Below are 144,179 nucleotides of genomic sequence, written 5' to 3'. Positions count from 1 at the left end.
AATAACTTTTTTATGTGCAAGCTTGCTTCTGTTTGATGTTCTCTTGCAAATGCTTCAAAACACCACCTTTCTTGGTCCCGTCTGTCTGTGTTGCTGATCTAGTGAGCTCCAGCAGCCCCATATGGATCCCATTATGTCTCTGCTCTCTCAGGGAGGCATTACAGGGCATCAGGCATGAGGACATGATGACCATATCAAAACATTGTCATGTCCTCTCTGCAGAGCTCTGATGTGGTACACACACATGCTCTGACGTTGCCCCAGATTGCAGCATGGTTGATGTCCACGTGATTCACAAGCAAATCAATAGCATTATGTCTCACAGCCCTCACAATCTTTACATCACAGATGGGTCCCCAGGGTCTGGAAATAAACCACATCTGTTCTAAAGAAAAAGTGGGCTAAAATGTTGAAATCAAATAATTTTAAATTAAAGACCAAGAATTGTACAGTGTGTACTTACATGTCACTTATGTGTTACTTACCAGTTATAGGGGAGATCAAGAAAGTTGTCACTGGGGTTATAATTCAGTAACTATAGGGTTTTGAGTCAAATTCCAATTACACAAATGATTGTTTTCTCTATCGCAATGGTTTTTATGTTGTTTCAAACACAGCTCAAACCCTGTTAAATTAGAATGTATTTATTTTATTTATTGTAAATTTGATGCTTCAACTAAAATTCCGGTACCATCAGGCAAGGGTCAGCTATATAATGAAGGTACATTTTAACCAAAAGGCTTAACTGTGTTCTCAGGACAAGGGTATATTTCATAAATGTCATATCAGGGCAATCTGTCAGATTTTTATTGGGGCAAGTTGTCACATGTGCTTTGCAATGTTTTTTAAAAACTGTTTAACAATATTTTTTATGTTTTTTTGTAGTTCCTTTTTATATTTTTGTTATTTCATGAGTTTTTTCATGATTCATAATGCTTTTACCATAGAGATTTAGCTGAAAAGCCTAAATTTATAACAACTTATGCCATAGAGTAAGAAAACATGCTCACTAAAGGTTAATGTGTGTTTAATGAACTGTTTATTTTTTGCCTGGGCTGAAACAGTGGAAATGTTCAAAACCTATATATAGCAAAGACTTTAAGGTATAGAAACTGACTTGAAAAAAATAAACCTAACCTGAGAACTATTAATTTAAGCAAAAAAGTCTAACAACAAGCCCTGGTGTCCTCCAAACATGTAAAACTGCATCCCTCAAAAAAAAAAATGTTGACGAATTTCCCTTGATTTTGTTTTGTACATCTGTAATTGTATGGATAATGTAATATTACCTCTTTTATATCTATACTTTTCAATTTGTCTGTCGCTTACACTTTCTCTCCCCCTCTTGAGATCCATACACCAAGCCTCTTAAAAGTTATTTCAAAGGACACTGTTTGTTGATTGATTCCAAATCTAGAATATTAATCCAAAATTTTATTGATAATTTATTAGATGTGAGCACTCAGTGTTTAATAGTTTAGTCTTGAAATAGCATAACTGATTGAGTTGTTGAAGCTCGTGGTATTACATTATGATAGAAGATAAATCACAGCGGCTGTATATTTCCTCAGGAGAAAGAGACACAGAGAAAGAGAAGACAGCGGTGTTAGCACACAAAAGTTGAGAGATCAACCGTATTTTCTGCCATTTACAAACACCTTGTTTAGTTACCCGTGTTTACCGAACATTCTGCACGTTGATTCTCCTGACATTGACACATCACCCTGGAAAAAAGTGGAATAGATAAATAACACAACAGCAACACTGCTCCGTAATCCCTTTTGTTTCGCTGGATTTGTTCTTCTCATACGCTAAATCAAACAATCCCCCGTAAAAACTTGGCTTGGAACTTTCCCCTTGACAACCCCCCTTTCCTTTAAGGCTCGTGTGTGAGAGAAAAAGATATTTAGTGACTTTGATATGTAAAGCTACAAAATCTTACCTAAGGCTACACAATCATCTCTTTTCCACAATCCAGTCAAATCATGAGAGAGAGAGAGAGAACAAAATGAGATAGGATAGGACACCAAAGAGCAATGCAAACTCGCTTTCTGATGAGAACAACAAGGGGGGGGTGAAAGGATGGATGAGGAGATTAAGGGAAAGACCAAACCCACATTTGGCCGGCAAAAAGCAAGAGCCGTATCACAATGCTGGGTTACGATTCATTCGTCTAATGCTGTACTCTATTGTACTCAGTAACTTTTACAAATGTTTATGCATGTGTAGTAATTTAAAGAAGTATATACCTGATTTTCAAAAATAAACTCTGCTCAAGCTCAGACACTTAAACTTTATTAATTATAATTTGAATATTCACATAACGGCAAGAATAATAAATAACAAGATACCTAACAGGATGGAACTTAACTGGGAAATAAAGAGCTGAAATTAAGCCATTGCTCAGGGATGGAATGAGAGTTATCTTACAGAAGGGTGTCAACTTCATTCATTTTAAGATTTGTTCAACATCTTTTGAAATTTTGATTGCATCATACTAATTTATAATTGTATATAACATGATAGAAAGTTTTAAAATGAGACAATTAAACTATTACCACGATTCATGAAATCCAATGCTATTTTGTGCTGTTTTCTCACCAAAAAGGATGCCACTTCCTGGGGGATGATGTAATCAAGGACTTTTAAAGGAATATTCTGGGCTCAATCTACAGCATTTGTGGCATAATGTTGATTACCATAAAAACAAAAACAAAAAAAATTCAATAATCGAAGTTGCTGTGAGGAAAATGCAGTGGAAGTGAATGGGGCCAAGTTTTGGAGGGTTTAAAGGCAGAAATCTGAAGCTTCTAATTTTATAAAAGCACTTACATAATTTTTTTTTAAATCTCATGTATTATTTGAGCCATAAAGTTGGTTATATCATTGTTTTTTACGGTCCGTTTAGAAACGTTGCATTTTCATTCCAATGACGTTGTAAAAATTGGCTATAATTTTATACGGAAAGGGTTAGTAAACAATTTTATCACTCTAAAATCATGTTAACACACATATTATGTCTTGTGGCAGTGATAGGACAAAAATGGTAACATCCACTCAAACTACTCCATATTCATTTTTTTATATTCATAGTGAAAGCTAGTGTAATATCTATCAAAATTGATAATGTAATATTTTTTCTATTGTATTAAGACTGTTAAGATGGGGGAGTGACCCATTGCATCATTCTTAAACGTTGATTTCTATTAGGACGACATTATTAACAGCAAATGGTTGAATGTGAGAGCTGCGAGGTGAAAGTGGACAATAGACTAAATGCTACAAGAGCTCAGGGCAACACATCAGACTAATTTAACAGAGCGTGCCTCCATGATGTAGAGGTCAGATCCAGAGAGTTCTGCGTCCTGAAGCCCACAATGCTTTTTAATGAAACAGACAATGGAAAGAGTGCCCGGCCATTTAAAATGCCTGACCCCGGACTTTAACACAGCACTTGTAAATTAGCCACAGAGACAGCCTTATCTGAAAGGTCATGAGCGTGTTTTTCTATGGCTCTTTCTTTAACATAATCTAAAATGTAGGGTCTTAAATTAGCTTTAACCTCCCAAATGACACGTTTATTTACATAACCACTATAGACAGAGAGAGCAGCTCCACACTAGATCAAAATCAACGCATTGTTTTTGCCACGTCGCGAGCAGTCCCCCAGTGACCATCTCCAACTAGCCTGGGGTTATTTGTTGTCAAAATGGGAGTTTGGCAAAGGGCTTCATATAATCTAATCTGGTGCATCTCACTGTGTTCTGTCCTAACATGCTTCTGACCCCATTCTGTTCTTGCGGATCCTGGCGGTGGTGGTGGGGGGGCCTAAAGGGGGTGTCGGTTGGCTCATATTGTACGCGTGGCTCTAATCCACCGAGTCAATAGCGTCAGTGAGCGCTAGCAAATAAACTGGTGTGAATAAACTGGTCATCCTTGGGGGAAGGACTTTATTTCAGCGTCATTAAAGGAGGCTTCGGAGAAACATTAGCGTCAAACCATGTGAGCCGTTACAGAAACACACAGAGGAAGAGTAAAAGGAGAAAACCTGTCACAGCAAGTTGTGCTCTCTTTCATCTCATTTGGGTGACCTACAGTTTTAACTCTGTCACGGCAAGAGTCTTGAGGTTTTATGCATCTTTCAGCCTTTTGACAGCACATTTGAAATGCAAGAATAAATGTGTCAGCTTGGCACACATGCATGTCCACTGGGCCTTTATCTCACCCTGTGCAAGATGACCTTTGGCTGGTGCCCACTGGACCCAGTTTTTAAGCATTATACACATTAATTTGAGTGATGATGCATATTAGCAATTGTGCATAAGGGTTTGACTGTTGTTTGTTGGTTCCTTGAGGATGTCAAAGACCTTTTTGGTGGGTAGGGGCTTTATGCCCAATTTTTTTAAGGCATTCCTGGCTCACTTAAAAATGCATAAGAAACAAGTGTAACATAAGTGTAACACCCATTAGTCTTCTTGTGCACTCATGGAACCAAAATTTGTGTTGTTCCAAACCTTTGTGAATTTTTTTCTTCCTTGGAAGTAGAAACACCAAAAAAAGATGTTCAGTCACCATTCACTTGCCTTGCCTTGCATTTTTTTTTTTTTTTTTAGAAAGTGAATGGTGACTGAGACTGGATGTTCTGCTGAACATCTCCTTTTGCTTTAAATGGAGGAAAGAAAGTCATACAGGTTTGGAACATGGGGGTGAGTATGCAATAATATAATTTTGTATGTGTCTTTGGATGCATTCAATATCCATTTAGTTCAGAAATTGAGGCAGCATGGACAAAACTCTTCTATTACTGGGTATTTCTTTTGCATTTGAATGAATGAATGAATTTTCCATTTATTTAGTGCTTTTCTGACACTACACTCAAAGTGCTTTACATAGTGAACAGGGGGTTCTGCTCAACCACCAGCCGTGTGCAGCATCCACCTAGATGATGTGACAGCAGCCATAGTGCTCCAGTACACTACCAGCTATTGGTGTGTGAGCAACCATGTGCATATTTTTTAGCACATACACGTAAAATACTTTCGTGTCGTATGTTTGAATGATTGATCAGATGAGTGAGTAATGTGTGTGTGAGTGTGTTTAACAGTTAACACAGCAGGGAGAGGACAGAGGGCCAAGTGTGACAGGTGGACAGGCATGATAAGGAGAAATCCGAGCAGCCTAGCTCTCAGCAGAAGCAGAAGCAGAGCCCAGGAGAATATCCAGCCGAGAGCAGCTAATAGCTGATACTCATCAGAGATACAGCTGCTGAAGATTTCCTGTCTCTGTGGAATAGCCCATTTAGCTACAGTCCATATTCTCCTCCCAAAAAATGTATTTTCTACAATTGTAACAATACGTTGTTCACTGAGTTTTAAATAAAAGGACAAACAAATGTACAGCAGCTACTGCAAGAGTGTGCACGACACAGCAGAGATCTAGCTTGTGATTTGTGCCATGTAATTAAGAGTAGTTGGTGCATGACATGTCCATGGACATATTTTAATTAAATATTATATATTTGAATGAATGTTTATGGGAAAGTTAATGTTTTAGTTACTGTGCCATTATTGTGATTTTGTTTCACCTTTTTTTTTTTTTTTGCTTCATTAGTTCATTTTAAATGGTCATGTGGTGTGTGACAGATGCATTTTAATAAGTAAAAATAATATTCCATGTGGTCTATCATGAGTTCATAATGGCTTAATGAATAATAAATATAATAATTATCTAAGTATTTAGTGGAAATATATTATACATTTATAATAATAATTTTTTTATAATTTACATTTATAATATTATGAATATTATATATAAATATAATAATAATAATATATTATTTGGTGTATCTTATATTATAATTATATAAGATAATATATATATAATTATTTTCATTATTTTGCATGCAGCTTTTTTGACCTAATAAAAAATATATTATAGATATAAATATATACTGTATTTACACTGGTGGCCAAAATTTTGGAAAGAAATTGGTACTTTTATTCACCAAAGTGGCATTCAACTGATCACAATATATAGATAGGACATTAATAATGAGAACAATTACTATTACAATTTGTAAAAACAAAATCTGAACTTCTTAAACTACTTCAAAGAGTTCTCATCAAAAAATCCTCCACATGCAGCAATGACAGCTTTGCAGATCCTTGGCATTCTAGCTGTACATTAAACTGGTGTTGAGCAGGTAGAATTCAATGAAGCTGTCAGCTGAGGATATGTGAGGTGTCTATTTCTCAAACTAGAGACTCTGATGTACTTATCCTCTTGTTTAGTTGTACATCTGGACTTCCACATCGCTTTCTGTCCTTGTTAGAGACAGTTGTCCTTTGTCTTTGAAGACTGTAGTGTACACCTTTGTATGAAATCTTCAGATTTTTGCAATTTCGAGCACTGCACTGTATAGCTTTTATTCTTCAAATCAATGACTGACTGATGAGTTTCTAGAGAAAGTTGATTCTTTTTTGCCATTTTTGACCTAATATTGACCTGAAGACATGCCAGACTATTACATTTTGTGGCAACTCAAAAACAAACACAAAGACAATGTTAAAATTAATTTAATGAAAATAGCTTTAAACTGTGTTTGATATAATGGCAAGTGATTTTCTAGTATCAAATTAGAAATTTAGCATGATTACTCAAGGATAAGGTGTTGGAGTGATGGCTGCTGGAAATGGGCATGTCTAGATTTGATCAAAAATTATTTTTTCAAACAGTATTTTCCTGACTATACTTTGTGATCAGTTGAATGCCACTTTGAATCCCAAGTACCAATTTTCTTCTGAAACAGCAAAATCTGTACATTATTCCAAACGAATATATACATATATATATAGGGTTGGGAGGGTTACTTTTTAAATGTATTCCACTACAGATTACAGAATACATGCTGTAAAATGTAATTTGTAACGTAATATGTTAGATTTCGCAAGGTCAGTAATGTATTCAAAATACTATGGATTCTTCAGCGCTGGTAGATTTTTTTAGCTTGTTTTGACCATAAAAACTCTGTCAGTACAGTAAGAAAAAATACACATGTTAAAAATACATTCTCTGAAAAACCTAAATACCTTATGCAGTGTTGTTTCTAAAACAAGATTAATCTTATTGATCTTGTTTTAAGGATTTTTTTTATATTTTTCCTGGAAAAAAATATAAAAATTATTATCAAGAATACAATTTTTGCCCTAATATCAAAGGTCTTACTAGAAAAAAAGAAATTATGATGTGAATTTCCTTGATAAAAAAATATAATTGTGTCTGGTAACATGTGCATGTAAAATGGCTAGAAAAAGCATTTTAGCTAAGTGTAAATTTGACAATTTACACAAGGTTTATTTCTATTTCTTCAAACTTACTTCAAACTTCTCTGTCATATGAATGTAACACATCATAAGAAAGTGTTTCTCCGCTGTTCAAATGCACTTTGGATCGCATCATTTATAAGTATAAATGTTTTCCATCTGAAAGGACTAAATATTAAATGAAACAAATAAGTTGTCACAGGTCATACACCAGATGCCCTTCCTGATGCAACCCCTGCTGATAGATAGATAGATAGACAGACAGACAGACAGACAGACAGATGCAAAGTCTCCTGCAAAAACAACACAGCAATCTCACATGTGTCTCTGGAGTTTCAAAAGATATATTAAAGATATATTAAAGATATATGACATGTTATAAGATGTATAACATGTCAAACTTGCTCAGATTTGCTAAGAAGAACTCAAAATCTGCAATCAAAGGTCATCAATTTCAATAAAATTCAAGCATTTCTCATCAAATTCTTCAGACCATAGTTTCTGTTTTCCTTTCTTGCAAGTAATTTTTTTTGATTGACTGTTAAGTCTTCTGAAACATGATAGAGCAACCTCTGAGCAATGCAGTTTTCCTCTAGGTGAGAATTTCAGGTGTGGAAAGACAACAGTGTTGAGTGTCTTGTCAAACATTTTGATTGATATATATTTACTTCTACAATCAAACAAAATGAATGAAGGATCAAATCTGAGCTTGTCTGTGTCAAGCCACATGATGTTTGTGGTACAGTATCGTTCAAGTGATTTATCACAAACGTGGCAAACAGTGAGTCAGTCAGCAGTGTGGGTGGCAATGTGTCACCAACACACAACGCCATCTGCTAGGAGTTTGTTCAACAAAGATTGATTGTGCTTTAGATGTTCCCTCTGTCTCTCTCTCTATCTCTCTCTCTCTCATGTTCATTCTTTCACCTACTCTCCTTTCCTCTACTCCACACAAAAGAGGACGTGAGATGCCAAAATAAAAACGAGATGTTGGAAGGCACAGAAGAGGAAAAAGAAGAGTTTGTCCTGTTGATGGGTGCTGTCCAAGTCTAAAAAGTGTGCCCATATTTTTTCACCGTTGACTTGACACCACATTTTCACTTTCCCTTCATAGAAAGACAAATGTGTGTTTTTTATTATTAATTATTTACTTTTTTTCCAAAATGTCTATTTTTGTCATGCAGTTTTCAGAGAATCCCTACTGTATGTTCCCAGTGCTGAATAGCAAATTGAATTCTCATTAAATTAATAATTATTCTGTTCAAATCACATAAAAAAAGCAACTGCAAACATTTAATTATATCCTCTCAAAAGAAGACACGTGTCTAAATATGATTCATAGTACAAATATGGTAATTGCCTCCAAAGTTTCCTTGAGTACAATGTCTACAAAGCTTGATTTTTTGGGCAAACCTTTCTGAAGTTCACTTTGGGCCTTAGTCAAGTTGTCCAGGACAATCTTCAGACGAACTATCTTTAAGAAGTAGTGTTTTTACCTCTAACAATAAAATTTTATACAAGTTCATTTTAATTAACTTTTTGTGTAGTAAAAGACTTTAAATCTATAAAATGGCCGGTTAGTTTAAACTGCACTCTGGTGTGACATGCAAAACTCTCTCTAAATCTCTAAAACAGACTTTTTAAAAATGTAGTATAATTATAGTGCATTTAAATTACTTGATGGACAATTTTACTTTTAAGAATGAATTTGTCTGCAGAAACACAAAGTGCTTAAATTTGACTCTATATACTTATTTTCCTGTTAACATGCATTTATTTCCTTCTTAGGAAAGAATAACAAAAGAAAACAAAAACAAAACATTATGTATCCACTTTGTGTCGTGGTCCTCCTGATCTCCCTGTCAGGGTTTATTTTGTGGCTGACTGTAGATGATTCTGCTTATTGCAAGGGTACTAACCAAATAAATGAATAAATACAAGGACATCAAATATTTATTTGCATTGAAAATCTGAAATTATTTGACAAGAAGGAAATTCCTGAAAAGCAGAAATCCACCTCTGGTTTGGTGGGTTTTTTTTTAATTAATGATTGTCTGACTCGTTATGCATGGTATTACAAGGCTATACATAGTGAGTGATCTGATACGTGAATGTGCGATTGTTACTGATATCACCATTGACCAATCAGAATTGATTATTCCAAAAAGCAGTGTAATAAGTAACAATAATGTTTCACTGATATTTTTCAAACCAAAAAAATATCAATAAGTTTCTATATTTATCGGTATAAAGATAGAAACTTACTAAAACAGCACTAATTCAGGTAACCCAAACTCTAAATGGAAGATTGACTAATTAAAAGAGAATATATTGTAATTAAATCAAATGTATTACTTACTCAAATTATTAATGAGAATCTCTTTCCTTTGAACTCCACATGAAAAGCGCATGCAGACAACATCTCATTCTGCGTTTTTGTGATATTTAAGTGTGGTTCTTACAAAAGTGATTCTGTGGTAATTAAATTGCACCTTACAGAGGATGCAAAGTACATGATTTTTGTAAAAGTCCCATTTGGGCTTGCTTTGTACAACAAATAGTGTTAAGAGGTCCTTTTTCCATCACTTGATCATTGACATGGAATCACTGTTGTGTTTGTGTTGCTGTGTGTTTCAGTGTAATGACCCTGGGCAGACACATCGCAAAGGTTCCACCCTACTCCAAGTATTTATAACTCACAAAGAGCTGAATAAAATGTCAACATTTTATGCCAAACCGGTAAATGCATTAATCGCGATTAAATAAAAATTAACACATTTAATCATTTAAATGAATTGCATACATTATCGCACTGCATTTGGGTGGTTGATGAATGGACATTTACTTCTTATATCAAAATTTTTAACTTAAAATCTTGATGTAAATGTTCATGTCCATGTCCATTTATCAACCACCAAAATGCAGTTATAACATTGGTCCCTGGGGCTATTGAGGTTAACTAAGGCAAAAGTCAACATGTGACATTCAAAAAGTATTGCCACTGTTTAACATTCAAAAATACATCACGCCACCTGCAAAAGGGTCAAGTACAAATGGTCGAATCTCAGGAGACTTAGCTTAGCTCATAAGGCACTCTAAATGCTTCCTATAGAAATTAAGATCTACGATACGTGTCAGCCATTACACGAGATATATGAGTTAAAATTGCTAATGTGAAATTGGTAATGTGATTAGAACTGTCTCTGGCAGGCAAGAGCAGGGCAGTGGTAAACAAGTCACCACTCCTTAAGAGTAAGTTAAAATGGTAAAAGAGACATGGACTCGACATGAATAACTTCAACCCGGCCTGTTTGCCCCGAAGCTAGAGGTCAGGACCCGTTTGGGAACAGCATGTTACACCATTTGGACACACTCGTGCGGGTGCCGGACCAGTCTTCTGTGCATCCCGTTCTGGTGTTTTATGCCCTTTAGCTTCTAACATGCCAGTTTAAGTCAACAAGGTCCGCAGCCGACATTTCCTTTACTGCGGAGATGGGGAATCCATTTGTTGACAGAGGTGTCCATACATACACCAGATTGGAATTGGTGGCCCTGGTAAAGGCAAGGGTCATACCCCCATCAGACTTGCAGTCTTGACCTTTGTTTTAGTGTTTACGCTCAGGCAGGTGTGACCGTGATTGCGGGGTGCATGAACTGGCATCCATCAGGGCATCCGTTCCCCCAGCATGAATGTAAAAGAGCCTACATTCCGTGGGTGAGGCCCTTGTCTGTTCACCTGCCAAAGCAGGGCAGATAGGGGGCTATAGCACAGACGGCCTCTCTGGCCCTGGTGTTCCTGATGGCCCCCAGGGTCAAGGTCCCTCGTTTGCCTCTCTAAAGGGATCATGTGGATGTTTTTTACTTGTACACTTGTTTTATTTATTATTACATTGTTGATGGGCATTTTTGTTGTATTTCTTCCATGAAACACAAAAGGATACTTCACCAGTACCTTGCATTTTGGACACAAAATGTCCAGTATTGTTTTTTTTATTTAGTTACTTGTGTTCTGCTAAAAACTAATAGCAGTGTCACAAAACAATATGAAAAGCTGTTTTAATATTTATGATACATTAGAGACGATGAAGACCATGTGGATCATGTGCTGGCTTCACCACTGTCAAAACCTACAACTGGCTTACTAAGAAAGGGACATAGGTGAATTACGGACCAGGCCAATGGGGCCATTGTTCTGGAGCCTCTGACTACCAGGGGCACGGGGAGGCCCTGGGCTGCAATGTCTCACAACCCATCAACTTTGAAAACAAATGTTTGTATATGCTTATATATGTGGGCCCCACAGCTCATACAAGGCCTCCTCAACAGTGCCCTGTGACTATGAGGGCCCCCAGCCATCTTATAGGACCCTTTTTTAGTAACTCTTTAATCTTATAATGCCACCCGGTGAAAGTTTCCATGCTTTTCTTTGAGTAGAAGACCTTGAAAAATAATTTCCAAAAAGCTACCATCATATTTTAATACACTTGTTTTTTATGTGAAATTTTTGCTGATTTAGCTAAAGTAAAATAAACAATAACATTTATATTTTTACTGATATTTTAAAAGGAGTATTTATTTAATTCAAGCAACATGTGCGTTAAATTGCATTATTTAATATAATGTTTTTTATAAACAGGTTTAAAATATATAATTTTCTGACTATTATTTCATATGTTAGGCTTTATATGGTTAAGCTTTATTCTTTGTATAAAAGGGCTGTCAAACAAAAACATTTATTATACTCTTCATTGCTACAACTGCATGGTTGCCCTACATTACAAAAAATAACTTGGCTTAGGTGGTTGTGAAAAATAAAATATTTGTATTTTACTTTGTGTGGTTCAAAAGTATTGATTAAGTTAGATATATAAAGTTTGTTGAGATATATTTATATGTTAGTCTGACAAAACCTTAAATAAAACCAAATAGTTTTAAATGCTTGAAGTTAGACATTTTTACAGGTTTAACAGAAAGAAAGAAACAAAGAAAGAAAAAAAGAAAGAAAGAAGAGAGCACCTTAAAGCAGATTAGGTGCTGTAAGTGATTTTTTTTCATGGAAAAGTATGCAAATATTTTTCCTACTCCCTTAAAAATATTAATGAAATAAGTGTCCTGAGATATCTCACCGGTCTCTGTGATAGCTGTAGACTTTGTAAACAGCAAACAAAAATGTGTCTGTGAGCCAAATACATTTATGCTTTTCACCTGTCAATCATTTTGCTCGATCTCACAGTGTTGTATTTGAAGCGGATCATTGAGGCTATGATTCAAAATGTGTCAGTTGAGGGCTCTATTGTGCCACTGTTGAATTTGACAACCACAGGAATAAACAACACTGTTCTTTTGCTCTGTTTTTGTCTCAAAATTATCTTTAGAGGGCGGGGTTTCGGAATGAGGGGGCATGGCTAATTCAACGGCTCAGTCACATGAAAGCTTCAGAATGTTAAAATCGCTTACAGCACCTCGGGCTTGTGAGTACATTTTAACAGCTGAAGTCTGAAATTACGAACATTCCAAAACAGACTCTGTATGTAGGGTAGTTCCAAACAGGATTTCCCAAAGAATTAACAAATGACCACTATTTTTGAGCCCCATAACTTTTAACCCTTCAATGCTCTCACAATGGAGGGTAAAGTCTTTGAAGGAAATAGGGTGTAGGGATGATCACTTCTGAAAGGACCACATCCAATCATTCAGATGAGCTATAAAAGGTATAGCAGCACAAGCCAGAACTGCCTGAACTCTTTGCCAAATTTTACCAAACCCTTGCATAGATACTGTAGGAGCCTACTGTATTTGTTAAATTCATCAATATTTAAAATGTTTGATGAAGTAAAAATATTTCATAATTAACATGGCCCCTTTAAATATATGCATTTTGTATCCATAATTTGTAGTATTTACATTCAGTTTACATTATATATAACAAACATTAAAATGGTACTGTCTCTTTAAGAACAATGGCTGTTCAGTGAACATGTTTTGGTTGAGCAGTTTCTTTACCACATCCATGCTGTGTGTTTGAATTAATCTGTAAATATTGAAAATCATGAAAATTGATTGCGTAGATCTCAACTTTACATTTACATTTATGCATTTGGCAGACACTTTAATCCAAAATGACTTACAGTGCACTTATCACAGGGACAATCCCCATGGAGTAACCTGGAGTTGAGTGCCTTGCTCAAGGACACAATGGTGGTGGCTGTGGGGATCAAACCAGCGACCTTCTGATTAACAGTTATGTGTTTTAGCCCACTAAGCCACTACCACTCCTAGATAACTTTAAAAGATAACTGGACCGGGGGGGCCTAAAAGAAAATTGGCTCTGGGGTCTTGCTATTCATAACCCCCCCTGGTTATGGATAATGGATAGTCAGCCGGTTGTAACAGCAAAATAAACCCTGACAGGTTAATCAGGAAATTATGTAATAATATGAAATCGCTGAACAGTTGAAATCCTTCTCTGGTTTGCGTTGGAGATCTGTTGGTGTTTATTTTTTTTAAAAGACCATCTGACTGTTTATATGCATCTTGTTACAAGACTGCTTGCAAAATTACTAAATAAATGGACATGAAACATTGATTTTAGTTGATTATTTTATTGGCTTACTTGTAAAGATCGTACAGTGATCCGAGAAGCATGAAAGATGACTTGCAATACCTGGATAACCAGTTTGATACATTTTAATCCCTGAATGTGCATTTGTTACTCAGAAATATCAGACCGCTATATGGTGCCATTGACATATCAGAATTGAGTATTCCAGAGTGCCATGTAATAATTTTTGTTAACTTCTCCCCAAAACTGTTGCAGAGAAATTAATAAACTGAATGCCTGTTGTGAATGCCTTTACAAACATTGAATTGACCCAGTGCTGTTTTACTAAATATCAGCACTTCTGGAATGCCTCTCGTCCAATCAGTTTAAAGGATTGGAACTAACTGTTATAAAAGTGTAATATAGAACAGTTTTTCTGGTTGTTTCCTCAGGGAGAGAAAAGCAAGATACAGTGAAAACAAGAACAATAAATGCAAATTATGAACCTGTTACCAAATAACATAAAATTATCTCTACCTCTTTTTTTCTAACACCCAAAACCTCTCCACTTCCTGACTATCCTTGGGGAAATGGCCACACTTCTCCTGTCCGCCAATGAGAAACATCTGTTGTGAAACACGGAAATGATCCCCTGACAATTCTTTTCCAACAGATTCCCTCTTCCTCAGTGCTGTTTAATCACGTGTTAAAACTGGCGACAATAGAGCAAGTCCTAGCAATTTGACGAGTAGACAAAAAGTCAGATAACAAATTTACAGATTTTTAATTAAGTTTATGTTTTTTTCTTCCTCTTTCACGTGTCTCTCATTCTCTCCTGAATTTCTCTCAGCAGCTTGCGGTTCCTCCGCCGTTAATTTAGTTCCTAAACACCTGTTTTTGCACCTTTGATAATTATGGCTGGATCGTTTGTTAATCCACTCTAATAGTGCTCAAGCTGAGGCCATTTGCAGCTAATAATTACGGCAGTCAGCATGGGGCTTGGCTCGTCTCTGGTGGAGCCTGTGTGATACAATACTGATCACAGCTCCACTGAGTTAACATGTCGACTGGGAGAACTCAACATCACGTCCCTGCTTCTTAAAGCTTCCTCCTACAGCTGTCTCTTAAAATTCAGCGCTCTCTAAATGCAATATTCATCCCTGTTTTGGGACATCTCTTTTGGAGATATTAGTGCAAACTTGACCTTAAAAAGAGATGAATTAATCAGATGGAAGTATATCAGGAAAAATAAACGAATTCTCGAAGCCCTGAAGGAAGTGCAAACAAATCATTGGCACAGATCTCACCTTTGGGAGTTGTCATACTTTGCTTTTTTCCCTCCAATCTCTCTCCTTCCTCTCTGCTAAAAGTTAGCTAGCGCTTGCATATGATCATTAGTGTGGCTGCTGCTCTTTCAGAGATCAAATGGTGTTTTTCAGCACCAGTAAAAAGTGTGTTGGTTTGAACTCCAGAGGGTTTGCCTGGAGGCATTAAAAACATTGCCGTGTCAATCTGTGCGTGTCAAAAGCACTCTCACAGGCTGCTAGATAAAAAACGGCGATCATTTAAATGGTAAATAGTCTAAATGTTTGGCGTTTGAAGAGTGGAGGAATGCCGAAATAGATGCTGCTATGGTTCACAAGGAGGCAACGAGGGGTGAAGAGGCTTCGTATACTATGGCTAATCGTGCATGTATCGGAGTGTCTGATCGTTAGTGATGAATTGAAAGGAGAGTTCTAAGGCCGGTGTTTCATTCTCAGATCTTTTGGTATTGACAGGAACAAGCAGTACAGACAAGAAAATGCTGTCTAGTCTACAGTAAAGAGGAGATTATCTAGTGTGACTGTACTGACATACAAAAAACTTTGAAAACTGAAAACAAAACCTAAAAGTCTTGTGGCGCAATCAGAGATAAGGCCAAACAATTTTCACAGAAATTTTTGTTTTTCCACTAAACCAATACAAAACAATTTCTCCCTTTTCTGCTTGTTAAATATAGTTGTCCCTTCAGCTATTGCTGAAACATAAACAGATGTCCATATGAATATATATACAATATATATATATATATATATATATATATATATATATATATATATATATATACATACATACATACAGACTACAGAAAAGTAAAGAAAGAGAGAGAGAAGAGCAAAGAATGGCAAGATTTACAACAAGTTAACAACAACCTTTGAGAACCATCAGAGACTCAAAATCTCCTTAAAAAGAAAGCTTAATGACACATCAACATTTTATAAAAGGGTTACTTACATTGGCTTTGGTGCTGAACAAGAGTCCGGATGCGTATAGAATACGGAGATTCTCAGTGAGTTTGTGAGGTGAAGTGTTTGTTGGATTCGTCTGGAGATTGGTTGTACGAGGGAAGTTTGAAAGAAGTTAACTTGGAAGCAAGTTGCCAGAAAGTCAGGAAAAGTGTCCGTCTAACATGGGAGCAAAATGAGCCACGATAATCTTGTGCAGAGGTCTCTGGAAACCAAATAAATACACACCCATCTTCTTTATAATGACCAATCATGGGTGCCAACTTTTAATGAGAGAAATCTTCCTTTGTTCCCCTTCAAAGTCTATTTGCATGTTTTATGGTGGTCTAGGAATTAATACAGCTATACACCAAAGTATGGTAAAAGTAGTATAATGCATTTTATAGTAACATCCTATACACCATTAATTGAGGCAAAAAGAGAGGATCATAAAGTTACCAGAGGGATGTAGAGATGTTTCTGTTTAGCATCTCCCAAGGCACTTAATGTGACATAGGTCTTTTAGTGACCATTATCTTGTAGACGTTTTGGAGCCGGGCAAATGTTTTTAGTGTGAGGAAAGGGAGAGGGGGAGATTTTATGACCAGATGAGCAGATTGAGTTTCTTGATACTGTCCACACGTTACAGGTGATTGGGGCTCTCAAGAGCGAACACCTAGTGTCACTACACCAACACAACGTTGAGTGAGTGACAGACAGGGAACTGGTTTGAGTGGGTAGAAAGTCATAAGGGTTCAGAGCAAGATAAAGTTGTGCAAATGACGATGACATAATGATTATTAATAATAGAAATGAAGGCTTTAATATGTATCTAAACCAGTTACCAGTTAGTGTTACTGCAGTAAAAACATTTTAATTTGGATGATGATGTGTATTTTAAAAACCTTGAAATCGATGTTGATGCATGGTACACTGTTTCTTTACCATGTCAATGCTGTTTATAATGTCAGGGCTGTCTAGCAGTTTAAGTTCGATTTCCTCCATATAGCACTTTAAAGAAAAATATTCTCATAAAATGGGTCACATATGTTTTGTGGTCTCCGTCAGCAGCTGCAATATCGAGTGAAGCCCGTCTGAATGTCAGAAATGTTGCTCTTTGCTGTCCCAGAGCTCTAGCGACCTTATCTCTGGAGCACGCTGATGTGCACTGCAGCTGTTCACGCGAAAGCACTCTTCATTCGATACGCACAGATGCACGTGTCAGATATGAGAAGCATTGCTGAAACGAGATGAAAACAATAAAATTAGCTTCGGCTGTGGCCACCCACCAGAGTGGCTTGTAAGGGGGACGGAGTTACCCGCCACTGACGATTTCTACCCGCATTTGGCAGGTGGGCAGGTTTTAATGTCAAGCCCTGTGTGTAACCTAAGTAATGTAGCCTACTAAAAGGTAATTAACTTAATTGAAAGTCAGTAACTGTAATCTGATTACAGTTATTTAAATTGTAACGTTTTAAATTAGTTTTTCTTTACCTTGAAAGTAATTAGAGTACAGTAACTAATTGTCATCAGATTACACACTGCTCCCGATTTATGAAAAAGCAACCTTTGAGAAAATGCATCATACATGATACAAATAACAGCCTTTTAGTTATTTAAAAATGTAAATAAAATCAGCATATGACTTTAAAGGAATAGTTCACCCAAAAATGAAAATTTGCTGATAATTTACTTACCCTCAGGCCATCCAAGATGTATCTGAGTTTCTTCATCAAAACAGAATTTAAGATTTTTAGGATTTTATTTCAGGCCTCCTCCTCTAAACTATGCAAGTGAATGTACTAAATTCTTAGACGGTCCAAAATGCATATTTAGAGTGCATCAAAATAATCCACATGACTCCAGTCGACAAATCCATTTCTTCTGAACCCAAACGATTGATTATTTTTAGAAACAAAACAATACTTTTTAACTACAAATGTTCACTTCTGTACATCTCTATGACATGCCTCAGGAGAGGGAAGACATAAGCTTGTTGGTAAGGTCACGCATCATGTGGAGGAGGAGGCAGGAAGCGTGTCATTGTTTACAAGAGAAACTTGCACCGACCACAGACCAAGCACCGTTCACAAACCAAAACAGTCCAAAATTATTTCAAAACAATATAATATAAAATACAAAATAATTCCAAATAATAATTAAAAAAACATTACTGCAGTAAATAAAAATCCTTTATTTCGGAGCAATGCCGTTGCATTATCTACTTGTGCTTCTTCTTTAGAAGAAATATATAGGCTATATGTGACTGCCAGGAATTCAAGCCACACAAGTTGTAGTTAGTGAAACCAAGTGTGAGAGCATTTACTGAGATTCACAGGATTTACAGGGTTTACACAGTGTTTTCACACATACCTGAGTTCACTGCAAAAACAACACGGGCACAGCTGATGAATTCAGATATCGACCCTTTGTTTCTTTTGATAGTCTGAAATACTCAGGGGTTAAATGTTCACTGCACACCCTCCAATATTTTAGAGAATGTAGGGGTGTAGTGATATCCAGGTTCAGCACGATAAGCCAGAGCTTCAATCGCTCATGATCATGTATAGGCAATCGATGAAAAGTTTATATTTTTTCCGGCGTGCATTTTCTTTGGGGTTTCTGAAGGTTGTAGGATCCAGGATACACACACCAAATGAACATTTTGAACAATACACTTATACAAACACAAATCTACAGTCAAGAAAATTTAACTTACATCATCCCTCTTATGAGCGCGTGTCACAGAGATGTAAGAAAGAGAACATTTGTAGTAAAAAAATATATATAAGTATTGTTTCTAAAAATAATCAATCGTTTGGTTTCAGAAGAACTTTATTTGTCAACTGAAGTCGTGTGGATTATATTGATGCACTCTAAATATGTATTTTGGACCGTCAAAAAATGGAGTACATTCACTTGCATTGTTTAGAAGAGGAGGCCTGAAATAAAATCCTAAAAATCTTAAATTCTGCTTAAATGAAGAAAAAAACTCAGATTCATCTTGGATGGCCTGAGGGTGAATAAATTCTCAGCAAATTTTCATTTTTGGGTGAACTATCCATTTAAAGCTGTTTGAAAATAAATTAGAAAAATGAGTGACAGATAAAAGGCAAAAAACGATGTGAGAGAGACATAGCAACATGGCTGTAATACGACACCGGCCTGCTGTCCTCTCCATGTCCTTTCTCCCAGCGCCCCAGAGTCACGTATCACTCATCGTGTCACAGTGAACTCCAGATGCTCTCACCCAGGAGAACCATCCCACCCCTCTCATCCCTCTTCATTCTCTCCAACAATTTAGTAATGAAATATTGATTTTTAGTTAGATTCATATTGATGCTATTAGCTTTGCATTGATAAATCACAGCTCTGTGCCCATCTTTGGCAGAGCAAGTGTTTGCGGTGCAGTGCCGGGGAGATTACAATCAAGCCATTGATGTGTTAATTTGATGGATATCTTTGATTTCTGTGTCGTTTTTTCCCCCTTGCTTTTTTCCTTCCGTGTCCTCTATTTCCACGAACTCAGTTTCATAACAATGCTTTAACACAAATCACACACGGCCAGATTTATGAGACTCGCTGTCCATAGGAGCGCCTGCAGCCTGCTTCACATTCTTTCTCTTCCTCTCTGTTTCTTAGTGTGTTTGTAGGAAGGTGATATCATACTCTTCGCCTCTCTTCACCCACGCAGCATTTGAGTGTCAGCCTGCACACATCCCAATTAAAGCCCAGAGAGAGAGAGAGAGAGAGAGAGAGAGAGATAGAGAGAGAGGTGAAGCTTAAACTCGAAGCCCTTTTAGTCTCACAGAATGTTTCTATAAACACAGCTGAGCAATAGATGATCATCAACATTTCCTTAAAGATGATTAAATTCACAGTATTTTAATTAAAGCCAATATCAACAGATGTTTCCTTTCTAAAACAAATAAGTACATATTTTAGGTTGACTGTTACTTAAGGGAGTAGTTCACCCAAAAATGATAATGTTTGTCATAATTCACTCACCATCATGACGTTCCAAACCTGTATGCTCTTGCTTTTTTTGTGGAGCACAGAAAGAAAAGGAGATATTTTAAAGAATCTTTACTTTTAAATAATCTTTTTTTTATTTCTTTTTATTCAAGGACAGTTTATAGTGACCACATCTGTCAAGCTCCAACAAGGCCAGTATATTATATGGTTCATTCATTGTCAGAGGTGATAAAAATGAGAAATATTTTAAAAAGCAAATATTTTTGCAAAGTTGCAATCTTTTAAACATGTTTTTTTTACTTCACACACTCTTGAGTGTCTAAAGGGGTACTTTCTGTTTTATGCAACACCACATGTCTTCTATCTTGGTATTAATACTATTTGAAAACATTGTCTAACTGCTTATTTAATAATAAAACGTTAGTCTGCATTTTTATTTTTAAAGCTTTTTAGCTTTTAATGAATTATTATTAATTTTATTTTTTTACATAACCTTTTGATTTACCCCCCAGACAAAATATCAATATGACTTTGAACTCAGAAACGTAATACATGTTCTTTTTCGAAAAGTGTTCCCTCTGGTTTTTGTCCATTTTGATTTTGTTGAAGAGTTCTGATAAGAAAATTATAAATATCATGCGATCCAGCAGAATTTCAGAAATGAAGCATTTGTTTAAAGCATTTAACTAACACCTATTTGTGGCAGGGCGGAGGGCGGGGCCGGGTCGTGATACTACACACCCGGTCCAGTATTAGGCTAATTATGCCTCCATGAGGTTTAAAGGCTGACTGCAGAGGGCCGTGCGGGAGAGAGAGATCGTTAGCGGACATGTCCGTCATGTGTTTATGTTGTCTTTTAAGTTTACCATTAAACTATTATTTATACCGTCAAGCCGGTTCTCGCCTCCTCCTTTCCATTAATACGTTTACACTATTTTATATTAATAATGTTACAAAAAAAAAAAAACTACACAAAACAGAAGCTGACACTCTAAACTGTATCAAAACAACAGTTTTGGTGTGACATTTATTGCATATTGAGTGTCACAGCTTGCTAATTTCACACAAAATTCACCCCAAACAAAATACGCAGACAATGAACATCAATATATATATACAACAATGTCAATTCGTGCGTTTCTGAAAGATAAAAAATATCACGTTCTCTGAATACAGTAATACCAACACAGACATCCAATGTCAGGTTGTATAGCCCTATATCTTTAAAACCATGTAACTACTTCTCACCAAATATCACATCAAACATTTTCCAGTAGCCAATGAAAAGAAATTACATTTTATCCATCTTTGCAATAATGACATTTGCCTTGAACTGAATTTAATTGTAAATTATTATGTCTACAATGAAAGTGCTCTCTCGTAAGTGTAGGTAAAAATTATATAGAGGGTAAATAAATGTAGGTTTGTAAGATAATGTTTACAGTTGTCCATCTCTCTTCCCCGTTGACCCATACAAGCAAGAGGAAGTTCACAGTCTCCAAGGCACCAGATTATGTGATTGATCCAAACCCAAAATGGCTCCATGTCTGGCATTTTCCAAGTCAGTGTCGTTCTATAAACCCCAAACTAAAAGAAAGTAATAAGACTGGAATAAGGTATCAGCCTCATTATAAGGCACCACAGCTCAGACTTTAAATCATTTAAACGGATACATTGACCAAGAAATTGGCATCAGGGCTTCTGTTACAAAAACAACAGCCTTTGGACTTACAAAATTGTGCTCACTTTCTAAGATTTGACAAATATTAAGTTGCCTAAACATATGGAGTTGGATCCTCTTGATCACGTGAAATTCTGTCATATATAAATAATCATTGATTGCCTCTGTTTACTATTTCAAAAAAGTGCGGACTTGTACAATAGTGCAGTGTTAGTATCAGATGATAATACAAAGGTAATATGCCTATATAGCATGGTACTGAATGATTACCATATTTATGCACCCAAGATATTTACATGAAACTCCAAGGTGCTTCAAAGAATACCATGTTACTACCATGTAAGTAAAAGTCCAAAAGAAACATGATATTATCACTGTACTTTTTACTGCAAAATTAAATAATAAATAATTTGTAAACACTTGCCTCAAAATGCTCATGTCATCATGTCATTGATATAGTGATAGGCCACTTTATTTATAGCCCACTTCTAGTCAACAAAATGCTAAATGTTATGATATTGTAGCATTAATTTCGATTTGTTAGAGCCTACAATGTACAGTATGTTTATATTTAAGAAATGTTGTGCTAACCACAGAAAAGTACTTCAGCAGGGCAAACACAACTGAAGTCCTCTCTCCCAGGTAAAGATGGAGTGGATGCCTTTCTGTTGTGCTAGTATCAGACATAGGCTCTTCATCAGATGACTAATGGAGTTGTGCAGCTAACCAGGAGGCCCCAGGCTGTTTGTTAGCTCCTAACAAGGTGAACCAGCTCCTATGGAACAGCACACCAACGCTGAAGGATTTATTACAGATCTGCGTGTCCGCAGGCCACGAATGTAAGCGCCTATCTCATTGTAGTTGGTCCACCACACTAGCAGAGAGTTTAGATCCTTATTGCATCGTTTTTTTAAGACAGTTTTGGAGAGGGAATGATTGATGGATGGATAATCAGATGAGTAAAGGAGTTTCAGTAGCCTACCATATTAGGGTAGAGGATGAACTAGTACGTGTTGAAAAAACATGGAAAACATTCGTTTTAAAAATACAATTATTTAAAAAAAATATGTATTGGGGTAGTTGACATTAAATTATTTTGGGAAGTTGACATGTCCTGTGGTGTGACATCTAAAATGGCTGATTTATAAAAAGGGCTATCATTTTAATGTGCTATAAAACATTTTTTTTTATTAATTATACAACAAATAATCCGTCTGATCTGTCACATCTTGCTGTGGACTGTAAGCTTATGTTCAATGACATGGGAATCAAATATATTGACATTAATTTTGTAGTGTCTAATTAATGTTTTTATCATCTGCCATAATAATGCAATATACAGGTTTTCAATCTGAATGTCTGAATTATAATTTTTATTACAGAAATTATTGGAATTATATTTTATTATTTAGTATCTTTATATGGGGGGCTTATTAGCATATATCAATGTGTGATTAATTAGATCAGTCAATCAGCATGTCATGTAATGTACATTTTACGGCTGTCGGAGTCGGGGTGAGAAGGTGTTGATTAAACACACTAATTCAGTGTGATTGATTATTTAAAAAATAAAGTGTTTTAAAAACTACAGCTTTATAGGCAGGGCCGTAGCTAGCGGGGTGAAACGATTCTGGGGGTCCACAGGTCCAGGGGGTCCCACAACAAATAATAAACAGTATTTTTTCAATAGGAAAGTGTCCCAGAGTAATATAGAGTCAGGGGGTCCAGAATACCTGGCTATGAACATGTTTAAAGGGGTCATGACATGAGAAACCAAATTTGCCTTGATCTTTTGGTATATAAGAGGTCTTTGTATCATTAAAACGTCCTGCAAGTTTAATATTTTATGACGTCCTCCCCATTCTAAACGAATCATTTATTTAATCAAGCTCAAAATACAGCTCGTTCTGGATTCATGGTTAGAAGTGACGTGACGGTTAGAAGTGACGTACCAGCGTTTGCATATGACCGCCTCCAGCACAAGATAACTACGCTTTAAGCGCCAAGACAACTACGCTCATTTCAGTATGAGTCGATGGACAGCGAGCTCTGACAGAGACTACTTGTGCACAGGAAAATTACGATGCCACACAGATGTGCTGCTCCTGGCTGTGGTCAAACAAAACCTCTGAATAAGCTGCCGAAAGATCCAGACGTCAGGGAAAAATGGATGCAGTTTATTTTTTGTGGACGTCCCAGTCACGGCAGTGTTAACTTAAGCGCTTGTTCTGTACATTTTAAGGATGACTGTTTTGAGAACAAATCTCAATATGATGCTGGCTTTGCCAGAAAACTGTTGCTCAAAGATAAGTCTGTGCCGACTATTCTGGGAACAACGACGACGCTAAACTGTAAGTAATCTATTTTAAACTTTAAACTACTTTTTAAAGCGCAATTTCATTCATTATGAATAATCACAGTGTTTTTACTTAGTTTACTTGCATATTGTTCTGGCTGGGAGCGTCAATAATTGATACATAGGCACTGACGTTAGCCAATCATAACAGTGGGCGTTAACACTGAAGTCTTAAATGGAAAACGCCCCCAAAACAGACTGTTTGAATCAGAGGATGAGAAACAGGGTGGGAAAAGGTCATAAATCACTAGATTTTAAAAGTTTTTCTTAAAAAAAATATTAATACTATAATTGCACCTAAGGGAACATAATAATACAATAAAAAAACCCATGTCATGACCCCTTTAAAGGCAATGCACAGCAACCTAAAAAAACGCACAGCAACCTAAAAATGCTGTGTTTATGACGTAATGCAACCAAAAGTGAGATGCTCCAAAAGCATCTCACAGATGCAGGTATACATTGATGCATCCTTAGAGATGCAATCTTGGACAGATTGACAAATTTAATTCACATAATGGATTGCTGTGGACTGCAGGCTAATGTAGGCTTATGTTCAATAAAATGGAAATAAACTTGTATTGCTTTGTAAAGCAATTTTATATTATTGTCAATGCTTTGCATTGGAGGGGCTTTCTCAGCAGATATTTATAAAGTTATTATAATATATTTATATAAGTTATTTACAAATGTTATAAAGTTGAATTAATTAATTGGCATATCATGCAATTAATTTGATAACAAATTTGAATCTATTAACAGCCCTATTATACATTTTGTATCATTAATTGAGTCTCTACGTTAAATATTTGTACTTTTAAAAAAGAACCATTCAAAATTTATTTGAAGGCAAATGGTGAAAAAATAAATTGTGACCAGTAACGAGACCTACATACGTTTAAAAAATGTTTAACCTAAACTATTGATGTTAATTAAATCAAAGCTCATGGACTACCAATTGTACCTTTTGTACATTTTGCTAAATACTTTATTCAGAGACTGTATTTCAATTTACACATAATATAACAATTAAACAAACTATGTATAGGGAGAAAACCAGCGCACATTTTCCCAGAGAAAACTCCATTCTGCCCTTTTGTTCCTCATTCAATACAATCAGCTGGTGTCATCCAGCGGTCAGTCTCCATGCAAGGAGGGGCACCTCTGTAAGAGAGGTGGAGGGGAGCTTTAAGCGACACTAATCACCGTGCTTGCTGTCAATCGCCTGCCAATATTAGCCGCCCCATCCCCATCTGTCAGAACCGGGCCTGATGGCTCCCTCGTTAGTGACAATCACCTGCCCTGAGCCAAAGCGGCTGTGCTAACATCCATCACTCACTCGCGCCTATTTTTTCTACTGCTGCTGTCTAATGGCCTTCGTTCAATTGTCTCCTTTAGCTCACATGCTACAAAGTTAGTCGAGCGCAGGGATGATGTGTTGGGGTGGTGGGATGTGAAGGGAGGGGTGGGAGCTGAGCAGCTCAAACATTTCAGGAACAGTGCGGTGGTGTAATGAGCCATAGCAGCTGGATATACCTGTGCATGCTTTGATAAAGGTGAGCTGACACACCAGGGCCAGATAGGCACTTTGGTGTCGCAGACATATGCCTATCTATCATCGCAGAGCGCTGGAGGGGAGAGAGAAAGGGAGAAAAGGCCAATAGGGAGGAAATGGTGTGAGAACAGCTGCCAGTATTTTGTAGTCATCAGTAGGTACAAGCAGCAGCCTCCAAATTGGACGTTCATTGCTAGAAGGCTCTTGATCTAGGTTTCCCCTCTAACAATCCTCTGAAAGAAAGCAATATGATAAACTATGAAGAGCGACTCCAAGCTATTCTTTTTGTGTGGCCTCTTTCTCAATCCATGTATTCTCCATGTTTATTTTTTTTTTGTCCGAAAAGAAAAGGAGGGAAGAAAACGTTTAGGGGTGCAGTGTACCATGCTGGACTGATGCAATACATTCTATTTGTGGGACTGTAGTAGTAAAGCCACTGGACTGTGGCTGTGCTTGCCAGCCGTAAGATGATTAATTCAAACTTAACACCAGAGAAGACACTAATATTCATCACCTCTGCTGCATTCCACCAGAACACCAGCCCACAGCTCTCCTAATTCATCAGCACTACACCCAAGCAAAGCTGGAAAACAACAATGTATGCTGATAGAAAACAATGGAAGAAAACTCCAAGCTGGTGCGTTTGAGTATCTTAAAGGAATAGTTCCCACCAAAATTAAAATTCTGTTATAATTTATCATCTTCATGTCGTGCTTAACCTGTATGACTTTCTCTTTTCCCTGGAAAACAAAATGATAGTTTTGAGGAATGTACAACTCTCTCTTTTAAAAGCAATTACAATGAATGGGGACTAGATTTTTTTTAAACAAACTGATCTCACAGTGAAATCGGAAACAGTAGATTTACTTTTCTTTAGCTAAAAAAGCTCTGTGCTTACCGAAATGCGAATGTAAAAGCGGTAAGTGTTGTTGGGTGTACGGGTATGAGTGAGCTCCATTTTCTAAGTGAAATGTCCACAGAGGGGCGCCAAAAGCAAGTTGCATATTTTATAAACTTTAAATCCCCCAAACCTAAAACTAACCATCGGTGGGGTAAAAATGTTTACTTTAGAGAGAGAAATACAACCTCCAAATTGTGCTTTTCACTGATTATGCGAAAATTATTATGTCCTCTATTCAATGAGGGATCTGAACTAGGGTCTTCGGCGCTGCTGACACAACATGCTTCCGCGATGCACTGGAGCCAATGCAAAAATGTCTAATAGGTGATGTCAGTGAGTCTATATAATGCAGCTGATCCAAGGGTTCCTGAACTCCTCCTGAACAACTTACCACATTGTTTTTAAATGGATACAAAAGCACTATAAGGCTTTTGCCTTATAATAATAGCCCATACAACTTGTGTGCTATAGATCTTTTGAAGGCTTTTCTGTCTGTTCCTTACACAAAGCTGTCATATGACTTCAGAAGACTTGAAATATAGAGCACAAGTCATAAAACTACTTATGTGATAGTTTTATGGTGCTTTTGCATCCTTTATGAAGCTTAAACAGCGCAGTTTTGTGGTGATTTTTTTGCCTGCATCACAAAAATATCCTTGTCGTGCCATTTCCACCTCAGTTCAGACAGCTCCATCATAGGCTTGGGAATCTTCAGATTTACACATATATTTAGCCACAATATTTTAGATTTTACTTACATTTACATTTATTCATTTGTCAGACGCTTTTATCCAAAGCGACTTACAAAAGAGGAAAAACATCAGCGAATCATCTCAAGGAGACAGTGGTACAAAAAGTGCCATATTACAAAGTTTCACTATCATCAGAATAGTATACAAAACAGATTTAAGTGCAACAAGAAATAACTTTTTATTTATTTATTTATTTATTTATTTTTTGTGACCGGTTAAGTGCTTTGGAAAATATGTGTTTTTAGCTGTTTTTTGAAGATAGAGAACTTATATATAAGATAGAGAACTTATATAAACAAACTTATTTGTTTATCGGCATTATACTATTGTATTGATATTTTAGATCCCCTTACCAACTTCCACATGCTAGAATGCCTCTTAACCACTTATAAACAATATAAAACATGAAACAGGCAGGCAAATTTTGTCACAATAATTGTTTTTACATTGCCCAACAAAACAGAGATTTTAAAACACCTAAACCTACCCCTATGCCTAAACCTAACCAATAATATAACAATAATACAACCAACCAACAATGTAAATAACATAATAAGCAGATACATGTACAGTAACAATAATCTATAACAAAAATCACTATTAAAGCTGAAATGTTCCTTTAAATTGATGTACTGTACATGATGTTGATTATTAAGAATATAGAATTTTAAGAATTACTGATTTCATATTTTTGGTTGGTCCCTTTTCCTTATTTACATATATGGCGGTGTCCTGAAATGAGTGACCCTGTGCTTTTCATGCTTTTGGAAATAAATCCCATTAGTTTATGCAACATCAAACACTATTGTGTTGCTCTTTGTTCCCCCATCTCTTTCGCTTGCCTTGCTTGAATCAGATATAGATCATCTGAATTGCGATTGTTGAATGGAAGGATTGTTAGCATGTAAATTAATCTCTTAAATTAGCACGTTTCATTGTGTAATCAAGTTCTGCCGTACGCTTGAAAATAAGTCTTTAAGGCTCTGAATCCTGCTTTGCTATAGAAATCTTTTCTCGCAGTACAATCCCACTTCTCATCAGATGCAGAAAATACCTCACTTTGTTCTGTTGTGCTTTGCATTGTTGTTAGCCTTCCATTCAGACAAAGGAGACATTTTATGGTGCAAATGATCTATTCAGCATTGCCTCCTCACATAACTCCTCACAGAAACAACCCTTTATGCTGGAGAAACACCCTCATATGTTAAACAGACAAAAACCAAATCCCTTTTTCCAAGAGGGAAAAATGAAACATGCGTTGTGCCCGAGAGCTATTTTTTCGTTTTGTCACAGGGGACCGAGACTTTACACGTGCCTCAACATGGCGGCCATGACCGTGTATGAAGAAGAACATAAGTGCTGACTTCATCTCCACTTTCCTTTACTCTCAGTAGCCAGACAATCTCATCAGCAGTGTTTCTCTTCAGCATCTGCTTCGTTATGATGGCCACCTGTCCTATTGTCCCCCGAGACGGCGAGATAGGACTGACAATTCACACATGTAGAATGCCAAAATATGGTGTTGGTGTTCACACCAAATATTTCTTGTTTCTTGTTCTCAAGACACGTATAGTCACCTATGGTCTGTAGGCAGGGTGTTTTATTGTTCACAATATGCCTTGCTTACTTCAGATTTAATTGTTTTACAATAACATTAGGCTACATTATTTGGACTATATCATGACTGAACGAGTGGTTTGTCTCTTTATTTGTCTTGCAATTAAAAGGAAAATAGCCAGTGTCAGATCTTTAGAATTACAGTCTGGTCCAGTTGTCTGAGACCACAAATCTGGGATTCAGAATCTAATTTAAAAATGCAAATAAATGTTTTAAGACTCTGAAAATATATTAAGACATGAAAATGAATTAGAAATGCTGTAGTTATTTGTAAATTGACACAAAATTATATATATAACTATAAAAAGTCAGACTAGGACAACCCAAAGTGCGTGAGACAGAAAACAAATTTAATTGTTGACATTGGCTGAAAAAAAGCTCTACATGATCACGCTGATGTCACTGAGTGTGTGTCTATTTTCTGCTGTGACTCAACTGTGACTGTTTAAAAAATATAGTGTTTTAAAAACAAACAGTTATTCTTGTCCCAAACGTAATATGGAATATTCCTACCATCAGAGCAATTCAAGTTTGAAGTACTATTTGTTTTCAGCAGGGGGCAATAAGCTTTAATTTAAAAAATGTCAGCTTTATAGGTGTAGCTAGTGGGATGAAAGGTGGTAACAGCACGGAAGACTGTTTTTGACCGACGCAGAAACCAGGAAGTGATCGAGTTTACAAGAATAGTGGCGAGATGGATTTGGAGGTAAAATTTTCCCTCTAAAATTACATTTCTACTCCACTGATGGTTAGTTAGGGTAGTGTTAATAAAATATGAATTACTATGCAATGTATTACATCATTTACAGCTAAAAACAACTCACAACTCAACTATGCAACTCACTTTTGGCACCCCTCTCTAGATATTTCACCTGGAAACTGGAGTTCACACATTCCCTTACATTCAAAAATACTTTCCGTCTTGGCCACTGGGGGCAGTGCTTCAAATTTTGTTGACCACAGACCGAGTTTAGCTAAAGAAAAGTTAACTTATTGTTGTTTCTTAATTCACTGTGATTACAGTCTGCAATACTACAATTTACATATCATAGTTGATGAATTAGAATTTGTCTTTTTAAAAGCACACATTGAGAGTGTTTAAACATACCTATAAAATGTCTGAGTTAAAGTGTTCCCCTGTGTGTGTCTGAGTTTGAGCACATTATAGATAGCACATGATGGCCTACCAGAGAGCACATTGCATGCCACACCAGAGACAGAAATACACTGCATCATTGCTACACAACAATAAAGGATGCATATCTGTCCCTAGAACAGCTTTAGAACTATCTGATCACTGTCTGGTTCAACTTCTTCCGACTTACAGGCAGAAACTAAAATCAGCTAAACCTGTAGTAAAGACTGTAAAAAGTAGTACCAATGAAGCAGTGCTAGAACTATTAGCCTTCTATGACTGCACTGATTGGAGTGTTTTTGGAGCTCCAGCCACTGACCTGGACAAGCTCACAAATACTGTGACATCATATGTTAGTTTCTGTGAGGACATGTGCATTCCTACTAGGACTTCTTTAACATACAACAGTGACAAACCTTGGTTTACAGCAAAACTTAGGCAGCTTTGTCAGGCCAAAGATGATGTTACAGAAGTGGGGATACAATCTTGTACAATCAGGCCAAATACAGACTGACAAAGGAGATTAGAACGGCTAAAAGAAGATATTCTGAAAAGCTGAAAAAAAATTTCAGCTAATTAACCTGCATCAGTGTAGAGAGGACTGAAAGACTTTAGCAACTACAAGACACCAAACCCCAACACTTTAGGGAATCAACAATTGGCTAACAACCTGAATGTGTTTTACTGTAAATTTGAAAAGCCCAGTTAGACAACCCACATCCTCTCCAACATTCACATTACACAAACATTAACATCTCCTGCCACCAGCCTCCTCCCCTCTCCTGCTAATCAAAATGCACTTAAGATCTGTGAAGAGGATGTGTGCCAGGTCTTTTGGAAACATAAGAAAAGCACAGGGCCCGGATGGTATTTCACCCACTTGTCTAAAATCATGTGCTGACCAGCTGAACCCCATCTTCACACAGATCTTCAACAGATCACTGGAGAAATGTGAAGTTCCCTGAAGCTTCAAACGCTCAACAATCATCCCAAAGAAACCCTAGATCAATGACTACAGACCCGTCGCTCTGACGTCTGTGGTCATGAAGTAATTTGAGAGTCTGGTTTTGGCCCACCTGAAGGACATCACTGAACCCTTTCTGGATCCCCTACAATTTGCTTATAGAGAAAACAGGTCTGTGGATAGTGCAATCAATATGGGACTGCATAACATACTTCAACAGACCAGGGATGTATGTAAGGATTCTATTTGTTGACTTCAGTTTGGCTTTTTACACCATCAACCCCTCCTATGGACTAAATTAACCCAGCTCTCTGTTCCCGCTCTATCGGTCAGTGGATCACCAGCTTTCTGACAGACAGGCAGCAGCTAGTGAGACAGGGGAAATTCACCTCCAGCACATGTACAGTCAGCATTGGTGCCCCCCAGGGATGTGTAATCTCCACACTACTCTTCTCCCTCTACACAAATGACTGCACCACTAAGCTCTCCGTCAAGCCTCCTGAAGTTCGCAGATGATACAAGCAATACAGGCATCGGCCTCATCAAAGATGACGATGAGTCTGGAGCTGAACATGCTCAAAATAGTGAAGATAATAGTGGACATTAAAAAGAACACCCCAACATTAACCCCACTCACCATTCTCAACAGTACTGTGGCAGAAATGGAATAATTCAGGTTCCAGGACTCTACCATCTCACAGGACCTGAATTGGGAGACCCACATAGACTTAATTTTGGATAAGGCCCTAGCAGAGGTTGTACTTTCTTTGGAGTTGAAGAAGTTCAACCTGCCACAGGTGCTGCTGATACCGTACTACTCAGCAGTCATTGAGTCTGTCCTCTGCACTTCAATAACTGTCTGGTTTGGTTCAACTACCAAGTCAGACATCAGAAGATAGGATAGTTTGGACTGCTGAGAAGATAATTGGCACTCCCCTTCCCACCTTGCTAGAACTGTACACATCCATAGTGATGAAAAGGGCTGGTAAAATCACTTTTGACCCCATTCACCCAGCATACTTCCTCTTCAAACTGTTGCCCTCTGGCCGGCAGAACAGAGTACTGAGCACCAGAACAGCTAGGCAAAGGAACAGTTTTTTCCCCTCAGGCCATCCACCTCATGAACAGTTAAAACCCAACAGTATAAAAGTTTCCCCCAAATGCTTTCCTTTGGTCAATACAAATATGTGCAATATTCAGTTCATTCATTCCTACTTATACCCATATCTCATTTATATTCTTTAACATATCCTACCTCTTCTTCAATATATTACATTACCTGCACAGAACTGTATATCTGTATAAAAAACATTCTAACAACATTGTTGCACTATTGTACTTTTTTATCTGTTATATCTTTTTTATGACACTATATGTATATATGTTTAAATGTATATGTTTGTATGTATATACATTACATTCTCTTGCACTGGAAGCTTCTGTCACCATGAAAAATTCCTTGTGTGTGTAAGCATACTTGTCCTGACAAGCTCAGGAAGGAGGAAATGGCATAAATAGTGGAGGGCAAACTGAAATATTTCAAAAAGACATTCATGTATTTTATTTACCTTAAGTTCATTTGAAATGGTTCTGTTTTTTTAGACCTATTGGCTTTTTCTGGCATTGATAATTGAAAGATCATCAGATAATTATCCAGCAGTACAATATTCTTCTTGTATACATAATAAACTAATAAACAAACATTATTAAAAAGAAAAAACTAGGCACTATGACCTTTTTATAGTTTGAATATCTTTCACCCCTTTAAATGATTATGTGGCCTTCTGGAAAACTTGATTCTGATTGGTCAATCATTTTTATATAATGACCACTAAACTGTATAAATGACCCTTGTCCAAGGCAACCAATTTCCTGCATAGCTGTACTAGTTTCATGTCTCTCATATAATTTTGCAGCCTCAATTTGAAACTCAAATCAATATTACATGCCCATTTCTTTATTAATGTATAAACTAGGTGTGTATTAAGCAGCATAATGTACACTCAGCCAGTCATTATCGAATAATAAACCCCTCCTCTCTGTTACCAAATGACAGTGTATTGTCCCTTACATACAATACAACAGTAATTTTTACATCACTTGCGTTTGGCTATCATAAGTGGCACTTTGGTGCCCAAAGTTGATTGCTTTTCATTTCAAAACACTGTTTAAATACAGTAAATGAAGCAATTATCTATTATTTATACCTTTAACTAGTTTTGTTAGTCTATCATAGCAAGTCCTTGCACACCTGCTTTTCTTTATTATTACAGATGGCTCTATCATTAAGCACAATAGCTACATTTTAACTTGCAAAAATCTTGGGAGTGACACATTAACACAGTTGTTTTTCTCAAAACTAAGTACTCCATGAGGTGAAAGGCCTTTAAGTACCTGTTGATAGGTGGCAGTAAGGGACATGTTAATAAATACGGTTAGGCTGCGGAGAGAGGCCCGGTGTAATCGTGTGCAGTAAGTCAGATTGCTGTCTGGCTCTCCGGTATCAGTAAAGAGTTAATGACACGCTGTGCCAACCGCATGCCTCCTCTGCCTCGCCTCTCTATTGTAAAGGCCCGCGTTACACAAAGCTAAGAAGAGGGATGAGCGGAGAGAGGCGGAGTGTCTGCCGATGAACAGGAAATGAAACAAAGAGAGAGAGGATGGCCCGATAGCAGTGATTATTGCCCAAAATATCATATGAAGACGGCAGAGCGCATGAGGGGGAGGACGAGCGTGCCGCCCACTTATCCTCACATAATGAAAATGTGCAAGGTGTGAATGTAGGCCTGAATTGTGTGTGTGTGTGTGTGTGTGTGTGTGTGTGTGAAAGAGAGAGGGGGTGGGTGGATGCAGGGTGGATAAATGCTAGGAATGTGCTACACTGTAAATGTCTTTTTTTTTTATCGAATCACTTTTATTGTCACATCACCATACACACAAATGTAGTGGTGGGTGAAAGTATGTAGGTAGGTGCATTCTCATATACACAGTACACAGATAATGCAAAATATACAATGTTTACACACACATACACATTTACAGTACATACAGTGTTGGGTAGATTACTTTGGAAATGTAAGCTGATACTGATTTCAAATTGCGTGACTAAAATTGTTATTAGTAACAATCTTTTAAAACATTATAGGTAATCTAATGTGATAACTTTTGGATTACTCATTTCATGTTTGCTAAACATATTTGCAGGTGTATAAAGTACTACTAAATATAAATATACAGTATAAGTAGCTATACAGTATACAGTATATTACATTTCTATTATTTTACTGTATATATGTCACCGGTCCTACTCGACTCGCACTGAGCTGAATTCGAACTAGCGATAACTGTCCTGGGAGTCGGACGTGCTAGCAAGGAGGCTAGAAAAGCCATGGCTTCTAGCCTCGGTCACTAGTGCCTCTTTTAAGGTCAGGGGAGTGAAGTTTACACACTGCACAGCTATCACCTACCAGCTGGTTACCGTTACATTCACTCGCCTAAACCTCATTCCCATCCGGCTTACAGCACCAGTGTCACCATCCTACTCAACCTGCTCCGAGCGGGATTCTAACTGCTGATACCTGGCATGGGAGTCAGATACTCAAGCAAGGAGGCTAGAAAAGCCATGGCTTCTAGCCTCAGTCACTAGTGCATCTCTTAAGGCTTAAGAGTGAGTTATACACAAAGCACAGCTATCACTTACTAGCTGGTAACTATTACATATACACATATTCAATACATGCATGGTAAGGAACCATAATACACAATGTATAATGCACATTATGGAGGAGTGCAAAACAAGATTGACAGCGGTAATGTAGAGCGATGTTGAGTGTGAGATTTTGTGTGTGGCTTATGTGTGTACACTTTCAAAACCCAGCAGAATATCAAGGTTACCAGAATTAATTTGTCCTTTGGCCATTCTTGGGGTTTACCCTGGAGAGTAAGGCTGCAGTTCTACCTTTTCAAATGGTGGTTAATCTGGGAGTAAAATGTATACAGACTCCCGGTGCCCTTGTAATATGTTGCTTGAAGGAAGGAGCCAATCAATCTGCTTTTGATTCATGAACATATTTTTCAGATTAACTCTCCAGTGCCATTAGTGTCCCCGGAACAGTGGTGAAACAAGGTTACAACATGCATAGATAGGTAGCATTTCCTGTTTATGGAGATATTACCGTGTATTAATGGCTCTCGCTATTCTAAACAAATGAAATCCACAGTAGGCTGACTTTAAATCAATAGTTTTCATTTGAACGCCACAGAAGTTGGGTCAAGCTCAAACAACGCCCTAGTCAATGACAAGGGCCAATAAATCTTCAGATTATGAGTCGGACATGGCCGATGCTGGTGTTGATTTGTGACCTTACTCAAGCTGGAGTAAACACAAGGTCTGTTACAGAGTCTGTTAAACTTATTACAAACCAGATTGACCAGACTTCAAATTCTATTGGATGAGCTGCATTTGAAGCTGTTGTAAAATGCAGATAAGCCCACACTGACTGCACACTATCTATTAGTGTGCCTTGTAATGATGTTTTTTGGCAACCTTAAAGAGCCTAATGTAAAGTCAGGCTAATACATCATAATATTTTGTATTTATAATTATAATTTGCATATATTATTATTATTATTATAAATAACTTATGTAACTTTCTAAATATTTATTAGGGTCAATACAGGTTAAGTAGAACACTTTCTGATAATTTATCATTGCCATTGTTTTAAAATATAATGACAGATTGCTTAGGTCCTCATACAATACCATAATTAAGATCTCTACTTCACACTACAGAGAAAAAAATGAAGGAGCATTAAATTCAAACATTTAAGAATCCCACTTTACCAGTTGTTCCACTTTAATTGTAACCTGTCACCCTACATTTATTAAAAGAAAAAAGTCACTCGAAGCTGTGCGTTGAAGCATTTTTACCATGGTTAAATCACTTCGCATAGTACCTAATAACACCTCCCATGAATATATATATATATATATATATATATATATATATATATATATATATATATATATATATATATATATATATATATATATATTATCAAATAGAAAATATAATTTTTTACACAGAGACATTGAGAATTCAATAGATTGAAAAGAAAACGTGACGATTAATTAGAACAAAATGTGACATTATAGCAATGCTTGCAGTTTGAAAACTCAGTCTTGATGATCTGGCACTGCTAAGGAGTTTGTACTCTGCAGTTTCGGAGTGACAGACAAAAAAACGTTTTTTATTTTAAATTTTAACCATGACATTTCTAAAATTGAAACATAAAAATTCAATTTTAGTGCAAGTGTGAACTTCCTCTTTTTACCTGCCGTCTGTTCCCGCAGTCTGACCTCCCTGTGTAAGGTGTTCTATTATCTTTTAAAACGATGGGCAGATTCTATTTCCTGTCCATCAATCAGCCACTTAAAATGTACTATGCTTGAGATTATGATGAGCAAATTACACATACAAGAGCTCTCTGCTTCAAAATGGTTATGAGAGTCGTTAGGAGTGTAATTAACCTTGTGTTAAGTGGCATTTACTAATGATTAATGTGCAGTATTATAAAGGCAGATTGTTTCCAAAAAATGAATACCTCGAACACAGCCAGTTTAAGGCTAATTGATCCAGACATCAATAACCTGATGCAGGATCTATTACAGTGCCTATTATAAGAGTGACGGGAGAACAGGCCAGCTTTTAGATGACACAAATGGCTTACTTAGAGATAGAAATTTATGGTTTGATATTTGCTGACAATACTTAGCAGGAAATGTAAGTTTTACCATTTTACAGGAAAGTTCATTAAGTTTTTTATTAAGCAATATCACACTTGAATTCATGGTGTTACACTGAATAAACCATACCTCTAAGTATTACAATATATGTGATATACAGAATGAGGTATTATTTAAAGGTTTAAAGGTTTAAAACAAGTTAGGATCAATTGACAGCATTTATGGCATAATGTTGATTACCACCAAAAAAAAAAAAAGCAAAAATCAAGCTTACATTGAGAAGGGGCGGGTTTACAATTTCGGAGGCCCCAAGCAGCCAAACCAACCCGGGGCCCCATTTTGAAAATTTTGATTAAAAAAATTACATAAAATTCATTTTTATTCATCCTACCATTGTAGCCAAGTACATTCAAAATGTTTAATGAAATACAATTCTAGTTCAAGATAATTAATGCATGTTTTCCAGTTTTTTTACTATTTAAAAAAATATTTTCCTAAATATATTTTTACCAAACACTTTTTTTTTATGAACAGGGTGTGCAAAACCTTCAACTTCACCCACTAACATTTTGGAATTCAGTTGTTATTTATTATTATTATTATAACCCAATAATTTTTCATTGTTGTCCAGTTTTTCAATGTAGTACAGTATGATACAGTATTACTATTATTACTTTGAGGATTTGTTGTGTACAATTCCTGTCTGATTTACTTTACTTTCACCTGGTGCTTATATTCTAATGCTGCAGTGTATTGTTCATTGTTAACAGTAACAGTAAACATACAAGGCACAGTGGCACCTCAGCACACGTAGAGCAGAAGAAAACAAAAAACACTGCTGTTTATAAAGCGCTGAAACTTTGCTTGGAGCAGAACAATTTGGAATAATGTTAAACATTGTAAAAGTCACCTCTTTGCAACCTGAACTTGTTCAGAATGTTAAATCTTTGTGACACCTGCACTAAAAACATTATAGACACAGCGCAACGAATGAGACAAAACGCAGGTGTCTCAACGTGCATTTTTGAGACCTAAGTTATTTTTAACTTGACACAGTGTCTAAAAATGTGCCGATCCTGCATGAGACACTGAAGAATCAGCGAGAAATGGTGCAGCAGTCAAGGGCCTTTGTCCAGCGTGTGTTTCCTTAGGAAAACAATGGAAAAACAGAGCAGACATGCGCAAAAACACGTTCGGTGTGAACGGCCCCTAACACATGGGTGAAACAAGTTCGGAAGTCATGTTTTTATGTTTTCATAAATTACAAACCCAAACATAAAGTTCTACTTGAAAAACTGACCCGAACCAGGCGGACCTCTTACAGCTCTAAGAGTCCTGACAACAGTATATTTGTGTGTGTAACCAGAACATCATGTCACCCCTCAAGTGGTTTTTGCAGAGCTTTCCTATGGGGTCAGGGGCCCCCCTGAAATACAAGGCTCCACACAATTGCATGGTGGTTAAAACCACTACTGACAGTGAGCCATTACCAATGGAAGTGAATGGATATAACTTTACAAAGGAAAGGTTAGTAACCAAATTTTTCACACTAAAATCGTGTTAACAGGCATATTGTTTATATTTTGTTGCTATACTTTTGTGTATTTTAATGTTTATGAATCGGCCCCATTCACTTCTATTGTAAGTGCCTCACTGTAACACAGATTTTTGCTTTTTAAAAGAAAAGGAGGGACAAGTCGATATTAACAACATTAGGGAGAGTAAATGATGACAAAATTTGTATTTTTGGATGAACTATCCCTTTCATACAAAATAGAGGAACACATAAGAAAATTTTGGTGTCTTTGAGAGCTGTCATGTCTAATCTGCATGAAAAGGGCCATGTGAGGACTCCTCTCTTTCTGTCTGTCTGCGTCTTTCTCCCTGCTTCTCCTTTGCCTGGTCTGCTGACCCGCTGTTAAGCTCTGTATTTGTGTAGCTTCTGCTATGTGTGGGGCCTCTGCTCCCTCTGTCCCTTTCTTTCTCTCATCCTCTCTGACTCTCCCTTTTGCTCACTCTGTTACATAAGTACGTGCATGCACGTTTGTGTGTGTGTGTGTGAGGCCCTGGCCCCTCAGTCTGCCTTTCACAGAGCGAGATGCCTGTCATTCTAATCACCCGGCCGCCCATCTCTACCACCACCAGCTGGCTGAGTCAACAAGAGAGAACGAGAGAGAGAGAGAGAGAGAGAGTGACTGACTTGACTGGGCTGCCAAAGAACATATGCCCTTGTAACGGTATCTACTCCCCGAGCCCTGTAGCGGGGCGAGTGGTGGAACTCGTGATCTGTAGCTGGCAGGGACGTCTATGATCCATGTCTGTTAAACCCATGTCTGACTGACGCTGCAAGTGAGCTGAGTCCTGACACATCTGATGCTCAGCCGATCTGACACGCCGGTGCTCACGTTGGTTTCTTCTGTCCACTGCATTGGAGGAGCACAGTTAGAGAAGGAATGGGGGTGGAATTACTGAGCAGGGAAGAGAGAGAGAGTTTGCAGGCAAATAAGAGGGATAAGACAAGGCTGGATAGATAAAAGGATGCTTGACAGCCAAAACCAAAAAAGTACAATTACATTTAAAAACCTGCAGGGTTGCCCACATATTGTCCATAGCATTGACATTACTTTTCCATGACATTACAAGTAATTTGTAAGTACTAGATAAGGATTTGTAAAAATCATCTTAATTCAGAAAAGTTTACTAATGAATCTTTCAGACTGATCTGTGGTAAGGGATTTTTTTTAAATCATTTTGATTAAGATCGATTTTCTCATGAACCATTCAGAGTGAATTGTTAACTGGTTTGATGGATACATTAAAAAGAACCGACTCAAAATAATGATTTGCTTTCAAATCAGTCATCACTTTGGCTTGCTAGCAAGTTTTACTGTACACAAGAGCAATGCATGACTATTTGCACCAGGTGTTAATAGTGCCTGCCACACAACACAGCTGTTTGCACTTAAAGGGATAGTTCACCCCAAAATGAAAAGTCTCATCATTTACACACACTCATGCCATCCCAGAAAGGTATGACTTTCTTTCTTCAGCTGAACACAAATTCTTTTTAGAAGAATATGTCTGTAGGTCCATACAAAGCAAGTGAATGCTGACCAGAACTCAGAAGGTTCAAAAATGACATAAAGCAGTCATAAAAGTAATACTTAAGTTAAGACTCATGTGGTTAAATCCATATCTTCTTTTTATTTTTTATTTTTTTTAACAAAACACACAAGTTAACAAGACATAGCAGCTTATACATGTAAGAGACCAATAACACATATGTATACACACACACACACACATAGTAATAATTATCATTAATTACATTTTCTGGTGATGTTGTGTACAGAGAGAAAAAAAAGTATTAGATATAATCTCCAGTGGTTAAATCCATATCTTCTGAAGCGATATGGTAGGTGTGGGTGAGAAACAGATCAATACCAACATCCTTTTTTACTTTCAGTCTCCACCTTTAACCACCCCCAACCACAAGAAAGTGAAAATTAAACTGAAATTGTAGATTTACAGTTAAAAAGGACAAAACTATTGATCTTTTTCTCACCCACACGTATTTTCGCTTCAGAAGAGATGGATTTAACCATTGGAGTCAAATGAATTACTTTTATACCGCCTTTTGGGCCTTCAAAATTTGGATACCATTCACATTGTGAGGACCAACAGAGTTTGTTCATCTTTTGCAGAAGAAAGAAAAAAATTCACATCTTGGATGGCATGAAGGTGAGTAAATAATGAGAGAATTTTCATTTTGGGGTGAACTGTCTCTTTAAATAGTCTGGTGGAAATTAAAGACAAACTGTGCCCTCAAGCGTTGATGCAATGGCCTAGCGTGTAAGGATGGTGTGGATGTTCCTTTTGTGTGTGTGTGTGTGTGTGTGTGTGTGTGTGCAACGACTCTGTTTCCGTTTCCCATTTTTCCCCATACTGTTTCCTGTCTCCACTCTTAATAATTCTTATAATAATAAATAAAAATGTATATAAAGTTTGATTGCTTCACAGTGATTGGTCACGGTGACGGTCCGGGAGTTGATAGAAAGATTTGATCCTGGAAAAATTGACCATGGATTTATTATAGTAATACTGTAGTAAACAAGGTTTTCTTGTCTTTTCCTTTTTTTTCCTTCTTTATTTTTGTGCCGAAGCCATAGTTTTAATGCAATTAACCATGGTGTTACTACAGTAATATTATGTTAATATTGTAACCATGTTTAATTTGTGGTTAATTTGATTTTACTACAAAATACCATATACTATGTTTACTGTAGAACAACCATGGTTCATTTTTGTAAGGTAAGTTAAGGTAAGGTTAGGGTTAGGGCTGGGTGTAGGGTGTTTGTAGGACTTTCAATAAACAAACTGCTATTTAATTAGAAGTGAAAATAGTCTGCCACTATTTGTACCAGTCTACCAGACAATCATCTAATACTATTTGCACTTAGTGCAAAGAAGATTCTTTTGGATGCTATTTTCACTTTGTGCAAATAGCCTCTGCCATGCAAAATATAATTAGAAAAATGTATTTTCACTTTGGAAGTTTCACAAAACACAAATTAAAAATTCCCCAATATTTTCTGGTTTTTCATGAAGCTGGGAACCCTGAGAGGATCTTGAGAGGCCCAAAACAGACATACAAGAACACTCTCAGGCCATTCTTTCTGTATTTTGACATTTCAATAATCAATAGAGCCAATTTTAATATTTGTCCAACTGGAGGATATAATGCAAGATACAATGAAAACCGTAAGGGTTACAAACTCACTGGTGCTCTTACCACCACCCTGCAAAGCTATTTCCTGACCTCCGAGTAGAAATTTCTGGAGGCCATGTTGTTTGAACTAACCTCAGCCCTCATAAAAACAAGCTGCTCCAGGGCTCTATGCTTACCATAGTGCGCCATCTCCTGGTTGCCTTTGTAACTATAAATAAGATGGAATGCCACTTTTTATGTGGTATTTACATTATTAGAAATATTTCAATACAGCTTGACTTGTAGATACATTTTTATCCTTTTTCTATGTCTAGAAAACATGTGCTTCAGTTAGCTGTATTTCCTCCAGTCCCTGAACAAGCACTTCAAAAGAGCACTATTACATGGAAATGTTTTGCATTTAGTCTAATGGAATGTTTCTGTGACAGTTTTTCCATTCATGTGTTTTATATCCCTTTACTTAACCCCTGTGCATCAATAAAAAAAGGTCCTTAGAGGACACAAATATCTGCATAAAAAAACTGCCATGAAAATATTATATATGAATATTAATTTCCACATTCACTATCTTTTTTTTTAACCAACATCAGTCCTGATCATAACTACCAAATATTCATATATTTTCAGGATTTTAACCCTTTAAATGCCAGTTTTTTTACATAATGCCACTGTTGTTTTTACACATACACAAAATTTCTCAATACACACATACAAAACACACTCTGACATCCATACCAATGCACCCACACAATTTTAGCTGCATCATTTATTCAATTGGCCTGCAGTGCTCTATAATACAGCAAACAGAAAATATGAAAAAGCATGTACATGCTCCATAGGCTAATCGTGAGAAAAATAGCGCTATCTGGTGGAACATATAAACATTTTTTATTTTGAAGCCAGGGCTCCGGAATGAAAGCATAATATTATAAAATTCACGATGTTATGCTTTAAATGCACAGGGATCAAAAATTGCAATTTTAATGGGAACATTTTTGTACTGAAGATCCTGAGTGTAACTATTTTGTGTATGGTGTGAAAAAAGACAAAAATGTCCCGAAGGTTGCACAAGGTTTAAGTTAGCACCTACCGAGACTGATTTATTTATTTTTAAGAGGGTGATGTTTGTTTCATCAACTTCAGCTTTGCAATTTAACATATGTCATTTAGGGAACGTTTAATTCGTAGAAGAAAAGCCTGTAAAAACTCAAGTGCAATGATGGTCGTTATAGCAATACCTTCAGGCCTGCGTGTAATTCACCTTCATAAAGTCACTCTTGGCTCATTAAAGGTTCTCCCATTAACAATAATCCTTCAGCATTTGGCTTAAGGTATTTGGGCTTATGGGCAGGGGAGAGGCATGCAAATGCTTCGCTTTGTCGACTTTACGGCAACACTGGAATACATTAAACTCCTGCGCCCGTCTCCATAACTGTTTCCCGCTGTGAGTAATTAGCATTTCTTGGGTGAAAGATTCTAGCATGATTGTCAAGTGTATTGCAAAAGACTCAAATTACTCTGTTTTTTTTTTTTTTGTGGGGTATTTATCTAAGGACTGACAAAGTCTACTTCGGTTCCCTTGTGAAGCGAAGGGGGGTGGGGATAACTCTAGGACACATTGCCATGTTAAGAGAATGGCTTAAACTGGGTGTGCATTTGTGTAGTGCAGAAGCTACGGCATATATATCTCATGAAGTTGATGTGTATTGTACAGCCTAAATCCTTGTCCCCTTGGATGTTTTGTTGTGAATGAAGAATTAATTTAACTTTCATATAGAAAATTGAGTGAGTTGTTTCCAAATGAAAATAAATAGTAGTTTTAAATCCCTAAACCAAGATTAAAATTGAAAATTGGAACTCCTCTTAGAACAGTCAAGCTAAATCCCTCAAAATTGGCACAGACCTTCAGAACTTTCTGACTCGGGTTGCTATGTCTTTTCTAACTGACCGGACCATACAGATTTTCTATAGCGAACATCTACATATCAGCACAGAACTTACACACTTCACCTTTAAATAAGATGATTACCAAGAACATTCTTGGTTTGCTTCCACAGGCTGTTCATCTTTTGTCTAATAAATATTCAGTTAAACAAGTAGCAAATTTCAATAAATCAGCACTACTATGTTATTGTTAACATCACTGTTTGTTGAGGGAATCTTCCTCTTCTACTCATTCATTACAAACTCGATGCATAGGAAGAGGCCTAATCACAAATTCCACACCACTTGGTCCAGGAGAGTTGACTCTTCCTATCTCAGTTGTCAATATTGCAGACTGTGCATATAAAGAAGTCCCTAAAGAAAATTACACAAGAGTTTAAACCTTCAGGTTAAAAGCTTTGGCACAGACACTTTGCCAATATACATTTATCACTTTCAGCTCTGGCTGGGCCAAAAGTAGTGGGCTAGAATCATGTCCTTCTTAGAGGTGTCTGGTTGGAAGATTGGCCTGTCCATCATCATTGGCTCTGCCAATTTCCCATGAGTGTACAAAGGGTTGAGCAGTTGTTTGTGTTGAAGGCAAAGTGATTGAACCATTGTCCTTACACCACTCTGACTTTCAGAACATCAGTTCTAGGGCATTGTTAGAAATCCGTTGACTACCATTGACATGAGAGGAAAAGTGAGTTATCATAAACGTCATGGTTACTGTTGTAACCTCCGTTCCCTGATGGAAGGAACGAGACGTTGTGTCGAATGTAGTGACACAAGGGGTCTTTCTTGAGAGCCTCGCAAACCTCTGGATTTGAGAAAAGGCCAATGAGAAATTGGCAGACTGAATTTGCATGTCCCGCCCCCGGAGATTCAGGTATAAAGAAAAGCGGAAGTGCATCTGTCAGTCAGGTTTTTGCACTGAGGAGCCAAGAGTAAGGTTCGGCTGTTTACAGTGGTAGGTCTAGTGTCGTGGCAAGGGGGACACAAAGTCTCGTTCCCTCCATCAGGGAACGGAGGTTACAAGAGTAACCATGATGTTCCCCTTCTGTCACTCTCTCGACGTTGTGTTGAATATAGTGACACAAGGGGTCCCATTTAAAAACGTCATGCACAAACTGTGTTACGTGAACTGCTGACACAGTTGCAAGCAAGCTACTGCGTGCTAGAAGGAGCGTTATCGGCCGTACGTAACACTCCCAATGCCCTAACACAGTGTCAGTTCTTGGGTCCCCAGCACCCCTGAGGGGGGAACAAGCAACATGCCGAGAAAAGAGATGCTCTGAACCGGGGCGAGCTTGCTCTTTTCCCAGTTGACCTGAAGCCCTAGACGGCTGAGGTGCCTGAGCACCTGGTCCCTGTGGGCTCAAAGTAACTCTGGAGAGTGAGCTATAATGAGCCATTCGTCGAGGTAATTGAGTATGCGGATGCCCACTTCCCATAGCGGGGCAAGGGCTGCCTCTGTGACCTTGGTGAAGACGCGAGGGGACAGGGACAGGCTGAAGGGGAGGACCTTGTACTGATACAGCTGTCCGTCGAATGCGAACCATAGGAAGGGTCGATTTCGAGACAAAATGGAGACATGAAAGTACGCGTCCTTCAGGTCTACTGCTGCGAACCAATCTAGATGCTGAATGCAGGTTAGAACCTGTTTGTGCGTGAGCATTTTGAACAGGAGTTTGCTTTGTAAAGGTTGTGTAGCGAAAGCCATGCATCCAAGCTACGTGCGAGGGGCACTAGGGGGACGATCATTTTTGAGGTACCGGGTGGGGCTTCACAGCGGGGGGGAGGAGTTAATAATGCGTTGGGAGGCAAAAGTGCGTCCCGAGGCTTTGGTGCTGAAAAGACACTCAAAGCACTTACCTTGTTCTGCGCTCCCGGCAGGGGTGGGTTAGAGACTGAGGAGGAGGCCCTGTGAAGACATCCTCAGAACTCGTCAGCAGCAGCCCGCTTGGATCTGCCCACAGTCGTGGGTCTAGAGGTGAAGTAACTGTGTCCGTGGAACCTGGACTGTGTTTTTTTTGTACTGTGAGAACGGCGTGGACTGGCTGGATGACCCAGGAAGTGAGGAAATCGCTCTTTTACTGGCAATGTGGGTACCGCAGCCCGAAGGGTGTGCGGCAAAAGAGAATAAGGAAAATAAGGATTTTCCTCCTAGCCCTCCACCAGGGGACGGAGTGGTCTTGGTACCAGCTCCAGAGTGAACATCTGACTGCCTGGGTCTTCCGTCTCAGGAGTGCTTAGGAGCCTTCCTGGTCCTAGTGGAGGTCCTTGAGACGGGGAGTGTACACCACCTTTGGGGCGCTCGATGCTGGGGCTGAGAGCTGTGCCCGGGTTGAGGCGGAGCTGCCTGTTGTTTCAATGAAGCTGCAGGGGAACGCCTTCAGCGGGCAGACGGGGTGAAGGCTGTGCTGGGGAGGCGCCGCAGCATGATGTGAGAGATTGCTTCCATCTGACTCTTTACCGGTGAAAACTGCTGGGTGAAGTCATCGACGGTGTTGCCGAAGAGACCAAGCTGGGATACGGGGGCGTTGAGAAAGCAGGCCTTGTCAATGCCATCAGTGCATCAGCCTCAGACTGGGCGGGCTGACCCAAAGGTGGCAGCCCATTCAAGTCCTCTGCGTCAGACGCCTGGATGCTCTCTGTTGCAGCGGTGACGTCATCATGGCTCGAGGGAGAATGCAGACCTCAAACCCGGATGGAAGCAAGAGAGCGTGCCAGGGGGCGGGTGGTTTGTGGGGACGTATATAGAGAAGACAATATTGGCCCTAACAGGGATCCTTGTGGAACACCACAATTTATAGTTGAAGAGGAAGACATCTGATCTCCAACAAATACAACAAATTTCCTATTTCGACAAATAGGGGGAAAAACAGTCTAAATCCACCCCTCCTAACATCTCCTTATGGGTTTCACATTAAGTTGTTGAAGGCACACTAGACTAATCCTTCATTGGGCTCTTTAGGTGAACATTGTACAGTTTGTTAAGTGAGTCCGACTAATATCAAGGGCCCTGTATTACAGGATTTATTTTAAATGCTTCCTTAATATTTTATTTTTCTCATTGGGGTTTTTTTTTCTTTTGTCAAAAAATAGACTATACTTGTACTGTTGCTGTACTTCTGAAGGATTTCTGGCAAAAGCATAGCATTAGTTAAAGCTGTAAAATACAGCTACATACATCAACTGTTAAGTATCAGTAAAAAAAAAGAAAATTAACGGGAAATAGGGTTGTATGAAATGTATTTAACATTAAATACTAATCACTTTTTTCCTATTAAGCACAAATTAGTGAGGGTGATGTTAAATGTCACTTTATGTCAAGGGAACCATTTGCACTTTTGAAAGTGGAGACCGACTGAATAGCTCTTGATTAGCATGCTTTAGATATGGTTTAATTCTTTCCTCTGCTGATATGAGTAAAAAATCACAGGGAGCTATAAAGTCTCGAGTTTAAGTTTGATAGGCAAAACAAAGTGGTGATATATACAATTTATTATTATTATATATATATATTTGTATAATTGTACTTTTTTGATGGGAAAGATCAATTTAAAACAATGTTGAGGCCAAAGGATGTTTTGGCAGCCTTACAAAAAAGTACCATGTTGGTACTTTTGGGTTTATGCATTTTACAACTGAGTGATATAATCAAATGTTTAAACATTAAACAGAGTAGTTTTATTATTTTTAGTTAAAGGGAATATTCACCCAAAATTAAAAATTCTCTCATCATTTACTCACCCTCATGTCATCCCAGATGTGTATGACTTTCTTTCTCTGTTGAACACAAATGAAGATTTTTAGAAGAATATCTCAGCTCTGTAGGTCCATACAATACAAGTGGATGGTAATCAGACATTTGTAGCTCCAAAAAGCACATAAAGGAAACATAAAAGTAATTCATTTGACTCCAGTGGTTAAATCCATGTCTTCAGAAGTGATACAATACTGTAGGTGTGGGTGCGAAACAGATACAACTTTAAGTACATTTTCTTTTTAAATAAATGTAAATGTTTACTTTCATATCTGAAGTGAAAGTTAAAATGGAGATTTATTATTTTAAAAACATTAAATATTGATCTGTTTCTCACCCACACATATTGCTTCTGAAGATGTGGATATAAACACTGGATTTAAATGGATTTCAATTGTTTATTTGATTTTGAGCTACAAATGTCTGATCAACATTCACTTGCATTGTATAGAAATACAGAACTGAAATACATTTCTTTGTGTTCTGTTTAAGAAAGATAGAAAGTCATAAGCATCTGGTATGGTATGAGAGTAAATAAATTAGAGAATTTTCATTTTTGGGTGAACTATCCCTTTAAAATGTGTTAGTTTTGGTGATTTAGCCCACTTATCTTATGTATTGAGAACACCAATCAATCCACAACTGTATTATCGAGCGTTTTCTCACACAAAATATCATTTTCTTGGCACACTGCTTCAGCCATTTGACAACGACGATGCAAGGCGAGCAAAAGAGCGTGTTGTGTCCCTGATGACTAGTGTTCGCTCTCTCAGCTGTTTGGCTGTAAATAATCGTTGATATGCATAAACAGCTCTCTCCATTCATTACTGTCATAATAGTGAGGGGCCTGCAGTCAGAGGTCGTCCGCCAGGGGTCTGCTTTTCGCTCTAAACCCCGCAGTACCCGTCACTCCAACCTGCTCCGCCGGTGCTCTAAACCCTCCATAAGCAAGGCTCTGGGTCACGACCTTGCGGTGGCATTTGTACTTCCAGATCGTTTGATTAGCAGCATATTTACATATTTCCTGCCGCAGACACTGTTGGGGTGTCGGAAACACTTGAAGTGTTGTAATTTTCCCTGGCCTTTTGTCGTGTGGCGATCAGGACCCCCACACACACAAACATGCACACATATTTTTCTCTTCCACTCACCTCAGATTACAGTGACAATCCGTCGATTTCCTGTGACAACTCTACAATTCTGCTCTGACCCCGCAGAGAAGTGCCCAGTGAAGTGGATCACAATCCCATCTGAATGCCCCAAAGACGGGTGGTATCCTGCTCTTTAATTGTACAGTAGTCTGAGATTTTTAATGCATGAATCAGACATAATCTATGATTGCCTGTTGGTCTCCATTATAAAAGTTAAAGAGGACTTTACCGGAATCAGTCAAATCAATTAATTCATCCAGCTGTAGGAGCAGTTTAATTCCTTGATAGCAGCCTATAACTCAGAAAAGTGAGATCTATTTAAAGACCCCATGAAATAGTTTGAAGAGCACTTTCTTTTCTTCGATTTTCTCCCCTTTTCTCCCCAATTTGGCAAGCCATGTTCCTCATGGTGACGTATTGACTCGCCTCAATCAGGGTGGCGGAGTACAAATCTCAGTTCTGAGACAGTCAATCCGCGCATTTTATCATGTCCCACCAAGAGTGAGAACCACATTATAGTGACCATGAGGATGTTAACCCAACATGACTCTACCCACCCTAGCAACAGGGCAAATTGGCTGCTTTGGAAGCCTGACTGGAGTCACCCAGCGCACCCTGGATTCGAACTTGCTTAAACTTGTCAGTTTAAGTTCTTTTTAACTTGACAGCATTTAAAAATGCAGCGCTCCTATGAGAGATGCTAAAGACACAGTGAAACGTGGTGTAGTTTTCCAAAGACATCAATTTAGCTAATGTTTAAATGGAAAACAATTGAAAAACAGCGCGAGCGGATGCAAAAACACGTTCATTTTGAACAGCCCCTTATTCACATGACACAGCACTAGCTCAAGTTTCTCAAAGTTACCTATCAAAAAGACAGAATTTTGTTTCAGTTGATTGTAGGGACATTTCAATGTATCCAGCATGTTTGTTATCTGTATTCATAAATATCCCAATTTATTTGGTCAAGAAAACATTTGATTTGAAAAGTCAAAAGTTGAAATAATTTAATCTATAACAAACTTCACAATTTTGTTCTATAACATTTTTAGTATCAGTCTAATTTACTCTCTCTATTAAGAAAAACATTGAAAGCACTTTGTAGTATTAAATTATTTATTTATTTTGTCAAGTTACCTGTATTTATTTATTTATTTTCAAAATAAAGAATAGCCCTGCTAGGCTTTAATTTATTTCACAGCAATGAATTATGATTTGCTATGTGTTATTGCTAGTCAAATAAAGGTGGTATTGCAGGGATTTTCAGGTCATTCCTTCAGTTTGGTGCATTTTTAGTTCCCGATTCAAGTTATGGTATTTATAATGTTTAACTTGAACCGATTACAATTCTAATAAACTGTTTAAAAAATGCAACTTTTTATAATGTTACACACTGCTGTTGGCCTAATTGTCAAATTTTGAATTACTGAAACAATATTAATGTATTGCTCTACTGTAATTTCTCATACAATTCATTGTTTAGTATTACATTCTAACACTAACATGGATTCACTTGTGGTAAACATGTTGTTTTAGCACTACTTGTGGAGGTTGGTTTTGTGTGTGTGTGTGTGTGTGTGTGTGTTCAGGAAATCTGGTTGGGTAAATATTTGTTTTTTGTTCAATTGGATCTTGGTTAGATTAACTGCTCATTCCAGTTTACAGTAGGAATTTAGTTTTTTAAACACACCCTTCATTGAGATTTGCATGTCACAACCTAAGTGATATTCCTACATAAATTGCTCCAGCTTCTCTGTGTAGCTCCCTTCAGAGTTTCACCTTTGGTCAGAGTTCTATTGTGTGGCTAGTAGATCAGACAGACACCTGCAGTTAGTTAGCAATGTAATCACAAGTCATTTGTCTCAGCACAAACCAGCACTAGTAGCTATGCAAGCACAAAAGGAGATCAATGCAATTAGCAGCCATTTTAATGCAAGGGAATTCAATACTAATGTAAGTGAACACACATGACAAAGAGAGGTCAGAGAGAAGAAAATGCTATGTCTTTTAGAGTAAATGCAATTTAGAGCATAGTTCAATTTTTGCTAGTGTGAATAATGTGTGTGGTAAATATTTGTAACATCTAAAAACAAAATGGTTAAAAATCTATTTAAAGCTTTGTGTGCATTCCATATTTAGGTGTAGATTTAGCTAAAAAGTTATATAAATGTGAATGAGAACGTGTACATTTTAGGTGCTGTGACTGGTCACCGGTTCTTTAAGTCTGCAACCTTTTTGCATTCATTTGAAATTAATGAGGCCATAAAACTGAATACATTACAATGATAGAATAATTAGTAAACCACTGTTTAAAATAGTTTTAGAATGAGAATACCATTTCCCAAAAGTATTTCCATGTCAACTACCCATAATCAACAGCTGTAATACGCTATTTTAAATGATGTGTATGAGCAACAGAATATACTAACCTTTTATCCACTGTCTATATCAACATAAACACCATTTAGACCAAACTTAGGGGTAAAGTTTAATTTAGGCAGTTCAAAACTTCAACAATGGATAATGTATGTGAGATTGAGATGCAGATGATCTGAGGAGAACAAGTCAACAGTTTTGTGTGCTTCATTGAGCTCTGAAATAAAAAAAAATATCATGGAGGGAAAAAAACTTTTAACCACACAAAATATATGCCATACATTCAATTACTAGTACTACTCAAACCACAAAATTAATAGTGTTACATAAATAAATACAATCCAATTTCAAATGAATTCATAACATTGTATACTTGGGGGGGGGGGGGGTTAATTTGGTTAAAAACTATTAAGAAAAACTATTAATGTTTCTTGTGTCACTTTTTTTTGTTTCCAAGATTCACTGTTAGTAAATTGCTATTAAGCAGACACATTCCATTCAATGCAACTTGCAAGATACCAATTACAGGAACATTTAGCCCCTATGGAGTTTCCTAGGTTTCCTAGGTCTTGCTGGCAATGGTGAAACTGTGTATCTCACTAGCTCGCAGTTCCTGGGTCACCCCTGCTTATCCTGCAACATGTATTGGTTCTGTTCAGTTCAGTTCAGTTTGACTGCTGTACATCAACACAGATTCACACCGGAAGTTCTTCGAAATGAGACTCAATTCCATAAAATAGGATCAGATTTCTTGGCTTTGTATCCGAAACATTGCTTTAGGCAATATAAATGCTTTAGATGAACATCCATTTTTGACTGTTGTACATATATGAATGTATTTAAATGTACACAGGTGTGCGTGACTATATCTGTAATAATCATAATTGCCATATACAACATCCATAGAAATATATTGCCAAGAATGACTATGATTTAAGTATTCAACCTCTAAACAATATGGCATTCTAAAGCTTTATAAGTAACATTATAAAACACAATATCCCCCAATCTAGTTTTGCACTAATTACTAGTCTCTCTATAATGTAATTATGTAATAAATTAAATGATTATACAGAAAATACAAACAGATCCTTCATCAAAAAACTTAAGCATTGTAACATGGCTTTAAGACCTTATGCATCATTAAATCAACTTATTTTTCTTTCTCTTTTGGGATACTATAATTCAGAATCCACTTATTGAGGCAAACATGTTAAATGGAAAAAAGGGAAACACATTAAAAACTTGTTTAAGCTACATCAAAAATTAAACGCATAGACACATAATATTCCTTAATTGTTGGACCAAACAGATGACTAATGCATAATACGGCATGTCTCTTTACTTTAAACTCTCCAGAGAGATGATTTCTGAAACACTGTCACATATGTAACTGAACATGTCACTCAATGCAAGTGGAAACCTACATTAACATTAACAGTAGCATTACAGCTGCACATAAATACTTAAATCCGGGGTACAAAATGCTAATGACATATTTAGATTCGCCAAGTGTTTGTCCAACCTGTGACAAAACACACTCCTCTATAATAAGCAAACTCAAAACTAAGCACTAAATTTCACTGCATGTCTCATCTTTGTGCAGTTATGCACAGGTTGTAAATGAATGTTGTAAATGAATACAGGCTTTGGAATTGTGTCTCACTCAAGTCCTGAGAAGTAGAATGTGGAAAACACAATCACACACACACACACACACACACACACACACACACACACACACACACACACACACACACACACACACACACACACACACACACACACACACACACTGCACACTAAGGCTATTCAATAAAGGAATAGTTCCCCCAAAAATCTCAATTCTGTCATTTACTCACCCTCGTGCCATTTCAAACTTGTAGGTCTTTCATTCTTCTGTGGCACACAGAAGGAATTTTAAAGGATGTCCCATTTGCGGATTTTAATACAAATGGCAGCTGATCATGACTCACTTTAAAGTTTAAAAACTGACTCAAATAAAAGTGTCATAAACATAGTCCATATGACTTGCATGTCAAGGCGCCAGTATACTTCTAGCGAAATCAAAGAAAGAACAGGTGTGACATCATTTAAAACTAAATCTTGGCAAAAAGATTGCTGGTGTTTTTGAGTTTGTTGCAGGAAAACTTCGTACTGGCTGTTTAACACATTTTACTGCCATTGGTCAATGTAATTGATGGGTGTGACAGGGTGCTCCAACTACTTTGAAGCCAACCTCTTTTTCTGGGTTAGTTACTTCATTCAGTCAAAATCAGTAGACACACTGGAGTGCAGAGCTTTAATATCTTTCTAGTATAATAAAAGTTTTTCATGAATCCTTTAAAACAAAATACTCATAAAATACAATCAAATATGGTAACTAGGGGTGGCTAATAATATTGATTTTCCAATTAATCTTCGTTTGAACGTTCTTGATATAGATACTTAACACAAGATCGACCTTTTACTCTATGCACAACTCTCCACTACAATGAGAGGAAATCACTCTCATTAGCAACCAAATTTCATGCTATGCAACTAAAATTGACAACTGGCTGGTCAATGTTCAGATTTCACTTAACAGTGATTGTGTACTAAAGTGGTGGAGTATTCAGCAGTTAGATCCCTTCACTGCGTGTTGAGAGTAAAAGTAGTTCTGTTTAATGTGTGTCCAAAGACGAGATCCACATTGTCATGAAATAATGTCTATTTAAATACCCTTTCTGTTCTTTACAGAAATAAAAGATTTTTGTTGTTTATCAAAAACAACAAAAAAGAAACATTTTATTTTAATCACTCATAGGACAGACGAGATAAAGTGATTTGAGTCTCTCGTTAACACGTGCTCATTTATAGACACTTTAAAAAAATACCGTCTTTCTTAAAGAGACAGTATTGGTTTTTAACACGTGTTCAACAAATCAATGTAAATACCTGTAAATAGTACAAACTATTTTATTAAACAATAAAACTGTAACAAAAAATAATATATGCAATATATTATCATATTTATTGCTTGAATACATGGATATGTGTACTTTTAAAAGTTAAAGTGTGACCAAAATGATTAAAACAAATAGAAATATATAATTAGTACAATTAATATTTTCATTGTGCACCTTGTTAAAAGATCCACTGTATAATCAACAGCATTATCTGAGAGATGAATTCTTTCATATGTTAGCAAAAGGGACATTTTAACTGAAATAAACCTATATGAATCGATATTGAATCGAATTGAAATTGTAATCAAAAGCTTATGAATCGTAATTGAATCGGGAAATCTGTATCAATATCCCTAATCAATATAGCCTAATGATAACCTGTGTATATTAAGGCCAAATAAAGCTGGTTAGCATTAGCATTAACGCCATGAATACAGTATGTAAACATGGTAAATGACACATTATCCACTGCATATCTGCCTAAAAATCATTGTTGAGTGGTTAAAACGCCTTCTTTTACTAAACCTTCGTATATTTGATTTCACTTTTCACTTAAGCTTTTCTACTTTTATGAGACTTTTGGGTCACTTTGTGAGCTTTAAAGTGAGTCTATGTCAACTGTATTTTGTATTGAAATAAAAGACATCCTTAAAAATGTGTCCTTTTGTGTTCCGCAGCTTAAAGAATGACATAAGTTTTGAACAACAGCAGGGTGAGAAAATTATGACAGAATTTTTATTTAAAATTTTTGGATGAACTTCCACCCAAACAACTTTTCATTCAGGGTATTCAGAGGCAGCATTTCAAGTTTAGGGGATCAGCAGAAGTCCTTGGGTTTGAAAAAACAGGTCACTATCAAATCAGCTCTGACCTTGTTTTGCTGAGGATATAGCCCTCAATTAGGGAGGTGTTAACAAGTTGCAAACATGTTCGTTGATGCAGTTTAGTCTGTTTTGCGTCATTTGTGGCCCTCTCGGTTTAATCTAGAACTTCATGTCAGATTAAAATAAAAACAGATATACATAGAAAAGTCAAACTAAAAACACAAATGAACGAATCCGTAGCCAAAATTTTTTTTTAATTCCTATGGGAAATCAACGAAGGTCTACGCGGGCCACACACACGTCTCGTGAAGCACATCTGAATGTACTCATGCATCATACTGCTAGAAACAGTTCTTCATGGACTTTAAGGAACCTTGAATAACCCATGTAGTAGTCTTCAACCCTTTGTTGAACTTGTTGGGGGGGGTGAAAGCTCAATGAGATGGTCCATGGCTGGTGGAGTCCGTGGGTTCATTGGTAGGGGCGTGGCGGAGTCTCCTATCAGGATACTGCGCATTATCAAAGGCTAGACAGTGCACGGTCTGGACATGGGTCTTCAGGTTGCCTTTCTGCGAGGCGCTGTAAGGACAATATCGGCACTGGAAGGGTCGCTCACCTGGAACAGACACAAACACAAACAAGATGAGGTCAAACAATAAAGGTGAGATGGGCGAGCCGAGGATCGAACCAGAGGAGAAAGGTAACAGGGCAGTGAAGTTGGTGGGCTGGCTTTAAAAATGCTGCTTTCCTTTCATAGGAAACAACAGAGGCAGGTTGGGAAGGTGGGGGGGAGGTGCCGTTGCATGATTGATGGGCTGATGACATGCCATATGGAGATGGTTGACTGTTCCCCCCCGAGGGGATGTCAGCCTTTTGTTTCATGTTTCTGTCAGCTGTTCGTACAAACACGCAAACTCACAGACACAGGGATCTCTGCCTGCCTTCCCCTGAGCAATAAGACATTACACCGACAGAAGATGCAGAAAGTCTGGCCATATCAAGTTTGTGGGGATTGGCGAACTTGACAACCACACACAGACCTAGTTTCTCCTTCTGCCCATCTCTGTTTGGGCCTCAACAGTGGGATAATTGTCAGAGTCCCAGTTTCACTGTTTAATTAGACTGATGTACAATGTTGTCCTCGTGCAACTACATAAAAATATCCCCCCTCACCTGAGCGAAACAAATGAGTCTGCCATTCAATTTCTTTGTATTACTTTTTTTTAGTTTTTTGAAAAATGAATGAATTATCCTCTAGGAAATAATTGTCATTCCGAGAGGCTGAAAAGTGGTATTATAATAAATCATGCCTCTTAAAAACACTAAGACAGACACAATTATTCAGGACTATCTGAAGCCTAGTTGCCACCTGATAAGGTCTGCGGCACAGTAAGAGCTCACATTCAGTGGCACCCTGGTTCCCAGAGGAGAAAAAAATGAAACCCCAATCCAAATCAGAACCTGCAAAATTATGTTAAAGGTTATTGTCAGAGCATCACAGACTGCAGACGAATTTAATTTGACCTTTCCACTCCGCCTGCTTTTGCCATTTGTAATATGCAACACATGCAAAGGGATAATTCATTAAGGGCGGGCCTCCCCACTGGAGCAAAAAAGCATCTCTGATTGTTAAGGTAGGATGCAATCCATTTGATCCCCTAGTGTATGTTGCGAGGCGTTGGTTTATTTCTAGTATCTTCGGTGGCGCTCGTGCGGTCACACCGATGGCAGATAGAAACTGCACATCATAGAATGAAGAAAGGTAGAAATGATGTACAGGATAAAATAGTGAGAGAAAAACACTATATACACACAAATAACGCAAACAACCCAACGAAAAGTGAAACATACTTGTTTTAGGGCTTCTGCAGAGGTTGGACTCCAGTTCCCAAGAGTCCATTGGACTCAAACAACACTGTGGGAGCAAGGTGGTGGGTTAAAAAGAAGAAATCAAATATAAATTGTCAAAATGTAAATGAAATGTAAATAAAAATTTCAAGTTGTACAAAATTGGAACTTGTTCTCTTAATTGTTACCCTGTTATAATATGAAAGCAAGGTGTAAACATGATCATTCTTGAAACAATGAAACCTAAATATGAAATGAAATCTGATCCAGTTAAATTTCTTAATATAAGTTTTTGGTTATACTGTGAATTGTTTAGCGGTGCATGTTATTCTAAAGAGATACAAATGTTTGTTTTCATAATCTCTCATTACCATCAGAATGTAATACTTGCATCGCCTCTTAAATTATTTTCTTTTCATTTGATGTCACCAGGCCTATTGTTTGTTTAACCTTTGATGTTCTAATCCAGAGTTTCCCAGCCCTTTTTTCTGCCACGGCACACTTTTTACAACTAAACAAATCCCACTGCACACCTCTATCCCACTGTCCCACATAACCATCATTGATAGTTTTCTTTGTCAAGAACTTTCATGTTTTCTGTCCATTTTAGTTGCATGTTTACTCGTAATGTTTAAAATTCGGCTATGCAAAAAAGGCAAGTCATGTAGGCATGGTGTATAATGAGATCACAGGTGGCAAGAGTGCTAATTGGGTAATGAATAAAACAACAAATTTACATCTTTTCTTATTTTTAGATTTGTTCTTGCAAATGAATTCTTGCAATGCAACAGCAAATAATTTATAATCTATTTATTTACATGGCTCCAGACTAACATTTAAGAGTAGTAGCACCAGTGTTAAATTCTACAAATGGTCACACCAGCACTTGAGTTGTTCGCATCGGTCGCAAACATTTTCTTTCACGGTTTCTTTCTTTTTATCAGACTCTTGATGATTAAAATGCAGTAATCTGAAGACAAACAAAGCCTTTTTCTACAATCAGAGGACATTAGAAAAGATTTTAGACATAAGGAAAGTTCCATTGTATCCATAGTTTTAACTGTGGCATTTGCAATAAGATCATATTAACCATAAGTAAAAGTAAAACCATGATTAGCATTAACCATAAAACAAATTATGGCTTTTTCATCCAGAAATGTAATTGTATTCTCTCACTACTATATTGATATAAGTTCATGGTAAATATTTTTTTAAAATATCTGTGATGTGTGAATTGAAGTTTACAATTTCTTTCTGTTAATTTCAGACAGATTTCTCCTTTATTCCTTTTCAATGCTGTTTAGAATGTTGGGGCCGTTTAATACAATTTTAAACTGGTTTAGATCATCGACACATAATGGGCTTTCATAGAGGTTTTAAACAAATAATCAATGTCAAATTGGAGACCCAGCCCGTGCTCAAGACCGGTCCATGTGTGCTGATCTGTCTATTGAGCAGCGCTGACTGATCCGGGTAAAGCTGTTTCCTTTCGCGTTTGGAACGTTTGTCATTTGATATTTCTCATAAGGAACAAAAAACAGCAGAGCACAATCAGAGAGTCAGTCAGCTTTGTAGTCACACCAATGCGACCTCTTGCAAAGTTTAATCATACTGTTAGGAAAATGGTTGAAAAATTAGTCTCAGTCTGGAGCCCGGATTTATTTTGTGGAATCTGATAATTTTCCACAACACATCTGACAAAAACACGGATCTAATCTATAGAGCGCAACAGTGCCCACCCACTTTTTCAGCTATCGTGGATCCGGATGCCCACGGAATAAACCAAACCAACCAGCGCTCAGTTGATGTACAACATTACAAACTTTGGGCCATATTTTAAGAGCACTAGCGCAAAGTCATTATGCATGGCCATGAAATTGTTATATTTTCGTGCAAGCATGCGCTAAGTCTAAGCGCAAGTAGGTTTGGCGAAATCGCACGCACAATGTGCAAATGCGCTGGATTAAGTGCAATTTAATTCTAAGGTTTTCTCCAGTTATTATTCTACCATCTGCGTCCTATTAAATAGTTAATTCCCTCAAAGCACCAGCGATATAAATCAAAACAGCATATTCTTAAGAATTTGGTAGTGTAAATTGACTGTATGCAATGAATTAGAGTTGAACGTTTTAAATCCTTGATGATTGTCGGGCATATTTCTATGACAGTGACTCGTTCCTTTTTATACACATGGAAAATGTAATTCTTTTCAGAATTTGGATGTAAGCTCCGTTAAATTGCAGAGAATGTAAGTGTTATTTTCCTCTACTGACACACAAAATAAATCATCAAAATTGTATTGGCATGCGCTTCGCTTCTATATAATGTAATTATTGAAACATGGAAAAATTCAATCAAAAATATTTCTAAATTGAAATTTCACTTCAGACAAAATGAAAATATAATCAAAATAACGAAGTGGACGAAAAATCACAGCCAACCAATTCCAAATCATTTTGCTCTCTCCAACTTCTTCCACTGGCCCATTTTGCAGTGACTTAAAAATCACTCTACGACAACAGGAAAAAACCTTAAGGCCTACAAATTAGACTATAATACAATTGTAAATTTAAACATAATAATAATAATAATAATAATAAAATTAAACCATGACCTATAGATAGTTTAACAGATATCTCTCTCTATCTCATACATTTTTGCTGACGTAATAGAATTAGAAATGAGAAAGACACAACGAAATATATAACTATTGATTTAAAGAATAGAAACTATATTATTTTACTTTTATTGTAAAATATTCAGATATTTGCTATTCATGGGTAGTGTAGTCCTTAACCAGGAATTCTCCTGTTAAACACAATTTCTAATGCAGACGTATGGCCATCAATTAACAACATCTGAGCTCACCGTAGGTCTGTATTTATATGTTTATAAGTTAGCATTAAAAATCAATTGCCTGTAGAAAACAATAGATGTGATTCATTTTCCCAATGGATAAAATTTAGTTCAGCTCTAATTTTTTCTCTCATCCTTTTTCACTAAGAAAAATGTCATATTATGGAAGGTTTCATGTTGACTTTGAACGCAACCTGAAAAAAATATCAAAGCAAATATTTAGCCTTCTCAAAGCAGAAATTCATTTTTAAAAGCACTAAGGTGCAGTTCAGGATCCATCCGCGCATTAGCCGTAAAGGCCTTGAATTAGCATCAATGGTTAGCGTAGCTGTGGCAGACAGTGAACTGAAACTACCAATTTAAAGTGACACACAGAGTTAGTGTGCATGCTAATGGAGGCCGGGGGCCCCTGCCCTATTTCATTTGGTAGCTCACACTGAAGAGAGCAATCACTGGTGACGTTGATTATAAGTCTATGTGTAGAGAGAGAGCTCTCTCTGTAAAATGTAGCATTTGGCCTCTGTCACTGGGGATCTGTCTAGACAGCATGCACAACCATCGCACACTAGTAAAAAATAAAATACTAAGTAAAGAAAAACCTGGCTACTCTCATGAACTCATACAGGGTGCTAAGTGCACCCTGTTTAAAAAGCGATAGAAATCCTATTCATTTGGACTTTTGCGAGTGGGATGTGACTTTTTAACAAAAGCTGCAGTGTGTGCTAAAAGTGTGCAAAGATTAAAAAAAAAAAGGATTTGTAACAGTATTATCAATATTATTAGTTTGCATATAGTGATTTGGAATACAACGCCAATGAACCATTACATGCCCGCAATATCTTTAGTCTTTTGATGCACGAGTTATTAAATCATAAGAAATTCCAAACAAGATAATCATTCCTTAACTTTTTCTTTTTCAAAATAATGAATTTTGAGACAGTTACAGATCAGTCCACTGCAAAAGAACGATAAAACAGAGGTATTTCAGCTACTGCATCACCATTTTGAATTTGTCATGAATAAAAAGACAAAGACAAATAAAGAGGACAGTCATATAGAATTGTGGATTAGGATAACGGTGACTTGCATAAAACATCGCACACCCTGAATGGTTAAAAATGTCATTTAAAGATTGGTCCACTGTGGTAGACGTCATGCATCAGTGTTATAATATTAAAGATAATCGCACACAACTTGCACCCAAAAATTAAAATTATCTCATAATTTACTCACTCTCATGTCATCCCAGATGTGTACGACTTTCTTTCTTCAGCAGAACACAAACAGAGATTTTTAGGGTATCTCTGCTCTGTAGGTCCTCACAATGCAAGTGAATGGATATTACAATTTTGATGCTCCAAAAGCACATAAAGGCAGCATAAATGTAATCCTTAAGACTCCAGTAGTTAAATCCATATCTTCTGAATGCAAGTGAATGATACCAAAATTATAAAGCTCCAAAATGCACACAAAGGCATCATAAATTTAATCTAGAAGTCTTTAAAAGTGGTTAAATCTATGTCTTCAGAAGCAATATGATAGGTGTGGGTGAGAAACAGATCAAAATGTAAGTTATTTTTTACTATCAATCTCTTCTCTTTTTTCTTCTTTGATTCACATATTTCATGCATATTGCAACTTACTGGGCAGTGAGTAGAATTTAAAAAAGGACTTAAATATTGATTAGTTTCTCACCCACACCTATCATATTGCTTCTGAAGACATAGATTTAACCACTTTTAAAGACTTCTAGATTACATTTATGATGCCTTCGTGTGCATTTTGGAGCATTATAATTTTGGTACCCTTTCACTTGCATTGTGAGGACCAACAGAGCTGAAATATTCTTCTAAAAATATTTGTTTGTGTTTAGAAGAAGAAGGTCATACACATCTGGGAGGGCATGAAGGTGAGTAAATTATATGATAATTTATATTTTTGTGTGAGCTATCTCTTTAAATACAGTTTTATTAAAGCATATGAAAGTTTGCTGTTGAATGTGAATGATGAAAGTATTCTTATTTGTAAAGATATATAAAAAAGCTTTTGATTGAGATAAGTGTTTGTGTGTGTGTGTGTGTGTGTGTGTGTGTGTGTGTGCGTGCGTGTGTGTGTGTGTGTGTGTGTGTGTACAGAATTGTGTAAATTACAAGGAAAAATGTTTAGGTTACAAACTGGTAACTACAAGGTTATTATGCTATAAATGTGTTTTATGAATACAAACATGTCTAGTGCCCCCATAAATCAAATCGCTTAAAAAAACATACAAAACATTTTTATGTAAAAATGCAGGACGTTTTTTGAGAGGGTTAGTTTGGGTTAGGGTTATGGGACAGAATCTGTAGTTCGTACAGTATAAAAATTATTATGTGATATATGGAGAGTACTCATAAGGATAGCCACACCAACATGTGTGTGTGTGTGTGTGTGTGTGTGTGTGTGTGTGTGTGTGTGTGTGTGTGTTTTGACGGGAAGACAAGGGCAGATTGTCACATTTTCTCAGTGAGCATTTGACGCTCATCACTCTAGACTGGTGACTGCTCAGCTTATTAGCATGCGCAATTACAGCTCCATAAGTGACATCTGATTAAAAATGTATACAATTTTCACAGGACAGAGTTACGCGCAAATATGTTTGTGGGGAAAAAAACAAGACTCTTTTCCAAGGTCACAGAGATAGCTCGATAAACTGTACATACACACAGACACACAAAAACACATGCACATTAATATATGTATGAAAAATGCATGTGTATATATAAATCTTTAAGCAGTTTCTTCTTATGTTACTTTATACATGTTTTTAATAAAAAAATTATATTGAAATTAGATATTATGTATTTAAACTAGATTTGCATTTCCAGAGGAAAAAAACTGTGTTTGCAAGAGAGCAAAAAATTCTGTTAATGTATTAGGTAAGCTGTAGATTTGTTATCTGTACATGAGAATCAACAAATAATACAACATTGTCTTGGCATTGTGAAGACAGCTATAAATGGCTAAATATATGCCAATATAAAACAAGACTGGTTGCAATACAGTGTGCAAAGAGATTTAAGAAGACAAATAGCAATTCTACATGCAAATATTATAGTGACATCATCACTATCAGTTAGATTTTGAGTGATGAACATTCTAACAATGCAAGTAAATTGAGGATTTTCAAACTTTCATCTTTAACTTCTTAAAAAGTATAAAATTTACAAGAAACAAGAAAGCACACATAAAGTTTGAATTGTACATTCATGGTTTTGGGCTGTATTAACTGATGAATTTTATACTTATTTTTTGAGGAATATTTTTACAGTGCTGTCTTGCAAACACAATATTAATACAAACAAAATGGTATTATCAGCATCAATGTTTGTATGTATTTTAAGTGTGTGTATCTCACCTGTGTGGGATCTCATGTGTGTGCGGTAATGGCTAGGCTGGTTGAAGGTCTTCTTACAGACGGGACACACATACTCCCCTTGCTGAGACCCTGACCTCACCATCCCTACAGGTCACACACAAAAACACAGAAAGAGAGAAAACAGACATTTAAATTTGATGCAATTTACTCCCCTTGATGACCTTCCCAACCCATAAGACTTACTTTCTCCCGACAGATACGGGTTTGGAAAGAAATAAGGGTCAGTAAATGACAACTACATTTTCATAGTTCACCTGATCAAATGCTTTAAGAGCAGAAACATGTACCACAATTCACATGTACCAAAAAGAGAAGGTACGAGGTAAAGAGAGAGAGAGAGAGAGAGAGAGAGAGAGAGAATCAAAGTGAGGGGCAAGCATTATTAGTATGTTTCATGTGTCATTATGGGAGTCTACCTTCAGGGCTTGGATGGGGAGCTGTCAGGCTGCATCATGCGAGCATCTCAGACAGCCTGACATAAACATAGGCCCATATGACTGCATAAATTATTGTGAATTAAAAGCCTTGCCCTCTGATGTGCCCCCATCTGTGCTGCAATGTCACATGTCAGGTGTGCTACTTTCTCCCTTCCTTCCTCTCTCCTTGTCTCCTACTCCCTATCTCTCTTCTAGTTGCTCTTTTCCTGCCCGTCGCTCTGGCTACGGTGAGGGGAATCGCACAGACACGTGTGTATCGGAGAAGGACTCCATGAAGTAACGGGAACAGAAATTAAACCTGAAGCAACCAGCTTCTCGTTTCCCCCCAAGGTGCTTAAAGAGCGAACGCACTGAGTGCGAGCTGAAATGCTGTCCCCTTGGCTCCTGTCCGTCACCTGGCACGGGTGGTCTTACCTGCTCCAACCCCTCTGGACATGCTTTGTCGTAGGGACGAGCGTGACTGAGAGTGTTGGTGGCAGTAGTATGCAAGGCTACATTTAGTAAACATGAGTCTGAGAGATATTACAATGCAACAGAGACACAACGGTGGACAGCGAAAACAAAAGGAGAGCCTAATATTGGAGAGGTCACTTTATTGTTTGTGACTCAAAGGGCTAGTGAGAGCACTGATGATATCAGGCCAGACAGCTGACAGAGAATTCTCTTTTTCGTAGAAATACACTGAATCCAGCCAAGTGGGCCACTGCCTGGCAAAATGTCCTCAAATGAAGTGGAACAGAAAAAAATTATTGAATTCCACCGTTTTGCATAGCAGCTTGTGGCTTAAAGGGATAGTTCACCCCAAAATGAAAATTCTGTAATCATTTCTCACCATCATGTTATTCTAATCCCATTGTATGGAGAAAAATACATTCACAGTGAATAGTGATTGAAGCTGTAATTCTGCCAAACAATTTCACAGTGTTGGGGTGTACAGATATGGTTAGGAGAGTCAGTTAATGTTCACATCAACCATCAGAATAGGGAAAAAATTTGATCTCAGTGATTTCGACTATGGCATGATTGTTGGTGCCTGACGGGCTGGTTTGAGTATTTCTGTAACTGCTAATCTCCTGGGATTACTCAGAATGGTGCCAATAACAAAAAACCTCCAGTGAGCGGCAGTTCTGCAGACTGAAACACCTTGCTGAAGAGAGAGGTCAATGGAAAATGGCCAGACTGGTTTGTGCTGACAGAAAGGCTGTGGTAACTCAGATAATGCACAACATGTCAAACCTTGAGGTGGATGGGCTACAACAGCAGAAGACCATGTTGGATTACAATTCTGTCAGCCAAGAACAGAAAACTGAGGCTGCATTGGGCACAGGCTCACCAAAACTGGACAGTTGAAGACTGGAAAAATGTAGCCTGGTCTAATGAATCTCGATTTCTGCCGAGGCACACAGATGGTAGGGTCAGAACTGCAACAGCATGAATCCATGGACCCAACCTGTCTTGTGTCAACAGTCCAGGCTGGTGGTGCGATGGTGTGGGGAATATTTTCTTGGCACACTTATGACCGTTAATACCAATTAATAATGGCTTGAATGCTACAGCCTTTTTGAGTATTGCTGTTGACTATGTGCATCCCTTCATGGCCACAATTTACTCATCTTCTAATGGCTACTTCCACCATGATAAAGCACCATGTCACAAAGCATATGTCGTCTCAAACTGGTTTCATGAACAAGACAATGAGTTCAGTGTTCTTCAGTGACCTTCCCAGTCACCGGACCTGAATCCGATAGAACAATTTGTGGTACAAATGGAGATTTGCAGCATGAATGTTCAGCTGACATATTGGCAGAAATTGCATGATGCACTCATAAGGAATTATTTAAACAGTTTGTGGAATCCATGCCATGAAGAATTGAGGCGAGGTGATCTAACCCCTCAGAGACCGCCTGGCATGCCATTATTTGTATGACGTTTCAAGCTTGTGATGCCTGTCAGCGATAGCTGTCTGAAAAGTTTTTACACAGTTTTGTAGGTTACATGATGATGAAGAGATTACTCAATAGTTCCATTAACCTTTGCATTTGTGCACACTGGCAAAACAGTATGTGTGTGTGTGTGTGTGTGTGTGTGTGTGTGTGTGTGTGTGTGTGTGTGTGTGTGTGTGTGTGTGTGGTGGTGTGCCACTTTAGTCCTCACCAGTCTCATTTGTCATTTCGGCTCTGGAGTAAAAAATGTAGCTAATGTGCCTTTACTTAATAATTCAAGTAATCTGACCTGACAACCATTTTTCAGCATGTCAATCTTTACCTGTTTGGGGAGATTTCAATGGTCCTGTGACATTACTGATAGTGTAATCAACAACAGTTCAGTTATTCTAAAAGTCAAGACTCAGATCTTTAAAACAGCACTCTGTCTGCCATTGAAACTTATTTTAGGAAATGTTCCATTGGTAAACCTTGCTTTCTAAAGCATTTATTGGTTTGTTGCATTCATATCTCATGATATAATGTATGTTAATATTTATTAAAAAGGTAAAGCTTATGATCACATGATATAGTATGTGTGCATCAGAGCCTAAAACAAGGACTTAGTTTGGATAAATGGTGTTTCTATTGAGTATCCATTGTCTCTTCTTCTTGGAATACTTTTAAAATATCATTCTGAAATTACAAACTGTCACTCAAGAACTCAAAGTCTTTTTAAACATAATTTTTTTTGGCATTGTCAGTGTTTAAAGTTTTCATGTGAACTTAGTTAACTTGTCTTAGTTGTCCAATTTCCTTCTTAAAGGGATAGTTCACCCCAAAATGAAAACTCATGAAAACAATTAAATGAAAAGTAAATGGTGACTAAGACTGAACATTCTGTTTAGGATCTCCTTTTGTGTTCCACAGAAGGAACAACACAAGGGTGAGTAAATGATCACTTTAATTTAATTTTGGGTGAACTATTCCTCTAAGTTTATTATACATCTTATGCTGCTATTTTGAACAGGTCTCTCAAAAATGAATTATTTATTCTTGAGGGACTGACTGGTTTAAAAGTAAGATGATTAAAAGTAAAATACCAACAACAACAAGGCATGTTTGGCATAAGAGAAAAATTTGATTAATAATAAAAGTGCCTAAAAACATTTCAAACATTTATAAATTGTCCCCCCACAATTGTAGTTGCATCTGAAGGTTTCTTTATCTGTTCTTGACTGAGGTATGCAAACGTAGGATATAAAACTAGAGAAGAAAACCCATTGGCTTAATGAATGTTTGATATAATGCATCCTTCCCTATTTAACTATTCAAGAGTAATAATTACATGCAGAACAAGAACATATGACAGTCCAGTATGCACTAAACCATTGCGAAGCTCATTTATATGATCTCTAATTAATAATGAAGATTATCTTGGAATAAACAAACCCGTAAAAACAGGCATCCTATCCTGCTTATGAATGACAAAGAAGAGCATCTTACCTGTTTGCTCTACCATGGCGTTGCTGAAGCCCCAGTGGTGGTAGAGCGCTGACAGATCATGAGGACTGCAGTTCTTTAAGAAACTCAAGATGTCAGTCACAGCTTCTGGACTGTCAGATGATGACTGCCTCTTGGACTGAGAGTGAGAAGATGGTCCACTCAAACCAAGTTTGCTCCAGGGGTCGTACCCTACCAAGGACTGTGTATCCTGAGCTTGAGAATCAGATCTCCCGGGGGTTTGAGGAGATTGGGCTTTGGATCTCCTCTGATCACTGAGGTTGTGTTTGCTAGAGAGCATAAAATGAAGTCCTTCTTGAGGTAGAAGTCTACTCTCCATCACTCTGCTCCCTGTCTTTGGTTTTCCGGTCTTCTGCGGACTTGCAGAAATGGGCCGAGTGGAACTTTTTTGATGGACGTCTACTTTGCGTTTGCTGCCTGCCAATTCATCTGTCCTGGATTTGCTGGTTTTGTGTTTGGACAAGAGAGACGATGTCCCTGGAGCTGTGGCTGTGTGCCAGCTCTTGTTTTGTGAGGAGCTGGACTCTACACTACTTTTCAGAGATTTTGATTTCTTTGTACATCCAGGGCTGGAATCAGGTGGACTTGTTCGGGAGGTTCTCGTATGTGGCAGAGAGGGACAGTCCTTACCCTCCAGAAATGGAGGTGGCCCAGTACGTCTCTTGAAATCAAGAAGTGATTTGGGCCCCTTAAGGCCATTTCTTGGGGCCCACTTAGGCACCAATGTAGTGCTGTCAACTTTGTGTGCAATTCGTTGGTGGATCCAGAGAACTTCTAGATAGAGTGTTGCATAGGAGCAATAAGGGCATGGGTGCTTCAGCAAATTGTTCAAAACTGCAGATGAAACCACTTCCTTCTCGTTATCCACCTCCATGGTGAGGTTAAGCAGATTAGAATCCACATTATCAGTGGAGCTACTCTCTTCCGCACCTTTGTTCTTTCCATCCTCATTCTTAGGAGCAGACGAAGCAGCACAGCTTAGTGCTGCCCTCTCCAGGTGAGTCGAGGTGGTGTAGGGCCAGTAAGGCTGCTGTAGCAGGGCATTTCTCAACCTGGGTAAGCCTGTGTTGATGGTTTGTTGAGTTTGGCTTTGGCTGAGTGAGCTGGTTAAGACATCACTCCTCTGACCCCAGTCCCTGATCACAAAATTATGGGTTTGGATGTGGGCAGCGATGGCCGAGGGCTCTGAAGTGCAAAAATCACAGTGGTCACAGGTGTATGGCTTTTTATCTGTGGAGAAAAAAATGTATGGATGTTTATTCTTACAGAACAAAATCAGAACGTCTCTGAATGTTTTGAAGTTAACATGAAGCCATTTGCAACCCATTTTATTTGAGTACTGTGACATATTTACGAGTAAAACAGGATTTTAATTTAGGTAATGAAAATGAGCTCATGTGACATTTTTTATCCAACTTAAATTGTTGTTGCAATCAATTTAAATTTGTAAAAGAAAGGCAATGGCATAACTACAGGCAGTGCAGGTTGTGCAGTTGCACTGGGGCCCGGGGTGAAAGGGTGACCCCCGACGGCTCTTTTCCAACGAAAAGGAATGATTAAAAAGGACCACGGGCCAAATGGTGAGAACCTTCACTGTCCCAACAGCAATAGAAGTCAAAGGGGGACAACACCACCCACAAAAACGATGAGGTGAATCCCCACCCCACCCCAAAAAGACAATTTTATGTGTCACTTAGAGTGCATCTCCATAAATGTGTGGATATTAAGTTTCACCTTCAATTAAGGATTTGTGTGTTGGATGTTAAGAAACCTGCAATGCCTAATTGAAGTTCTTGTTTCAAAGCTGCAAGATATTGTCTCTTATATTGTCTCTTGATATTGTTATCTAGTTAATCAAATGACTTTGCTCAACAAGATTATATCAAATTATTATTATTTTTTATTATAATTTGTAGTTATTAATACTGTTATTATTTGATAAATCAATTTAAATGCATGGAAAAGTGCATTAATCCATCATGGGTTATTAAAATTGTCTCTATGTGTCCCAATAAGATCAGGAACATGTATAAGACAGTACATAGGGTCAATTTATATGTCATGTTGACTAGATACATGGGGGTGGTTGGGGGGTCTACAGTCTTGACTCTAACTGATTTTTGAGTTTCACCACAAGATGGCACCACATTACCAAGGAATTTTATACTTGCTGTGAGATTATCTTTTATATGGTTTTCATACAGATGTCTGTGAATGTCAAAATTTCAAATACTAAATTAGTTTTGACTAAAATAAAAATGATCTACTTCAACTTTAGATTATGCTTAGGCCTTTGTTCACTTATGACCTACCCTGTCAAACTCAAATAATTTATATTCACCATAATAGTCACCATTCACTTTCATTATATCTTGTTTTTTTCATACCATGAAAGTAAATGGTGACTAAGGCTAACATTCTGCCACTTCTTTTGTGTTCTATGGAAGAACTAAAATCATATTGGTTTGGAAAAAAAGAGAGAACTATCCCTTTAAAAGTGTTAGCACAATCACACACGGTTTGTTTATTAACTGTACAGTAGCCATACCACGGAGCAACAGATCAGGGCCTGGGAACTTTGCCTGAGACTAACTCCTCTCATCTGTTAGCAAGATGTTTGTTTACATTGAACATGTCTGCAGTCTTTCAGTAGCTCTTTCCTTCAATCTTGCCCTCTCTCTCAAGCCATCTGGTTTGCATTGGTTGGCTTACACTAGCTGCTGTGTGGCTCGCCTCTTATTCCACCCTCTCTTAGGTAATTTTGAGCCAATTCAGAGAAGGGTGTCCTCTGAGATCAGTGCTGGGTAATGTTATTTATAAAAGAAACTCTTTAGAATATTGTGTTACTCCTTAATTAATTAAAAATACATTTTTATGGAAATGAAAGTGTTTAGTTAAGTTACTTTTGCATTATTTTTTGGGTTACTTTTTTCTCACAGCCACTTTCTCTTCTGCTATGCTATGCATTTCAAACAAGAGACATTACAGGTCATGCTAGCTACTGTACAACACTCATATCAAAACAATATACTAAAGATATTTAGAAAGTAGGACTTCATGTCATATTTCTAATAAAAAAAATCAATAACAGGAATATGCATGATTTGTTTTTCCATCAAAATGGCTGCCAATATGAATAATGAAGCATAACCACTGTTTTACCTAAAGCAGCAAAGTCCAGGATATGTCAACATGTGCTGTGCCCATTAACAATGTCAGAGTCAACAATGTCAGATGTTTTTCAAAAGTCAGGATAAAATTCAGTGGGGCATGCCAGCCTAACATGTTCAAGGAATAAGTCTGATGAATAATGAATATTTTTCACTGAAGTCATCTCAGTGCATGCTTGTTTTTTGCTTGTTGATCCACGGTGCATACAGATGCCACAACTTCAAAGGCGCATGTTGATACAACTTGAATGGAAATGTTTTCAATGCTACCAAAATATCATAAAAACTGTTTGTTTCATAAATCAAACTACTTGTTTAATATAAAACAAAAATGCTGAATATTTTTAGAAACTCAGACATTTTCTCTGTCTATACAATTGATGCAGAACGTTGCTCGGAGCGACTGATCCAGACTCTTTTCATCCCATTCTCCTAGTTACAGGGAGCTGTATCATTGAGCACTTCGGCTGCATAAGTTAATGAATTGAGCGAGTATTTCACCTTGTGTATAATGTCGTGGCCCGTGGAAGACTAGTCTTATAATCCCTCTGCCTAAACGCATTTACAGATTTTTTTCATGCAGTGTGTATTAACACATGAATCAATCGATTGACAGGTAATGTCTATATCTAAAAGGTGATTGGCTCTTTTACCAGCAAGGTGGGACTTCCATTCTACACTCTTATTCACTGTCTTTTGGGTCCTAGAGCTTCTTGGTTGGGCATTCCAATTTCTCCCATTCATTTAAATAGAAGGAACTCGTCTCTGCTATATAGTCTCTGGCCTCACACTCTATAGAAATACAATGCCCATCATGTCTCCTCCCCAATATTTGCATAATTTGATTTCTCGCAATTCAGGGACAGTAGAAGTGTACAAAAGCAAGGTGTTACTGTAATTTAAAAAGTGACTCCGATATTAAGGTCTAAAATGAAATAAAAATATTGCGTTACTTTACACTCGAAAAAAGTAACATGAAAAAAAGTCTGATTATGTAACGTGTGTTACTTTTATCACGTTACCCCAACACTGTCTGAGATTAACTTTAGACTAACATAATGAAAAAAACAAACAACATCCTAAATCAGCCTAAGATAATTTGCTGGTCTTAGGTGGTTTAAGATGGTCTAAAATGGTTTCACAGCCTGGCCAAGCTCAGCTGGTTTAGTTGGCAGGCCAACTGGTCTCCCAGACCAGCTAAAAGGTGCATAGAACCTCTCTATAACCAGCCAACTGAACATCCTGACCAGGTGGGGGACCAGCTAAGACCAGAAAACCATCTTAGGCTTTTCAAGCAGTTTACAGGAGGAGATAGCATGTTATTACTAAGCATTGTATGGTCCAATTATGCATCTTTTAGGGCAGATTAAATGAAAAATGAAAATATCAGCAGTGAGTGGTCATCTGTTTCAGCTCTGACACACTGAAACCTCTGTTCTGGAACATTCCAACCATTTCAATTCCTAACAGGCCAACTTTTGTTTTAGGCAATTTAGTTTCTTAACAGAGTCGTTATACAAGGCAAAACTATCAACTTAACACAGGCTTTAAATATTTTGTCATACCTGACCCCTTTATAAACAATTAAGATAACAGCCCACATTAAAAATATCAGAAATGATCTGCCGAGAATCACCAGATTCAGTTCTCTTACGAGAGGTTCTCTCGTATTGCGTAAGCTAGCTTACGCTACAGGAAAGATTCATCTTTTCTGAGATATTGAAGCCAAAAAATTATCCTTAATTTTGTATCATTTGTCAACGCAGTACAGCAACTGCAGACCTTGAGCGGGCTAGCTAGCGAGCTCATTGGTTGCTCTGCGGCAACTGCTGCAGCCTATAGACGAACTTGGGCGAACTCGCGTCCAATGAGAGGCGTCCGCGCGCTTACTGCATCAAAGTCCGCCAAAATGGGCGTGGCTAGAGTGCATATAAGCGTAGTTCGTAGGCTGGAACCCTGATTTTCATCTCTTCAGCGAAGCTCTTCGCATCTCTGAACTGGAAGCCGCGTCACCGTTCGAGGGGCATCTAGTAAGCTTGGACAGCGCTCGAAGAAGCCGGCCGTCTTCGCCACCTTCAGCCATCCTGCGAGCTACGCCATCCGGCAACGTATCCTTTTTTAGAGCAAGCTAAGTTCCTCAGCGAACTTCGCAAAAAGAGTATCGAGCGTCTTTTTAAAGATGCCTCGCACTTCCTGCGGCTCATGCCGCGCTCCTCTCAGCACCGGAGACCGCCACCTCATCTGCGCTCTCTGCCTGGGACGGGAACATGCAGAGCTCGCCCTCGCTGACGGCGGATGCGACCTCTGCGAGGAGCTTCCGATGTCGACTCTGCGGGCTCGACTCGAAGCATGCAAAACCGAAGCCGACGCGCCGCCTTTCGTTTCGCCGCACAGAAAGAAGCGCCGCTCCCAAAGGCTGCCAGAACCGGTGTTAGAAGCGACTGCCTCGCCGGAGCCTCTCCCTCGAGTCTCGCTTTCACCCTCCCCGCCCTCGGACGCCGCGAGTTGCCGCCGAGCGGCCGTACTGCTGCCATCTGGGATGACGAGGCGGAGGATAAGAGTTGCTGTTCCATCATGGCTTCGGACAGCGAGGAGTGGTCAGGCTCCCAAGCCTCCTCCTCGGCCCAGGAATCCAGAGGATTCGGTAGCAGCACACCTTTGCCCGCCCTCTGCGAGATGGCGGTCTAAACCGGTGCTCCCGTCTAGGCCTGCAGAACTACTTCCGCCTGTGTTGGCCGCGCCTATGCCGCCGCCGGCCAAGCCGCATCTGCTCTGCATTCCATGGCCGTTTTACAGATCCTCCAAGCGGACCTCCTTCGAGAATGGGATGAGAAAGGCGGACACCCAGAGGCTGTTTCAGATCTAAGGAGCGCGACGGACAACGCGTCGCTCTCTCCGTCCGGTCTCTTCGGTTCTGCGGTGAGTGGCATTGTTGACCGTTTCACGGAAGTCCAGAAAGCCACCCAAGCCATGAATCTCTTCCTGCCTCGTCGCGCTAGCTCCGCTGCAGGCCGCCCACGTGACCAGCCTCCTGCACGAGCCTCTTCACAGCGCCCAGCTCAGCAAAGCCAGACTTTTCAGCGCCGACAGGGCGGCCGCCCTAGGTAGCGCTCAGACAGCTGCCGCAGACCGCCGCCCCCCCGCGGGCCTCGGCCTAAGATTGCGTTGAAACCTGAGCAACCGAAGTCCTCCTAGCTTTGTTGAGAAAACGACGGCTCAGTCCCGCCGCAGCCGGACAGCCATCAAAGCTTCGCCCCCTGTCAGTCCCCTTCTCTCAGGCTACTGCAGTGGTGGATTCAGCAGCCAACAAGCCGGTGATACTGCCCGCTTGCCTGCACTCAAACGCCATTTTCACGCCGACCCAAAGAAATCTTGTAAAGAGCAAACATGCCTTGTGTATAAAATGTGCCCACAATCCAGTGTTCACCCCTACACACAAGCATTACACTTCCCGTGTTCCTATCAGAGCCCACTCACATAAAGCGGACACAGCCCGCTCGAGTGTTAGAGTCAATAAACGCGCCCACGAATCCGTGCGCGTGCCCCTTCTCTGGCCGCTCTGTCACATGACCAGCCTTGTGTAGAAAATGTGCCCACAATCCAGTGTTCACCTCTACACACAAGCATTACACTTCCCGTGTCCCGATCAGAGCCCACTCACATAAAGCGGACACAGCCCGCTCGAGTGTTAGTCAATAAACGCGCCCACGAATCCGTGCGCGCGCCCTTTCTCTGGCCGCTCTGTCACACGACCAGCCTTGTGTAGAAAATGTGCCCACAATCCAGTGTTCACATCTACACACAAGCATTACACTTCCCGTGTCCCGATCAGAGCCCACTCACATAAAGCGGACACAGCCCGCTCGAGTGTTAGAGTCAATAAACGCGCTCACGAATACGTGCGCGCGCCCATTCTCTGCCCGCTCTGTCACACGGCCAGCAAACACTTCTCTGTATGTAAGTCCCGTGCCCGTGACTATGCTCGCGTATCACTTAACAGATGTGACTCTTTCCCCATTCACCTCAATCGGGAAGTCACTCACAGAACAGCCTGTCCCTGCTGTCTGCGAGCAGTTATGCATAAGCACAGTAAGCGCGCCACACATTCTGTTCAGCTGCTGTGTGCGGCAATCAGGGCGATTTGGCCATTCACCCTCTAGCGTTACGCTTCAAAGCGTGGGAAGCTATCCCAGGATATCCAAATGGGTGTTAAGCACAATAAAACAGGGCTATTTGCTACAGTTAGATCGCCGCCCTCCCCGCTTCAGAGCCGGCTCGAAACTATTGTGAACACGGAAGCAGCCTGCATGCTTCGCTCAGAAATAGCAAACCTTCTGTGCAAAAGGGCCATAGAGAAAGTGCCACCTTCGCTGAGCGAAGTCGGGGTTTTACAGCCGTTATTTTCTTGTTCCCAAGAAAGACGGCGGCCTCAGACCAATATTAGATCTCAGGGTTTTGAACAAGGTGCTTGCAAAAAGACCGTTCAAAATGCTTACAATCAGGAAACTCCTCGCAAGATACGCCAGGGGACTGGTTTATCTCTCTCGATCTGAAAGATGCCTATTTCAGATTCAGATAAATCCCTGTCACAGGCCATTCTTGAGATTCGCCTCGACGGCCAGGTTTATCAATACACCGTCCTTCCGCTCGGCCTGTCTTGAGCACCTCGTACTTTCACGAAGTGCATGGATGCGGCGCCGCACTCCCTGCGGAGTCAGGGCTTGCGAATTCTGAACTATTTGGACGACTGGCTGATTATGGCACAGTCACATACGGAGCTTCTGTCTCACAGAACAGTTCTCCTCAGCCATCTGAACAGTTTGGGTCTTGCAGTCAGTTGGACCAAGAGCTCACTACAGCCCAGTCATAGAACTAGACTCCGTGGCAATGATGGCTCGCTTATCTACACAGCGCGCACGCTGTGTTCAGCGACTAGCCGCGTCCTTTCAGATGAACAGCCTCACGCCTCTGAAAAAATTTCAGAGAGTGCTAGGTTACATGGCCTCAGCCGCAGCAGTACTTCAGCTGGGTTTACTGCGCATGCGCCCGCTTCAGCATTGGCTAAACACCCGCGCGTCTCGCCAGGCTTGGGCCACAGGCCGCCAGCCGATCAAGGTGACTCAGACCTGTGTTTCAGCTCTGCAGCCCTGGACAGTGGCTGAATGGTATCAGCGGGGAGTGACGATGGGAGCTGTATCTCGCCGAAAAGTCATCTCGACAGACACGTCCAACACGGGTTGGGGCGCGGTCTGCGAGGGCTTTCCGTTTTTTTTGGCCTATGGTCAGTTCAGGAAAAGCTCCTTCACATAAATTGTCTAGAAATGATAGCGGTCGAGCACGCGCTAGCGCTTTCTCCCGGTCATTCAGGGTCACCACGTCCTGGTCCGCTCGACAACAGATCTGTGGTATCCTACCTAAATTGTCAGGGCGGTGTCAGATCCAGGAACCTCTTCCATCTGACCTAAACGCATACTGAGTTGGTCCCAGTGCCACCTGCGCCGCTGAGGGCGACGCGATGTGCCAGGCCACCTGAACGACGGCCCAGACACACTGTCCAGAGACAATATTCCCCAGGGAATGGTCCCTGCAAGCTCAAACAGTCCAGAAGTTATGGCGCATATTCGGCAGAGCAGAGATAGACCTCTTTAGCGCCAGAAGAGAACTCTCACTGCCCAATATTTTCTCGAAGCGAGGACGCGCTGGCCCAGGACTGGCCCAACCACCCGCTTTACGCCTTCCCTCCCGCCTCGCTATTGCCACAGGTAATGCAGAGGATCAGGGAAACGCGCCACTCGGTGCTCCTCATAGCCCCGCTGGGAGAATCAGACATGGTTCCCGGAGCTTACGCAGCTGTCACTGACAGCCGCGTGGCCCATCCCAGTGAGAGCAGATCTCCTCTCTCAAGCTCGCGGCACGATCTGGCATCCCCACCCAGAGCGCTGGGCGCTGCACGCTGGGTGATCAACGACTACCCGCCGCTCTGCCAGAAGGGGTAATAAACACCATCATACACGCTAGAGCCCCTTCCACGAGAAGACTCTATGCGTCAAAATGGTCTGTGTTTTCAAAATGGTGCACCGACAGAGACCTGGACCCACGGACATGTGGGGTGTCGCCGCTGCTCGTGTTTTTACAAAGAGCTGCTGGATAAGGGCAGATCCCCATCCACGCTCAAAGTGTATGTGGCGGCCGTCGCGGCGCTCGCTGAACCCCTGCACGGCCAGTCACTGGGAAAAACGAGCTGGTCATCCGCTTCCTCAGGGAGCTAGAAGGATGAACCCCCGCGCCCCTATCGGTTCCTATCTGGGATCTTTCTATAGTTCTCGAAACTATGAAAGCCCCCTTTCGAACCGCTTCAATCCGTGGATTTGAAATACCTTTCACTCAAAACCGCTTTTCTGACTGCCCTGTCATCAGTCAAACGCGTGGGAGACCTTCACGCGCTGTCTGTCAGTGCTGCGTGTCTTGAGTTTGGACCAAGTGACTCCAAGGTCATTTTAAAGCCTAGACACGGCTATGTTCCCAAGGTGATCGGTACTCCTTTCAGAGCACAGGTCATTTCCTATCGGCGCTGCCAGCATCCGATAGCTGAACGCGACGCCAATCTCCTTTGCCCAGTCAGAGCACTGAGATTGTATACTGCGCGCCTCGCCTCTTTCAGACGCTCTGAGCAGCTTTCGCTTCGCTCGAGGGCGCACCAAAGGTCTCGGCCTCGAAACAGACACTGTCTAGATGGATAGTGGACGCTTATTGCTATATGCGCCAAAAGACCTGCCATGCCCGTTGGGCATTAGGGCTCACTCCACTAGAGGCATGGCCTCATCGTGAGCATGGTCCAGCGGGATTTCCATTCACGACATATGTGTGGCAGCGGGCTGGGCTTCCCTCCACCTTTGTCAGATTTTACAATCTGGAAGTGCCCGCCCTGCAGGCAAAACTACTAGCGGTTTAATCACGCTACAGCTCCCCTGGTGAGCTGCACTGATGGGACTCATTCCACACAGACCGGCACCGCCGCTCTGTCGTTCCCTTCCCACAATGTGCTTATGTATTACACCCACACTGGCCCGCACTCTTGCCGGCCAAATATTATTTCCCCACTCACAAGGGCTCCCCCCACCCCCGGGGCTCATGCAGTGGATGCTTGGAGTGCACGGCGTTGACAATGGGTTCCCGTAGCGTAAGCTAGCTTACGCAATACGAGAGAACCTCTCGTGAAGAGAACGAATCGGTTACCTAACGTAACCTCGGTTCTCTCTAGACGAGGGAACGAGTATTGCGTAGCCGGCCGTGCTTCACGCCACGGCTACTTTCGCTTCATTCAATGAAAACCAGGGTTCCAGCCTACGAACTACGCTTATATGCACTCTAGCCACGCCCATTTTGGCGGGCTTTGATGCAGTAGCGCTGGACGCCTCTCATTGGACGTGAGTTCGCCCAAGTTCGTCTATAGGCTGCAGCAGTTGCCGCAGAGCAACCAATGAGCTCGCTAGCTAGCCTGCTCAAGGTCTGCAGTTGCTGCACTGCGTTGACAAATGATACAAAATTAAGGATAATTTTTTGGCTTCAATATCTCAGAAAAGATGAATCTTTCCCGTAGCGTAAGCTAGCTTACGCAATACTCGTTCCCTCGTCTAGAGAGAACCGATGTTACGTTAGGTAACCGATTCGTTGGACTTTATTGACTTTGCAGAAACAGTTTAAACCTGCTGAAGCTGTTTTGCCAGTATTGGCTGTTCTTTTGGTTGGTTTTAATGGGGTTTAAGGCACTTTCTGGAAGACCAGATTAAATCTTTAAGATGTTTATTATTATTAATATTATTGTTGTTATTATTATTACTATTATTATTATGTAGGGAAATACCTGCCATCATGAGTATTTTCCAGTTATATTAGTGATGTGTTTTGACCAAAAAGCTGCACCGACATGGGGAAATTGGGAAAAAGGTCACAAAAATCTTTAGAGCTTGTCTTCCTGAAACAAGTCTAGAAACAGCATCATGCAAAGAGGGCTGGACAGCTCCAGCCACAAACACAAGATTTAAAAATTCAGACTTTGATTTTGCACCTAGATAACTAAAAATATGACAAACAGCTTCAAAGATCCCACATTGGCCATAGACATAGTTTGTGAGTTTTCTGGAGTGCGAGATTATCAGAGGATAGAAAACAGATGTAAAGAGGAATGTTCAAGTGATACCGAGACTAAAATGTGATAACATATATAAATAAATAAATTCTACCGGCCCTTTAAAAAGTTGTCATTTATAATAAGTTAATAAAAATGTAAATCATAATATTTATATACTGAGGGGGAATCTGGTTCAAGCTTAACATATAAGTATTATAAAACAAAGAATTAAAGATCTCATTAATTTGATAACATTATTTATATAATATTATTATCACACATTAAACGAATAAAAGAACCAAAGTGTATCTATAATTAAAATTAACTATCTATTGGAGATTATAAGGCATCTGCCATACAAATGCAGAAACTATCACAGTACAACACAACTGAACACGTACAGATATGCTACAATATTTGTCCACAGGGTGTCTCTGTCCTCCTTCATTTTAGCATCAGAAACAGTATCTCAGCAGAATCAGCACTAAAGAACTTTAAATACAGTATCTGTTAAGTCAGCCGTGCTCATCTCCTGCTCAAGATCTACCATCATCCCAAAGTTCCAACCCTGCTTTAACACCTGTCAGTAATGTTCAAATAAACACTCAAATATTGATTTGCTTGTTCAAGTGCGTTTGATTAGTTCTCTGCAGGAAGATGGCTCTCCAAGAGCAGTATTAATCACAATGATAATTCATAATAAAGGCTCATAATGTCATGCCTAAAGTGAGTGCAGCAGATAAGCCTGCTTCAGAATATTAATAATAATCTGTAATTGCACAATTTAATCAGTCCAGTGTTCTGATCAGTTAAATGATGAATTCTATGCTGTAAAATTAATTCTACACATTATTCATTTTCTCTCCTAATCTAGCCTATCGGCAGACATTCTGCATTTGTAAAATTGTTGGCATTCCTAAGGTTACTTTATAAAATTGTATATTTCTCTCTGTCAAGTTATTTTTATTTGCATAGCGCATTTCACAACACACATAGTTTCAAAGCAGCTTTACAGAAAACCATGCATTAACATACAATGAAACGGTAACATCTATAGAGTCATCATTGTGCAGTTTATTAGTTGGCTGTTGAAGGCTTTTGTTGGCAATTAATTGTTAGTCTATGTATTCCATTTTAAGAGTCTAGTCCATCATTAGACCAAGGGGATGCAGGCAGAGATTAATGAGGTGCTTGACAGTTCAACCAGCTGGTAATTTCGGTGAGGTCTATCCTAAATCCAAGGTTCAGGCAATGGCATATGAAGTGTCCTATGTCTTATGGTTGGAGTTGTCATCAGTTCATCCCCTGAAGTCCATCGTAATAGACTGAAGTGATGCCTGGCTGGCACCGGCTGCATTTAGTCATCATCACTCAGAGATACATAGCAGTGAATCCGGCTGGTTCTGGTGACCTCGGGATAGGAGTCTCGAATTTGAGACAGGGAAATAAATCGAATAATATTAGCGCAGATGCCATTAAATATTTTGCAGAATTATTGATTATGATCAATGTGTCAGGTTCCGGTAGACCTGACTAAAGCAGCCTAATTGTGAGATAAAGAATACATTAGGTATATGTCTGGCTAAATAGATGAGCCCTAATTCTAGACTCAGTGAGTGTGTCTGCATCCCGAATAGTGTTTAGGAGACTATTCCATAGTTTAGGAGCCAAATAGGAAAAGGATCTTCCTCCTTTTGTGGATTTTGATAGTCTAAGAAATATTAACAGGCTAGAATTTAGCTAGAATCAAATGCCAACATAATTCACTAGCCTATTCAAGAGAATTTTGTGATATCAAGTGTTGAAGGCCGCACTAAGATCTTAAACTACTAGACAAGAAATGCAGCTGCAATCATATGATAGGAGTGAGTCATTTGTAACTCTGATAAGTGAAGTCTCAGTAATGTGGTGAAGCCTAAATCCTGACTGAAATTGTTCATATATACTATTTCTCTGTAGAAATGGACATAGTTGGGAGGACACTACCTTTTCTAGTATTTTGTACATAAACGGGAGATTTGAAATCAGTATATGATTAGCCAGTTCTCCAGGATCAAGTTGTGGGTTCTTATTAAGTGGTTTGATAACTGCCATTTAAAATTTTCTTAGGACATGTCCTAAGGATAGCGAGGAGTTAATAATATTAAAAAAGAGGTTCTGAGATTACAGGGTCTCTTTTAAGAGCTTAGTTGGCATTGAATCTAAAATAAATGTTGTGGCTTTTGATGTTTCGATAAGTTTTGTTAGCTCTTCAAGAACTATGACAGCAAAGGATTGAAGTTGCACGTGAGTAAAATTATGAGACACTGTTTTCTGAATTACTGTGACAGATGATTGCATAATTCCAATTTTATTTCTGATTATTACAATTTTATCAGTAAAGAAATTCATGAAGTCATTACTATTGTGCTGCGATGGAATATCTGGTTCAGTTGAGGCTTATTCCTAATCAATTTAGACACAGTACAGAAAAAACCTAGGATTGTTGTGGTTATTTTCAAATCAGTTTGCTAAAATTGACCTGGCAGCTTTTAGTGGCTGTCTGTCTCTTGAGAGCATGTGTGTAATCATTGTACCATGGTGCGGGGCTTTTTTCTTTAATTTTCTTTAATTGAAGGGGGGGCGACACTATCAAGAGTGCTAGAGAAGACTGTATTTATATTTTCTGTAATTTCATCAAGTTCTTCTAGACTTTGGAACTTAGTGAGTGTGATAGATCTGGAAGATTATTAGTGAAGCTATCTTTAGTGGTCAAAGGAATAGTTCTACCTGAACGATACCATGGTGTAGATTGAGTAACATTAGCTGATCGAAGCATAAAAGAGACGAGGTAATAATCTGAGGTGTCATCACTCTACGGTGGAATTTCTATAGTATCAACATCAACTCCGTATGACAGATTTAAATCTAGCATATGATTATGGTGATGAGTTGGTCCTGTCACATTTTGTCTCCAAGAGAGTTGAGAATATCGATCAATGCTAATCCCAATGTGTCATTTTTATTACCTACATGTAGGTGAAAGTCACCAACAATTAAAGCTCTATCTACAGTAAATTATATATCTGATAGAAAATTAACAAATTCACCAAGGAAATCAGAATAAGGACCATGTGATCTATATACTGTAGCAAGGGCAAAAGATGATTTTTTTTTTATTAATTTTTTTTATATATATCTGATGTGTCACATTAAGCATTATTATTTAAAAAAACTTAAACTTATCTCCTGTCCTCTGAGTAGCATTAAAACATCACTGTAAATTGTAGCAACACCTCCTCTTCAAACCCTTCAAACAAGACTCATGTTTATAACAATAGCCTGGGGGAGTAGATTCATTTAAACTAATATATTCATCCGGTTTAAGACAGGTTTCAGTCAAAAAGAGCACATACAAATTATGATCTGTAATAATGTAATTTACAATTAGTGTGTTGGTTGAAAGAGATCTAATGTTTAGTAGCCTTATATGATGTTTATCTTAAATGTTTTTGTTTTCTCAAGTTTGACCGTAATCAAATATTTTCTAGATTATTTAGTGGGGGGGTATGTGCTTGGTATTTCGGGAAACAGACACAATCTCTATATGATATCTATGTGATACAGTCTAGTTTATGTGTTGCTGTTTATGTGACCTGTGTGACATCTCAAGGCTAGCATACATTCGGATTAACCAGTCTGTCTGCTTCCTGACCATGGCCCCAGTTAGTCAAATACTATCACTATTAAGAATATGAGCCAAAATACTAGAGAGGAGAACAGCACCTTTCCTGGAGGGATGGAGACTGTCTCTCTTTAGCAGGTCAGCTCTATCCCAAAAACTCTTCAAATTGTCTATAAATCCTATGCTATTCTCCGGACACCACTCAGACATCCAGCCGTTCAGTGACACTTATCTACTATAAACCTAGTCACCATGATGAGCAGGGAGGGGGCCAAAGCATATTACAGTGTCTGACATCATTTTTGCAAGTTCACACACCTCTTTAACATTATCTTTAGTGATCTCCACTGGTGAAGCCAGACATCGCATGAATAAAAATTTTAGAAAATGTACGTTAAGCATTAGCCAGCACTTGTAAATTTGATTTGATATCAGACGCCCGAGCCCGAAATGCATTTAACAATGGTGGCTGGAGTCTCTATTTCCACGTTCCTTAAAATAGAGTCACCAATAATAAGGGCTCTTTCAACAAGATTCTCAGTGGGTGCATCACTGAGTGGAAAGAATCGATTGGAGACCCTAACAGGAAAGTGAGAGTGGTGTTGCTTTGCTGAGAGAGCTGAGACATCATCTAAACGCCCTGCTGCGGGGCTCTATATCGTCTACACGTAGCATACAATGCACAAAGAAATAACATGAGCTGATGCCATGACCTACCGCATTTGTTTGTTGTTGTTGGTTGTTCCTTAGTGGCGAGGGTTTGAGATCGATGTGAATACCTCACGCAATTGTTTGTTGTTATGGTTGTTCTCGATAAACAGTGCTTTGAGATTGATGCAATTATCCGTGTAATGCAGAGGACAAAATGCAAAAAGTTTAATCGTGATAAAATAGAAAGCGGATGCATGCGGAAAAATGCACACAGTTTAATCACAATAAAATAGAAAGCGGGTGTGCGCTGTCACTCTTTCACTTTCTAACAAACACAAGAAACTTTTTAAGTGCTACTGAAACAAAATGAAGAGCTAATAATGTTCATTTGGTGTGTAATTGATGCTTTATCTGTATATTTTGTATTTTTTGTGCTGCTGCAAAGAGAAAGTGATGGGTAATGTAGTTTTGTCACACAAGCCTATCGGCTCAAGCCTCAGCTCAGGACTCACTTTAGCACTATTCTTCATTTTGCAGTACGCAAAATGTATATAAACTAAAATGTATAGTCAGTGTTCACATTTCCAACCTTTTACGATTTATATAAATTAGTTTAGTAACCTGGACTTACGACTTGTGACTATGTGGTAGGCTATTAACAGTACTGAGCACCTCTAATGTATGACTGACATGAATATGTGCATGCTCAAGTGGCGCTTACATTTAAAAAAATGCAGCTTATGACTTACATTTTTAAGCAAAGACCACATTTCTAACATTAAAATTAAACTAAGCATTTCACTGGCTTTTAATTTTTCAATTAGTAACATTTAAGAGATTAAAGTGTTAGCCTCAGTGACCGTTACCTTTCATTGTATGAAAAATAGATGCAATATAAAGTGAATGCCGACCTAGGCTAACATTCTCCCTAAAACCTCCTTTAGTGTTCCACGGAAGTCAGTCAGACATAATTGTTTGGAACAAAATGAGGGTGAATAAATTATAAATTAATTTCCATTTTTGGGTAAACTATCTCTTTAAACAATAAAAAGATGTCCTCACCTGTGTTCCCAGAAGACCCTGTGTGTTTTTGATCCCTGAAGTGTCCTGCAGATTCCCCTGTTTTAGATGGACTGGACACTTGTTTATGGAACAGTCCATTTCCGCCAATGGTTTCACCCATGCCACCATGTCTGATGAGCATGTGGATGACCATCTGTTGCTGTGTGCGGAAACCCTTCCCGCACTCCAAGCACTCTGAGGTTTTTTGGGAATTCTTCCGGCTGGGCCGAGGAATAGGGCGATACTCAGTATCACACAGATTCTCTGGACTTCGTTCACCCGTTGAGGCCGGACTGTTCCTTTCCCCATTGCTGTGGTGTTCAGTGTTGGAGCTATTGATTCCAGAAACTCTACGTTTCTTGGTTGGGATACTCGAAGAGGACTCTAGCTGTTTCTTTCGCCTGTCCTGTCTTATCAGGACATACTCACCCTTTTCCCTGTCATATGCCACATCTGCATCCGCTAACCTCTCCTCCCAGCCCAGGCTTTTCTCTGATACCTCCACCACTTTGCCTCTGGTGGCTAGCTGCCAAGCTTGGTAGCTACTTACTGGATCCAACTCTGGAATTCTTTTGCCTAGAATACCCTCAATAGGGTTCTGCTCTTTTCCTGCTGGTTTCAAATTTAGACACCCCAAGAAGCTTGTCTTGGAGACTGACGAAAAGTCCTTTTCAATGTACATTGCATTGTTAGGAGCCTGTTCAACATTTCTGTGGACCTGCTCATGCAATAGCAGGCTCTTGCGGTCATGAAAGAAGTTACCACAATTGGCACAGAGTTCATACAGACACACTTCGCTCACCAAGTTTGACTCCTCCTGTGCTACCTCATTGACCATAGCAGGATGGAAAGTGTCACTCTTTGGTTTTAACTTGGTGTTGTGGGTCTTCATATGGCTACGAAGGAACCAGGGCTCACGAAAACGCCGTCCGCAGATCCGGCACCCATGATCTTGGCTGTTCTGATGCTTCTTTATGTGTGCTTTCAGAAAACAAGCTTGAGCAAACACCTGGTCACATTGTTCACATGGAAACTCCCCTTTACATAGTCCACTCTCAGACTCCTCGCTGGTAGGGGCTTCTTTGGTGATGGAGTCTTCTTCGATGGGGTGTACAATCTCAATGTGTGCTCGCAGTCGGTCCTCATGCAAGGCCTCGTAAGGGCACAGTTCACATCGGAAGACCTTGTGAAACTCCTGCATATGCTCTTCGAGATCTGCTTGGCTGGGCAGTCTCTTCCTGCACAGAGAGCATTGCATTGGATTTTTGCCATTCTCGCAAGATGTCCTTTCCTTCTTCACACTTTTCTTCCTAGTTTTAGACTCATCTTCACTGCTGACTACCTTGTTACAGGCCGAGGTGCTCTCAGTTGGGCTTGAACAACCACCTTGATCTTCCGGTACCCCTCCTTCCTTCTCCCCTTCCTCGTCCACGTCTTCTTCCTCACCGCCAGCATTCTGGCTAAGACCGTCAAGTTTGTGGCTGCGAATGTGCACCTTCAAGCTACCCTTCTGTGCCGAGCGGTGCTCACAGTGGGGGCACTTGTACGGTTTCTCCCCTGTGTGCTTTCTCATGTGCTGGGACAAGGAGCTGAGGAATGGAAAGCTTCTTCCACATAGTTCACAAGTGTGACCCTGGCTCTTTTTGTCTTCTGGATTGTCCTGGCCACCCTTTGAGAAGGTCTCTTCCTCTGTGACTTCATGCCGTTCCAACTCCATCTCAAGGCTTGAATATTTCACAATGCTGCTATCTGTTGTCCAATTGATTAAATCCTATTAAATCCGTTTCGCCTGTAGTCATTTGGTCTGATTAAAAGTTATCTTTGTCAAACATGTCATTGTTGGTAGTTCTATGTTAACGATGTTGCTTTTGTCTGGAATCTGTCTGAAGTTTTTTCTCTTATGAATCATCTTACCAGCCAAGAGTACAATTCATTCTGACACCTGAGGGGAAATGGAGACAAAATAGAGCCAAACTTAAGAACATGAATGGAGTAAGTAAAGGTTCTTAATCCAATAGTTTATGGCAAGTGGTTTTTATTAAACGCAAGACAAAATTAACAACAATAACCATGTTCTTATGATTCATACTAAACAATAGACATACTGTAGTTATGAAATGCCCATAAATGTGAGCATTGGAATTCAAGTGCTGTGTCTAACAGCAGTAGAGATACAGAAATGTTACATGGAAAGAACTATGGCCCAGTGTTTGAGACAACCCCCAGCTAAAAGAGTCCTTTTATATAATGTCATCTGACAGTCTTTTGTTCAGTCAAAACTACTCAGTTAATGCAGGATCCATACTGCATAACTGAATACAGAGGACATAGTACATTAAGTTTAATGCTGAACCATTTACAAGAGAATAAGAGAGAGAGAGAGAGAGAGAGAGAGAGAGAGAGAGAGAGAGAGAGAGAGAAATAGATAGAGAGAGAGAGAGAGAGATGACTGCTGACATCCTCATTTTAGAGTCAGAGGGAATAGCACGTCTTTATGTTAAGTAAGCCTGTTTATGCAATACTTATCCAACAAGCACACTGATTATTTGAACGAGACCCTAAAAACAGAGTAAATACAGAGCTCAGTATTCAAATAACATATTAACTGTTTTATTGTACACACATCCCAGCCTGGAATCAGGACATCCTGCCATTCAATTTTGTTTTCTATCAATTCTAAACATAGCAAACCTTTTTTTGAATACTTCAGAATGGTTATGCTGACTGATGTACTAATGTTTATTGCAATGCCCTACCTGTGATTTTTGTGTTTAAATGATTATCTGATGGTCTTGTTTATGTAATTTCTAGTGCCAGGGTCAAAATATTATGCAGTGGCCCCAAAAAGTAATTGGACACTTTAAATGTTTAATGTTAAATGTATTAATGTCACTACATTAAATACAAAATAGCAAAAACCAAGTGGATGTATATTCAGAGGAAAAATGAAGTCAGATCCCCTCAAGTTCACACAAGTTCCCTTGGAGAGTTACCACAGGTGTAGTTCATCACATTACTGTAACTATGGAATGGACATGTTCCACAAAGTTTGAAAACCAGAAAGTGTCCAAAGATCTGGTGCCAATGTACTGTATATTCCGTATATATACATAACTATGCAGTGTGTGTGAATCTTTGTCTGAAGGACAACAGTACAAATCTCAGTTAGTCCCCTCCGTGTGATTAGTGGCTGTCTGCTTACAGACCTAAATTCATTTTGTGTATGTGTGTGGGTGCATGTGTGTGCTGAGGCGTAAAGAGACTATTCAGTGTCGGGCAAGACAGGGGCCAGTTGGGATGAACCCTCCAGGCCGTTCTCTCTCTCTCTTTCTCTCTCTCTCTCTCTCTCTCTCTCTCTCTCTCTCAACAATCAATAACCCATTATAAACCAACTACATTTCACCACTGGCCCCGCATCCTCCCCACACAAACACACACAAAGTACTCACCTCCACACAGTTCGTCTTTTGCGGCAAGTTAACTTACCGAGCAATAAAATGCCAGGTAGGAAATTTAAAGAAGAGGCATTTAGGAAATTGGAAGTTTTCCTAGAGGCCCAATAATCCATTTCTATCCCATATATCCCTACTGATCTCCTCATCTACTTTTTTTACTTAGATTTTTTTGAGTCAGTATGTTTGATAGTATATACAGTGTAGTATATGCACAATGACAATGGAAAGGATGGGGTGATTAGCTACATAATAATGGAACTGAACATGCTGAGTTGTTCATGAATAGTGATTTGCTGTTTGGCAAACCAATGAGCGGAGCAATAAATGGTCGTAACTATGATACTGGGAGGTTTGAGAGATGTGTAAGAACACACCACACACACACACATACTGTGTATATACACACACACGCCAGCAGTGGGGTTATTATTGAAACATGGCTGTTCTCTGAGGGCTTATCTCAGCTCTGCTGACCTACTTATCCCCAGACAGTTCAGCTCATCTTGTAGCTCCATCAATGCAGGATCAGTGCATTTTTCAAACTGAGTAGTGTGTGTGTGTGTGTGTGTGTGTGTGTGTGTGTGTGTGTGTGTGTGTGTGTGTGTGTGTCTGCACTCAAATTCTATGTCAAATTGTGAATTTTGTCCAAATGCACAGAGACAGTAACCAACCCACTAACAGGCATCACCGCTAACAAGAGAACATACCGAAGATCTCAACTATCTTTTGTTCTCATTTTGATGTGATGGAACATAGATTAATCACTTGTTTTTCCTTAAAACTTTGACCCCAGACAAGGTTGTTTTATTTTTACAGCATTAAACATATGTCCCACAACAAACAAGCATAATTAAATAAAATAAAACATTATTCTTTTCATTATCAGTTCATGTTTTTTAATGCATTAAACTCCTGCGCTCAAACAAACAAGCAAACAAACATAATGAAACAAAACAAAACTCTATAACCAAATGACACTCTTCGTGTTGAGTTTTAGTGCATTAAAGATCTGTCCTAAAACAAACAAGTAAACATAATTTAAAATACCAGTTGACACTCTAACGTCAATTCACGTTTTGTTTTTAACACTACAAACATTAATTCATATTCAGTTTTTAACGCATGAATCACCTGTCCTACAACAAACAAGCAAACTTACATAAATTAAAACAAAACAGTTTTTAAATACCAATTAATACTCTTAACACCCCCCCCCCCAACATTGAAACTCCCAACAGCTCACCCCAAACTACAATCTTATTGAGCTTCTCGCACCAGAGCTGTCACAACAGCTCATGTCTATACCTCCTCTGAACTGCGGGGTGTCCAGCATGGCCATTGTTGGATACAGGGTCCATCCAATTCTGGAGGCCTGACTGAACCATATCTGGATAGCAAGACAAAGGGAAGTCCCTCCCGGTCCCATTTCAGAGTAGGTTTTGCCTGGTACCCTCAACTACTAATTACAGCAGCAATGGAAGGGGGGCCCTGGTGCCTCAGAGTTGTGTTTGTGAGTATGATAGCAGGTGTTGAAGCTAACGTTGTCATGTTAAATTATAGATATTGCTGTGGGAGTAAATACCACAGCTCTGAAACTGAGGAACCAAGAGAAGCCCTGAAGACACAAGTTAGTTTGGACATGGTACCCAAAGTGTCAAGTCCAGCAAAGTTAAAGTCTATGTAATAAGGACTGCACGTACAGATGTGGTCATATGATAAAACCGAATGTAGAATGGGCACAAATGTTCCCATTCAGATTAAATGTAAAGCTTAGTGATACAGCTCACCCAGGGTGAAGGACTCCTTTGTTCTGCAGTGTTTCAGAAATGAAGACACAATGAACACTTCACAGTGGCCTGCTATACTGTTCACATTACATAGGCATAACACAATTTACATCTCAAATCAAAAATACACTTTATCCCTGTCTGGCAGCTATGGTCTCTGAGAGTGGTTATGATGGGGTGTTTATAATTCTAGCCGTTTCCACAGTTGCGGTGAAACAGACACCATTAATTTCCAGTTTCCTGAGGATTCCTTGCGATCTTAACTTCTCTCTGACACATCTGCAACAGTTACCCCTGACTCAACTCTAAGCTGTAAATCCCAATTTACACTTGCATTGAAACACTGTGAAACACTCAGGTGTTTCTACCTTGTTTGACCCTTTAAAATTACTTCTGTTGGAGTACATGATGCTGTCAGATTGATTCAGTCAAATTAAAGATAACAGTTCAGAGTAGAATTTAATAATGTAATTATTTCTGTCATTAGGACCCACTAAAGTCCATATGACTTGTGCACTATATTTCAAGCCTTCTGAAGTAATATGATAGCTTTGTGTGAGGAAAAGATGGAAATGTTTATGTTATTTGACAAAACATTTTTAAAGCATAATGCAGAATATGCATAGCAAAAGATTGCATCGATCCTAATTGGAACTGCACTTCTTATGTGACATACTACTGATGGAGTAATTAAATCATAATTAAATGATTAATGATTAATTAGTAGCCATATGCTTGAAAAAATAATTTGCAAACATTAAGTGAGGAAGAACAGACATCTTTATGAGAGTATTTATAAGCAGGAATTGCTGTTAACACACCATTAACACAAAACAACAACACAACAGCATGAGCGCAAAAACACACACAGAGACAGCCAGATTTTACTGCAAAGAAACCGAAGCACATATATAGGGCCAGTATCTGAGATCCATAGAGCCCTGAGCGAGAGCTCCATTCTTTCTTTCCATGCTCTCTTTTCTCTTGCTGTTGAATGGCTATGGCGAATCAACTGTCTGCTCACTTATTCAACCTGACGGCTAGACCAGCTCAGCACAAACGCCCCATGCTCTGGACACTGCTCCTCTGCTCTGAGCCAATGTGTGTGTTTGTGGAAGAGGAGAGAAAAAAGTGCATGTGTGTATCTGCATGTGACAAATAAAGCTAAAACAGTCCATCAACTGTTCATCACATATAAGCTTTTGTAATAATAATAATAATAATTCTAATAATTATTATTTGTATTATTACAATTATTTAATGTTTATTTATAATAATTAATTAATAAATATAAAATATAATTACAATAATAATACAAAAACAAATTATAATGAACACGCAACAGGCATCTCAAATTTGGGTTCCCCTTCTGAAACTCACTCGACGTTGTGTCGAGTGAGAAAAGGGGTCTTTCTTGAGAGACTCACGTACCTCTGAACTTGAGAAAAGGCCAATGAGAAATTGGCAGACAGAATTTGCATGTCCTGCCGCCGGACATACGGGTATAAAGGGAAGCGGGCGTGCATCTGTCAGTCATATTTTTTCTTCGGAGCCGAGCGTTTGTGCAGCAGGAAGCTTAAGTTCACTACTGTTCCACTCACCTCTGTTGGCAGAGCACTACTGTTGGATCTACGGCACGTTACGAGCGGCTTTCTCCTTCTCTGCACGCTGTGCAGTCCATGCCCCTGGGTGCTTCGACAGCGCTTCTGTCTAAAAGAGTGCTTAATTCTAAAAGAGTATTTTCCCCTCTAAAAAAATGGGGTGATTAGCTACATAATAATGGAACTGAACATGCTGAGCTGTTCATGAATAGTGATTTGCTGTTTGGCAAACCAATGAGCTGAGCAATAAATGGTCGTAACTATGATACTAGGAGGTTTGGGAGATGTGTAAGAACACACCACACACACACTCATACTGTGTATACTCACACATGCCAGCAGTGGGGTTATTATTGAAACATGGCTGTTCAACATTATTGACCATCCGACTCTGCTAAGCGACTCAATTCGCCAGGCTCCCTGCTCGTTTCAGCGGTATTAGCTCCACCTCGATGCGCAGCGAAAACGCCAGTGCCTTACGGGAAGAGATTACAACTACTCAAGTTGCTATTCAAGGATGCGATAGAGCCCAACCCATCCAGCCGAGATGAAGAAGGGTTTCTACAGCACTTACTTCATCGTACCCAAAAAAGGCAGTGGGTTGCGACCAATCTTGGACTTGCAAGTTCTCAACCAGAATTTACACAAACTCCCGTTCAAAATGCTCACGCAGAAACAGATTTGAACCTGTTTTCCGATTGGTTCGCGGCGGTAGACCCTTCGCTTCTTCACGAAGGTCGTAGAGGCAGCCCTTGCCCAGCTACGGGAAGTGGGCATCTGCATACTCAACTACCTCGACAACTGGCTCATTCTAGCTCACTCTCGAGAGTTACTTTGCGTCCACAGGGACCAGGTGCTCAGGCACCTCAGCTGTCTAGTGCATCAGGTCAGCTGGGAAAAGAGCAAGCTCGCCCCGGTTCAGAGCATCTCTTTTCTCGGCACCTTGCTTGTTCCCTCCTCAGGGGTGCTGGGGACCCAATAACTGTGTATGACACTTTGTTAGGGCATTGGGAGTGATCGATACAGCTGCTTCTAGCACACAGTAGCTTGCTTGCACCTGTGTCAGCAGTTCACGTAACACAGTTTGTGCATGATGTTTTTAAATGGGAACCCTTGTGTCACTGCATTCAACACAACATCGAGTGAGTGACAGAAGGGGAACATCATGGTTACTCTTGTAACCTCCGTTCCCTGATGGAGGGAACAAGACTTTGTGTCTCCCTTGCCACGACACTAGACCTACCACTGTAAACGGCCGAACCTTACTCTTGGCTCCTCAGTGCAAAAACCTGACTGACAAACGCACGCCCGCTTCCCTTTATACCCGTATGTCCGTGGGCGGGACATGCAAATTCTGTCTGCCAATTTCTCATTGGCCTTTTCTCAAGTTCAGATGTATGCGAGGCTCTCAAGAAAGACGCCTTCTGTCACTACATTCGACACAACCTCTCGTTCTCTCCAAAAGGGAACGGAGGTTACAACAGTAACCATGACGTTTGTTTCACACAAAAACCTCCAAAAAAAGTGTGCTATCAGAAGACTTGTAAAATGATGCATAAATCACAAGTTATTTTATGAGACTTTTGGATCCTTTATTAAGCTTTAAATAGAGGAACTATCCACTGCAATTGTATTGAAAAGACAGACAGACAGACTGATATTCATTAAACATATTTTGTGTTCCGCAACAGAAAGAAAGTCATACCGATTAATTTTTTAATTGGGTGAAGTATTCCTTTACAATGAAAGTTAAAGTTTTAAGCTATTAGTTACACACACACACACACACACACACACACACACACACACACACACACACACACACACACATGTTGTGTTTCCATGTTTTATGGGGACGTTCCATAGACATAATGGTTTTTATACTGTACAAACTTTATATTCTATCCCCTAAACCTAACCCTACCCCTAAACCTAACCCTCACAGAAAACTTTCTGCACTTTTACATTTTCAAAAAACATCATTTAGTATGATTTATAAGCTGTTTTCCTCATGGGGACCGACAAAATGTCCCCACAAGGTCAAAAATTTCGGGTTTTACTATCCTTATGGGGACATTTGGTCCCCACAAAGTGATAAATACACGCTCACACATACACACACACACACACACACACACACACAAAAACACTAATTAATTAATCCTAGAGTAATTGTTATGACAGCCCTAATATTTTTTGTTTAAAATCACAATTTCTGTTTTATACACTGCCCCTGATTGGGTGATGATTACCATACAGCACGAGTAAAATTAAAAACATTTTATGTGTGTGGTTGTTGCATCAGTGCCAAACAAACATGCTGCATGTCTGTGTGTGTTTGTTCAATCCTTAAATACCACAAGATACCTGGCATTTCAAGAGGTCTTTGAAACCAACACAATCAGCACAGTTCAGGCCTGCACTGGCACAACAGCAATGCTGATGTCAATCTTACACCCCGGAAAAGAACAACACTGCAATACAATGTGCATGTGTGTGTTATTGACGGCCAATGCTCATCTGCTAATAAGATTACAATGCTGCAGTGACTTCCTCACAAAACAGTACTGTTTCAAGCTCAGGCTAAATAAATGCTCATTAATTATAATAATGGAATTATAATAGCCAGAGACTGGTTCAAAATCGGTGTTATCAGACCACTGTTTCTCCAATAGAGATAAAAGGAGCTCTCCCAGACCTCCCTGCGCTGTCACTACAGAATGCCACTCCCTAAAGCCATAAAGCGGTTACACAAGCACTAAGCAAGGATTATTTCCCAGCCTGTGTGCACATTATGTCTGACCAAAGATTGCATATCTGGACATCTTGAGAGACGATATCAGTGAAAATAATTTAGGTTCCTGATTGAAAAATGACTCTGAAACAGATATAGCCACCTTAGTCTTGTAATTGCATTGTGTACCTTAGAACAAACCTTTTGATATTCTTAATTAGTATCTTTGTTTTGTTCAAAAAATCTAAACATTCTTAAAACTATAGATAAATTAATATGAGAAGCCTGCATATTAAGGTATTAAAGGGATTGTTCACAGAAAAAAAAATGCTGTCATCATTTACTCTCATGATGTTCTGCATGAATTTTCTTCAGTTGAACACAAAAGGAGATGTTTTATGCCGGCAGAAGACGTATATGATGCATAATATGACGCATAAAAAGAACTGAACTGGAATAAAGCAAAAATCAAATAAGGCAACAAAACACGATCCTACTGGAAAAACTACAATTCCTATTTTTCAGCTTATTGTTTTTCACATTTCCAGCTTGTACAGTAGGATCTTATTTGGCACTTATTGTTTCTAAGAGGTTTGGTCCCATTAAGACCAAGTCCACATTTTGCTACATTATTAAAAAAATATATTTTGGAAAATTGTGAATTAAATGTTGGCTCAATAAAAGACATGCAAATAATTGCCCCAAAACAGAAACAGGTAATGTGGTGGCAGCAGCTTAACGTTTTCCAATAAAATGAAAAATATATATTCTCTGTAAATATTTAAATGTGTTCAGTTAATATGTCAAGTCGAACTGAAAAATCAGTTTCGGCCGAGCAAATCACAAAATGCGTAAAACGGACTACGCCTGAGAAAACACCATTTGAACGTTGGAAATGGTGCGTGCGGTCAGTGGAGACCAGTGCAGGGTGGAGAGCGCAAGTTGAGCCGAAGTCCAAAGACACAAACGAACATCGGTCCTAAGAGAAAAGAAAGACCGCCATCCTGATTTTCATAAAATGAGCAGTAAGTATCGAGTATGTTACGTTTAGCAGGAGGAGGCAGACAAGGAGTGAGGATCTAAACGCGGGTTCTTTATTGATCAAAGTGAAAACAAAGAAATCTGGAACAAAGGAAACGTTCACGGTGGGAAAATGAAACCAAAACATGAAAAAATCAAGGGTACACGAACTGGGTAGACACGGCAAACCATAAACTTCCAACATCCACAAACAACAATCGACTAGTAATGGAGGAACAGCAGGGTTTAAATACACAGACACGATAATGACAAAATGACATGCAGGTGAGAACAATAACAAAGTGCTGGCAGTGATGAGGGCCGGGAATCATGGGAATTGAAGTTTGTGACGGTGACACGAGAAACACGGGGCAGACAACCAGGAATCGTAACAGAGAACCTTGTTTGAGCTTACTGCAGTTTTGTGTGTTTGTGTGTATTTAAATGCAAATGAGCTGGTGCTCCCCGCTCAGTATCCAGAATAGGTTTTGACATCTCTGCCTCGGATAACTATGCATTATAAGCAATATGACTGACAGCAAAAATACTGGTGTTCAGCCCTATATGTTTGAACTGATGAGCGAGCGACTCCATCAGAAGTAACATCTTTGAGAATGAACCAGGAAGTTTCCGAATGGTTATTTGATAAATGAATTTATTTGTTGTAGAGTTTTTCAGCAGTTTTGCAACGATGGATAAGCAACACACACAGACAAATACTGTTGCAACGTTCGATATGCGCTATAACGAAACAACACACAAACAAACATGTCCTTCGGCACTGTCCGTCAACAGTTGTACAAGGTCACTTTGTACAGAATCTGCGAATGGCTTGTTCTAAGACAGTGCTTATGATTAATGGGGATTAAAAAAGGACTGGGTGGATTTTTATCAATATAGGGTGGTTGTGTACACACGCTGCCAACACACATTTATGTTCAAACACCATGTAAAAGTGAATTTTGCATAATAGGTGCCCTTTAAGGTAGGTTAGGCAGACCAGAGAAATCCTCTGACGAAAATGTCTGCAGACCCACTGAGTTTTCGTGTGGTTCGCTATCCACATTTCAACCTCTCAGTAGTTTCATGGTAGCATTTTCATCTCTAAATTAATCCCATTTTCTTCTTCCAGGAGCCTGTGATTAAACATTTTAATTCAATATTAAAATTGACCCTGCAATAGACATTTCTGTCATAGTTTCTTCAGTTTGATGTGTCATTTGTGGTCCAGTTTAAACAGTCGAGGCTTCTTTTTTTTAGGAAAATGGAAGCACTTTGAGTTTCATTGAGTATTTGAGCATTGTTTTTATTCTCATTCCACATCTGTGAGAAATTCTGTTATGTTTGCGGAAAATAAGCAAACCAAATTCAATCATATTTGACATGGAGCTCATGTGGAGTGGGTCAGTCAGAGCCGCTTTTAGACCGCTTCTATAGGGATGGAGTCGAGAGGATAGATTTTTTTTTAACGTTTGTTAATGTTAATGTAAACTGAAATTAATTATTCATTATATAGACTCAGTATTAACACTGCTTTACTGAGGCATGGGAGAACCACACAAGCAGCGCAATACTTGAAGTGGTGAACATCTACATCAACATCTTTCTCCAATGTGGTCAATGTAGATGTTGGAATAGCAGGCAGTAAAGGACAATTTGTGAGACTTTACCAATGCATTCATTATCTTCTTTGGATACAGAATAACAAGAACTTAAAATATATGTACAATATATTCTTTTTTTTTTGCAGTTCATTTTTGTCACAGTTATTTCAGTTTCATGATTATGCTGCAATTTCTTTGGTAAGATGCACTGCCAGCAATTCAGCAAATATTTGTCCAATGTGTTTTGAGATGTTTATAATGTTTAAAATGTTTGAAAATGTAATCTACCTCTCATAAGCTGCTTGTATGAGCCATCTTGAATAAATACAACATAATTGCAATAACAGTACAAATGATTTCTTTCAAGTGTTTTTTTTCTCTTTCTATAATCTAAGGTGAATTATTGTCTCCAAACATTATTCTATTGTGCAAGTGATATGTTAACAAAGCATATGTTAAAGAGAGATTTTTTTTTTCATTGGTACAATGAGAAATAAACAAATGTATATAAATAATATACATTTTATGATTAGGTGAACCAAAAAGATATGGCTACTACAGCTCAAAATATGTAATTGGACCAAAACAATATGTTTTGATAAAGTGAAGTTTTTCCATTGGCACAATAGATAATTTCTGATTAAGCCAATGTTAAAAAACTGTTGCGCAATAGAGAATATTTAATTCACAGAACTGTCATTGGGCAAATTGGACAATTTAGAAGCAACAAGTCACTAAAATATTTTGAGTTGGAGAGGTCTAAAAAATGTTACAGTGTAGAAAGCTCTTTTTTTACATTGTGACACTTAAGACAGAGATATGTCAGTAATGCTGGTGTACACAAATACAAACACACACACACACAGAATTACATGCACACTTGCATGCTTTGGCTTGCATCCAAAAACATGCAAACCCACCTGTGGACAACTGTAGAAACACTATTGGTATAGTATTACATTTTGGTCTATACAATTAATATTGAGCCATTTAAGTGGCAAATAACCATATAAATATGTTTGGGATAGAAGGGAAATGTTTCTACAGTTGTCCACAGGTGGGTTTGCATGTTTTTGGATGCAAGCCAAACCATGCAAGTGTGCATGTAATTCTGTGTGTGTGTGTGTGTGTGTGTATTAGCTATAGTTTGGGGACAAATTTGAACTTAGAAGTGAGAAAAATTGCACCGAAACCTCCTTTTAAGGTCATTTTGGGATGTCCTCATTTGGAAAAACAAGCCAAACATAATTAAATAATGATTTTTAAATTTCTAATAATGCAAAAAATTATTCTGGTGGGGTTATGTTTAGGGTGTGCAATAGTTAGCTTTTTATAAAAACAATACATATCACAACTTAGATAGCTGAGCACATCACAGCAGTGATTTGAGATCACCAGCAGTCAGGCTTATGTAATATCTGCCCGAGCCTCTGCAGTACTCCTGATGGCAGTATGACATAACACCTTGCGGACACAGCTTGTCCAAGAAACACACACACACACACACACACACATGTAAACACTCACATAGGCATGCATACAAAGGACTGCCTAATATCCCCTTCTGTGCTTCATGGAATAAATAAAGAATAAAATGAGGGGAATATAAATAATGACAGAATTTTTAAATGAAATCATTGTAGCTCATCTCTGTCTTTTCACTTTAGTCACAATATCAGATACAGTGAGCGCAAGTGGTTTCGGATACGTCGGTGTGGTTGATAATCTGGAGGCATTAACTTGTTCTCTAAAAAAAGCTCTCTGAACAGGGATTAGATTATCATGGTCAGGCCAGCTCAGACTCTCTCTCTCTCCATCTTTTTTGTCTCTCTTGCCCTTCTTTTTGCATACACCTTCACAGATGATGGTAAAAATTAATGAACATAGAACAGGAAGTGGGCAATACTTTGAACTCAAACTTTTCTGAACCAAATTAGTCTTCCATCTATACATCTAGCATATGTTATGGAACAAAACAACCTACAGCATACCTTCTCACTGGGTTCATAGCTGGAGGCTGAGAGATTTCTGATTGGAGGGGCTGCTGTATTCCCCCTGGGGCAGCTTAGGGTTAACTGCCTGATTCTGGGTTGCCAGAACTGCACCAAAAAAGATGCTAACGCTCTTAGATTTGACCCATTTTTGGCAGGCTACTAATAAAAATGCACAGATCACACACTTTGTGTTTTTTTATTGACACTTGTATGCCTATTCTCTACATTATTTATATTGCCCTATGAAGTAAAAGAGGAAGTTTAGCACTTGTAGCACAAGCACCATAGTCGAATGAATATGAATGAGAAATGAGCAAAACTTATCACACACTAAACATAAAGAATCACTCCATTATTGTACTGTGGTCCAGATATCAAAATTATATTGTGTCACCAGGTCCCTGTTGATTCCCAGCCCCAAAAAATAAGCAAAACAACCTTTTCTCCAATCAAAAATGTAAATTTGGTAAATGAGGGTTGGTAAACTATGAAAGAAATTTCATTTGGGGGTGAACTATCCCTTTAAAGTACAATGTTTCTATCAATCCTTGTGTTATATAGACTTTCCTACAACACAGGTTTATTGACCTTGATGGCAGCCAAAGTGTGTCAGTAATGCTGGTGTATGTAATTGGTATAGTATTACATTTTGGTCTATACAATTAATATTGAGCCATTTAAGTGGCAAAGAACCATATAAATATGTTTGGACCACAGCGCATCTCTCCAGTGTCTGTATGCTTTATTGACATTGATGGCAGCCCAAGTGGGACACACTTTTTCTGAACTGTCTGGCCTCTGTAAGTATATCTGCGTCCTTGGCGAGAGACGTGATCACGGTCATTCGGTTAGAGCAAGCAGGGCAGCCAGATGTCTTTCTCGTGGCCTTCAAAGTATTGTCTCTCTAACTGTTTATTTATTCATGTTCTGTTCACACTGCAATGACTCTCACACTGCAAACACTGTTTATAATACCAGAACAATGAGTGGCAAGTGCAAAAAGAATAATACAAAGTTAGATTTTGAATTCTGTTTTTTTTTCAAGAAAATGTGTGGTGCTTGCCCATGCAAAAGTCACCACCACAATGCTAGTGTGTTCTGCGTGGTTGCTAGGTGGTTGCTAAATGACCCAAGTCAAAAGAGCCCTTGTTATTCAGACCCCTTAATATGGCTGTACGCAAGTCTACGTGACTGATCATCCATCAAGTGAAAATCATAAGTCTAACTGCTTAGAGAAGTAATAGCACACCTTTCCTCAACAAGCCACAAGATTTAAAGGAAAAGTTCACCCAAAAATGAAAAATTCTCTCATCATTTACTCACCCTCATGCCGTGCCAGATGTGTGACTTTGTTCATCTGCTGAACACAAACAACATTTTTTGAATAATTTCTCAGCTCTGTAGGTAAATGGTGCCAGATTTTTCAAGTGCTAAAATCCACATAAGGCCAAGTATGAAAGTACTCCAGATGACTCAAGTGGTTAAATCAATGTCTTCAGAAGTGATATGATTGGTGTGGGTGAGAAACAGATTAATATTCAAGTATTTTTTTTTACAATAAACTCTCCTCCCTGCTCAGCCATTCTACACTTCAGTTTCACTTTCACATTCTTCTTCTTCTGTTTCACAGTCTAAATGCATATTTCCCCCTACTGGGCAGAGATGAGAGTTTATGATAAAAATGACTTAATTATTGTCACCCAAACATCATATCTTGTCTGAACACATGGATTTAACTACAGTCATATGGATTACTTTTATGTTCCCTTTATGAAGATTTTGGAGCATTCAAATTTTGGCACCCATTCACTTGCATTGCAAGGACCTACAGAGCTGAAATATTCTTTAAAAAATCTTAATTGTGTTCTGCAGAAGAAAGAAAGTCATACACATTTGGGATGCCAGGAGGGTGAATAAATCATGAGAGAATTTTATTTTTGAGTTATCTATCCCTTTAAATTATCCCTTCATGTTTAAGGAACAGGTTGCCCATCAAAGTTTAGAGATAAGTTTTTTTTTATTTTTTTTTATTTAACCTTTATTTATCGAGGTAGATAAGGTATTGTTGAAATCCCTTAACCTAAGTATGAGCAATAATAACGATGCTAGCCTTAGCAAGAAGAATAACTTGGTCAGATTTTGGAAAATGTTTCATTGTTAAGGATTGCATTTCTCCTAAAAAGTGCATTAAGCTAAATTGAATTATTGTAATATTGTCAAGAATGTGAATCTAGGCTTTAGGGTCATCGCCACAGTCTTTGCTGAGTGTATGAGCTCAGGTTTCTTAAAACGGCGGGTTTCTCTCACTCTGGTTAGTTCAGAGAAGGACAGGTAATCAAACACCCTGAAAGCTATCTCTCTCTCTCTCTCTCTCTCTCTCTCTATGGAAAGATCTGTGTCTTTCTAATAAAACTCCTCCATCACTCCCATCTCCCATCTGGTATATATGTATTGTGTGTGTGGGTAATAGTGGGTGGGAGCATCCATGTAAAAAGGGGAATAAGAATATCTGTGTGTGTATGTGTGTTGTCATTTCAACAGGAAGCCTTTGCTCTGATGAGAGGTCTTACTTCCTGTTTATAAAGCAACCACTGGAGTGCAACAATAGCTGGAATCGTGATGGACAGAGAGGATGCCCCACGACACCCTCCATAGGAAAGCTTTGGTTTGTCACTCTTGCTGTCAACAATTAAACAAACTCAACATACTCTGTGCGAAATCAGAGACGTGTCAACATATTCAATGTTGTTAATCAGATATAAAAAAACAATTCAGTAGCATCTTCTCTTGTCTAGGGTTAACAAACTATGCCCAAAACAGTAACTTTTTTGTTGTTGTTGTTAACTGATTTTCTTGGCATATATTAAGCTTATTAAACATATTAAAGTTACTATTTGGGTGACTCTCATGAACAAATGTATTAGTCACAACTGAACTTAAAAAGTCCTATTTTTAGAACCATTAATATTTTGCCATTATAACAATATTTAAATATAAAAAAATCTATAAATATTAAGCAAATTAATGATGATATATATATATATATATATATATATATATATACTGTATATATATATACATACATACATATATACATTAGAGTAGTCTACTGAAAACTTACAAAAACGTAATGTGTTTCTCATGAAAATAATATTACAATGCAAAATATTTTAATGGAAGGAATATTCCAGGTTCAATACATGTTAACACAAAAATGCATTTCGACCTGACCCTACTTTTCTTTAAAAAAAAATAATAATAATTGTGGTTTCAGTGAAGCAATGGAAGTGAATTTGGTCAATTTTTCTAGGTTTTAAAGGCAGAAATATGAAACATATAATTTTATAAAAGCAATTACATGAATTCTTCTGTTAAAACTAATGTATTATTTGATCTGTAAAGCTGTTTATATCATCATTCTAACAGTCATTTTAGGGTTTTAGGGTTTGTTGACATTACATACAAAAAAATTGGCCCCCTTTCACTTCCTGTCACAGTTTGTCTCCACTGTGTTCAAAGACACTTATTTTGAAGTTTTCTCCTGCACTACATTTCCCAGAATCCACTGCCCTAATCACTTCCTCGTTATCCCCACCTGTATGCCATTCCCTCATTAAGTTCCCAGTATATATATACCTTCTAGTTTTGATCATTAGTTGTCAGTCCTTGAATTGGAATAGTAATGTTTGATGTTAAGATTATGGTTTGTGTCCACTCCAATGTTTATTCCACTCCAGTTTGTGTACTTAAAAGTCTCAAAGATTCTACTCCTGCGTCTCCTCTCTTCCACTCATTGGGCACCAAATGTTACAATTCCATTGTGGTTCACTGTAACCCAGATTTTTGCTTTTTTTAAAGAAAAGGGGGGGGGCAAGTCAAATTTGCGATAATCATTTTAAAAAATGTGCAAATTTGTGGCAATCAATATTATACTTGATTGAGCTTAACTTCTATTGAACCTGTAATATTACTTAAAGTGGGTTTCCTGTATGCAAAATATAGTTTCTTTACTTTTTGCTTTGCATTGTGTCAAATATGACCAGGACATGTCGTGACAATATTTGTGTGAATCATGCCATTTATTACATATTAAGTTTTGCTATTTTAAATCAACTAAATACTAAACTGCATCTTAAGTTTGACAATAGCCTCTCACATTCCTCTAAAAACTGGTATTTTTGCTCATGGCTGATCAAAATGTTGGTGTCAAGCAATCCAGTCTCCGAGGGATATGTCATGTCATACACTCAGGGATTTGAGGTCAGTCCAGCTGGACGTCTGGTGCCAAAATGAGGTGGATTACACCCTTTAATCCCAGTCACCCCATGGAAGTGAACTAAAGTTGTCGGTGTTCTTCTCCAGACCTCATACAGCTCATCTTCATGAAACTCTTTAAACAGGCTTGGTTATATAGAAATGATATTATCACTTAAGATTGTGGGGAAAACAGATGTACAGTAAAAGACTCAGGAACAGTCTGCTGAGATGAATTATATGTTTACACAGTATTATGTGATGAGTGTTAAGACAGCTTGCCAGGCAATTACATGTACTGAATACCACTTCCTTGGAATTCCTTAGAATTTACAAAAATAAGCTTTTTCCGTTAAAATTGGCGTTATGAATTTGTTTATTCAAGCAATATGGCTGCCTAGAGAGCTGTGTGTTTTTATTCCACTTTTTGTTGCACAATAACTTCAAGTATAATACTTTATAGTAGCTCTACTGCCCAGAAAGTTTTGCTTATAAAAAAAGAGTTGTGTCAGAACAAATGTAGGCCTATGTACTGTACTTGCAGAATGTATACAAGACACAAACTCCAAAACAGACTTCCACAACAGGTGTAAATGAACAGAAATGATGCCTGTGTCTTTAAAAGCGTATTGGAGATGAGAGATTTGGCACTGAATGTTAACATTATTTTTCTCAATAAGTGAAATCCCTAGAGCTCAGGCTATTAATAAATGCAGAGCTCTTTCTCAGAGGAACAGCTGTTGGAAAAGCTGAAGTTTATTCATATTCTAAATCCATAGTTTTCTTGGTTTTCTTTTTCATATTACGGAACGCATTCAGCTTGGTGGGCACTGACTGTGTCTGACCCAGAATTCCCCTTCGCATTTACACAATCACAACCCTTTAAATAAAAATAAAAATACATAACACTTTTAAAGCACTCGTCCTGCCAAAGTGGCATCTAATATTTAGCTGCATTACATTATTTTGCTCTTTGCCAAAGAGGGCACAAATGAAGAAATTAGCTGTTGTGTTTTTCAACATGTTGTTGTACAGACAAACCAGAACCTGAATAATTTACAGCAGTAAGGCCTTGACATCCACAGGATCCAATTAGTTGAAATCCACATGCAATCAGTCCACAGGAAAAAGGCACAACAGGGACATCTCCAAAAAAACAAGACATTATTAGCTAGTTTCTAAAATACAGAGCGGTGCACTGCATAAATATGACAGCGAATGGAACAGAATGAATGCATCCAGTACATTGACTGAATACAGAATTCTTGAAATCAGATCAGTGAACAAAGAACGTGATACTTGTATACAAATGCCTCAACCACTCGAACAAGCTTCTGATAAGGCTTTACTGGCTGTGTAACAGCAGTGCTTTAAATAGCAACATCTATTTTTGTTAGGTATACTTTAAGATGTAACAGTATAGGATAATATACTTTACTGCAAAGGGTGACATCCAAAAACACATTTTGGATGTCACCCTTATCTGACAAACCCATTTCAGGACTTTAATCACTCTACTAATCAACTGGTCAAGATTATGATCAAAGAACATATTTCAACACTGGTATCATAAATGGTGCTTCTTTCGCTCAGATTACGCCAAAAATTCAATTTTACCAGTTTTTATAGCAAATGCGCATGCACGGTCTAGAGTTGATAGACATGCGATGTCTGTATCTAAAAGGTTATTAGCTCTATTAGCTGTAAGGTGGGACTTCCTATCTACAGCTGTTGACCGTTGGCTACAGTTGGGTGTTCTAATTTCTCCCATTCCTTTTAATAGAAGTGGCCCGTCTCTGCAAAATAGTCTCTGGTGCAACTTCAAGGTAAAAGTGCTGCATGTGTGCTTTGAGTAAATGTCTTATTCTACTGCTTACACTCTATGTACAATTGGTTTGATTTGGTATTTTTAAATGAGTAAATGAGATTGCTAACATGGACATGACATCTATGGTTGCTTGATTACTGTGTGTACTATTATTTCCTTCTTCCTAATATATTAACAATATTTTCATGTACAAATAACTACAAAAATCTGACGGCTAAACAGAAATCAAAAGATACTGCTACCTACCATTTAAAGTACAATATAATTTTTTTATATTCTGTTTTAAAAAGTTTAAGTTTGTGTGAAATTGAGTAAATATAGTGCTAAATAAGAGCCTTATCTCAACGCAACATGAGATCACATTAAACCCTAATAATGACGTGTGAGAGCAGCACTGCAGCTCACGCCTGATTGAGATTGATGCACTCTAAACAGCTTCAGGTGATGTAGATCGCAAAACTGCCATTCCGCTTAAGCAAAACTTGCATGTCAGAGAGTCTAAAAAGTAAACACCCGGCGTTATATCTATAATGCATCATTTATTAAAGTTAAAATAATAAGGAAGCAGGTCATATAAATAAATGCAAACTCCGAAACTGGCATTTCTCTATGTGGTCAGCGCCACTTCTATGATTTGCGCGAAGAAACCCGATATAAGGGGGAGAGATTGGGACTGCACCTGGCTGATATACAGTACACTCTGGTGCAGGGCGCTCATCCCTCACGTACACTTGCTGCAGTTAGAATATAACGTGATGGCTCGTGACATACTGAATCATAATATAGGCTATTTGTCAAGGTGTGTATCTTATCTTAAAGAAAATCACCAATACGCAGCTATATTAAGAAGAGAGGGGTTTTAGATGGATCAAGGTGAACAAAATGGTGAGAGAGGGTAGTCTTTGCCCATTATACACAGCAACAAAATACATTTTAGATTGGTGGTTATTTGAGTTACCATAGATATTGCCTATTTGAACCACTCTGGCCATTCTCTGTTGTCCTCTCTCATCAACAAGGCATTTTCCAGCAAAACATCTCACTGGATGTTTTGTGTTTTTGGCCCCATTCTGAGTATATTCTAGAGACTGTTGTGTGTGAAAATCCTAGGAGATCAGCAGCTACAGTAGTTACAGAAATGCTCAAACCAGCCCGTCTGGCACCAACAATCATCCATGCGATTATCTAATCAGCCAATCGTTTGGCAGCAGTGCAGTGCATAAAATCTTGCAGAAACAGGTCAGGAGATTCAGTTAATGTTAACATCAACCATCAGAATGGGGGGAAAAATTGTGACCTCTGTCATTTGGACAGTGGCATGATTGTTGGTGCCAGACAGGCTGGGTTTCTGTAACTGCTGATCTCCTGGGATTTTCAAGCACAACAGTCTCTAGAATTTACTCAAAATGGTGCCAAAAACAAAAAACATCCAGTGAGCGGCAGTTCTGTGGACTGAAATGCCTTGTTGATGAGAGAGGTCAACAGAGAATGGCCAGATTGGTTCGAACTGACAAAGTCTACTGTAACTCTGATAACAACTGTTATCACTTATGATGAAAAAGTCTCATTCCATAGAAGTGTGTACACCCCTGCTGTTAATGGTGGCAATGGAGGCTTTTCTTTATTTGACTACCATACGTGACATAAAATAATTGTCATATGACAATATCCTCCTCCTCTACCAAGTTCAAGGAAATCCACTGTTAAAAAGACAAGATTTATTTTAAAAGTTCAATAAATGGATGATGTTTCCAAGGCCAATATGTAATCGAGTTAAATAATTGTGATCTCAATACTGACCAAAATAACAGTTATTATGATTTTTGCCATAATCGAGCAGCCCTACTAATAGCGAGTATCTTTTTTGAGTGCAATACACACAACCCTCCCCCTCTCTTCTGAAAACACTTGAAGACAAATGGCAAAGAAAAAAGAAAAATCTTTCTCAAGAAACTCATCAGTCAATCATTGTTTTGAGGAATGAAGGCTGTACAATACTTGAAATTGCCAAAAAACTGATTTCATACAAAGGTGTACACTACAGTCTTCAAAGACAAAGGACAACTGGCTCTAACAAGCACAGAAAGAGATGTGGAAAGCACAGATGTACAACTAAAAAAGAGGATAAGTACAACAGAGTCTCTAGTTTGAGAGATAGACACCTCACATGTCCTCAGCTGACAGCTTCATTGAATTCTACCCGCTCAACACCAGTTTCATGTACAACAGTAAAGAGAAGACTAAGGGGTGCAGGCCTTATGGGAAGAATTGCAAAGCCACTTTTGAAACAGAAAAACAAAAAGAAAAGGTAAGAGTGGAAACATAGACATTGGACAACAGATATTTGGAAAAGAGTGTTATGGATCTTAACCCCAATGCGCTTTTGTGGGATCAGCTAGACTGTACGGTGCATGAGAAGTGCCCAACAAGACAGACAGCCACATCTATGGCAAGTGCAACAGGAAGTGTGGGGTGAAATGTCACCTGAATATCTGGACAAACTGACAGCTGGAATGCCAAGGTTCTGCAAAGCTGCCATTGCTGAACATGGAGGATTTTCTTTAAGAGAACTCTTTGAATTAGTTTAAAAAAATTCAAATTGTAATAGTAATTTTTCATGTTATTAATGTCCTGACTACATTGTGATCAGTTGAATGCCACATGGTTTAATGGCATTAGAAACCAGATCTAGAGCTGCACACACAGACCTCAACACTTGGTGCACAAAACACAATGACAGTTACAATCAACAGCTAATTTTTTTTATCTTGAACAGGTAATTTTGAGAAGTAAATTAACTTTAGACTTCACAAAACAAGAAGTTACCAAACATTACAACAAAATCAACATTAAAAATTGTGTAAATAAACTTTGGAGAACTAGCTTTGAAAAGTTAAGTAAAATATACTTATTTCATTTACCTGTGAAATTTACTCAAATTAACTAATTATTATGACAAGGTTTTCTACTTTAGGACTGATACATAATGACGCATTGTAAAAATAACAAAAAATCACAAATTATATTTACTTATAAGCCAGAGCATTCATTTTTACATGTTTGAATTAAGTACAAATATAGATTTTACTTAATATCTTCAAGTTCACTCTTAAACTAACTTATTTTCAGTGTTGGGAAACACTGGTATAACATTTAGTATAGTATGGTAGGGCATGGCATAGCATAGTATTGTGTAGTATTAGTCCAGTGAGGTTGGGAAACACTGGGATAATGTTTAGTGTAGTGTAGTCCACTATTTTAGGGTCAGGTCGAGTAAAACGTGTAGTATAGTATAGTATAGTATAGTATAGTATAGTATAGTACAGTATAGTAAGTCCAGCAGGGTTTGCAAAACACTAGTATAACCTTTAGTGTACTGCAATATAGTCGAGAGTCAAGTATAGATCAGAATAGCATTACTAAATTAAAGTATAGTATTAGTCCAGTAGGGTTTGAAAACACTGGAATAATGTTTAGTGTTGTCTTTAGAAGAATTTAGTACAGTATTGTAAAGTATAGCTTAGTATATTTTAAGTATTAAAACAGCACTAAGTTTGGGAAACACTGGTATAACATACAGTGCATTACAGCATAGCATAGAATAGCATAGCAGAGCATAGTATATAGTATAGCATTGTATTGAGTTGTTTATACATTATACACTGCTCTGGAGCTCTGGTAAGTTGTAATCTAAATATTAGTATCCCAATATTAAACACAGACTCTAGTTCCACAAATGCTAATCCTTGGACAACTGAATTTTTATCTTTCCTAAACTTTAAAAACAACTTCACACAATTCATGTAAATTTATACTGAGTAACCTTTTTCCTATAATCAAGAAAGGAACCACATATATTCAGGATATGAAGGTCCAAAGATAACCACTTAGGCCTTTATAAGTTGTTCACAAATCTGATTATGTCTATGTGGTTACGGCCCAGCCTATAACACTCACACAAGACAGCAAACAACAGCGACAAAATTAAAGGTGAGATTAGATAATTTAGATAATTTACCCTAGTTTACAAAGGCGTTACAATGAATATAACCTGAAACACAAGATTATCTGTAAAAATGTTTTTAGAATTCTTTGTAACTTCATCATTCAGGCAGGCTGGTTTTTATAACAAGCTCAAGACAAGAGAAAAATCAGTAATGCCTAAGGGCGGAGGTGCCACAACTGTTTGTGTCGTTTCCAGCCAATGGCAACAATGGATTACTCCTGTGCCTCTCAAATGGAATAATTGTTAGACTTTTGATTTTGAATATCTAAAAGAGGTTTTTTTATGGTATTGTTTTAATTTGGTCTTGTCTGTTTAGCATATTATAGTCAGGTCTTGTCAAGTGTGCCAATGATATGCCCTGAAATGTTGTGGCTGTGGCTAATTGTATATCAGTCTGGTTTAACTAGGGCTGGTATGGTCCTGTCAGTGTATTGTGGTCTGATATTGGATTGTTTAATGTGGTGTGGCTTGGTATGGCCTAATCTGAATCATGCTGTCATATGATCAGGCTTTGCTATATTATATTATTTGCGGAATAGTCTGGTCTTGATCTGGTCCTATATGATTGTTTGTTTGACTATAAAAGTGACCAATTCACAATTCAAGGTATAGTTCACCCAAAAATTACAAGTCTGTCATAATTCACTCATCCTCATTTTGTTCTAAACCCTTTTTGGTGTGAAATGTCTAATTAAAAGGATGAAAGTCATGGCAATGTTAGTTGAAGAGAATTCTGGCTAACTACATGCTGGACGCAATGACAGTGAGGTCATGGTCAAAACAGGGATGTGTGCAGTATACAGTACCAACCTGTTCCTGTTGGAACATTGGACAGGAAGATCCACACACTGCCATAACTTGTTGTGTTCTCTAGTGCCAAAGCTGTGCCCTGCTAAGCTCTCTCTGACTCTGTTCCTCTCTCTCTCTCACTGCTGCCAGTACACCGAAGTGCCAAGCCCACCACTAGACACTGGGTATTATGTACGCCCAACACAGCTGATTCTGAACAAACCCTCTAAAGGTATCTATATGATGGAAAAGCCTATTTGTTTATACTACACAATGTTAGCAATTTACAATGATGAAATCACCAAGCAATTGTTTCCTATTGGTGGATGATTATTAGTCAGCTTTCCCAAAATAAAAGATTAAGCTCTAAATCATGATTTGAATAGATTCTGGTTTAGTCAAGATAGATACCATTCTATTTATCTTATTAAATACAGTATACAACAAAACAACCAATCCTTTACTGAGGCTTTGTCTACATTACATCCGGATACATGTGAAAACAGCATTTTGAAATGCTCTCTGTCCACAATGCCTTTTTAAGTGCTTTCCAAATGTTGCTCGTCCACACTGAAATGTGTGAAAATGCTTAAATCCCCATATTGCGCATGCAAAAAATAGCTGCTGTCTGTACGGTCTGAAATGCAATTGTCCTTGTGCTCTGTCGAGCAAATTTCCCATTGCCTTTGAAGGAATGCAATGTGATGGTTGTACAAATTAACATTTATTTTTAACAATGCTATCAAAGTGAATATCAGGCACAAGCACCGCTATAACATGGGCCACCATCTTGATTGTTTTGGTTGAATGGATCACGACAGCATCACATAACAACAAATGCGGCATCGTTTTCAGATATACTCATTTTCGCGATCCCCAATACAACGCAAAGATGGCATTTTCAAATTGATTCACTTGGGAGAGCGTTTTAAAAAAGCTCAGTTTTCGCTGACAAAAACACCATCTCAGTGTGGAGGCAAGGCCAAAACGTAGAGAAAAAGGTGCGTTTTCAACACAATATTTATTATGAAACATCAGCCATATACTGCCTAATCAAAATCAAACAAACTTAAATAAGTAAATAATTTCTTACTTTCAAATAAGGAAGACATCTGTTCTCTCCTAACCTGGACGTCTTAACTCTGGAAATTTAATTCTTCTTGCGGAGTCTCTCCTCCCCCTCAGCTGCACTTAATCCCAGTGATTAAATCATTTTTCTTCAGCCCTAATTTTGCCTGTTACAGGGCTCTCATGGAGGCTGGGTATGCACTCTATTGATTGGTGGGTTGAGCAGATTACCCTAATAGTGGGATTAACGGCCAAATGTTGACCACGCGTGGCGGAGCTGCTCAAACATGGTGCCAGCTTCCCATCAGATGGCCAGGGGAGCAGTGATGACATACCACTCAATGACAATGTGTGTGTGTGTGTGTGTGTGTGTGTGTGTGTGTGTGTGTGTGTGTGTGTGTGTGTGTATGTGAGCGTGTATTTATCACTTTGTGGGTACCAAATGTCCCCATAAGGATAGTAAAACCCGAATTTTTTGACCTTGTGGGGACATTTTGTCGGTCCCCATGAGGAAAACAGCTTATAAATCATACTAAATTATGTTTTTTGAAAATGTAAAAATGCAGAATGTTTTCTGTGAGGGTTAGGTTTAGGGGTAGGGTTAGGTTTAGGGGATAGAATATAAAGTTTGTACAGTATAAAAACCATTATGTCTATGGAAAGTCCCCATAAAACATGGAAACACAACATGTGTGTGTGTGTGTGTGTGTGTGTGTGTGTGTGTGTGTGTGTGTGTGTGTGTGTGTGTGTGTACAGGTTTGGGTGGTTACGAGGTGTAAAACAGTTAAAGGATGGGCAAGGAGGAGGCGAGAACCGGCTTGTCAACATAAATAATAATTTAATAAGAAACTTAAAACACAACATAAACAAACACACATGCGGACATGCCCGTAATTCTCTCTCTCTCGAACAATCGTCACCGGCCGCCTTTATCCCTCGCGCGCCTCATCAGGCCGATTGGGGACCGGGCGTGCGATATTCCGACCCGGCCCCACCCCCCTCCGCTCCACACGAGGATTTTACATTTTTTTAGGTTACAAACTGTTGATTACAAAGGTATTATGCTATAAATATGATTTATGTGGACATTTCTAGTGTCCCCATAATTCAAATCGCTTAAAAAACATCCTAAATACTCTTTTTTTTTTTTCTTTTTTAATGTTGAAAGTTTTTTGTGAGGGTTTGGTTTAGGGGTAGGGCATAGGATCTATAGTTCATACAGTATAAAAATAATTATGTCTATGGAGTGTCCTCATAAGGATAGCAATATATTGTTTGACAGAAAACGACTAAATCAACCTGATTACATAAGGTACATAAGTAAATTCTAAGGGTTTGATAAGGTAGGAATACCTCCTTAATACAATAATAGCACTATTTTACTTTATACAGAGCAGAGTTAACATTGTCCCGACACTTCAAATCAGAGGTAGATTAAGACCACAGAAGAGAAGATTCAGAAAATGGGTGGATATATCCTTTAGGAATTATTGTACGAATAAGGATAATCTTAAGGAAAATGGATCCTTAAGAACTGAGGTATGTAGCTAAATGTCCTTGAATCTATATTCTATTAGACTGTATGTACTACAATCAAATGTTTATCAAACAGACAGTTATTCAAATTATTCCAAAACAGGTAAAACTGCACTTCAGTTGATGTCATATTCATGACCAAAAGCTATAGACCTCTCTCATACCAATCTATTTCTGTATGTGGGTGTGTATGCTTGACATGAGTAATGAGTGGCATGATGAAGTAATGATTTTTTTAATGGTTTTGTAAACAGCTTTGCGACATAATATACTTAATTCACATAAATGTTTTAATGAACAACATAAAAATTAGTGCATAAACTTTAGAACCTTACACTTGCTATGCTTGTTCTGTTTGAATCCTGAGTACAAATGACACTAATGGTTAAGCAGCCTCAAATTGCTCCCGTATAACATAGGCATTAAAATATTAAAGTTGCAAATGGAAGCTTTTTTTTTGGTGTGTCCAGATGGAGAAACTAGAAGCTTATTCAGGCCATGAAAAAGATTCTAGTAATCTACTGCTGATCCTTCACAATGGCACCCTTGTGCCTTTTGTTTTAGCCTCCTAACTGCCTGTACTCAAAGCCACTGATAATGTTAATAATGGTTACTTCCTTCAGCAATGGGGATCTTTTGCTATTAAGGGTTGCTTAAAGTCATTCCAGAATATCTATAGGACGTGCAGGGTCAAATTCACAAGGTTAACACGAGTTCAAGCTGTAAACTTCAAACAGTACCAATGAGTTGAGTGAAAATGGCCAAAAAAAAAGGATATGTACAATTAGGACCAGATTACTGAGATATATTCTGCAAATCGTGGAATGTTATTTAATCCCCTGTACATAAACGGAATTAAAAACTATCCATATTCTTAGACTACAACAGGAGTTCTGCATGTGACCCAGATATTTGGTGTAAACAGCAAGGTTTCTGTCTAAACTGGCCAAGGAGAATTTGGCCTTCAATGCATCAAACTTCTTTCAATTTTAAAAGCAATTGGTGTGCCTTCCATTCTCAAGAGCTACCTTCCTCTTGAAATCCAAAAATCCCCCATCTTTCAGCATTTAAATGGTTGAACCCAAGCACCCATGCTTTTCTCAAAAGATGAAAAAAAAAATACAAAATAAAGCACTGAACATCTTATCACTTTTCTTTCATATCAAAACAGTCACGCCTGGGATTTCTTATGCTGCTGAGGTCTTTTCACAACTCAAACAAGTAATATAACACCTACACACTCATTCCCAAGTTAACAGAGTTTGTTTGATTTGACCAGTCAAAAGATGTGTAGAGCATGAACCGAAGCCATGTAAAAAAATGTGCTTCATTGAGGCTTTGCAAAGTAACCAGCTACACATGAAAAGGAAGTGTCTTTAGCTAAGGCCCATGCAAATATCTCCCTCCACTACTGCAAGGTGGGTGCTTTGTCTATCAGCACAGAGCACAAGAACTGTTTTGTCAGTTCAGTGTCATCTTTTTTTTTTTTTTTTAACCAATACCTGACATTTGGAATTACCAATAAGTTAGATTACATGGTAAAAAGAATATACCTGATCTACCAAAGCAAATAATTTTTGTTGTTTTGATCTAATTCAGTCAGGCCTATTTAGTCACATTTAAGCAATATACAATTCAGTGGAGTGCCGCAGGTATACACAGCAGTGTTTACATATTGAACAACATCACGATTGTGAGTAATATATTGCTTGTACACAACAATTCATCTAATAACTCAAATTAAATAGCTCACGTTTATCTAAAAAATATTGGCCAATTAGTTTGTACATTTGTTCTCAGGCAGCAAAAATAGTTCCAAAAGAAGCCAAAGCACCAAAAACAACTCTGTTTATTGCACCGCTCTAATATGCTGATATAGAACTAGTGGTGTTTCATTCGTAAATAAATTAGTTTCTGAGTGAATTTTAAGTGGAAAACAATCGCTCTCGTTCACTTCCATTGTGTCAGTAGTAAACAACTCTGTTTTTCCACCAAATTGGCATGCCCAATTCCAAATGCTCTCTAGGTCCTCATGGTGTCATAGTTACTTGCCTCAATCCGGGTGGCAGATGACAAATCACAGTTGCCTACATGTCTGAGACATCAATCCAGGCATCTTATCGCGTGGCTTGTTGAGCGCATTATCGCAGAGACCTACCATGTGACTAGGCTTCACACTACTCTCTACGGCATCCACGCACAACTCACCACGCATCCCACCAAGAGCGAGAACCACATTTTAGTGACCAAGAGGAGGTTAACCCAAAGTGACTCTACCCACCCTACCAACAAGGCCAATTGGTTGCTTAGGAAGCCTGACTGGAGTCAGTCAGCATGCCCTGAATTCGAACTTGTGACTCCAGGTGTGGTTTACTTGCTGAGTTAACCCGGCCCTCATGACCCTGTGTTCCTAACGAATCAGTTTGAATCAATGATTGAATGACTCACTCATTAAAAAAGATACTTATTTGATGCCACCTACTGGCATAAATATGCAACCTTCAGAAATTGTCACTGAACGAATCCGTGAACTGAATCAAAATGAACAATGAATCAAAATCCCCACCACTATTTGGAAAGCTACAAACACAGTGAAGTGGATTGATCCAAGCACTCTTTGAAGGCCGCTCATCCAATCTAATTCACCTGTCGTACCTTATTACTCTTGTGTAATAAATCATGTTTGACTTGAATAAAACCAGTTAGCAAAATTTAGATGTTACCACACAAAGCCCATTTTCAGGTTACCTGACAAAACATTTTTGCAGTGTGTGTGTGTCAGCTAATTATTGCAATAATGCTGCACCTATATAAACCAGAAGACTTACATCATCCTTTCAATAGGCCTAATATGGGCCAGCAAAGCCAATAAGAACACAAAAGAATGAAGTATTCCGCTCAAAGCCATAAACAGACCCCTCATGACAAAGCGGAGGGGTATTAACCAGTGTGCTGACGCCATCCCAGCACTCGCCCCCCTCTCGCGCACCCCCGGAGCTCATTTGCCAGCAAACTCACCTCATAATGCAGCCCAAAGAAAGCAGTACAGTAGCTTGTTGTGTTATTTTCCACGAAACTTCCCTCTTAAGTTATTCCACTTTTAAGTAAACTATTGCTTCACACGAGCAGATGTTTCTTGGCACGATGACAGCTATGATAATGCATTCACATAGCATATCACCCTCATCATCATCATCATCATCATCTTCACGACACCATAACCAGTTTGACAGTTTGTTTCAAAACAAATGAGCTCGATAAATAAGTATACTTCTTTATATGTAAATGCCCATGCAAACTTAATGTAGCCTAAACTTAAAACTGAGAAAATAAAACATAAGTGTGACCACTAATTAAACTATCCAGATACGAATTAGTCTTACATTGCGTATGCAATCTTACCATATGCATTTATTTATGAAGTATCCTTATGAGAAAGATAACTCATGCACATTCTTTAGGAAGCACGAACATCCTCGGTTGCTTTTCAGATGCTTCATTCACATATTAATCCGCCACACCTTATAGTGAAGATCCCAATTCAACAGGGACGTTATCCAAAAAAATCCTTGTAAATCGCGCTCCGTCGTCCTCTACGAAAGGCTTTAAGCCTTGATAATGGTAAGCTAAATGCGAACTGACAAGCATCCGACAAGCTTTCAGGGAGAGGGGAGGAGAGAAAATTGAACAAAACAAAAAAGTAAAGCGGCAATAAAGCCCCGCCCTGGAATTGTAATCACAAAGTAACATCGGGTTTGGATTTAACACCATCTGATGCCATTGATCGCTATTGTTTTGTACTATATATGGTTGCCTATATAAATGTAAAAGATAATAGGCCATTTTTGAAAACTTAAGCAATCATGTCGATAAAATTAAAAATCAATATGCTGATGGGTGATATCCCCATATTGACATGGATCTTGTGCTGCTCTGCATCAAGTACATTATTTAAATAGTCTACACAACAGATGAGTTTCAGTGATCCTTCCTGGGATGTGGATTCATAGCTCAAATGATAACGATTGGGAAAAAAGCATACCTTTATATGTTTATGACTTTAAATAGGCTACATGTATAACGTGGCTGCTGTCAAGTTATAAGGAGGACGACTGAGTAAACAGTGGTGTGCCTGTTATCTGATTCTGCCTTGTTATGCAAATCAAATCTAAATTCCCAAGCTTACTATTCAAGGAAATGCATTTGAACTCAAACTCTTCACAAAGTTAGGTGAAAACCTACAAACTTCACATCGCAATACTACATCCATCCGAGTCTTAGGCCTAATAATAGTGCGTTTAGCAAACATTTCTTGAACGATCACAGATAAAACGGTTCAATGGTTCAAGCTTCAGCACAGGAAAGAAACTTCCTAAAAATAGCGCATGGACAAACAGAATTATGGCTGAGGTTATATGACCAGTGTGAAAGGCGTTATGCTGCTATAATAGAAAAAAGTATTATTCCCTGTGCGACTATATCATTTCAAGTGAGTTGCCAATAGATTATCTCTAATCTTAATCTCATTTTAACTGGTGCGGAAACAATATTATTTAACATCGCGACAGCAAACCAATCACATTCAGCAATCAACCCGTCCTGTTCTTCTTCAAAGTACGCGAACTGTTATTGAGACGAGCGATAAAGCGATTTTAAGATTTAGAAATCGATTCTTTCTTAGTATCAGATTCGTTTGATCATCAAACTTACCTCGATCCCCACAAATGACGTAATGAAGTTGTGGAGGCAACGGCACAAACGCAAGGTGACACTCCGAGATGAAAATAATGACGAACTGAGTGGCATCCGCAGTTTCCAAATGACTTCGGCGTTAAAATCGCGAATAACAACGATCAGGTCGTCTGGGTTTGTAGATTGAGGAAACGATGTGATGACACCGACCGACGTTGATCCAGGTCGAGTTAAATAGATCGACAGCGAAGTGGCCCGTGTGTTTGGTGCGACACCTGGAGCGGCGATGGTTCCTCCCTCTTCCATTGACTATTGTTTGTTCAGCATAAAGTTGGGTGCTGCGGAAACTCTGGAGTTGGGTGGACTTATAATGGCAGAATCGCAATCTTCCACCATACAGTATTCACAACAATAAGATATAGCATCATTATTGTTTCTAAATCGCGTAATGACTAAAAGAAGAGATGAAACATCTATGCATATAATTTATCTTTCATTTGAAAGTGTATTGTTCCAACCAAGATGATATATATATAGGCTATATATACATGTCTACTTGTGTTACACATAGCTAACTGTGCATAAGTTTAGGTATGTAGGAAAATGTTGCATAGTCTTCAAAAATAATGCCATAAATAGTTTTCATTGATCAATTAATGTCATACATAAGTCCAGAAAACATAAAAAAGCTAAATCAATATTTGGCGTTACCACCATTGCCTTTAAAATAGAAACAATTCTCCTAGATACACCTGGACTTTTTCTTGTTTTTTGTCTGGTAGGAATGTTCCAAGCTTCTTGGAGAATTTGCCATAGTTCTTCTATCTATTTAGGCTGTCTAAATTGATTCTGTCTCTTCTTGTAATACCAGACTGACTCAGTATTCAGTGGGAGGCTCTGTGGGGACCATGCCGTCTGTTGCAAGGCTCCATGTTATTGTATTCTATTTGCAAAAATAGAATACAATAAAATAAAATAGAGTCTAATATGTGTATTTCTTATTGACACATTAAAGCTGAAAGAATAAATAACCACCTTAAAACAAATATTTATGTGAAGCATCTTATATGCCTAAGACTTTTACATAGTAGTGTGTGATATATATATATATATATATATATATATATATATATATATATATATATATATATATATATATATATATATATATATATTATCATAAAGGAATTAAACCATGGCAACTTTTATATTTTAACATAATGTTTTATATAATGCAATGTTTACTTTTGGCCCACGCCCTCAAATAAGTGAGATTTTTCCTCTTCATTGGAAAATATTTGGGCACCTCTGTCATTGAATGTCTGCCTTTTATCTTCACCACATTTTCTCTTTAAAAATAATGAGAACAATCAAAAGTCAGTTGTCAAAGTTAATCACCATTGCACAATTTCAATTCTTCATTACATAACTTTTAGGCCTGACATGCTGAAGTTGAAAATGCAGTAGCTGTTTGGCTGGAGCAGTGGTAGGACATGTGAAGAGTGGTCATTAGTGGCTCTCACCAGAGGCTGTGACAGCTGTCGCTTGTGGCTGCCGCTGGGCCCCAGTGCCTCCCCCTCGCCTGCTCACAATGCACCGGGTCTGAAAAGACATGCAACCTGATTCCCTCATCTCCATTTACCCATCTCATATTTAATCCCAGACTCACCCTTTCATTAACCACCAACCACACTACCTCTTGCCTACAGCTTTGAGCATTAATCAACGTATTCGCGCAATTATCGAACGGCACAGCTGCACTGCCAGGAATGCTCATTTTGCTAACTTTGATTTCTTTTTCTCTCCCATTTTCTAAAACATTATGAATTATAGTTTATTTATTGAGTTTAATCATCTTAAGAGAGTACTTGGCAATTAGTGTGGAACAATTAGGTCTGGTTTATGGTATCTGGGACTGCCACCCTTTTAAGGGCTTGTTTTTCAGATGGAGGATCATGAGCAAGAGTACTAAATGGATTTTAGTATTTTTGTTTTTGGTCATGGGGGAAGGGAGTTTCTGAACTCTTTCACCTTACGAGTCCTCTCAGGCACACACAAAACCTCACATGCAGAAGTCTGGACACAGAGGGGAAAAGATGAGTATAAATGATCACATGTGGAATACAATAAAGCTCTGCGGCTCAAATGAAATATTCTGTTTAGAGGAGGGGGGTCCATTGAGTCTGGTTTATGTGTGTGGCAACATTTGTTTCCAAGGGAGTTATTGTGTTGAGTTATTCTCAAGATTCCAACTAAAATTTGAATAAAACTAATTTAGCCTGTTTGCAACTTATTTCATTAATCTAGCGTATTTGTCTTGCGGACACATTTCCGAACATTAGTTTCTTTCCTTGCCTTTTAAAGAGGTGTTTACATTTTTTTTCCATACCATGGATCACAACATGCATTTTTCAACCAAATGTGGCCTCACATCTTCATAGAATCGAAAACTGTTTGAATGCAACAACCTGTTGTTATCCACAGCAGTGTGGATTGGAACAACTTTGACTCTGAGATTTAGTTTGAAAAGAAGTGGGGGAGGATGCATGTGAATATTCTTCCAGCAGGTCAGAGTTCACAAGCTCCATCATGAAGTTTAGAATGCTTTTCCTGTTCACCTCCAGCTGTGCAGATTACAGAGGCCACAAAAGAACATCTTTAATCAAAAATTACCTCACTTGTTTACCATTTTGTATACTTGGGATTAGACATTTCATATTAAAAGCAATCTGTAGTGCATTTTTAATTGATGTGTTCAACAATAGTAAAATCAAGAAGAATTTGCAGATAATCTGGGGTGGAGTTAGTATCAGCAATATCCGTTTCTCTGAACAGACATTGTAGTTTAAGGCTGAATATGATGAAATGGTATGTTTTGAATGCTGCAGGAAAAGGAAGTCTAAAAATAGGTCATGCCGGAACACTGTATATGCATTTCAGTTTCTTCTCGGTAAAGGTTAAACATTTTAAAACCACATGTTTTATACTTAACCCCTCTGCTTTAATCCCTGGTTTTCTGATTTGCAGTGTCAGGCCTGTTGCTTTGACAACAGCCGAATGTAGTGAATATTTCATGAAAGGGGGAGGGGAGGGGTGCACCTCCAAACTTTGACCTGGGGACTAATCTATTCAGACAAAAAGAGGTAGACTGGAGTTGAATCCTGAGACAATTGATGTGCACCATGGTCAGCTCTTTGAGAGTTCTCACATTTAAGTGTTATGTTTACAAATCACTCCTGCTTCTCTTTCAGCTTTAAAGCAGACTTTTGCATTCTTGTTAGTAAATCGTTTTTTCTTAGGCTTAGACTGTCACCAAAACTCCAAAGAGCTAAAGCAATAAAACATTTGAAGCAATTATGTTCCGAAAATTTAATTAAAATATGAATTTCAACAAGAGATTTACAAATGAAGTCATATCTCATCAAAACATACTACTTGCTTGCCATAAGAATTTGCTTTTCATCCGATGTCATTTCCTATGCACTGAATGCACTGCAGACAAACCGTTTTAATGCAAAAGAAAAACATCAAATGTCATTATGGAATCTGTGTTTAAGAATATTATAAATATCACCAAAGGTCTTTACAAATGTAAATCTTTGAGATATGACATTACTTGCCTTTTACATTACTCTTTCCATCCAAAGTAATTTTCTGTGCACTGACAGCAGGGACGGTCCCCCTGGAACAACTTAAGGTTAAGGGCCTTGCACAAGTGCACAGAGCGAGATGGTGATCCCAGTATCTCTCTGGGGCCCCTGCTACTTGCGAAATACGTAGCAGCCTGTGTGGCCCAGATCCTCAACTCTGAAGGCTTGTTCAATCACTGACACTACTTGACAGAACTTACAGATGCTGCAGAAACTCGTCCGTTGCCCATTACTGCGCAAATCGCATTATTTTGCTTCTCATCATCCATCAAAGCATAGGTGCTTTAGTCTGGCAGTGTCTCTTTGTACCTGTAATTAGTTTTGGGACAGGAGATCAAGACTATTATAACAGCATAAAGAGAGAATAAAGAGACTTTGTTTCCTTGTCATGTTTACTCAAAAACTCTGCCTAATAATAATGGCTGATAGTGACTGTATGTTCTGTGGGGTTGTACAGAAAATGCTAGTCTTGCATGTTTATGGACTAGGAGTCCTAAAGGTGTCCTAAAGAACCATTGACAGCTTTGTTCCTTGGTCTTTCCAACAGCTGTAAGGCTACCTGATTTTACTTTTGTTGTAGCTGGTAAAGAAATATATGATAGACTTGAGGTAGCCTATAGGCAGAGGCTTTCAAATACAACATCACCTGCAGGTGACTGACAATGGAGAGCAGCTGTCCAACAGCAGCCTACTGTTCAATGTCTTGATCCATCTGCAAGCTGACAGAAAGAATACGTCCCTCTAGCTATATTGCAAAAACTCAGAATTACAGTACATACTTGGGACCATGTGCACAGCCCTTTTTGACCATTTAAACACTCAAAACCTGTGAGAAATGACAATGTGAGGTTCAGCATTTGATATTTTCTTATTTGGAAACCTATATTTGCATGCATTTGAAATGCATTCTTAATACAAATTGTCCTAATAACCAAAGTCTGATCTCTCAGACATGGACATGCACGGAGGAGGGAGAGCAGTCCAGGATGAATGAGAGAAGAAGGGAGGGGAGAGAGAGAGAGAGAGAGAGAGAGAGAGGGATATGAGGGTTGTGTGCAGATGGTCAGGGCTGGTGTGGAGTCTTGCTTCGGTGGAAATCCCTGAGTGCTTAACCCCTCCTCCACTAGGGAGAGATGTGTCATGACAACAGTTCTCTCCTCTCCCTGCGGCAGATCCTTACCACTATCACCAATCCAGGCCCTAGAGGAGAAGAGCTATGTCAGTCTGCCTTCACAATACTGTTCACATCTGCCTCTGTTCAGGCTGAAGGAGTAGATAGATAGATAGATAGATAGATAGATAGATAGATAGATAGATAGATAGATAGATAGATAGATAGATAGATAGATAGATAGATTGATTGATTGATTGATTGATTGATTGATTGATTGATTGATTGATTGATTGATTGATTAAAAAAAGATGTTAAGTATATTGACCTGAATTTTGAAACAACCCTACGCTTGTCTCTTTCTCTCTAACTCACCGATGTCCTCTATTGGCTCATGACAGCCATGACACCACACCTGCTATACTAATGCAGAGCAATTCGAATTATATGTTCTTGATAAAATAAAATGTTTATAATATTACAGTTTTTCTCCATTGGTTTGGCTCATTTCTTGAAACAGAAATTACATTCTCAAAACATCATGGACAAACCTCCAAACCACTTGGCAACTGTTCACAACAGAATTGAATTTCTCATTAATTTCATCAAATTGGAAATGTCTAAGTACATGTCTCAATGTCTCAGTACACCTTTGTGTAGCTTACACTTAGCACAATTTCCAAGTGAATAGATCTTTTTGATCTAAACTGATTGATTCTCAGTCTAATGGTTGTTCGCTCCAAAACGTGTCAGCGTCATTTCATTGTATAAGTCATCACATGCATAATACCATGAATACCATATATGAATCCCTTGGAACATTTGATACATTTATTACAGCAATTGACAGTCAGGTGAAACTAGAACTTGACTAATGAAGGAGGAGTTTCACACATCTCTGATGACCAAGCACTGGCTGCATATAATTTTCATTGTTTTTTTGTTTGTGCGTTTATATTACAGTATATCATGCTGTATACATTTTCTTTTTACTCTGATGTATGGAAGTTACTTTATGTGTGTGAATGATAATGGTTACAATTTCCTTGGCAGTATGAGTGCAATGTGTGATGTCAAAACTTGGAGGCTACTCACCCTAAAATCCTATTTCTTTTTTCAGTTTTATACACAATTGTATTCTGTTAGTTAGACAAAAAACAGTACAGTAACCATTGTCAATGAAGGACTGGACTAAGACTGAAAGGTGGACATGAGGGGTATTTCAATGGTCCTCTGCCATTGTGACAAAACATCTAAAAGGCATTGTCTACAGACAGACAGACAGACAGACAGACAGACAGACAGACAGACAGACAGACAGACAGACAGACAGACAGATAGATAGATAGATAGATAGATAGATAGATAGATAGATAGATAGATAGATAGATGGATGGATGGATGGATGGATGGATGGATGGATGGATGGATGGATGTTAAGAATATTGACTTGAATTGAAAATTGAAATTGAATTGAAATAACTCAATACGTGTCTTTTTATCTCAGACTCACTAATGCCCTCTACTGGCTGATGACAGTCATGACACCACGCCTGCTATACAACTGCAGAGCAATTAGAATTGTATGCTCTTGTTAAAATAAAATAAAATGTTTATAATGTTAAATTAGGCCGACTTAAGTTTTACGATTTGATACCTAAAAGACAAAAAGTGTTGAATAACAGAATAAAATTAGACAAAAATAAAATTGTATCAAAAATATATATCAATATTATGAACTGTATATATATAAACATATATATGTTTAAATTAGTAGGCTAAGTGTACATTTGTAAATGTTGCAAACAGGCCTCCACCTACTTTTGTAGTTTTTTCGAAATAAGTTTATTTAGCAAGAAATAAATGTTCAAAATGAAATTAATTCGATTTCTTTATAATAGAATTTAAATGTGATTTTTTTTTTTTAACTGTATGCTTTAATCTAAAGTACAAACACTCCCTTTGACAGTGCACTTCACTGTTACACCAAAGGAGGGCAGTGGTTCTTCACTTTCTGATCAAACACCTGTTGCCTTTTTGTCGCGTTACAGAATACACGGAATAATGGATTTGTGTATGCATCAGTACATGGATATAGATATTCCAAAAAAACAAAAGTCTCTTCAAAGCGCACAGTGAGACAACCTCCTCTTCTTCCGTGCGGAGCATGTAAGTGTTATTATTAACATGGTTCTAGGAGGAAGAAAATGTGTTTGTGCGTGCAACAGATCTTCGGGCACATGATGAGAAGCCCATTAAAAACCCTCCAGGTCTCAAGTACGCGTTTGAAGTCATGAAATATATAATGCGAGGGTAATCTAGTGTTGCGTGCAAAGAAAATGGTCACATGTTTAAACCAAAGGCGAATACGGCAAGCCGAATTGACATTTAATCACTTGCTGGATAAAAATATTTGATATGATATCAACAATTCAATTTGGACTTGTTAAAATGCTAATTTTTGATATCAGAAATCACATTTGAACAATATTTTTTATTCTTGACATAAAAAAAAATCACTGGCAGAAATACATTTTTTGATATCATACATAACTGCATTTTCTCAAGCAGAATTTCACAATGATCTGTCATTCACTCCTAATTAAAACACAATAACAGATATTAAATTTGTAGTAGATGAAAACTTATCAGCAAAGCACTAAACAGTAAAATATTGTAAATAAAGTATATATAGGAGGTATTGCCCCAAGTGAAGGAGTTCAAGTACCTCAGAGTCTTGTTCACTAGTGAGGGGACAATGGAGCGGGAGGTTGGCCGGAGAATCGGGACAGCGGGGGCGGTATTGCACTCGCTCAATCGCACCGTTGTCACGAAAAGAGAGCTGAGCCGGAAGGCAAAGCTCTCGATCTACTGGTCAATTTTCGTTCCTACCCTCACCTATGGTCATGAAGGCTGGGTCATGACCGAAAGAACTAGGTCGCGAGTACAAGCGGCCGAAATGTGTTTCCTCAGAGGGGTGTCCGGCTTCTCCCTTAGAGATAGGGTGAGGAGCTCAGTCATCTGTGAGGAGCTCGGAGTAGAGCCGTTGCTCCTTGGCATCGAAAAGAGCCAGTTGAGGTGGTTTGTGCATCTGGTAAGGATGCCCCCAGGGCGCCTCCCTAGGGAGGTGTTTCAGGCACGTCCAGCTGGTAGGACTAGGTGGAGAGATTACATCTCCACACTGGCCTGGGAATGCCTCAGGGTCCAGTCAGAGCTAGTTAAGGTGGCTCAGGATAGGGACATTTTGGGCCCCCTGCTGGAGCTGCTGCCCCCGCGACCCGACTTCAGATAAGCGGTTGAAGATGGATGGATGGATGGATATATATATATATACAGTATCTCACAAAATTGAGTACACCCTCACTTTTTTGTAAATATTTTATTATATCTTTTCGTGTGACAATACTGAAGAAATGACACTTTGCTACAATGTAAAGTAGTGAGTCTACAGCTTGTATAACAGTGTAAATTTGCTGTCACCTCAAAATAACTCAACACACAGCCATTAATGTCTAAACCGCTGGCAACAAAAGTGAGTACACCCCTAAGTGAAAATGTCCAAATTGGGCCCAAAGTGTCAATATTTTGTGTGGCCACCATTATTTTCCAGCACTGCTTTAAACTCATAAGCTCAAGTTCTTTGGTTGACCATGGCGAGGCCTGTTCTGAGTGGAACCTGTCCTGTTAAACCGCTGTACGGTCTTGGCCACCATGCTGCAGCACAGTGTCAGGGTCTTGGCAATCTTCTTATAGCCTAGGCCATCTTTATATAGAGCAACAATTCTTTTTTTTCAGATCCTCAGAGAGTTCTTAGCCATGAGGTGCCATGTTGAACTTCCAGTGACCAGTATGAGGGAGTTTGAGAGCGATGACACCAAATTTAACACACCTGCTCCCCATTCACACCTGAGACCTTGTAACACTAACGAGTCACATGACACTGGGAAGGGAAAATGGCTAATTGGGCCCAATTTGGACATTTTCACTTAGGGGTGTACTCACTTTTGTTGCCAGCGGTTTAGACATCAATGGCAATGTGTTGAGTTATTTTGAGGGGACAGTAAATTTACACTGTTATACAAGCTGTACACTCACTACTTTACATTGTAGCAAAGTGTCATTTCATCAGTGTTGTCACATGAAAAGATTTAATCAAATATTTACAAAAATGTGAGGGGTGTACTCACTTTTGGGAGATACTGTATATATATATACACTCACCTAAAGGATTATTAGGAACACCTGTTCAATTTCTCATTAATGCAATTATCTAATCAACCAATCACATGGCAGTTGCTTCAATGCATTTAGGGGTGTGGTCCTGGTCAAGACAATCTCCTGAACTCCAAACTGAATGTCAGAATGGGAAAGAAAGGTGATTTAAGCAATTTTGAGTGTGGCATGGTTGTTGGTGCCAGACGGGCCGGTCTGAGTATTTCACAATCTGCTCAGTTACTGGGATTTTCACGCACAACCATTTCTAGGGTTTACAAAGAATGGTGTGAAAAGGGAAAAACATCCAGTATGCGGCAGTCCTGTGGGCGAAAGTGCCTTGGTGTTGCTAGAGGTCAGAGGAGAATGGGCCGACTGATTCAAGCTGATAGAAGAGCAACTTTGCCTGAAATAACCACTCGTTACAACCGAGGTATGCAGCAAAGCATTTGTAAAGCCACAACACGCACAACCTTTGACATTGGGAGTGGTGGTGGTGTAGTGGCTAAAGCACAGGGCTGTTAATCAGAAGGTCACAGGTTCTAACCCCACAGCCACCACCATTGTGTCCTTGAACAAGGCACTTAACTCCAGGTTGTTCCGGGGGGATTGTCCCTGTAATAATTGTAAGTCGCTTTGGATAAAAGCGTCTGCCAAATGCATAAATGCAAATGCAAATACCTTGAGGCGGATGGGCTACAACAGCAGAAGACCCCCGGGTACCACTCATCTCCACTACAAATAGGAAAAAGAGGCTATAATTTGCAAGAGCTCACCAAAATTGGACAGTTGAAGACTGGAAAAATGTTGCCTGGTCTGATGAGTCTCGATTTCTGTTGAGACATTCAGATGGTAGAGTCAGAATTTGGTGTATACAGAATGAGAATATGGATCCATCATGCCTTGTTACCACTGTGCAGGCTGGTGGTGGTGGTGTAATGGTGTGGGGGATGTTTTCTTGGCACACTTTAGGCCCCTTAGTGCCAATTGGGCATCGTTTAAATGCCACAGCCTACCTGAGCATTGTTTCTGACCATGTCCATCCCTTTATGGCCACCATGTACCCATCCTCTGATGGCTACTTCCAGCAGGATAATGCACCATGTCACAAAGCTCGAATCATTTCAAATTGGTTTCTTGAACATGACAATGAGTTCACTGTACTAAAATGGCCCCCACAGTCACCAGATCTCAACCCAATAGAGCATCTTTGGGATGTGGTGGAACGGGAGCTTCGTGCCCTGGATGTGCATCCCACAAATCTCCATCAACTGCAAGATGCTATCCTATCAATATGGGCCAACATTTCTAAAGAATGCTTTCAGCACCTTGTTGAATCAATGCCACGTAGAATTAAGGCAGTTCTGAAGGCTAAAGCGGGTCAAACACAGTATTAGTATGGTGTTCCTAATAATCCTTTAGGTGAGTATATATATATATATATATATATATAAATACATGGTTTCTTGTGTGAATGCATATTCCTGACAAATGAATCAGCTTGGCTTTTTCCAGTGTGTCTGCTAACCAACAGCTGTTCCCTATATGTGTACTCTCCCTATATATTCTCCCTTGTGTCTCTTGTTCATCATGAGATTGTTCAGCGTTCACTGTGTAATCTCTACCTCCTGTCACTCCGGTTTTACCTGTTTTGTGGATTATTACCTGTTGGATTTACCTGTCATGTGGATGATCACCTGTTGAATTTACCTGTCGTTTGATTCATTCCTCCATGTAGATTATTCATTTTCTCTCACCATCTGCCAGTGTCATGCTCTCCTCCGCCCTGGTATCCATCAGTCGTCATCATCAGCCTTCCCTCGGACATTCCACTCTGCAGTCTGTGCCGATTACATTCCATCACTGACACTTTCGTCTGTTTATTATCTGTTTGCCATCAATAAAAGACTGTTCACTTACCCCTCTGCATTTGAGTCCTATTCTTCATACACATTCCTGAAAGAAAAGGTTAAGTTTTGATGTCTGTAGATGTATTTCTGTTAAATTTGATATGTCAAGTATCTGGAAATGGGTTTCGGATATCAATAAATTGGAGAGCAATAAAAGATATCTAAAGCCTTATCACATAACAGATCTCAGAAATGAACACTGCCAACAATGAAAAACAAATACTGATATCCAAAATGAGAATTTTTACTAGTTGCAATTTAAATGTTGATATCAAGAATGGACATTTGAACTAGTAACAATGTAATTACTGATATTAAAATGATAATTTTTACTAGTAAGATGTGCATTGCTGATATGTGAAATTCGAATTTCAGCTAGTAAGAAATTATAGCTGAAGTGTAACTTTTTTTGTGTTCAAATGCCTTCTCCTATCCAAGCTTAATTTAAAACAGCCCGCTTTGACCTGCCCCAACAATGTCACTCAACCAATGGCATGAATTTGTTTGACCAATGGCAGACATGGGGTGTATTCAGGAAACTATTTTAAAAATAGATATTTTTGCAATTCCGTTTGGTGGCACTAGTGGCACAGAAATTGTGTACTTCCATTTTCATTTGAGATATCTGTAATTGTGTTTTAAATAGGAGTGAATGACAGATCACAGTGAAATTCTACTAGGGAAAATACAGTTACACATTTCAAGAATTAAAGGTTTTACTAGTGAAAATTAAAATTTTGACATCAAGAATTTGTATTAATGTGAGTGTAGAGCGGAGGAGGGTGGGGCCGGGCTGGAACAAAGTATGCCCAGTCCCCAATCAGCCTGATGGGGGCGCGCTAGGGATAAAGGCGGCCGGTGACGACTGTTCGAGAGAGAGAGAGAATTACAGGCAGCTGCTCTGTTTGATTATGTTTGTGTGTTTTTTGTTTATTTCTTCATTAAACTATTATTTATATTGTCAAGCTGGTTCCCATCAGGCTGATTGGGGACCGGGTGTGCATTGTGCCAGCGCGGCCCGCTCTCTTCTGCTCTACAGTGAATAATTATTACATTTTTTATATCAAGAAAGAAAGTTTTTTTAGTGTACATGTAATTACTGATATCAAAAAAGTGCAAATGTATCTGTAGTGAAAATGTAACTGTTGAAATCAACTTTTCATTTTCTTCACATGATTAAAAGTCAATTCGGCTTGCCATAGTGGCGCAGTCATTTCAACAACAGCTATTCTTTTTGTGTTTCGATTAATGATTGAATAATTGCTTTCATGATGGTTGTTATTATTACCATTTTTGAGCATTGTGCTTACATGCTGCGCAATACTGGACTGAGTGGGTGAGATTCAGTTGGCCTTGTCAAATAATTCACTGTTCCTCTTGTGCTTTTATACGGCTAGATCAAATAGAGTCCACTGAAATAACATCAAGAGAGACCTGCACACATGTATTTTTCACAAGGAAAATGTGAGGTGTGAAATCCCACCTTGAATTGATTTTATTCAGTGCACTGTGGACATTGTACTCCATTGTGTTACTTTTGCCAATGAGCAATTGGAATAGGTTCATGGTAAAGCAAGTCTTAGTTACATTTTAAGGGTTATATACAATGTACAACATGTACAGAATAATATGTCAGGTTTTCTTTCAACTGAACAGAAGCGAGACTTTTGACACAAAGTATTCTTAAAACATTTAAAAGACCTTTCAGTGACCTTTCAATAGACATTGAGGGCAATAATAGAAAGAATCAAATACCTGTCAGTCTTACAATCGAAAAGCTTTAACACACCATTCAAAGGTCATGGCATTTTTTTTTGGGCTTACACTCACTTAAGAGAGAATCTCATTTATATTAAATTTTCTTTCCCTGTCTCACTCCTTAAATACACATTTTTCTCTCTCTGATATTCATCATTTGGTTGGACAGCAAAGAACAGATATCATAAACATATAATTATCTATTCAAATTGTTTTAATTTGCTTCTTCTTCTTCTTCTTCTTCTTCTTCTGCTATATTGAATACTGTAAACGGATCAATGGAAAGGAGGAGGCGAGAACCGGCTTGACGATATAAATGATAGTTTTAATGAGAAACGTAAAACAAAGACACAAACACATATGACGGACATGTCCGTAAACGATCTCTCTCTCCCGCACGATACTCTGCAGTCGACCTTTAAACCTCAGAGGCTTGATTAGCCTAATGCGGGACCGGATGTGTATGATCACGACCCCGCCGCCCTCCGCCCTGCCACAAATACACTGCAACAACACATTATTTGATGTTTTACCTTCTTAATTTAATTATGATTTATTTATATATATTTTCAAAATATACATTAATTTCAAATGGAATGACTGCAAAAAGCTCCAAAACGTTTGGAAAATCGAGTGTTTACCCCTTTTTAACATCACCATTTCTTCTAATAGCACTCATAACGTTAATTTAAGTTTAGCAAGTTAATTTTTCACATTCATCCATTATGCAGGACTTCATCTGGGCAGTCCTTCTTGACAGTGTTGATGTATGGCTTCTGCTTTACATAGTAAAGCCTTAACCTGTATCAGTGAATGCAACTGCAAATGGTGTTGACAAATCTTTACAGAAGTATTCCCGAGCCCATGTCATGATATCTATTCCAGATGCATGACATTTTTTTTCAAGACAATGACGTCTGAGAATCAGAGATCACGCACATTCAGAACTGGTTTTCAGCAGGACAACACCACATTGTACCCAGTTTATAAGTGCATGCCTGTGTAAGCAGGGAGTGCAGGTGCTAGATTGGCCTGCCTGCAGTCCTGAGCTGTCTGCAGTTGAGAATGTGTGACACTTTATGAAGCACACAATATAGCAATGAAGGCCTCGTATAATTGTGCAGCTAAACGCCTGCATAATAGAGGAACATTCACAAGGCAAACATTAAATAATGTGTTGTTGTAGTGCTTTTATTATAGCACAGGGTGAATAGATTTTACAAATCTCTCCTTTTTGTTTTTAACAGTATATGCCATGCTGCTCCAAATGTTTTGGAATTGGGGATGTACAAATATGTAGTTTTTATCCTTAAATATTGATGTTGAAATTCATGTCCATGTAAATTTGTGAACTACAGTACTCAAACATGCACAACTAGACACAAACAGCATTCATGTCTGAATCTTTATTTAACGTTACTTTATAAATCAAGGGAGAGTTAAAGAATATCTTTCTATAAAGTGTAGCACCATATCTGAGACAAATCCAGCACTGACAGACAGAATATTTGACCTAATGTTTATTCAGCACTATTTCATAAACAGTACAGGAATACTCTGAGACATAAAACAATGAACATTATTAAGACAGGTGAGAAACACCACAGAATAACTTACCATGAAAATCAGCTGAATAAACCCATCTCACTCTTTCAAACTTCCTTTCCTTGTTTCTCATCTCACATTTTCCCTTTTGCACTTTCAGGTTTCCCTCTTTTTTTGCTCCCAGTGACTTTTTGTCCTAGATTTCTGCATGTCTGTTATTTAAATATTAATCCTATCCCTGGGTAATTACGTGAGGCCTTTCTAAAATAACAAAACATTGCACATCTAATGACGCAGACAACATTTACAAAGCTGTTTTAACACATAATGTGTAATATAGTGCAACAACTAAGGGCGAACAATCTAAGATTCATATATGCTTAGAATCTATTCCCTAGTCCACAAAACTGAATTTGTATTCATTGTTAAATTGTTTTAAGGAGCGTTTCTAATTAAAAGCAAAATCATTTCTCAAATCAAATGTTATATTAGTAAATGTTTGGAATGTTAACAGGTCATCCTTTTTATGTTGGTCAAATAAAGAATTCTATATACAGAGTTCTTGATACATACACAAATACACTGACATAACTGAGGCTAAACATTGATTTAAAAAAACAAAACATGAAAAGACTCTGTAGGGACTAATGTGATGCATCAAAAGCTAAATAGCACACATGCAACCCATTGTGTAAGACAGACTGTATCTACATCTGAGACAAGTAGGCCAAACTTAGGTCAAAATTTAGGATTTATGGAAATGATCTCTACTTTAAACTAATTTTTTTGTTTAAAGGTTCAAACAATTGGGAAATTCTGTTTTATCACTACACCATTAAAGAGAACATTTCAGCCAAACCTTTTGGTTACTCTGCATTTTTTAAGGATTATAATCTCTTTCACTCTAAGAACATTTTCAGATTGGTCACTTCTGCTGTATTTAGAAGGGAGACGATCGATATAACTGTTAGATTTTCTTTTGCATCACTAGACCATTGACAAAGATTGCAGAAGTTTTACACACATACAGTCAACACGTGCTTATGACACCCAACATGCATTTAAAGACAGATACTTGGATTGTATCTTTATCTAGGAAGCGAAGATGGCCAATGTTAGTCTATTAAACTCGCAGCGGCTTGTGAATCTGTACTGCAGAGATCCTCCCTCTCCTGTTTTCGCTCTTCATCTTTTACACTCTCTTCCATTTTGGTGTTTTTCTGGTCAGAGAAGGGCTCAGAAGATGGTGCTCCAGCGTTTGGGTGGAGAGCGGGATCGGCTTTCTCCCTGAGAATGGAGATAAAACCAGCAGGATGATTTCAGCTGTGAAGCATGAGACTTTTCCAACATTGGTGTTGGATACAGGAATTTACTCTACCAGTCAAAAGGGTGGACACACCTACACATTTAAAAGACTAACGGTAATAAAAATGATGAAATATTACAAATGAAAATATTGGAATTATGCAGTAAAAAAAATAAAAATAAAAACGAAACAAATCAAAACTCTCAGCCCATTTTGCCTAGATTACAGCTCTGAACACTCCCATTCCCTCAACCATTGAAGGAGTTCCCACATACTGTATGCTGGACACTTGTTGGTTTTTTGTTAAATAAAAAAGTTATTTTGGAAAGAAACTAGGAATGTCATAAAATATTGATACATAGATTATTGATCTGCATGTTATTTTCTCAATATGTTTTTGAGGCATCGATATAAACATTAGCCGACACAGTGCTTTCCCAATTCACAGTCAGTTGGCCTTCCATTTAATGTAGTCTGGCTTAATAGCTTTGGGAGACTACAAGGGGGTGATATAACATTTACTGTACTTAAAGGTTTTGTTTACCCAAAAAAGAAAATTCTCTCATCATTTACTCACTCTCATGCCATCCCAGATGTGTATGACTTTCTTTCTTCTGTTGAACATAAACAAAGATTTTTAGAAGAATATCTTAGCTCTGTAGGTCCATATAATGCAAGTGGAAACTTTAAAGATCCAAAAAGCACAGACAATTGTAGTAAAAGCAATCCATTCAACTCCAGTGGTTAAATTAATGTAATCTAAAGCAATACGATGGGTGTGAAACAGATCAATATTTAAGTTCTTATCAATATAACTGTTTACTTCCGGTCACTCTCCGATGCGTGTTCACAACGGGACTCGTTCCTTCCATCTCTCACATAACGTAAGAAAGTTGGCATGTTCACACGAGATGTTCACTGTCGTCATACAACCAAAAGTGCAGCTCAATTTGTTTACAAGAGAATGCGGTTCACAATCTTCATTGGTTTTGCTTTCATTTGAACATGCCAGTGTGTTTGCATCACTCGAGAGGCAGAGGGAACCGAGTCCCATTGTGAACATGCATCGGAGAGCGACTGAAGTAAATAATTATAGTCAAAAGGACTTAAATATTGATGTGTTTCTCACCCAAAGTGATTGTATCGCTTTAGAAGACATTAAATTAACCACTGGATGTGTATGGATTGCTTTTACTACGATTGTCTGTGCTTTCTAGAGCTATAAAGTGCTAATCACCATCCACTTGCATTGTATGGACCTACAGAGCTGAAATATTCTTCTAAAAAACGTAATTTGTGTTCTGCTGAAGAAGAAAAGTCATACACATCAGGGATTGCATGAGGGTGAGTAAATGAGAGAATTTTCATTTTTGGGTTAACGAACCCTTTAATACTGAGTTATCATCACCTCTGTCACCGAAGTACAGGTCTCTGCGGAACAATAATGGGTGTTTCCCAATCTGTGGGTGATTTTAAACTGGGATGGGAGTTTTTCAATTATCCAGTGAAAGTAGGGAATCTCAATGTAGTAGGCAAATCATGTATAGCAGTTGATAAAAGCCCATCCCGGTTTGAAAATGCCCACTGAGTGGGAAACACCCATTTTGTTCTGCAGAGACACAAGTCTTCTGTCACCCCTATATTTGTACAGCTATTGTTTCACATTGTGTTTCTTTGTGGTTAATGGTATAGCGGATAAACAAATGGGAACGTTTTTGGGGGAAGGGTAAGAGAAGTGAAGATATAAAACAAATAAGAGGAAATTAAATTGAAGTTAAGTTACCCTGCCACTCACATTTTACTAATGTTGAGTGGAGAAATACATATAAAGAGACAAAGACTTGTGCGTATGCAGCATGAGAAGGGCATCGCTCTTAAAACCGACTGTTGGACTTCACAAGCTACCAACAAATATTGGTAAGCTCTTTGTAGTAGATTTAATGGCTTGATGCAGCAATGAGTAGGACTATTTTTATATAATAAAAATAATAATAAAAAGCCAATATAGATCGATAATTATTATGATTTTTTTTAATTATGGATGCATGAAAAAGCCTTCGAAAACCAGTAACAAAGCACAAGCCTTTAGATCAACAGGTATTTAGCTCATGAGAAACATGAGAATTCAGTCAAGTGTGTCCAGATTTATGACTGGTAGTGGATCCAGTGCATAGCTTAACAATATATGCAAAGATTATAATCAACATTGCATCAACATTAGCTCTAAAACGTATTACAAAATAATAAATGCTGAAGCTTGCACACAATAGCATCAGCAGTTTTCAGATGGTATGACCTGTATATGATTAATGTACTTTATAAACAAAAAAATGACAATGGTGTTACTTTCATGGGTATATGACCCATCCATGACAAGCTATTCTATATTCCTAAAAGAGTGATCTGGAGCACTCAGCATTCTAGATATACAGCACAATGGGAGTGGAAAGCCAGCTTGATTTGACTGAGTCCTCTGTGCGGAGAGATTGTCACGCATAAAGAGCAAAAGGGAGAAAAGGAAATTAGTCAAGAGAGCAGATGATTTGAGCTAACTGTGGATCATGTGTCATCCTTCTTGGGATGTCTGATTTATAAACTGATCAGAACTGTAGGCATTTTGAAGTACTGTATACATCATACACATGCAAATATATACTGTATACAACGAGTCTCAATTGAAGTTAAATAGAAATCAATCAATCAAATATCTAAATTACTTTCACAAGCAGGTGAAATTCCTAACTCCATTGAAATTCAAATGTTATTGAGAATCAATAAAAGCGTGACGCATTTTCAAATTATGAATAGTTTATGCCCTGCACCTGGCGAAATTTAAAAATGCTAATGTTATGAAGCTCTCAACAACTAATTGAATATGAGCGAGGTTAGGGCACATGGTAAGACTCATCTTTCGCTGCAGAATTGATACAAATGCAATGGGCCTTTTCCTTAATCAAAATACATATTGATTTTGAGAACCTTAAGCACATAAAAGACCCTTAATGACAACTGAAAGAGTGCACAGCACTCACTGATGTACAATGATGACAGAATATGGTGCCATTACTGTGGTGAGAGACAGATTTCTTTGGTCCTACATAGTGAGGTTCACTCTAGATCAGATACAGTAGCAGTCAATGGTCTTATCAAAGACATACTGTAAGCCTTTTTTTTAATGTATGTCTCGTCAGGGCCAGAGAGGTAGTTCTAGATGGTTTGTGAGAAGTCAATTATGCTATATACTTTTAACGAACCTTTTTTAATAGCTTTAATTACATCTTGATGTTGAAATTGCTTTCATTGTAGGCTTTTGCATAAGGGCGCACGCATCAAGCAACTGTAATTGCACTTGAGTAAGTATAACCTCCTTGAAGTAATTTTTAAATAGAGCTTTTCAAAGACTTGGTTTGTGTATGTCTTCTCAGACAGTCTTAAACTGATATCTTTGTCTGCCCTCTTAAGTACTGCTTCTTTATAGCTCACCAAGTTGAAGATTCTGGAGAGTGTATTCTGTTCCCTTCTACGTCTGTGGGGTGATCTAATGTTCTCCGTGCCACGCGGTGATGAGGAAGCCTAGAAGACATAGTTTATGAACATACAGCTAATTCATCTGTCTTCAATTATGCATGTGCATATAGCAATGTTCTGTTTGACATGCATCATGTGAGTTTATCACAGTATGTGTCTACCATGCACATTATATTGTGCTCTATAACCACATTTATAATGGTTTAATTATAAATAATTACTTAATACGCAGAGACAACTAAGTCAGCCATTTATTGGTTAAGATCCCTGAAAGATTAGATGTGATCAAAACAATGATCTATTATCAGCACAAACTCTACACCCTTGACCTCTATGGAAGGTTTACAAATGCTGTAAACTTCAGTGAACATTTGTGGAACACTGCTGTTCATAAATATGTTCCTATGTTCATAATGTTGCACTTTGGAGTTTTTTGTTGGGGTTTCGTTGTTTTACATTTGATTGTGTTTGTTGATTGGTGATGCAGCAGTGCATTTCTGCACCAATGTCTCCAAAAGAAGAGTGCAAAAAGAGAAATTAAGTTGCGTAGTCCTCTCTTAAAAGGGCACATAAAGCAGTGTAACACAGATAATCTTAAATGTTTTTAACATACCTAGGACTTTGGGATAGGCTAATTTAGAGACAGCAAGATTGCAGCACTGGAGCATAATTGTAACAACTTTCTCCAAAAATCATCAAACTAGCTATGCAGGCCAAGAACGTATTTTTCAGTTTAATAAGTTGCTTATCCATAACCATCTTCATCCAATGCGGCTCTCCTGCTTTTTGCACACACATTTACAGTACACATTGTTCTGTGGAGTTAAACAACAAAGGGGTGCTGGTGAGTCTGTGATTCAAGACCTAAGGATTTTGATCAACAACAGGAAAGAAGGGGAAAATGGTTTGGAGTATTGGTTTAGGGGGGAGTGAGCACTGTTTGAAGACCCCTAGAGAGAAAGCTGCATTACCGTCTGCGACTCAGAAAAAGTCTTGCAGTCTCAAAGTCATCAAGAAGCAGAGAGTCACTCTGGTTGAAGGGAAAATTCCATCAAAAAAGAAACAGCTCAATAGTCAAGGCAAAAATTCAAAAAGGAAGGAAGGAAGGAATGAGAAAGGACAGGAAGGTAGGAAGAAATAAAACTAAGGAAGGAAGGAAGAAAGAAAGAAAGGAAGGAAGGAAGGAAGGAAGGAAGGAAGGAAGGAAGGAAGGAAGGAAGGAAAGAAAGAAAGACATAAAGGTAGGGAGGTAAAGGAATAAAAATGGAAAGAAAGAAAGAAAAATGGAAGACAAAGGTAGGAAGGTAAAGGAAGGAAAAAGGAAAGAAAGAAAGAAAAGAAAGAAAGAAAGAAAGGAAGAGAAGTAAAGGAAGGAAGGAAAAGACAATAAAGGGAGGAAAAGGAAGGAAGGAAAGAACAAACAAAAGGAAAGAAAGAAAGAAAGATGGAAAACGGAAAGAAGAAAGAAAGAATAACAAAAGGAGGTGAAAACAATCAATAGTATGAACTTTAATAATCTTCTAATTATTTCAGTACCTCAGATCACTCTATTATGCAGTACAGCACAGCTAAAGCTGCTGAAGATGTATGATGTCTTAAGTCATGCATGCTTCATGCATCATAATGATATTTGTTGCATAACAATGTGGTTAAACCACAATGCAATAATGCTTCATAAAATTATCAAAAGAAACTGAGAGTGGGGTTAAATTCACCTCAAGGAAACTCTCTCAACCTACACATGTGCCTCAAGAATCATCCAACATGTTAAAGAGAAGATTGCGGAAAGCACAGCAAAAGATTCAGCAGCTGCAATTACTGAGCAATGCATTGGTTAATTCACAAAGAGAGAACAAATAAGTAGCATGGCAGATCTATTAGAAACAAGACAGGACGACTCCCTGCAATTAGCCAATCAAATCTGTTTATGAGGGTGTCTGTGAATGCAAACATGTATCACTCCAAAGCTGAGTGACATACCAGGCCCAATAGTTCTCTCCACTGCACATGAAAAAGAAAAATGTAGAATGATTACATTTTACTATAGATGAAATTCTAATTGTATTACTGGATAAAAGAGAGCAGAGAAAATGAGCATGGGTCAAATCTATTCTACCTGCTAGGAAAATATGGTATTGTTCATATATTGTGTTGGTGGTAACCTTGTGGATAATAGAGATAATAGTGGTCTAACAAAGTGTTACAAATATCACAGTCTTGCTCTATTACCATTTATCCCTCAAGCAAAGCATTTCACCCCTGAGTGCTCAAAAGGGACTGCCACTGCAGTTAGTACTGTGTAGTTTAAGTCACATTGGATGAAGAATTTTCTTGAAATAACTACAATGTACAGCGGAGTACAAAAGTCTGAGACTACTAGTGAAAATGTTTCTACTTGGCATGATGATCCCTGTTATCCAAGAGCATCGTGTGTTTTTCAAAAGCAAAGAAATCTGACCTTCTGCACAAAGGAGTTAACATGGCCAGTGTCACAAGTTTGCTTACATTTGACTAGTGTCCTTGAATTAATGAAGAATCATAAATATTTCTTCATTTTACATCATAACTTTTCTCTATTTGAAATTTGTTTTTTTATCAGAACCCCAATTTGATCTCAGATTTTTGGTCCCTGCTGCAACATAGCATGAGCATTTTTAGCAATGGTTTTAGAAGTATGGCAGTGGACATATGATGTCAGACTTACCCTTGACTTGGGACGAGGAGAGGACACCTTCAAGGAAACAAATCACGATTTTAATCCTGAGTCAGGGTACATTTTAAGTACTCAAGTATTTTTAGAGGCCTGAGTCTGCAAATGGGTAATTGCATTATCCAGTGAAATACAAATAGGATAAGCAATCCTTGGACAAAGACTTTACACTTTTAATAGGGAGAGGTGGTTACTGTGGTCTTTCTTTGGATGTAGTTCGGATTCCTTGAACTTCAGACGAATAATGAAGGCAGAGACTATATCTTTAAATGATCAAGCCAGCAGAACTGAGGAACGACAGAAAACCATTTTTTTAATTCAGGGCACGAGTTATAAGGAACCGTTAACAATCTAATCTATTTTCAACAGTAATAAAAAGAATAATAATAAAATAGTGTAAGTCTTTATAGTGCTTTAAAAACTCGTAAAGAGTTGAGGGCATGTCACGTCATGAGCACGTGACTTGAAGAAGATGAAGAAAAATGACTTTGATTTTCTGACTTTTATCTAAAACAGTGACTTTCAAAGAGTTACGCATCCTTTAACAGTTAGAACAGAAAATCTAACACTAGTGATGTACAGTAAGCGAGTGTAATGTTGTTTGTCTGACAGACAAACGAGTCTCGGCTATTGTAGCAGTGAAAACATGGACTGCATGTTGAACATGACGACAACTTTGGCCTGCGAACTTGGTCTCCAAATGGACATAAGAAATAAATGAGTGTGTTAACATGCATAACAATACGCTGAAAATGTTAAATAAGCTCATTCAAAAAAAACAAGAAGACAAAAATAAATTAATTTACATCACATTTAAAATGATCACTTTTTTTCCCGGTTTTGACGTAAAAACGTATACGGACATGCGCAAAGCAGCCAAAAAACCTTGGTGTTTACATAGCTAAATCAGGTTTCTCTCTCTCTCTCTCTCTCTCTCTCTCTCTCTCTCTCTCTCTCTCAGATAAAGTGATTTTTATAAAATAAGGCTTTGTTGTTTTCTTTTCTTTCTTTTAATACTATTTGGTCCAATATGTTGGATGTGACAGTGTTTTCCTGTGGCTCAGACAGGTAACAAGCTCTTGGATCAGCAAGAGCTAAATGAGGATACATAGAGGTGTGAAAACATAATTCTCATGTTTTGCGATGGATTGGGGTTTTTTTATTTATTTTTTTCTGTTGTTTTTTTCTTCACGTGCCCCTTTGAAGTTTTGGGCTTGTAAAAATCCATGCCAACACACGTGGATACTTACGAAGCTCCTGAAGAAATGCACCACAGGGTTGACATCTCCGCGACGACGGGTGGAAGAGTGCTGGGGTCTCTGTGGAGAGGAGGACAGGTGACCACGAAATGAACCCTTCAAAAAATGGAAAATATATGTCCAGACTAAAGCCACAATATGTACTAAATGTAATTATTAGAGAATCTAACAGATTACCTTCGATTTGTAATCCAGTGAAACAAATTCTGTTTAATTAATCTATTAAAGACTAAAAATATGACGTATAGTTTAAGTAACACTTATGTGACTCTTTATGTACAGGTTAATGTTTAAATTATCCTACAAATAAAACGTTTGTTAATTAACACGCAACAAGGAGGCATGAGTGTAAATAGATTAAGTGACTCCTAAAGGCAGTCTGAAAGGGACAGTTGACCCACAATTTTTAGTCATGTGCATGACTTTCTATCTTCTGCGGCTTTTAGAAAATTATTATGTCAGCTCTGTAGGTCCTCACAATGCAAGTGAATGGGTACCAATATTTTGAAGCTTCTAAAGCACAAAGGCAAGATGAAAATCAATTTGACTCCAGTGGTTAAATCCATGTGTTCAGTGATTTAATTGGTTTTAAAAAATGTTGACAGTTTTAGCAAGTTACTGTTAATTCTCCTCCCTGCCCTGTAGGTGGCGATATGCACAAATAATTCAAATCACCAAAAGCAATAGAAGAAGAATGTAAAAGTGAAAGTGGAGATTGACTGTAAAGAAGGACTTAAAAATGTCTCTGTTTCTCACCCACACATATAATATTGCTTCTGATGAAATGGATTTAACCACTAGAGTCTTGTGGATTATTTCTATAATGCCTTCATGCACATTTTGGAGTTTTAAATGTTTGGAACCCATTCATCTGCAGAAATTGTTCTAAAGTCATAGGCATCTGGGATGGCATGAGGGTGAGTAATGATGAGAGAATTTTCATTTTTGGGTGAACTATCCATTTAATACTGTGAGAATTTTCTTTTTTTAAAAATGGACAGTTTTAGCATGATTTTTTTCATAATTGATACTTAGAAGGTAGAAAATAAAATCTCTTCAACTTTCTCATTAGACAAAAAAAAAACTGTTGAAGAATACTCTGCATATCTGTAATATGACTTGAAATGTTATATTACACAATGGTAGTACATATCAATATAAAATGTTCTGAGAATAAAAACGAACACCTGGCTGAGTCCAAAAGTGCAATCATATTATACAAATTATATTTTGCATGCTATTTTATAGATTGGTAGATCTTTTATAGCTTGGTGCCCTCTCCAAAAATAATTTATATCAAGTCAATCTCAGACACTACTGCAAAGAGCATGAATATAGGAGAGTATGATTAACAGTGAATATCATATCAGTAAATACCATGCATTTTTAATGCAATTAATGTTATCCATTCCTTCTGCTGTGTTTAAGCAATAGAATTATATTGAGAATATTTAAGTAATTCTAAAAAGGAGGTAAATGATTCAAATAAGAAAGATAGCTAGCAGCCCAGATCATTTTCACAGAACAATGATTCAATCAAGATCCTTTCTAGACCACTGTTCACCAATATCTGGAGCATTTTCCTTTCACTTATTAACAATGATCAAACCAAAGTCACCAAAAAGTGATCAAAGTTGTTTGAGAAACCTGTACAAATAAATGCTGCTTAATCAAATCAAGTTTGCTTCTTGATGACTTACCTTTCCCTTTCTCTTTTTGTCTCCCCCAAAGAACCTGCCAATCTTATCCAGAAGACCCGGGGCCCTCTTCTTCCTGCCCAGCCCGAAGGCACTTTGTCCAGAGGTGCTTGCAGTGGCCATTCTAGGTGTTTATCTGTTTTGGGTCTACAGTCTGGACGGCCCGCGAATGTCCTTCTTCACTCAATCCAAAGTCCGCTCTGTGGACACTCTGCAAAGCTTCTCGATAGTCTTCGGTGCTTCTAAGGAAGAAGGGCTGGCCTTTGAAGGTGTCGTCCCCTCTATCATATGGCATCACTTGAGATGAGGTGGGTCTGCAATAGCGTCAGTGACTCTGGGCTGGTGCCAGGTATTGTTTAGAGCCCTGTGTGCCCGCCGAGGGTGTCACTACCCTGCTCTCTGATAAAAGGAGAAGCTATTGTTCTAGTCCACATCTGCCACAACTTGGTGTGAGCATAACAAGGCCTGTCTATGAGAGAGAACCAGAGCGCAATGCAGAACGGCTTTCAGCACAATTAAACCATTGTTATAATGACTCATGTTGATCATACAAATAGTTTACATTGAGATATGACATATGGCATGTCATAGCATACAAGATATGTAATTGTTGAGGTCGAGACAAACATTGTCATATTTAGTTTGTATTGTGGAGCATTTCAGTCTTCAGAGGTTTAAAGTACATACAGAGCCACACCCTGATGTTGTCATGATACAGTTGAAGGAACACGCCTTCCTTATTTCATTGATACATTTTATTTCAATGAACTAATTGAATGAACCAATTCTTGGCTTGAATTCTTTAAGTAAGCATCCTAACTTTGTATTCCCAAATAAACACCCTATTTTTCATTTGCTCTCTTGCTCTGCTTCCTACATATCTTGAAATATCCAAAAGTTAATTAATTCATTTTCAATGACTTTGTGATTCATTAACCAACCGCTGTGTGTAATTCCCAGAATGGTGCCCCTCATGCTTTTCAGAGAAATGTTATAAACACACAGGCAAATCTGTCTCTGTTGAGGGTAAAGTGCTGCTAAAATCTTGTTGGCTTTAGCATGTTGGGCCTTTTTACCCCCTCTTTTTTAAACAATTGAGAGTTGTTTGTTCAGTGCGTTTGACCTAAAAACAAAGACAACAGTGTTTCTCAGGCTTTGGATAAAAAAATATGTTGTTTATAATTTATACACTCATTCATCTTTAAATTTTATATTCTTTTTTTTATCAAGGTTGTATACTAACTATCCGTGGCCAAAATGTAAAAGTTGGATTATTTAAACAAAGGCTTTTCCTTTGGTTGTGTTCACCCAGCTGTGAGGCTGTTATATGCTCGGTCTGCTTTCATCAAGTTCATTAGAAAAGAAAATTCATTCAAAACAGAATATTACTGAACAAGCATGCAAAATATAAAAATAATGATGCATGTACTGAATAGCCAACTTCAAAAGAACAATCTGCAATGAGGCCACAGAGATTGTAAAGATATCTCAACCCACATCTGATCTGTCTTCCACACAATGCCTGCATTTATGTATATAAAATGATTTCATATGATTTCAAATGGAGAACTTGAATGGATGTAAATGTATCCAATGTATTTTAAAGTAATAAGTTCAAATGTTTCCACCAATTGCTCCTTTCTTCCATAGTATTAAGTGTCCTTATTAAGAAATGATCATATAGAATGTATTGAGCGTAATACATTTTACATGGACATTTAGTCATTTTGCAGACGTTTTTATCCAAAGTGACTTACAACTGAGAAACATAACAAGGAATTTTTCATGCAAATGTCAACAAAATCTGCAGTATCGAACTGCCTAGTTCCAAGAGGAGTTAGAGTAATATAGACATTTCTAAAATTTTATGTACAATTTTCATATTTTTGGATGACATTTCAGCTATCAACTAATTTCTAACTAATGATCTGTTATATAATGTAGTAATGTCAGTTAATGGTCTTAATGAACGTTATAATAAAGTGTAATTGACAAAATCTAAGAAAAATAGATTTTATTTTATTATTATTTTTAGTTTTTTTAAATCTGGCTCAAAGGAATATTCCAGGTTCAATTCAAGTTAAGCTCCATCGACAGTATTTGTGAAAAGTTTTATTTTGACTGGCCCCTGCTTTTCTTTTTTTTAAAAAGGAAAATATTAAGGTGATTAAGGCACTTACAATGGAAGTGAATGGGAGCCCATTTCTGAACGTTAAAATACTCACTTCTTCAGAAGTATAGCCACAAGACATAAATAGTATGTGTGATAAAATTACTTCCCAAGCTTTTCTGTGTGAAGTTATAGCCAATTTTGCAACTTCATTGCCATGACGATGTAATGTCAACAAACCCTTAAATGACTGCAAAAATTTGAATTTAAACAACTTTACAGCTCAAATAATACATGAGTTTTAACAGAAGAATTAATGTAACTGCTATTATAAAATTACAACTTCACTTTCTCACTGTAACCTCCATTTTTGCTTTTTAAAGAAAAGAAGGGATGAGTCTCAATTATTTTTTGTGGTAATCAAAATTGTGCCACAAATGCTGTCAATTGAGCTTAAATTGCATTGAACCCAGAATATTCCTTTAATGCATAGTATTGCACCAAACATCACTGCTCAACCAACAACAGTGTTTTGCAAGTTAAATATGTAAAACATGGTAAAGTACATTCTTCCTAGTGATGGACAAGGTCTGTTTTAATATAATTCAAATATTTCCTGATTTTGGTGAGGGGCCCATCAAGAACATTTTCCACCATCCCTGTTGTTAGTGATAAGCATGCATGGTCGGAATCAAACACAACCAAATTTGTAGATACTGTACGTTTTCATTAAAATGTCCTAGTGAAGTTAAACATCAAAACATGCTCTCCAAAATGTTTTCCTATGCACATTTTCATCTAAGTTAGCCTGGCCTCTCTGTCTCAATTTGTAGCAAACTCTTAAGTCTCTATAAACAGAGTTTGAAGATTGTTGTTCACTCTGTCCAGTCCACAGAAGCTCATCTGTTGGCTTTTGGGCTGGTTATCTATGAACCGCCCACTGCTCTGTAAGAGCTCAGTTGCTGGAATGCAGTGAGTGGGAAAGTTGCACTGCAAGTGCCCTTGTGTTGAAGATGAGAAGCTTTGTTGACCAGAAAGGGGTGAGAGTTACACATGGGCAAACAATGAAATCTTTGGTGTGAGCTTGTGGGGAACAAACATGGGAGAAAAACCAAAACAACGAGAGGTATGCAGATCATGACTTAAACGCCCACACAGTATCTGAGAATAATTTCACAACCTGCTTTGGGCACTTGAAAGCTCTGGTTCAGCTACCACTAATTTCACTCGCTTAAGAGAAGTACCTTCTGTTTCCGATTGAAACCTTGGCAGATAGCACTGTGTGTAGGTTTAATGGTTGCTTTCTCGATAGTCACTTAATTATCTCTGTGGTTGATCTTCACAGATTGAGACCAATGACTTAAAATCCATGTGGTGGTTAGCAAGTGGTACCCAACAATACTCTGGATGACCAAGATGGAGATATTGGTTCCCTGGAGAGCATCTTTAGTACTATCTATCTCCTCTATCTCATAGGCTATACAGATTTGTAATTGCTTTAAGATGCACTCAGTATTGTTTTTTTAATATGTCATCTTGGGCTTGCACTGTCACTTAGGAGTTTAGATCCAGCATCATTTAAAAGCAGCAGTTTTTAGTTAGTGATACCTTTGTAGAAATGTACTATTCACAGTCAGCCAGGATTCATTTAACACCTGAGTGAAATTGTCCAATAACAGGGTAGGTACTAAGATTAAGCAAGTATTATTCTGCTGTTCATGTGATCTAACATGGCCGCCCCCATGAGGGGACCTCTCCATTTAGAATAAAACAGCTTTTATGAGGCTGTTGATATTACTGCAGTCT

General features: G+C 38.3%; 2 protein-coding genes across 7 annotated transcripts; both read right to left on the bottom strand.

The window, feature by feature from the left end:
* Positions 1 to 50,447: 50,447 nt before the first annotated feature.
* LOC127650687 (zinc finger protein 516-like) lies at positions 50,448 to 115,828 on the bottom strand. 3 transcript variants are annotated; one of them, XM_052136279.1, is made up of 6 exons: positions 114,288 to 114,461; positions 83,210 to 85,151; positions 66,514 to 67,761; positions 62,628 to 62,732; positions 56,381 to 56,444; positions 54,999 to 55,145 (listed from the first exon to the last, which is right to left on the bottom strand). In XM_052136279.1, exons 2-5 carry the CDS (start codon positions 84,924 to 84,926, stop codon positions 56,386 to 56,388), a joined length of 3,129 nt encoding a protein of 1,042 aa, XP_051992239.1. In that variant the 5' UTR covers positions 84,927 to 85,151; positions 114,288 to 114,461; the 3' UTR covers positions 54,999 to 55,145; positions 56,381 to 56,385. The 3 variants fall into 3 exon arrangements, with proteins under 3 accessions (XP_051992238.1, XP_051992237.1, XP_051992239.1); XM_052136278.1 differs by lacking the exons at positions 56,381 to 56,444; positions 114,288 to 114,461 and adding an exon at positions 115,596 to 115,828 and having other exon boundaries at positions 50,448 to 55,145; XM_052136277.1 differs by lacking the exon at positions 56,381 to 56,444 and having other exon boundaries at positions 50,448 to 55,145.
* Positions 115,829 to 129,723: 13,895 nt separating this feature from the next.
* On the bottom strand, positions 129,724 to 140,523 carry LOC127650952 (myelin basic protein-like). Of its 4 annotated transcripts, none has more exons than XM_052136624.1 (5): positions 140,267 to 140,523; positions 138,558 to 138,662; positions 137,302 to 137,328; positions 134,553 to 134,642; positions 129,724 to 131,050 (listed from the first exon to the last, which is right to left on the bottom strand). In XM_052136624.1, exons 1-5 carry the CDS (start codon positions 140,384 to 140,386, stop codon positions 131,000 to 131,002), a joined length of 393 nt encoding a protein of 130 aa, XP_051992584.1. In that variant the 5' UTR covers positions 140,387 to 140,523; the 3' UTR covers positions 129,724 to 130,999. The 4 variants fall into 4 exon arrangements, with proteins under 4 accessions (XP_051992584.1, XP_051992585.1, XP_051992586.1 ...); XM_052136625.1 differs by having other exon boundaries at positions 138,558 to 138,626; positions 140,267 to 140,520; XM_052136626.1 differs by lacking the exon at positions 134,553 to 134,642 and adding an exon at positions 136,578 to 136,598 and having other exon boundaries at positions 140,267 to 140,518.
* Positions 140,524 to 144,179: the final 3,656 nt, after the last annotated feature.

The sequence above is a fragment of the Xyrauchen texanus genome, chromosome 10 (assembly GCF_025860055.1).
Source record: "Xyrauchen texanus isolate HMW12.3.18 chromosome 10, RBS_HiC_50CHRs, whole genome shotgun sequence".
In the NCBI taxonomy this organism is placed as follows: Eukaryota; Metazoa; Chordata; class Actinopteri; order Cypriniformes; family Catostomidae; genus Xyrauchen; species Xyrauchen texanus.
Note: the sequence above shows the minus strand (reverse complement) of the source record. Positions and strands in the feature narration are given on the sequence as shown.

Coding starts and splice junctions, on each gene's coding strand:
- LOC127650687 (XM_052136278.1), bottom strand. CDS start 84,926: ATGGAGTTGGAACGGCATGAAGTCACAGAGGAAGAGACCTTCTCAAAG. Junction 62,733..66,513: donor CGCCATGGTAGAGCAAACAG/GTAAGATGCTCT, acceptor TGTGACCTGTAG/GGATGGTGAGGTCAGGGTCT. Junction 55,146..62,627: donor ACACATGAGATCCCACACAG/GTGAGATACACA, acceptor TGTCTGTTCCAG/GTGAGCGACCCTTCCAGTGC.
- LOC127650952 (XM_052136624.1), bottom strand. CDS start 140,386: ATGGCCACTGCAAGCACCTCTGGACAAAGTGCCTTCGGGCTGGGCAGG. Junction 137,329..138,557: donor TGCATTTCTTCAGGAGCTTC/GTAAGTATCCAC, acceptor GTTTCCTTGAAG/GTGTCCTCTCCTCGTCCCAA. Junction 134,643..137,301: donor CTCCTCGTCCCAAGTCAAGG/GTAAGTCTGACA, acceptor TATGTCTTCTAG/GCTTCCTCATCACCGCGTGG.